A 144,179-nucleotide genomic window follows, 5' to 3' on the forward strand; every position below is an offset into this window, starting at 1 on the left:
AAATTATAAAGGATATGATAGCCTAACATGATACCATTTAGTATTTAAAATCGATGCATCGTCTAAATGGTTATAATAGTCACAAACTTGAAGTTTGTGTGATTTGTGGCTTAGCTAATGAGATAGCAAGCATATTATTTCAGAGTATCATATTTATTTTGGTAATTATACTAAATTTAATTCTCAAGTTATCAGTTCAATGAAATAAGTGTTATTATTATACCTTATATTCACGCACACATTGCTTTTGTTGACAAAGTTGTTGAACGTCTACAATTGATTTTAAAGAAAGTCATCATGAGAGCAATAGTTCATGTTCGTATTTGGGTACATGTATTTGCATGTAGTAACATTAATTCACATCAAGCCTAAAAGTTATAATACATCTTCCCTTTTACATATGGTTTCAGTCGATACTAGTAGTTCCCGTCAAGGATTTTTATTGTTCGGTATATACTAAAATTGATCCACCACAACGCACAAATATTGGACCTCAAAGAGGTTGGGAATATATATATATATCCGGTATGAATGTATTATTAAATACTTAGAGCCATTCATGAGAGACATATTATGGCCCATTGGTTTTCACTTTAGTGAATCAACATTCCCAACGTTAGGGGGAGACTAAAAGCAGTTGGAAAAGGAATAAGTAGGAATGAATTATCTTTGATCGTCAAAGTTAACAATATGAACGGAAAAAGTTCAAAAGACAATTCATTTACAAAGATTATTGAATCAGTTACCAGACATGTTCACTGGCATAAATAGAGTGACTAAGTCACATACACCAACTGCTAATGCTCCAATTAATAATAGTGTCCAAGATGGAAAATCACATATTGGTGATGAGTCTATGGCACGCCTAAAGCGTGGTAGACCGGTCGATTCCAAAGTAAAATTTCCTCGAAAATTGGAGCAATTAATCAAGATGGTCAAATCGAGGTATAGTAAAAGGTTTCTTGAAAGACATTAAACATGATGGTTCTCGAAAAACCTCAGGTATATGAAATAAAGAGCTCTCTGTAATATATCATGTCCAGAAATATATGGAATCGAAATAAAATCGATGTCTTTATACCTTTGTAAACAATATAGCGCTTTAAGTTATAAAATTATGAGATCAAGATTTAAGATCTGCCTATGAATGAAAACATATTAGTGATTGGCCAAAGTGGAAAGACGTAAATAGGGCAGAGTTGAATTTCCTAAATAACGAAAAGTTTTTCGGACCAGTAGTCCATACAACTAAAGTTGTAGCATGTGTTAGATGCTAAGGGTTCTTTTATGTGAGTTATGAAAATTCAATTAAGTGAAGGCAAAATTGGTGGCAAAAGGATTTTGCAAATACCCATGATTGATTACAGGCCCGGCTCCGAGAAAGCAAAAAAAGTTTAGGGCCGAAGGCGAAAAACTTTTCGGGCCTTAAATAAAATAAGTATTTTGTTTTGTTTAAACAATTTAATTTTTATATGACTTTACTTCTTTATAATTTGGGTTGGGTAAAAAACTTTTGTATAAAAATAGGATAAAAAATGTCTCAAATGAGACTAGAACACATAATCTTTTGGTTGTAATTAATAGCATTTGCCACTAGACCAAACTAGTGGTTAGTAATTAAGTTTAAACATTAAATATACATAGTGTATTTAATAAAAATACATATAATTTTTTTTAAAAAAAATAATTTCGGGCCTAGCAGGGTGTCGGGCCTATGGCCGTCGACCACCCCGCCACCCCCCCCAAGGCCGGCCTTGATTGATTATGAGGAGACGTATTCTCCAATGATGGAATCGGTGACTTTTGGATACCTAAATAGTCTAGTTATACAAAAAGAGAATTAATATGCGTCTTATGAATGTTGTGATTCATATGATATGGAAATTTACATGAATTCCTTTGAGGATTTAAATCTATAAATTCATGTAAAGTAAGTTCTCGAGAACTCTGATTGTTGTATATTGAATCAGATATGAATACATTATGATAATTTTTATGCATTACTTGAATATGATCGGAACTGCCAATAGACTTCCTAAGGTTAAATATTTAAAGGTATTTGAAACATCTTAAAGATGCCATCCTTGTGCACCAAAACATGAAAGGAAGAAACTAAACTTGGTGATTATGATATCCCGAATGAGTAAGCATGTTACAATATGTAAAGGAAATGAATTGGATATTATAGATTTTGCAATTAACTTGGTAAGTAATAAATTCATGTACCAAAACTTTTAAAAAGAGTAAATATTCATGCATAATTTATGATGGATTGGAAAATGCATGGAGTTATGCTTATTACATATGGACTAAAATATTCGGATTTAGTGTGGTACATATCATGATATATTTTGATAAAGGGGGGAGATAAGTTGGATATAGTTAGCCATAATTTATCAAAATTATACTCTTAAAATTTCACTATAATCACAGTTTTACAGTGATGATGTAAACATCATCAAGAAAAACTGAACTTTTAGACATAATTTATGAAATACCTTGACACACTATGATTATTATTCGACCTGCACTTTGAGCGTATATGTAATTATATGTTTATCAAACATCAAAGTACATCTAGAAAATATTTATGTATTTTACCCTGGACAAATTTCATCATTTGGGTACGTTAAAGGAGGATGTCCAACATATCATTTTCTACCACAATATGAAACATTATTGGTTCAAAAGTACCATAATTAAATGCATGTGTAATTAATATTGTCACACGCCAACCTAAGGCGGAAATGCCGAGGCATGAGCTGATTGCTCACAGCTCTCAAGGTACTATAATACAATAAAAAAAGTAACAATATCTATCAAATTTAATTAATTATTCAAATAAATCAAATACAAGTACATGATTCATATAAACGAAATAATTCAAAATCTAAATTTAACTAAGTCTTGATAATCTCTTCTCTAACATAGCAATTCCTAAGTCCTTCAATAATTTTTGATAATCAGTTCACACGATAACCTGCATATGCGTTTAAAATACAATAATTTTGTCAACACGAGGTTAAGTGAGTAAAACACCAGTTAAGTGAGATACAATATAATATTTAAAGGAAAACGTAAATTGTTCATGTGAGATAACAATTAAGCCATAGCATGTACACAATTCAAACACATAATAAAGAATGGGCTAAACCGTTGTCATACGAATCGGGCATTGGTTACCAAAAGTGAGTTATCGGTGAAACCATTGTCATGCGATTTGACGTCGGCCACTACGACGGTCGTATGATCAAACGAAAATATGTTTGACCTCTCCGAATGCGTTAAAATAAGCAAATAGCAAGTTAGGTATTAAACTGATATACACACAAGGATTAATAGTTCCAATTGAATACTATATTATAAGTAAATATTTAAGTTACACATATGTCCCCAAAAGATTAAAATGAGTAAAATAGGGGAATGAAATACTCACCTTAGTAAATAAGAGAATGTTGGAATATGATAAGGAAACGAATATTACGAGTCACGCTTGTCGAGACGTATCAACGGGAAGATCCCTAAGTAGTAATAATCGAAGAATACTACGAGTTAATAAATGGTCTAATAGAGATTAAAGGATATTTGAGACGGGAAAATGAGAGTTTAAACAACTTATTTAACGTTTATTTTATAAAGAGTATATAAATAATAAAATAAATCATTTACTTTAAGAATATTATTTTTATTTAAAGTTGTATAATATTAAATATTTGTTTTTAAAAAAATACTTTTGTATTATTATTAATAAAGATTTCCTTTTAAGTTAATATTGTAAATAAATAATTAATAGATAATAAACAATTTATATAAAATAACATCTTTTATAAATACTTAATAATATATATTTTAATTATGTATTTTAAATAAACAAAAACCTTTATAAATCTTTTTCGTTTATCAATTTCAAATATCTATTATATTTACATCTATATATGGTTTTAACCAACATTCGGAAATCGATTAGTTAATGTGTCGGTTTTAATAAAGTATCAATTAATTATGAATTATATGATATTTATAATATTATCTAATTAATTAAAAGTTAATGTATAATACATAGATCAATTAACCAAAAATAAAAATTGAAACGGGTTTTGAGGGGGTTCGAACCCGCACCCTCAAGCACCCAACCATTAATACAAACATAAACAGCCAACTGATCATTCATGAACGGAAGTTTAAATATTAAGAGTTTCAATTCTCTCAAATTGCATAAACCCTAGATACTATAATTGATTGATTCAGTTTATAATCATTTAATTAATCATAGGGTTAACATAGTATGATGGACGACGAACAGAAACATATAAAAAATACCTATTAAGATGTTTAATTGCAGGCCAAGTGACCTGATATGCCGTCGGCCAACCAAGGATCAAGAAAACAATACTGGAGGTTATTATAATCAAATTCCTTGTGGGGCTTTGCTTAGCTAACGATGGCTATAGGAAGGTGCAGGTCCAATTAATTGTGTTATGGTGTTTGAAGAAACACTAAATGACCCCGGCAGATTACGGATAATCTTAGGGTGAAGTGGATGTTTCCCACGAGGGTTAGGTCCGACAAAGATGGTTATTCTTCTCGACCTGCAAAATAGACACCGTAAGCTCGTCACTGAGGGGGGGGGGGTTCCTCCTTGTGACCACCCTCCGGCGTGAGAATCAGACTAGATTGCTCTGAATATAAGTGTATATTGAGAGAAATAGCTAGAGAAGATAAGATAATATGAGATGATCCTACCGTTCCAAGGTGTTGGAGTATTTATAACCGAAGGTAGGTTTCCAAGCAGGTACGGCCAGCTGTATAATATTCCTTTTCCACCAACTACGGGCTATGTACGTGCCACGATGGGAGTTGGTGGGTAGGCAGCGGCTGATAGTGACATTTTGTACTGGAGCGTGCTCCTCCTCGTACTATTGTTGGTGAGCTGTCACCCTGTGATTGATTCATGGGCTGCTTTGGTCAGATCTTGTCTATTTTGTCCATACCTTGGCAGGTATAGTACAAAAGATCTTCCAGAAGCGTACGGACTGGCTCTTTTGGGCGGGAATATTCCCGCCCTGCTCATTCCTTCTTCAGGTGACATTACTGAAGTATAAGAGTTAGTGCCTATGCGTGTAGCCTTACTGTTAGTGCGGGTAGCCTTCCTTCTTGGCTTGTACCCATAGCTGCGGGAACAGGCAGTGTACTGTACCAAGGGAGGCTTTCCTGCGGGAACAGCTGGCTTACTGCGTGTAAGGTCTTCATCTCTCTGAGCATGGTGGGTCTTGCGGAGCTAGTTGGTCTTTGCGCAGACGTACCTCTTCAAGGTGTATCTTGCGGGTCCAACTGGGCTTTGCGGGGACCTACCTCTTCAAGTCCCCCCAGTCCATTGTTCTTCTCATGAATTGTTAATGAGGTGAACTTTTGGACTTTAAGCAAGGGGTTTTAAAGAGGGGTTTTTGTTTTCTAAGGTTTTCCGCGGGGATTCTTCCCGCAGTTTTCCTAATGTCACTTGCAGAAATTCCCGACTTTTCTGCCTGATCTTTGGTTATGATGCGGGTAGGTGTTTAATCTCTTCGCAAGTCGCGTTGAGTTTCACTTGCATAGATTCTTCACGAGGTTTTGGTAGTTTTGGACATAGTGATCAGTTATGTTAAACCACCAATTCCGCCTTGAAGCTTCAAACAATCTAGTTCTCAACGTTCCCGCCATGCGGAGGTGTTATTTCTCTTTCCGCAAGCATGGCCCATAAGATCCTTCTTGGTTTCAATTTCCTGCAAGTGCTAAGTATGTGAAGAGTTTCGCCTTGACACTGTACCCGCACTTGTCTTACGGTTTTTTGCTTCCCAAGGTAAGGGGGTATATTCCCTCTTATTTTTGAATCTTTTTGAATCTTTTTGAATCTTTTTGAAATTCGAAGAGTTGGTGAAAGGATAAGGACAGCCCAAACGGTTGAAGTGACGTTGGCGTCTCCTGACGGTTTCTTCTGACGGTTTCGGGACGTACAGGAAGTTATGACGACGTGACAGTATGTGGTCAATCCGGACGCTTTTTCAGGCGCGTGGGCGCGTGTTTTATGGCACGCGTCCTTTTGACAGCTGTTGCCAGCTTGCTTTATCCACGTGTCGCCGTTTCATTGCACCTGCGCTTTCTCTCTCCTCCGCATTAAATTCATCGCATTCATTGCGATGAGTATATAAGGGGGGAGAAGGTGTATCTCATTCCATACTTTCACTTCACTCTTCTTCTTCTAAGCGATTTCCGGCGAATACTCAACTTTTCCGTCGAGCATTCTCCTGAAATCGCTCTAACAACTAAAAAATGTCGTCTTCTACTCATGATCCCGAGGTTATTGTCGAGGAATCCGATGTATACCTTGAGAACCCGACGTCCACGTCTGATAAGGACGATAAGAGTACTGCTGGCGAGTGCCAGTGTACTCTTTCTGTCGATTTATACCACTATATCGTCAAGAAGTTCATGCTCGAGCCTTATGAGCCTGAGTTTCCGGAGCCCCACCAGACGGTGTACGATGCCCCTAAGGGCAAGATAGGGGTCTATGCCTCGTTTTTCATATATGGGAACCTTAGATTCCCATTAACGAAGTTTGTATACCGTGTTTTGGAGAAACACGGTGTGCATTTGACGGAGGTGCACCCGATGGCGATTGCTTAGGTTCGCCATTTTGAATGGGTGTGCCGTATTCTGGGCATCGAGCCCCGCGTCGACCGCCTGATGACCTTCCACTCCTGGAGGTGCATCCAGGGTTGGTATACCTTGGTCACTCGGATCAAGGGGTTGAAGATTTGCGCTACCGAGCGCACTCTTCGGTCTTGGAAGCGGGAGTTTTTCTACATCTCCGCTCGCATCGTCCCCATCGCGATGACGTTCAAGAACGGGCGGGCGCTCCCCAACCTTCACTCCTCCAATTACCAGGAGACGGAATGGTTCACCAAGATCTCCCAGATCCAGACTCCGGTCTATCGCTTTGCGGAGTCTGGGATGGTGCTGCTCGGGATGAGCCGCGTGTGGAAGGATGCCGGGTCTGGGACACCGCAAATACCCATCGTCCTGGAATACGGTTTGAACTCTATTCCTTACGGTATGCTCCATTTTTTGTGTTGGTTTAGGGTTTTTCTACTAACACTTATCTTTTCTTATTTCAGAGGGGAACGACTTACAATCGCTCCTGCATCCGCAGGAGACTGGTGGTCCCGCACAGTTGGGTACTCGTGATCTTGACGAGAACGAGTTGCCCATCTTGGAGCGAACTGCGGATAGGTTCGTAGAAGTCTATCCGGCAGGTCATGAGATCCTAAGCGCCACTCGGCCAGGTAATAAGTTCTTCAATCCTCGTCCTCTTCATGCTCAAACTTCTGCTGGAATTCCTCTGATTTTGTCATCTTCTGATGAGGAATCCGCAGATGGGCCCTTCTTTCCGAGGAAGAAGGCTGCTGGCGGGAAGGGCAAGGCGAAGGTTGCTTCCGTCGACCTGGGGAATCAGTCTGATTCCGAGACTGAGAGTGGGGAGGCGGCGGGGGACCTAGGTGGTGGCGTGACCATTGTCTCGGAGGTTGAGACGGCTGTCACCTCCGAGCAACCAAGCGTTGCGACGGTGACTGGCGTGAAGAGGCCAGTTCCATCGGGTTCGTCTCCGCCCGTCAGGTCTTTCAAGATTAAGAAAACCCGTAAGTATAATTTTTTACCTTTCCCGCATTTCTTTTCGCCATTGTTTTTAATATTTTTTGTTGTCTTCACGCAGGAGTAGACGTATCTGCTTTCCAGAGCGGTGCGGGAGGAAGCAGTTCAGGACCCACGACGATAGGTTTGGTCAACCTATCCGAGGCGATGACCCAGGCGGCTGCGCCTGTTTCCGGTGCTGGTTCAGTTGCTCATACTGTTGAGTCAACTGTTCCAGTTATGACTTCATCTCCGCCGGCCGTCAGTGCCATATTTACCACATCCTTCACTGGGCCGGCGGTGACTTCTTCTGCAAGCTCATCCGCAGCGGCGACCACGGTTGTGAGTTCATCTCCACTGAGTTCACCTCCGATGGTCCCTACCACGGTGGCTTCTACCATGCCCCCTCCGGTGTCAGCGACTACCTTGTCCATGGCCAGTTCTTCAGGTATGTTTGGGGTTGGGACCTCTAGCCAATCTTTGCCTCCTTCCCATCTCCTTGACCTCTTGGATGGATATCCCTTATGTTCGGGTGATGGGTTCGGCGGCTACCGGCCTGTTATCGAACCTACAGGTGCGTGGGGTTATTTTGGCCTATTATCCATTTTTGTCATTTTTTTCGTAACTGTTTTATGTTTTTGCAGTTTCGGATTCCAATGAGGTGTACGCTCCACGATGGAATATCCGCCGGGGAACGACCCTCCGAACGGCTGCGGACTGCGTCGACTGGACGCGCCACGCCGCCCCAAGCGGTGCGTTGGGGGAGGCAATGGCCAGCTACCAGGAGGGTAGGCTGTCCAATGAGCACCGAATCCTCCTTGCCCGGATGCAGCCGCGCGTCGAGCTACTTTGTCGTGAAAACGACAAGTTAAAGACTGCGTGTGGCCTGGAAGTGGCTCAGGCGCGAGCATTGCGGGAGGAGAACAAGAGACTTGCTGCCACCGCAGCGGAGAAGGAGAAGGCCTTCAAGGACCTTGAGGTCGAGATTCAGGCCAGGCATGAGGCCCGTTCCAAGGCTACCCAAGCTGTTCAGCTGTTAATGAACAACTTAGGTTGGCCAAGGAAACTGCGCGTAATGCGACCGAGAGGGCCACCAAAGCTGAAGCCGTTGCTGAGCCTCTGCGCACTGAGAACGAAGAGCTCAAAGCCAAACTAGAGAAGCTTCAGCAGGCTCATGATGCTTTGGCTTTAGAAGATGCCAAGAAGCTCCAAGAGCTCCTAGATCAAAAGGGTATGCTTGATCGCACTGAGCGCAAGCTCATGGGCGTTGAAGAGGCTGCTGCTAAGGATGTGTTGCTTGCCAACCTTAACAAGAATGAAGCCGAACGCGCCCGCGATCAAGCTCAAGCTACCCTCTAAGAAGCCCTGATCACTAAGGAATAGCTTCTACGAGAAGCGTTGCCGCAGGTACGCGTAGCTCCATAATTTCTTTACGCTTTTCTTTATACTTAGAAAAGGTCTTATATATATATATATATATATATATATATATATATATATATATATATATATATATTTTTGTAGGCTGTGCATCGGATTTTCGCGAACACATCTTATGACGATGCCATGAGTGCAACCCTCAACGCTTCTCATGAGGATGGGGAGAAGGCTGGTTTCCTGCTTGGTCTAGGATTTGCAGAGAAGGGCATCCCGCCTTCCAACTTTCCTTTACACGATGTAGACACTGAAGCTGCCTACGACCAAGCTAACCAGTATGCTGCCTTTCCGCATCCGGTTGTGGAGAAGGTGAACGAAATTGCGGCTGCTGATGACGGGCTAGCTGTTCTCAAGGCTTTCCTCGAACCGCCGCAGACAACTGATGGTGCGGGTTCGAGTGGGTTTGGAGGGAGTGGTCCTGAAGCTTGAACCTTGAGATCCCTTCCAACCGTTAGGATAGATTTGTATTTTTGTAGGAGAGTAAATACCTAGCCATTCTTGTAATGTTTGATTTTTTATTGTAAATATAAATATTTTGTTAACGCCTTGCCTTGTAAACATTATATGAATTGCTCATGCATATTTTAGTTTAACTTAGCAATTCTCTAAGTGTTTTGAATAAGTTAACCTTTCGACGCGTGTTGGATAATAGGTTACTGTTCTGTTTCCTCTATCATGATTGTGCGGGTAGAACCGTCACTTTCACTTAGTAGGATGACCAAACTTTACCTATATCTGACCTGCGTGAAGGTTTTCCTCATCTTCCTCTTAGAAATATTTACTGTTTTTGTGTTTATGCGGGTTGTGCCAATTTCCACACACAACGACTTACTTCCTTCCACATTTATTTATGCGGTGAATACCGGCATATCAGTGTGGTCAGTTCATAAGTATAAAGGTAAGGCTATCAACACAATGTGATAAAGGAGAATCATTTCCATTAGAAGTGGCTCTAGGCCTTTTCTTTACAAGTTTGGAATTGATCTACATGTAACATTTGCGTAATTGAGCTCCATTCCATGTTCTTGGGATGGGGGTGCCATCGAGCCTTTCAAGCTGGTACGCGCCCTTTCCCAAAACTTCTTTAATGATGTATGGCCCTTCCCAGACCGGGGCCAGCTTTCCTGGGCGTTCTTGGTTCGAAGCCTCGTTGTTACGCAGTATGTAGTCTCCGACATTGAAGTTGCAGAGTTTTACCCGCGTGTTGTAGTACTTTTGCATTTGTCGCTTGTAGTTCTCTTTACGCACTGCGGCTAAGTCTCTGCGTTCTTCGGTTAGCATAAGGTCTAACCGTCTTTCCGCATCATTGTCTTCTGGTTGAGTTATGACTCTTGGTGAGGGTAGACCAATATCGACTGGAACCATGGCTTCAGTGCCATAGGTTAGGCTGAACGGAGTTTCGCCCGTGCTTGCTTTTTTCAACGTTCTGTTTGCCCAAAGGACATGTGGAACTTCGTCCACCCAGCCGGATCTATGCTCCAAGAGTCTTTTCTTTATTCCGTCGACGATGCTCTTGTTTGCTCTTTCCACCTCACCATTACCCTGCGGGTGTGCCACTGAGGTAAAGGTGTGGGTGATTTGAAGCTCTTTCAGCCACTTTTGTAGCTTCTGGTCAGCAAAGTTGGTGCCGTTATCGCTCACCAAATTCTGGGGAAGTCCAAAACGACAAATAATAAATTCCCAAATAAATTTTTTGATATATTTTGCGGTTGTTTGGGCTAAGGGTTTTGCTTCTATCCACTTAGTGAAGTAGTCGATGGCTACCACTAGGAACTGAACGTTCCCTGCTGCTATGGGAAATGGGCCTGTCACATCGATGGCCCACTTCTGGAATGGCCATGAAGATGTAACTGGAACAAGTTCGTTCTTCGGCCGATGCGTGTTGGGTGCGTAAAGCTGGCAGGATCTACATTTTCTGATGTAGGCCAGCGCATCCGTGTGCATCCCCGGCCAAAAGTATCCCGTGTTGTTTAGCTTAGCTACAACTGCGCGTGGACCTGCGTGTACTCCACAGATGCCTTCGTGTACTTCCCTTAGAAGGTAGTCGGCATTTTGGTCGTCCACGCATCTGAGGAGTGGGCCAAGAAAGTTACGCCTGTAAAGTATGTCATCAACAAGTTGATAGTTCAATGATTTACAGCGTATCTTTCTTGCATGTGTCTTCGACTCTGGTAGTATACCCGCTGCAAGGTAATTTATGATTGGTGTCATCCATGTTTCCGTGCCGGTTTGGATGACACAGATTTCCTTGTGCGGGACTGATGGTGCTCCAAGAAGTTCAAAGCGGATGTCCTTTCCCAAGTGGGTGAAGGCTAACGATGCAAGCTTGCTTAACGCATCCGCAGATTTGTTTTCGCTTTGCTTGATGTGCATAACTTTGCAATCGATAAAATCGCGCATAAGGGTTTTTGCTTGTGCGAGGTACAGGGCCATTGTGTCGTTCACGGCCGTGTACGTCCCGTTTATCTGGTTGGCTACTAACATGGAATCCACGTGGGCTTCCAAGTTTTTCACCCCCATCTTACGCGCAATTCTTAATCCGGCCAAGAATGCCTCATACTCCGCTTCGTTATTCGTACTTGGGAAATCCTGCCGAATAGCGTAAGTGTACTCTTGGCCTGCTGGGTTAGTTAGTTTCAACCCTGCTCCTGAACCCTCATTGTTGGCTGCTCCATCAGTATTGAGTCGCCAGACATCATCGATGTCCTGTGCTGGAGAGGGTTGAGCCTCTTCCTGGCACTCTTTTTCCCTCGTAGTGGGGACTTCTGCAATAAAGTCGGCCAAGACCAGGCCTTTTATGGCTGGTCTTGGCTTGTACTTTATCGCGTATTCTCCCAATTCAATTGCCCATTTGGCTAGGCGCCCTGACAACTCAGGTTGCCTAGAACGTTTGCAAGTTTGAAGTTGGTGAGAATGGTGATTGGGTGACCTTGGAAATATCGTCTTAGCCTGCGTGAAGCCTGTACAAGCGCTAAGACTAATTTTTCCAGGGTAGAGTACCGGGTTTCTACATCTATTAAGACGCGGCTAACATAGTAGATGGGCATCTGGATGCCTTTTCGTTCTACTAGTAGGACTGCCCCGGTTGCTCTGTCTGTGGCGGAGAGGTAAAGAGTTAATTCCTCCCCTACTTCTGGTGCTGTGAGTGTTGGAAGTTCGATCAAGCGTGACCGAATCTCTTGAAAAGCTGCTTCCGCTTCTGGTGTCCAGCGGAAGTGCGTTTTCTTTAAGCAATTTCTCAATGTTGACACGAATGGGAACGACCTATCCGCATGGTTTGCCAAAAAGCGGTTAAGTGCGACTAGTCGTCCATTCAGTGTCTGAGCTTGTTTGATGGTAGTAGGTGATTCCATTTTGATAATGGCTTCGACCTTTTCAGGGTTTGCTCTGAAGCCATCTTTGGTAACGATGACTCCTAATAACTTCCCTTCTTCCATCCCAAAAGAACACTTGCTCGGGTTGAGCTTCATGTTTATCCGTCTGAGCGTGTTGAAAGTTTCTTCGATGTCTTTCAACATCGCTTCTGGCTCAAGGCTTTTGACGACCAAGTCATCCATGTAAACTTCCAAGTTCCTCCCGATTTGGGCATGGAACTCTTTGTCCATCAGGCGTTGGTATGTGGACCCGGCATTCTTAAGTCCGAATGGCATCATTTGATAACAAAATGTGCCATCGAGCGTCCGAAATGCGGTTTTATCCTGATCGTCAACGGCCATGTGGATTTGATGGTATCCTTTATACGCATCAAGGAAGCATTTAAGGCGAAACGGTGCCAACGAATCTACCTTAAGGTCAATTTCGGGTAACGGGTAACAATCCTTGGGGCATGCTTTGTTTAGGTCTTTGAACTCTATGCACATGCGCCATTGTTTGTTGGATTTCGGTACCATGACGAGATTTGCAACCCATGTTTGATATTTACTAACGCGTACGATGCCTGCGTCAAGGAGTTCCTTGACTTGGGTTCTACACGAGTTAGCCTGTTCCGTACCCATTACGCGACGCTTTTGTATGACTGGCGGAAAAGCCGGGTCACATTTGAGCTTATGCTCCGCCTTACTTCGGGGTACACCAGTCATGTCAGCTGGTGTCCACGCAAAGATGTCAGCTGGTGTCCACGCAAAGATCTCATATTATCTTATCTTCTCTAGCTATTTCTCTCAATATACACTTATATTCAGAGCAATCTAGTCGGATTCTCACGCCGGAGGGTGGTCACAAGGAGGAACCCCCCCTTCTCAGTGACGAGCTTACGGTGTCTGTTTTGCAGGTCGAGAAGAATAACCATCTTTGCCGGACCTAACCCTCGTGGGAAACATCCACTTCACCCTAAGATTATCCGTAATCTGCCGGGGTCATTTAGTGTTTCTTCAGTGTTGTTGTAATATAGATTGATAAACAGGTTATGTCTGCTAGATATATTAAGCAATTTGTATTACAATCGATCGATTAAACACAACTAGGAGTGTCGGTAGGCCAAAATAGGAACGATTTACAAGATTCTTGATTCAATTTCCATGATAACGACGAGAATTCAGGTCCAAGCTACATCAAACGAGTCTCGGGTACAATATTTGGCTCGCGGGTTTGGGTTGGATAATGGGTAAACGGGTTATGAGATTAAAATATCCAGAATATGCACTTTGGCCCTTGGAGTTTAGAGGTGGGATCAATTATTGGTAATAATTCAGTTTTGGGTTGAAAATGAATAATCTTGAAAGTTATTATAGATTATTTATTTATTATATATATATATTAAATAAATAATTAAACAAATGATAATAATATAATAATATATTGATAAACGCGATATTTTATTGATAAAACTTTCCGAACATAAAATGGGTCGGGTCACGGTTAATAAAATAATAAATTAAAATATGATTTGTTACAAATATACCTTGCTAACTATACATTATTTAATATATCATTGATTTATATTTATCAGCATGTATCAATCTAGGAGACATCAGAATGAGTTAAAACATATATTTCATGTATGAAATATTGCTTTTATTTTACTAACCCATCAAAACAAGTTTGGCTAGTCTCGTTGATGCAGAGAAACACAATAGGGTCATGGATACAATTGATATGCTTACCAGCTGAAACAATAGAAGTTTTCACGCGAATATCATGCAACATTGTTCAACTTAAAGATTCACATGCTAAGGGACGAAGACGCAAACGATTGACTAAAAGTCTTGGAAAACTTTCACAGATGATCGATATTTACCATTTTAACGAATATATAAATAAGAGGGAGACAATACGCGCTGCACTCTTTTTCGGTTAGCTATGGTTTTGTCCCACTTGGTTTTCATAACAAGGTTTTTAATAAGACAACATTTCCAAGCGTATTAAGTTGATAACCAAGTGGGAGTGTTATAAATATATTATTATTATGGTTATCAGCACCTAAAATAGATTAACTTCTTCCACAAGTTTTCTTCTCCTATATATAATCTTTTGCATATCATGATAATTTACACCTAATTAATGAAATCTCTTCCTTTTCTTCATATTTCTCTTATTGTTTTGCTATTAGGCTAGTTTCAAAACAAGAAGTAAGATAATTCATCTAGCATGTTTTGTGTGTGTGTGTGTTGGGGGGGGGGGGGGTAATTTTCTTTTTTTCCATTAGAAAACAAAATGTGGCGTGCAATGACGGATATAAAACATAAGGAGGGTGGGTAAAGGCCCAACTTGGAGAGAATATATATAAAAAGGTTATTTTTTAGCCCAATTTCTAATCACATTTATGACACTTTTAAAAAAATCCCGGGCCCAATATATCTGGAATACAGACTTCTCAGTTCTTACGATACAAATCAAAAGATAAGTGACTTTTCAAACAAATCACCACCCCATGAACACTTCTATTGAATTAAATTGTTTTAATTTTCTTTTGATTTTTAGTTGCTTAGTTTGATATCATTGTTTAAATTAAAATCTCTGATTGTTGTGTATGTTAAACACGTTGTATATGTTGATTTGTTTGTGACAAAAAATCAAATTCGGTTAAAGGCTACGATTGGAAGAAAATCCAGTTTATCTCTGTTTATACCAATCCTTTTTTAATATACTGATTTTGACCGACCCACACGCCTTGGTCCAAAATGGCTTTTGGGATACCCTGAATATTTCTTCTCAGACCTGCCTTTGATTATCGGTATATACTCTAAGGGGCCGGCCAAGATTTTTTACAGTATAATAGTATTAAAATTCTTTTTTACACATGGGATAGTCGATCCCCGTAACACAAAAGTAGGTCCGACTCTGTTGACAACAGTCTCGTATGAGGCAGGACAACTTATTTAGCCACTTAGAAAGATCATTGTATAACAATTTACTTTCTCATCACATTTGATTTGTTATTGACATTACTCCTTCCATTTTCGTCGCAAGGTAACTAAGGACAACCAGAGCTTTTGATATTGTTAAAAAACAGAATAAGCAAAGAATACAACACATGAGGATGAAGAAATCAAACATTAATACACCAAATATATCACATTAGCATGTTCTAGTAAGGAAATGTAAAAAAGTTAAAACAAACAATCCCATTCTTTCTACATGCACGGGAAATAAAACGAACCAATACGTTCAAATCCACCAAAAAATAAAAATGAATAATCCGAAACGGTCACCTAACTTGAACATTTTGTTGACACGATGCCATGTTGTGGTAAATTTGGATAAGCATTCGGTTTTGTAACTCATCGTCCCATGCATTGGTATTGGAAGGCCGACCAGTCTTTCGGGTACCATGTTCGGGGCGAGCAAAGGTAAACAACCTCTTAATCTTCGAAAACATGTTTTGTTTCTCTCCAAATTGAGCAGTCCTCATGCTTCTTCGACCATCGTATCCTCTTCTCCAATACTTGTTTGCTTTAACCGAACTCGACACGCTTCTTGAAAGGCTCCTCGAAATGCTTCTTGAGAGTTTCTCCATGTCTTTGATCTCTAGATGTTTGTTTGTGTGTTTGTGAGTGTTAGATGATCATTTGGTATATGTATGTGTTATTTATAATAATTTGAGACGCCAATAAGGAAGGGTATGTATGTGTGAAACTTTTGTTATTTGACTGGTCAACACAAATGATAAGTCAATAGTCAAACTTACCTTCTAGGAAAGTCGAAGCAACCAAATAATTGACCAAATTATTTTTTTCGATATTAGTTTTTATTTTAAAGGCTCACTTTTATTTCAGATATTTTTGTCAGGGGCTAGGACTATAAACGAACCGAACAAACACGTACACAAGCACGAGTACTTAACTAAATAAATGTTTATGTTCATGTTCGTTTATTTAAAAAATAAACATACATGTCCGTATTTGTTTGTTTAAATGTAAACTAACAGTCCACGAACATGAAAAAACAAAGATAAATTACATAAATGAGCATATATATAAACAAATGCAAATTATCATAAAGAAACATAAACAAACACACTTAAAATGAAACAAATGAACAGATATAAAACCTGTAAGTAAATGACTAAACCAAATAATATTAACTAATGCTCTATTAATATATAAAAGAACATACATGAACATAAATAAACGAATGAAACATGTGTTCATATTCGTTTGTTTAATTAAACGAACACATTTTTTTTGTTCATTTTCGTTCATTTATTAAATAAACGAACTTTCCGACGAAAAGTTCACGAACAGTTTATCGAACACTCGATTCATTTATAGGCCTATAAGGGACGAATCATGGATCTAGCATATTTTGAGAGTAATCAACGCTACCCCTTGAGTTTATTGGCAAACAATATTTTCATTGTATTTTCTTTTTCCTTTTTCATTCAATGCATCGACATTATTATCTCTAAAGAATTTGTATTAGTCCACGCCCGTCTCTTTAACTCTTTTTTTAGATCTACCATTGTTTTAAGTTATCAATTTGTTTTTACATAAAAAGGGCATCAAACTAACCATGAATTTTTTATTCAAAATATACGAAACTAAATTCTTCAACTTTTTTAAGTGTCTGATTAAGGGTGATGAATAATTTCGTGTAAATTACGTATGGTCAATGGGTTGAATTTGTCAACCTTTTTTTTGTGAGTGAAAAGTCAATTAGTAGAGCAAGAACGTACGTCATCCGGAGAACAAAGACCAACGACCGAAGACCAAAGAAAATAGAGTTTCATATACTTAATTAATTCCTGGAAACATAGCCAAATATGAATAATGAAGGACAAATTAGAAGCAACCCAAAATGGACATATAATTAATTAATTACCACTTAAGTTTACTTAACATTAAATGTTCTCAAGTTCATATATAGCATGTCTGATTTGTACGTACGAGTGAAATTTTCAACGAATTTATCTGTTAAAATATATTAATATAATGTTTGCAAGTATATGTGCGTGTACGTGTACGCATAATCATACAAGTGTATGCTATCAACAGTGGCGGTACAATGATTTTGGATGCCTCAAACTAATTATCAAGTTGGGGGCCTTTTGAAAAAGTTCATATAAACTCTCCTTCTTTACCCATGCTTGGGACCGACGTTGATGAAGTTAAAAAATTTTGTATGAAGTTATATTTTGTGTTTATAAAAAAATTTACATAAATCTTACCTTTCTAGCTTTATTGTCCTCTTTTGTCGGGCTTAGGGACACCGGGTTTGTTGCTAAGCAAGCGATGCTAAAGGCAGAAGCAGGAAAAATTGATAAGCACGAGAAGACATGTGTTGAGAATCAACATGTCTTCGTTCTTTTTGCTTTTGATACATTTCAGTCTCTTGCCCCCGATGCTGCTACGTTTTTAAATAGAGTTCAACGGATTGTGCACAGTAACTCAACAACGCCGAAGAACGATAACTTTGTTTTTAGTATGATCAGTTTTGCCATTCAAAAGGGGTGGCGGCGCAGCTTGTTGCTCGCTTACCTGCCTCTCTATTGTAATTGGATCATTTTTTTAGTTAAATGAAAACGGGGAAAAAAGTAGATTAACATATTTTAAAGTGATAAACTAATAAGGAATTACTAACCTTAAATCCAGTGATATCTAAATTAGGCAAATCCAAATCGAAATGCAAATCCAAAAATTCAAAAGAACACAGAGTCACTCGGTGACCGTTATTAAGTATAAACACTTTACAATCGGCAAACAAAAAAAAAATGCAAAATTCAAATTCAAATCTCAACCAGTAATTCCAAAAGTACCAAAACATGCTACACATAATATTGTTCACAAATTGCAAGAGCAAGGAATAAAGTCTCGGTCGTATTAAAAGACGGAGATTTGGCCATTGCCGCTTTTCAAAATTGATGATTAGAATTCTAGAGACGTTAGAGAAATTTCCGTATAACCATGTGCCATGTAAGTTGATTGATTGTGCCAATTTTTACGCCTTGAAGTCTCTTCAGTTCAATTAACAATGTATAATGATGTGTGCTGTGTGTAGCTTGTTAAAATATGATAGATGGAATGATTTAACTTTTGCACAAGATCGTGTTTTAAATTTATAAAAGTGATTTCTACTAAGACTAAACACACACAAAATAGGCAAGTGTACCTATCGTGTATGTAGAATAGTATTGGTAAGAACCAAGTATCAATCCGTGGACACAAATGTTTCTAATAATAAATCGTTGTTTTACTTTAATCGGATGTTTTAATCATTTTGGTGTTAATTTTTGAACTTTTTATAAAATGTAAATACTTATATATAATATATAGGTGACCAAGACGAGAAATTCTAAACACGTATTTCAATTATATGAAGGTTACCATCTAAGATCAAGAATCCACTCCGTTTTATCATTGATGATTAATATGTAAACATGTGGTGAACTTGCCGTAATAATATATGATAGATAGCTTCTCATTTCTAAGCGAGCATCTATGACATAAAAGAGAGTAGCATGCGCATTTTAAATTCGACTATTTCCTAATTACATGCTACCTCAAGAACGTCAATTTAAGTTGGCAAGTAGTTTCATAATATAACAAGATTAGGATTGACTTCGATTTCTCAAATACCAATTCTAATAACTTCGAGTGGTTATAGTTTATCACATAACCTCCTTTTGGTTGATTTAAGTAGGTTATAATTACATATTCCGTTAACATATGATTTCTTTAACTAGCATGATATCCTAAGCAATTGCGTTATCAATGCCATTTTCGGATTACCAAACTCAGAGAAATAGATCATAACTTATATCTCATCATTTCTAAGTACAATATAAGGATCCGTGTTTCGATAAGTTATCAAAGTATTTCTATCTTTCAAGAACATGAATCGATCATGAATGATTGCCAATAAAATTGATAATCACCAACTTTGAATTATTGAATTAAGATGGTGAAACATTTCTCATCAAAAGATAATTGCAAGATAACCATGTACTTTACTAGACTAAACCACATGTTTTATATAATTATCAAGTAAAACAAAGCTTCTTCATAGATATTAGATGGTAATGGAGTTTAGCTCATAATGAGCGTAATTGTGAACATTAGAATGCATGATGATAACAAACACATGATTAAACTAGAACAATCTAACCAAATGTGGATGAATCTTCCTTCTTGATGATGATGATGATGATGGTTGATGATGGTGACCTCCAAGCCTTCAAACTCTTCACTAGATCTTCAATATGAGTGTTAGTAGGTGTTTTTATAAGTGAAAACCGTATAGAACTCTCTTCAAGACACACCAAATGAGTGCAACATGAGCCACTATTTATAGGCAATCTGGAGTGAGAAGCACGGCCCCGTGCCTTGGTAGGCACGCCCCCGTGTTTTATTATGACATGTGCCAAATTTGTTTTGTCGTTTCTTCTAGATGACCACGGCCCCGTGAGCAAGGGGCACGACCCCGTGCTGGGACGTATTTCTTGAAGCATGTGGGCGTGGTTCTTGCTTTTCTTGTGTTTTCTTTCGTTTTTCTTCGTCTTTTCGCTTGTTTCTTCGTTCGGGGCTTGGTTTCACCTGAAATTGTATTTTATTATGATAAGTAGCATTATGTGCTATGTTATTTGATAGAAATTGCAGTTTTTAGAGGTTATTTGATGCTTAAAAGATGTATAATTTTACGTACATCATATAGCCTATTAATGTTCTCCCTATAAAGAAATAACATTTCAATTCAAATTTAATTATTATTTTAGTATTGATTTATTATCAATTATTCTCCTTTAATGTATTTTTAACGTTGTATCTTTTCCCTGCATATTGGGTTTCTATTCTCTGTATACATTGTACTCATTAATATTGAATAAAATGCTTTCGATTAACACATTTATATGGTATAATATATATAACCATTGGCAAATTATTAATTAACCATGGATATATTAATTTTGGTCTAAAAATATGAGGGCCATAATAAATTTGTGCTCTCAAACCCTTGCTTCGGTCAACAAAGCAATAGGGCCGGCACTGCCACTAATGTAGAATAACACCACTGTTGTAAGATTCGAACTTAGATAAGATGAGTTGTATGCGGATGATAGATATTGTGTAATCTTTCAACAACTAGTTGCACTAAAACCATTAGAGTAACAATTTGTTATTTATACAAAGTATCGAATATGCTATGATGCTCACACAAATGGAGGATTTTCGTTAAACACCCAAAGTATGTAGGAATTTCATAATTATCTTTCATCAATTTTCAAATAGAAAATCACATCAATGAATTTGTTTTTTCTAAGAATTTCCCTGCATTAAGAATTTTTCCACATACTTTAATTAATGCTATAGATATTTCATGATACATCCCCACCCCACACATCAAATCGACTTCTTTTTCTTAGGTAAATATTACTTGTATATGGATAAAACTCGAATAATTTTGAGTTATACCCCGTTGTTTATATTTAATCTTATGCATGTTGGGTATGTTCGTTTCAAATAATCAAGTTGAATATCACCTAATATCTTACATGTTTTGTGTTCACATCCAATCATGGTGCCACACTATAATACATTAATAACCGTCCAATTTGTTGGTGATTTTAGAGACATCAAATTATTATGGTTAATCGGGTTTTACTTAAGATCAAAGATAAATAAAAATAAATATTGATACGAGTTAAAAAGTGTTAGAGTAAATGATCGTTCATAATTATTCTCATTTCATACACCAAACTGACCCAAGAGTTCAAGGGGTTATGGCTTTTGATTGGTGTTCCAAAGGGGTTATGGCTTTTGATGAGGGACAAGGGTAACACCTCAGTGTCACGGGGGTGTTGGGGGGGGGGGGGTTCGAGGGCGTCAGAGCCACGCGAGTGTTTTACAAAAAACATACATAAAACAAATTAGCATAAGCTAAGTACCACCAATGAATTTGGAACACAAAACAAAATCACCAAGATTGTGTTTAACTACAAACCGTAAACTTGCTGTTCGCATTTCGCCCAAGTCCAAAATGCCCATAGAAGATTTTGAAAGCCAACTAAACTTATGATTTCATACCATAATTTTACGTTGTGTTTAACAACATATTTTAACTCATGTTTTACTCGTTTCTTTATATTATGACATTACTACCTGCTTAAACTTGCTATAATTCATACTAATAACATATATATGACATATTTGGAACATATATTACGGCATACACATCTAATTATTGTCTTCGTGTGAGGTTCTTAAACCTCAATTATTCAGTGTATGAACCGGTGAGGTTCATAGACCTCAATTAGTGCCTTGCTCCCTTGTGAGACTCAAGATCTCAATAGCAAAGATTTTTATTTCGAGTTCCATAGATCTGTTATGGTGTTTTTCGTCCTTACAGGCTTGCAACCTCGGTTGATATCTGTATTCCCATTTATCTTTTATATGAAATTATACTTTACTATTATGCACATCTACCTCTACCTATATTAATAAACAAAAATAATGAGAATGATGTGTCATAACCATATTATATCCTAGGTTTACTTTTTCGTTATATTTTCTAATCTTTACTCTCCTTAATCCATGTTATCCATAGGTTTAACCGGTAATCTTTATTCTCCTTAGCCCATTAGTAGGGCTGTCACTTTTACCCGAAACCCGAAACCCAACCCGAGAAAACACGTACCCGAACCCGAAATAACCCGACCCGAAAAACCCGAACCCGAGAAAAGACTAACCCGAACCCGAACCGAAGTAATTCGGGTTGGTTCTCGGGTTTGATTTGTAAGTTTCGGGTCAACCCGAATAACCCGAACAAACTTTTAGTTTTGAAATTAAATATATATTTAGGTATAATATGCTTAGTCTTAGCCACTAAGGTTATCAAAATCTAGTCATAACCGATTGTTGTCATTACAACTATCATAGATCGATTGTTTGTTGTTAACTTAAGTTTTCCGTTTATTACTAATAGCAACCGTAATCGAACAACTAAATCACGCCCGATAGAAAGCGATTATGATTCAAGTTAGTTTTACTCTTCTTTTGGATTATTTTAACTAGTTATGTTGATTTATTATTTGATATTATTTGCTTACGAGAAAACAATAATATGTTATTTTAGTTTTAGCATTGTAGTTTTTAAAATTTTTTTGTTTTTTGTTTTGTTTTCTAGGATACTCGAAACCCGATTAACCCAACCCGAAAAAACCCGAACCCGAAAAACCCGTGAAAGATTCGGGTTGGGTTTCGGGTCAAGATTTAAAACTTTAAAACCCGAAGAACCCGACCCGAAAAACCCGAAACCCGAAAAACGAACCCGAAGAACACCCCTACCCATTAGTTGTAACCCATATGAACAAAAAAAACTTATTTAATGTAATTTAAATCACAATAACTTTTACTAACTAGTTACATCTAATTTTACTATTAGATATAGAAAGTTTGACCATGACTTTCATAAAAACATATAAGCTATTGAATATTATAATAAGTTTCTAATTAAACATTGAATTATTAAATTAGTTAAAATAATGATTTACGAACCGTTATCGTATAATAATTAGTGGCCTATGTTTAAATAGATATTTAATTATATGTATACTTCAAATTTCGTTGAATAAATGCAATATTTATAATCTTACACTTTGTAAAACACTATTTGGGTTTACACGATTATTCAGTTAGAAGAGAGTGTCAGCTTATTGTTTTATATTCCGAAGTTTGCAGACAACTTTATTTGAGCTTACACGATTATTCATAAACCTAAAAATTTGTTACATGTATTAACGTTGTCAAAGGATGATACATTGACATAAGTTATCAAAGACTTATGACATTTCTATTAAACCAATTTTGTTACACGTATCAATGTTGTCAGGGATGATCTAATATTTTTGGATGGTTATGAAATCTTGGGTAAACATTGAGATTTGAGTTTATTATGGTTGTCAGCGATTGGTTTGTGAATGTTGTTTTGAGTTTTTAAATACAATATGGAGATATTAATAAATTGATGCATGTTTGTGGGTTTGAATATTTAGTTTATAATATATCTTGAAGGGGGTAATGTGTGTTATGTTTGAATTCAATGTATCACTTTTTGTGTATAAACTATTAGATTTGGTTGGAGATAAGTTTGTTACCACAAAACAATAATAAAGAATTAGAGTTTTTTTTACCTAACATGTTACAATTGTGACTTTTCATGTTTAATCAGGTTGTATGACTTTATATGTGATAGTATGGCATAAGGTTTGCATATTATGTAATGTAAAACGATTTTGGATGTTCATAGCATAAAAGGAATGAGCTTCTAGTGCCTTTTCTACCGAATGAATCATTGAGACATGAATTGAAGATGTCAAAATTGGTTTGAGAAGGACCAATTAAAAAAAGAAACAATTTTGTTTTGCTCAAAACTAGTTTAGTTCATACTAAGTTTCTTCAGAGTGGATTTGTGTGAAAACGAGTATGGTCAAAACGGGTCAACTTAAAAAATGAATTTGGTCATGGTCAAAATGGGTTTGAGTTGAAAAAAGGACGTTTTAAAAAGCAATTTGGTTCTGGTCAAAAATTGTTTAGGCATAGTGGTGATCGAGCAGGCTATAATCCAAGATATTAATATCATGTCAAATGTTGTATAAAAAGAAGTATTTGTAATACATTTTTAATATAATTATGTTGTTAGATTTACCTTTAAAATTTTAAACGAAATTATTTGTTTCAAATAATTCATTGTATTACTTTACACATTGACGAATCCCGTGTAATACACGAGTTCAAAAGCTAGTACAGTAATATTCAAAGTATGTATGCGTGTCCATATAGCTTGACATTGATAGTAAGCTATATGATTGAATTGTTTGTGCTTCTCTAGAGATTCTAGCTCCATGGTGGTCAAAGAAATCACGTAAAAATAGCATATTGTTCGGATGAAATTATCATTGTGCGTCACATTTAATAATTGAAATGACAACTAACAAGACTTAGACATTATTTGCACTTAGCTTAGATGAATTAATAATCTGGGGTTTGATAACTTCTATCAACCTTAGATGAATCGAAATTTGTATAAGTTAGAAATAATAAACTAGAATGAATCGTTATCAACTCAATTCAGTTTACTTACACAAATAAACACTATTGTTTACACACATTTAACAAGAAACTTGAAGATGTATGATTTTATTATTGTGTACCACAATTAACTTTGTGTGTGTGTGTGGTCTAACTTTGATAATAAGATGTATGATTGAATTTTTTGTGCGTCTCTAGAGATTCTAGCTCCATGCCGACCAAAGAAATAAGGTAAGAATAGCATCATGTTCTGGCGAAATTATCATTGTATGCGCGAGTTCAAAAGCTAGTACAGTAATATTCAAAGTATGTATGCGTGTATGTATAGCTTGACATTGATAGTAAGCTATATGATTGAATTATTTGTGCTTCTTTAGAGATTCTAGTTCCATGGTGGCCAAAGAAATCACGTAAAAATAGCATCCTATTAGGATGAAATTATCATTGAAATGACAATTAACAAGACTTAGACATTATTTTCACTTAGCTTAGATGAATTAATAAGTTGGGGTTTGATATCTTCTATCAACCATAGATGAATCGAAATTTGTATAAGAAAGAATAAACTAGAATGAATCGTTACCAACTCAATTCAGTTTACTTACACAAATAAACACTATTGTTTACACATATTTAACAAGAAACTTGAAGATGTATGATTTTATCATTGTAGACCACAATTAACTTTGTGTGTGTGTGTGTAGTCTAGCTTTGATAATAAGATGTATGATCGAAATTTTTGTGCATCTCTAGAGATTCTAGCTCCATGCCGACCAAAAAAATAAGGTAAGAATAGCATCATGTTTTGGCGATTATCATTGTGTGCACGAGTTCAAAAGCTAGTACAGTAATATTCAAAGTATGTATGCGTGTCCGTATAGCTTGACATTGATAGTAAGCCATATGATTGAATTGTTTGTGCTTCTCTAGAGATTCTAGCTCCATGGTGGTCAAAGAAATCACGTAAAAATAGCATATTGTTCGGATGAAATTATCATTGTGCGTCACATTTAATAATTGAAATGACAACTAACAAGACTTAGACATTATTTGCACTTAGCTTAGATGAATTAATAATTTGGGGTTTGATAACTTCTATCAACCTTAGATGAATCGAAATTTGTATAAGTTAGAAAGAATAAACTAGAATGAATCGTTATCAACTCAATTCAGTTTACTTACACAAATAAACACTATTGTTTACACACATTTAACAAGAAACTTGAAGATGTATGATTTTATTATTGTGTACCACAATTAACTTTGTGTGTGTGTGTGGTCTAACTTTGATAATAAGATGTATGATTGAATTTTTTGTGCGTCTCTAGAGATTCTAGCTCCATGCCGACCAAAGAAATAAGGTAAGAATAGCATCATGTTCTGGCGAAATTATCATTGTATGCGCGAGTTCAAAAGCTAGTACAGTAATATTCAAAGTATGTATGCGTGTATGTATAGCTTGACATTGATAGTAAGCTATATGATTGAATTATTTGTGCTTCTTTAGAGATTCTAGTTCCATGGTGGCCAAAGAAATCACGTAAAAATAGCATCCTATTAGGATGAAATTATCATTGAAATGACAATTAACAAGACTTAGACATTATTTGCACTTAGCTTAGATGAATTAATAAGTTGGGGTTTGATATCTTCTATCAACCATAGATGAATCGAAATTTGTATAAGAAAGAATAAACTAGAATGAATCGTTACCAACTCAATTCAGTTTACTTACACAAATAAACACTATTGTTTACACACATTTAACAAGAAACTTGAAGATGTATGATTTTATCATTGTAGACCACAATTAACTTTGTGTGTGTGTGTAGTCTAGCTTTGATAATAAGATGTATGATCGAAATTTTTTGTGCATCTCTAGAGATTCTAGCTCCATGCCGACCAAAAAAATAAGGTAGAATAGCATCATGTTTTGGCGATTATCATTGTGTGCACGAGTTCAGAAGCTAGTACAGTAATATTCAAAGTATGTATGCGTGTCCGTATAGCTTGACATTGATAGTAAGCCATATGATTGAATTGTTTGTGCTTCTCTAGAGATTCTAGCTCCATGGTGGTCAAAGAAATCACGTAAAAATAGCATATTGTTCGGATGAAATTATCATTGTGCGTCACATTTAATAATTGAAATGACAACTAACAAGGCTTAGACATTATTTGCACTTAGCTTAGATGAATTAATAATTTGGGGTTTGATAACTTCTATCAACCTTAGATGAATCGAAATTTGTATAAGTTAGAAAGAATAAACTAGAATGAATCGTTATCAACTCAATTCAGTTTACTTACACAAATAAACACTATTGTTTACACAGATGTAACAAGAAACTTGAAGATGTATGATTTTATCATTGTGTACCACAACTAACTTTGTGTGCGTGTGTATGTGTGTAGTCTAGCTTTGATAATAAGATGTATGATCGAATTGTTTGTGCATCTCTAGAGATTCTAGCTCCATGCCGACCAAAGAAATAAGGTAAGAATAGCATCATGTTCTGGCGAAATTATCATTGTGTGCCACAATTAATAATTGAAATGACAACCAACATGACTTAACATTACTTGCACTTAGCAATAGATAAATTAATAATTTGGCGTTTGGTATCAACCTTTGGTGAATTGGAATTTGAAAAGGTTATAATGAATAAACTAGAATGAATCGTTGCCAAGTCAAGTAAGTTTTCTTACACAAATAAACACTATTGTTTACACAGATTTAACAAGTAACTTGAAGACGCCTTATTTTATCATTGTGTGCCATAAATAACTTGGTGTGTGTAGGCTAGCATTGATAATAATATGTATGATTGAATTGTTTGTGCTTCTCTGGAGATTCTAGCTTCATGATGGTCAAAGAAATAACGTAAAAATAATATCATGTTCTGATGAAATTATCATTGTGTATTGAAATGACAACCAACAAGACTTAACATTGCTTGAACCTAGCCTTAGATGAATTAATAATTAGGGGTTTGGTAACTCATATTAACTTAAAATGAACAAAGTAGAATGAATAGTAGCCAAGTCAACTCAAATTAGTTATACAAATAAACACTACTATTTACAATTTTACATGGATTTAACAAGAAAACCGAAGATGCCAGATTTTACCCTCGATGTATAAAAGGAAAGCGAAACCCTAATAAAAGGGAACTTTATCCCTCAAACTTGGGTTTTTCATTAAATAAAAAAAGAATATACAAAGCGATTACAATAAAGTGGCAGGTAAACGGCAACAAGCTGCGTCGCAACCCCTTTGTTTAACAGCTTTGCTCGATTCAGCCTTCAACGCAGCCTGACCCACAACAAACCCACGGTCCCTGAGCCCAGCAAGAGGAGATACTCCTGTAAGATCCACACATGCGTGTTTTCCCCTGCCCACCCGAACACAAGAATATCCGCCGGTCGTAAAGTAGACCTCCATTCAAGAGGATCCGTGAGAAAGTTAACAGGGACTTCATTTTTAGCAGAAATCCCTACCCGTTTAAGAACATCACACAGAACATCACTAATCAAATCATGTCTGTATTTAAAGCTAGGTAATTCTTTGCAATGTACCCCATGTTTGTATTTAAACTTGGGTTTAATTACAAATCAACATGATTTGTTGTACATGCATCTACACGAATTCAATAAATAAATGTTAACACCAATGAGTTTATCAATAATATATCACATAGTTCATGATAGAGCTTATTAAGATAACTAAAAAGAAAATCATAACCAAAGAATATTTTACATAAATTTCGTAGCTATCCAAAAAGTCGATTCACCATTTTAAAATAGATATGAAAAGTTGGAGATCGACAAGACTAGGCTACTTTGGGAGAGAGGTGACCCAAAAGGGGAAAGTTCTATATCCTGCCACTCAATTAATGAGTATGTTCACTTCAACTTGCTAACATAACGAGACCAATAATATTTTATTTACCAAATAGTCATATATTGAAGCTTTTTTTATTAGTGTGTAATATATTCTCTTTACTTAGTGATGTATCAAAATCAATATACGTCGTTTAGGCTATACGTCATGAGTCATTCTTATTATTCTTCATCATTCGTTAGGTTATCACCACCTTAGTTTTTTCTTCATCACTGAATTTCACACTCAACATATGTTATACCTTATTCTCCGCAATTTCATTAATTTATATTATTTAAAAAACCAAAATGAATAAAAATGAAATAAAAAAAGAAAAGTAAAACGCTGATTGGGCGAGAGGGACAATGAACAGCGTGAAGGTGGTCATTGGCACCCGTCACTAGTGACCAGGGGCAATGTGATTTTCCAAAGGTATAGTTTTATGTAGTCCTGCAAGTTTATGTTCAACTCATGACTTAGAAAAAAAAAACATGTTTCGAAGACTCAGGAAGACTAAACCATCATACCAAACTAAACCATTATAGTTATATCGAATATGTTACATAATGACATTCTTTTGGATATTAGAAAGCTAAATGAAGATTTTGTTGGTAGATCTTTATATAAATATATATTGTGGGTAGGGTTGTGAAGATGGTGAAATGACAAGTGGAGAGGTGAGATTGGACTGAGGATGATATTGATAAGGCATATGTGGTTAGGGTTATGCTGCTGTTCATATTCATGCTTCTCACCTCTTCCCACTTGCTTGCAATTATTTGATTCTTATACTGACTTCAACTGATCAAAGTGGAAAATTTCAAAAAAGCTAAAGAATTTTTAAAAAGATGATCCGAAACTATTCTGATATTGCAAGACTATATTCACTTCCTTTCCCCTACTGTTCCTGCCTTGCTCTAGCAGGGTCAACATTCTATGTGATTGGTTTTATTCTGTATCTAAATTCTAGACTAGATTGCATGAATGATGGCATATGCTATTTTATGGGAAAATGATCAAAATGGTCTGTTTTACAATCGGTCCGACGTTTAAAAACCTTTAAATGGTCGGTCCGACGGTTTAATAAATAGTCGGCTAACGGAATCATTCCGTAGGGTTTTCATATCTTCATATATATTCCAACAGACCTTTATATATATTCCGTCGACCAACAGATTTATGTTGTCGGTCTTCATCTCTATTTTATTTTTAGTGAAAATTTGAAGGGTTAAGGCTAATAACCCATACATTCGGTTAACAACTATACATTCTGTAGGTCGTAAAATTAAAAAAAAGTACAGAAAGGTAACAACCCAAATGTGTACCTTTTTTAATTTTACAAGCCACCGAATTAGGGCTGTTCAAATCTCTCGTCGCTCGAACTCGCTCGCCGCTCGCTCGGAAATTGCTCGGAAAATGCTCGCTCGATTGTAAACGAGCCGCTCTGCTCGGTTCGGTTTGTAAACGAGCCAAGCAACGAGCAAAGGTCTGCTCGGTTCGGTTCGGCTCGAATATTCTTTATTTATTTTATATATAATTATATATGAACAAATATATAAATAAAGAGACGAAACACATAAATATAAACTTGCAATTATTTTAACCCCTTAAAATTTTTCTTATTCCGTCAATTTTATAGTTTTATTTGTTTACTTTAAGTTTTTAGAATACTATAAGTTTGTTTACATGATCATTATATCTCACTTCAAACTTATTTTTTATAAAAATTATAATCTATTACACGTTTGTCTAAAAAATACTACTCCATCCGTCCCATTTTAAATGTCATGGGACCCAAAACACACAAATTAAGAAATGTTTGATCATTTTATTTAATGAGCTGTAAAATGACAATAATGTCTTATAATGTAATAATTGTTTTGTAAAATGAAACATCTAGTATATGTAATAGTAAGGGTACAATTGGAAATTGAATTTATATGTATAGAAATGACATTTAAATTGAGACAACCAAAAATAGAAAAAAGGACATTTAAAATGGGACGGGGGAAGTAATTATATATATAAAATATATAATTTACAACCTTCAAACTTGTTTTTTATTGAAAGTTTTAAAGTGAAAAAGAAATAAATAATGCTCGAAATCGCTCGATGTTTGATCAAAAAATACTCGATTCGATTTTGGCTCGTTTCGGTTTTCGCTCGGTTCGAATTTCAGCCGCTCGGTTCGGTTCGGTTCGGTTGTAAACGAGCCAAGCAACGAGCAAGCCTTCGCTCGGTTCGGCTCGGCTCGTGAACAGCCCTACACCGAATGTATGAGATGTGATTCTTAACCCTTAAAATTTTCACTAAGAATAAAATAATGTTTTGATTATTTTGGATTCTTTGTTTTTTATTATTAGTTATTTAATAAATTTAAACATAAAGATATGAAGGCCCCAAGTGAAGGCCCGGCAGAATAGATATGTTGGTTGACAAAGTAGATATGAAGGCCCCGCCTAATAGATATGAAGGCCCGACGGAATAGATTCGTTGGCTGACCGTTTATTAAATAGTCGGTACCGTTTATTAAATTATCATACCGACTATTTAATAAACAGTCGGCGCCATAACTAAATGGTCGATTATATTAAAAACGGTCAGGTCTGACCGTTTAAATGTATACGTGTCTAGATGTGGTTGCTTCAAAAATGGAAGAACGTCATATATATCTATCGGGTGTCAGTTCTAATATTATGGATCCTACCGTTTAAAAATGGACCATTTTGGGTATTTTTAATTTGAAGGGGCTAGTCAATGAATTTTCTTGATAAAATAAGCCATTTTGATCATTTTCCCTTTTATATATAGAGTTTTGTTCAAAAATATGAAAAATAAGTTATTATGTACGTTTCACATTGGTTGAGACTTGAGAGGAAGAATGGAACTTCCTGGTGGTGACACCTTCTTTACATGACACACTTTGTCTTGGCGAACAATTTGTCGAGCGAAAACAAATCCTTGAGTTCTTAGATGGGCAACCCATGCATCAGGCTTAACGAATATATCCTGGTACGATTTACTTAGAATATTTACTCGTAAAGGTGGTGAAAACATTCTCTACCAAGACTTTTTTTTTCCGCCTTAGTATGCGATTCGTTGGGTGAAAACAAAAATGTGAGTTAAGCAAACCCACCTTAATTCAACAAAAATGTGAAAACAAAACTGTGAGTTAAGCGAATGCACCTTTCGGTAACCCTTCATCGTGATTATAACTCTCCTTACTACAAATCCGTACAAGTATGGCTTGATGTTCTTTAGAACGATCAATGTAAGGACCATTATTACAAATTTACAATGAGAACATGGTGACTAGAGTTCATCCATCATAGATGAACTCAAAACGAAAGGTCCAATAACAGAGAACACATGGAGGCTTAAATACATTCTAAATTTCGTTGACAATATCAGCCATGTAGTTAGGTCATGTTTTTAATGATACTATTATATGGAGTTGTGTTAATGCCACAAATGGAAAGACCTTAGAATACAAGGGGCATGCAATGATATTAATTGAAAGATAGCTCCACACACGTCACTTTATACGTCTCTTATGATTTTACAGGCGCGAGAGATAAAAAGAATAAATACCATTGAATAGCTGTTTTATTCTAAATCCACCACTTAAAATGCATGGTTATCCATAAAAGCATTTTCATAACGGTTACTTTATATTTTAATGAAAGAGCCTGAAAAACAATAAATGGTTTCATACTCAGTAGATTCACTAGATATTTATCACTAAATCAATCAGTTTAATAAATGTCTTTATTTTTAAAAAAGAATTAGGTGATGAGTTATCTTTTCATAAAAAGCTCATATAGACGATTTCACTTTTAAAGAAGATATTAATACAAAGATATAACTAGGACTAACGTGGGTAGCAACATTGCTATATATTATAAACTAATTATCTAATTAATATAGTATGATTAAAACCACAATGACTAACTATAGGTGGATTTCTGATAATGAAATGAAGATGATCAAGTATGTCAGTAGCTCGTCAGTGATTTAAATTAGTTGTTCAAAAAAAGATGAGTTTTATAACACTTTAAACAAAGACAATTTATGTATACTTGCATAAGCACAGATGCGCACACACACACATATGAATGTTTACATCTCTAAAAGAGACCCTTCCCTCTATAAATAGGTACATCATGTGGCCTTTATTTTCATCCAACCTAAACTTCAATCTCTTCATCTATATATCTCCCATTGGAACTAAATTGTTGAAGATACATGACCCAGTCAATCATGTTGATAGATCGATGGAGAGCAATCCGATGGTATTTGTTGATCCGTTAGTTTGGATCTTCATATCCTTTTCCACATTTAATGATTATTTATGTAACTTTAATCATTGGTTTATTCTCTACTTTTCTCGTAATCTTTCCCTTTTTATCTCATTATCACACCATGATTCGAAAGTTATGTTAGGTTAGGTGACTAACGCATGCGTCTTATATGAAACCCTTGAACTCACACGAGGGTTTTCGTGATATTATACATGGCACCTCAAAAATTGCACCTCTTTCCAAATGGGTGTGTGAACTTGATCGGAGGAGGCAATGATGGATGCTGACAGAAGATAGAGAGCACAGAGAGGATATGAAGTGCATAAATACATTGCACTCATTTCTTTGTGCTCTTTATACTTCTGTCATTACCGCTAATGTTTCCTTCTCTCTCAAGTTTATTATATATATTAGTTATGCATGCATAAGATAAATTATATTGGAGCACATTCATATATGTAAATTGAAACTATCATATAATTAACAACTCAATATGGCTAACTAAGGGCCGGTTGCAAATGCTTCCCGTTATAGACAAAATCCAAATATAAGTAGGATACAATCAACACACCTAGCAGTTGTTTACAGGTAGTCCAACAATCAAGACGTTATGGGGTTAAGTCTCATGACCTCATCTAACACAAAGGTGTGTAATGGGTATGGAACTCATTTTAGGTTTTCTAACATGAATTTAAAGTGATGCCATGCAGGTTTTTGTAATATCAAAGAATTTTGTTAAGTTGTGTTAGGTTGATTTGAGGCTATGAAGAGAGAGGGCTAAATTTAGTTTTCTAAAGAGGCCTCTTGTCTCATTTCAATGTTGGCCTCTTCAATCTCACCGGCCTATTGCCGGCCCATTGATCACGAAAATATGATTGTGTAATTGTGTAAATCATAAAATCATTTCTTGATATGAATTATTAAAAACACAAGATTAAAATTACCTTCTTTATCAAGTGATTAAAATTTATTCAAAAGAAGGGTAGTTCGGTTTACCGTGCAAAAACATGATTTTTTATAGAATAAATGTAGTTGAGTAGTAATGTAGTATTATTTTGTTTAAAATAAATTATAGTGTTTTCATTTCTATTAAATAACTCTCTTTATTTAATAATTTAATATTATATAGATATAGCGTATCAGTGTCATAAATCTTAATGTGCTTCAAGGAACCTCGAGGAAGAAGCTTTGTTTTGTTTGTCATGGTTGTGCCAACCACAAATTAACACAAATATTAAAAGCTTGTGAGTTTCAGGTTATTCATAGCGATGTGTCGAAGAATTGAACAAGAGAGGGGAGTGATAGTTTTGTTGATCATGTCAAGCATTATATCTTCAAGTTTTATTTTTTCTTTTACGATTACATGTAATGTATTAGGTAGGTCAGAGGTGCATACATTAGTCACAAATGTGTAATTTTAGCTTCTCAGTTTTAGATAATTAACAATTAAGTATCAAGATTGATGTATTTAATATAATAATTAGAAGTTTAACTGGGGTATACATGTCAATGTGTTATTAAATTTACTATAAAAGGCTTTGAGTTTTATAAAATTGTATAACTTTACCTTTTAGACCCTTTGATGTTTCCACGGCTATTGGTTAGCTAGGCAATCAAACTCATAACATCACAACAGACCCTAGTGGCTCGTAGTAAAAACATTAAGGGGCTGTTTGGTTCATTCAGATCTGAATGAGTCAGGTCTGAATGAACCTCTGTCCCATTCTAAGAGAAAATTGTGATGCTAATGAATCTTTGAAACTTGCAATCATGAATCATGTCTATTTTAAAATGATGATTCTAACATTGATAGGTATATCATTAATCTTGAATTCATAACTAGAATTGTCTATATTGGAAATCGCAATTTAGGAAAACACTAGAAATCAGTTATTCTACAATAGAAGTCGAAGTAAAAGGAATGTGAAAATATTTACAAATGGGAAAATTTTAAATCAGAGTCTTAAACAAATTTAGAGCTAAGAATTATGCAGACCGCCTTGGGTGTACATCGCGATGTCTGACACGCAGATACCTCTTCGTGTATATATCATGGGCAGGGCCGGCTATAAGGGAGGGCCGGGTGGTCGACGGACCCCGGCCCGACTCCCCGATAGGCCCAGATTTCTTTTTTAAAAGAAAGTATATATATATTTTTTATGAAAAACAATATGTATATATAATGTTTAAACTTAAATACAAAACCACTAGCTTGGTTTTAGTGGTAAAGGAGTATGAAAAAAAATGTTTTTCACACAACCAAATCATAAGACCCAAAAAATTAAGGCTCATTTATAAATTAAATTGTTACCCAACAAGATACCCCTTTTTATTAAGGCCCAAAATAAATTTCGCCTTCGGCCTAATTTCTTTTTACCGTTCTCGGAGCCGGGCCTGACCATGGGCCTCACAAATTGTTGCAGTTTAGAAATTATCTTCTTTTAAAGTTGTTCTTTCGAGCATATTTCCCTTCTATGGCTTTTGGATATGCTCCACATCATCTAGTCACATGTGGTGAACATTTAAGATGTCATCAAGTGTATACTATATCTATCTTATTCGAATCTTTAGCTTTTTTTGAATCTTTACTTTTGTTTCAAAGAATGCTCAATGATGCAACAAAAATCTAATCACAAAACTAGTAAACCGATCTCAACAAAGCCATATGAATCACAAAATGAATATCTTGATAGAGTCATCACAACTCACAAGGGAAACCCTACTAAGACTATAGGAAGTGCAAAGAAAGCTATGGTTGAAAGATAATCTTAAATTGAGAATTTGGATTGTGAATAATCTAACTCAAATCACGTTATAGGTTCATCTCGCTTTTTAGAAGACAAGATAAGATGACATTTGGGGTAATTAGTTGCTGCCGACAGACCTAGGGTGCCCCATACAAAATACCTTGGCAACAACTCTACTTGCAACTGCACTCGATGGCTTGGTGGCCTCTGAAGCCTTTAACTATATCGCAATCTTATTATCCATAACTTATGCTCTAATAAGTTATATCATTATGTCTTTCGGGTTCGAAGACTATGTTGAGATCATATTAGTTATCACCAAAATTTTAAATTGCTTTCGGGTTCCATGTTAATAATAAAGCAAAGAAACTTCTATTTTGATAATTTATTGATATGTAGTTTTGCTTTCATCCATCACTTTCTTTGCATATATATATATGAAGAACAAAACATTGTGTTTCTTTGAGTGTTACTCTTAATATGTCGTCATTAGAATTTAAGACAACCCAAGTTTTTGCACTAGGCATTGTTTGCGTGATAGTGGTGAATATTGTTTAGTTTCTTGTTTTGCACAAACCTTCCATTTTTATATCTTTTTTCAAACGATGCTGTTTGCAACATTCTACAAAACTCATTGCTTCATACATCGTTTTGCACCAAGGTCTCAGCCTTCCCAGGTCAGCCCAAAAACCCACCCGATTGGAACCAGAACCAACCAAAACTGAAAGAGACAAAGGCGATACAGTCCTCAATCAAACGAGTCGGTTCGAAAGTTTTATTCTCACAAAGCCATAATTTATTTATTTTTAAAAGGTATATTGATTTTTATTAATCCCAACTATTGCCCTTTGATCATTGCCGGTTCCAACTAACGAATTGGCTGCTAACGGTCTTAACTTTTAACGATTTGGCTGCGACTAACAGAATCCTAACGCCATTAGTTGCAAGTCGCCGGAAACCCGTTTTTGGTCAAAAAAGTCGTATTTTTGCCGGAAAACACCACCTGAACACCGCCGCCACCACCAATTGACTCATCGCCAACCAACCACCACTACTTGAGCACCATCAACCGATTCCGATGATGGTTCTAGGGTTCCAGCGACCTCAATAATTGTGACTTTTACTAGAAAAATGTTTCTAAAGGTCTGATACAAAGTTACCAAGATGTTTGGGACGAAAGTGTTGAGTTTTCGAGAAAAATGCGAGTTTTCCGGTGACCTGCAACTAACCATGTTAGTATTCTGTTAGTCGCGGACCGTTAGAAACAAATACGCTAAAAGTTAAGACCGTCAGTGGCCAATTCATTAGTTGAGAACGGTAATGACCAAACGATGATAATAAAATCAATATACATTTTTAAAATGATTTTTGACATTAAAAAAGAAAAGAAAAAACGAGTTTAAGCAAAATCTTACAAGTACATATTGATCTTTAGTTGTCCACATTCACTTTCATCTTCTCTCGGTTGCAGCTGCTGCTGCATCGCTTTAAACAAGTAAGGCTTTTTCTTTCTTTCTTTCTTTCACTCCAATTGATTTAGGGTTTCGTTTTTAGCCTTTGATTGCTAGGGTTTCGTTATAACTCTAATTACTCCATTTAATTAACACTCTGTATCTTCAATTCAACTTGCCAACTTATTTGTGTTTATGCCTAATTATATTACAAGATCTCAGTTTCAGGTGGAATCTGATCTCGCTTCTGATTAAGATCGATAATCAGTGTTTATTGTTACCAATTTTCATTCACACTTGATTAAAACTCCAAATTAGTTCTCCAAAACCTGATTTTAGTCCACTTAATATGTTAAGAGTATGAAAATGAACACATAAGACCATGCGTTATACCGATCATTCACCATTATGTGTGCGCCACATCACAGTTTATATTATAATAATTAAAAAATACATAATAAATAGAAAGAACGTGATTGGGTAAACCTCGGATAAGGTCTTCCCATAACCTATGCCATCGTATAAGAAATGACTGGCTATTAATCATTACTTTCCAAATAGGCTTGATCGTTAGCTATATTCAAAAGATCGACTAATGAACGATCAGTGATACGAACGAAGTCGATCTTTTTAATGCGGTAAATGATCAATGGTATTTGGAAAATAATTTCCAATCATTGTCCTACATGGTGGCTTGGAATGTTGTAAGACACTATATGAGGTTTACTCAATAACGTTTTTTTTTATTATAATGTTAATGGCTTTTATATTAGTTATCGTGTAATTTTTTTCATTATTAATGTTTTTGTATTGAAAAAAGGTGAATGATGGGTATATAACATGGGTTGAAAGATGGGGTGAATGATGGAGGAGGGTGGTACTAATTTTGATTTACAATCTTTAACCTTTACATTTGATATTAACTCAACAATATTTCTCTCAATGATGACATTTATGGTCATCTTTAACATCTCGCTTTTTTATAACTTTCAAAAATTTATTTAACAAATTGGGAGAATTTTCCGTTAAACAAAAGAACAAACTCATTTTACTAAGTTGGGAAGAGTTTTTTAGCTATGCATCCGTCTGCAGTTAGCAGCAGAAATTATTTTTTATTCTTATCTTTCATGGTTAATTGTAAAGAAGCCCATTACTTTATAATTCTAGCATGTTAATCTATTTATCTTACTTTTTTACTATTTAATTCAATACAAATTTTGGTAAGAAATCTACTGTACGTGTATGCGTGAAACTGTGAAAGCTGATCAATTTGGAAAAAAAAAATATTTTTTTTATTTGTAGTTTTGAGACAAAAAGTTATTAAATGAGTGGGCTATCATTATATTTGTTATGTTCTTAGAAACCAATTTTGTTATGAAAATATATAATATAATTAATTTCAATTCATTCAGCGTTCAGCAAAAACAATGATGGCGTACAAAATTGACAGGTTTTGTTTAAAAGATAGCATACAAGATTTTTGTGGTGTTAAATTGCGTGAGCCGAAATCTGCTTAAACGTTGATATCATTTAATATTAAAATGGCATGAAAAGGGTTAAGAAGGGTAAAATTGTCATAAACTAAAAAATTTATTAAAGGACATATATGATATTTTGATTTCAGTTTGGATATATATGATGTTTAAGTAGTTTGTAGGTATATATACAAAATTCTCCCTTCTAATTAACATTCTCTAATTTCAGATTGTGAATTGAGGAATGGCTGATGGAGAAGAGGATTTGCCAAGGGATGCCAAGAGCGTTAAAACATTGTTGAAATCAATGGGCGTTGAAAACTATGAACCTCGTGTTGTGCACCAGTTTCTAGAACTTTGGTACCGTTATGCGGTGGATGTGATAACGGATGCACAGGTCTACTCAGAGCATGCTGGCAAATCCATCATTGATTCTGATGATGTCAAACTTGCTATTCAGTCAAAGGTCAACTTTGACTTCTCTCAGCCCCCTCCACGAGAGGTACCCTTTGTTCCTTATTTGAGATTTATTTATTCATATATTCTGTTATATGAAATGATATGATTGAGTTGTGACATGAATTATTTATTAGGTCCTTCTTGAATTGGCAAGAGAAACGAACAAAATTCCATTGCCGAAGTCACTAAGTGACCCCAGTATGGCGTTGCCACCGGAGGCGGACACTTTAATCAATCCAAATTACCAGCTTGCGATTTCAAAGAAACGGACTAATGAAGCTGTTGAAGAAACAGAGGAAGATGAAGGTGGTAGTGATTCCAAGCCAAACCCGTCTCAAGAACCGAGGACTGATTTGCATCAAAATACCCCTCAGCGAGTTTCCTTTCCAATTGGCCCACAGCGACCAAGGTAAACCATATTTTAATAAACGAATTCGTGTTATATACAGTGAATGTTGCTAGTTACTCATGTTTGTTTCAAGTGAAGATGTAAGGTGGATTATTTTGTTATTGTGTTTAGTGTGCATGAAAACATTTATGGAGACACAACATCAAGGCTACAAAACCTCATTTAGTTATTTTTGTTAATCAATGCACAGTAAATTCTTCTCAAAATAACATCATTGAAGTATTGAGCAATCTTAAACCGACTTCTAAGAACATTTGCAATCCGTGTCCTTTTCAAATAACTCCTTGATGTTATTGCCCGGTTTTGCTAGTTGAAGAGTCATTCCTTACTGATAATCGCCTGCACAAATATCCGTTCTCTTGCCATAGTTGCCTGATATAGTCATTATCAGTTATAGGACTAATAAAGTTAAGATAAAAACAAATCTTTGGGCCTAATGAAGAACCTGTTTTTCCCAGTTAGTGGAACATGTTATTAGAATTAGGAGAGTGCATTGCACGAATGATCCGATGATTAGTCCACTCCATAAGCCTTCCCCTTTTAGATGAACCACAAAACCTAAAACTAACGCCATGGGAATTCCAACGAGATAATATGACCCGAGGTTAATGTAAGCTCCAATATGTTGCCACCCGCTCCCTCTAGCAACTCCTGTATAGAAACGAAACAATAAACAGCAATCAGAACTCATGACCTTGTTACGGTTTTGGATTCTTGATGTATTATCACGGGACTAACTGCAAACCTGAAAGAATTGTTTGTGTTGTATCTGAAAATAGAGTGAAACAAAGGAAGACGGTAATGTTTTTGACGTAGTCAACTAACTCCTGCTCGTTACCAAATGCGTATCCGAGAATAGAACGCGAGCAGAAAACGGTGGTGATGGCTATGATCACTTCCACTGCTCCAAGACCACTTGCAGCCAAGAGAGCTGTTTTTGCACCCTGTGGGTTCCCAGCCCCTAATTCGTTAGATATCCGCGTGCTGCAGAAGAGCATGTCTTTAGTTTGAGAGACTTGTTATCATTTAGGCGAAACATTAAGCATGTTAAGTGCATACCTTGCAGCCGCCCCGAATGAGTAAGGTATGTAGTAGTGTAAGGTGCTCACTGTTAGACTGTGGCAATAGAGGACACCGTGTATGTTAAGGTTTGTCCAACACATTCATAGATGACTATTTTATGGGTTTAAGTTTACCATATTGAGAGCACTGATGTCTCTAACCGAGGATTGGGCAAGAGGCCCGATAGCAAAACAACCATCTCATACGACCACCATTCAAGACTACACAAGAGAACGAAAATTTCACATAAATAAGCTGTTGCATATGAAACTTTTTATCTAGTTTTGAAAACCATTTGAGAGTATTGATTACCATAACATGACTGCTGATGGGATGGTGAAACGAATGAACTCCTTGATGGTTTTAAAACCGTCTACTGAAAACGTGACACTAGTCTTTTCACACGCTTCAGAGTAGTGTATGTAAAAACCAAGAAGGATGACATTGAGAGTGTAGGAGATTCCAATGGCTAATGCAGCTCCAGCTGTCCCGAACCCTAACCGGAACACTAGAGCCCAACAAATGGGTATGTGGATAACAAGAACCGCGACTGAGCTCCATAGCATCGGAAATATGAGACTTTGAGACAGTAAGTATCGAATGAGTAGTTGGAGTACTGGGTAGGGGAATAGGGTAGGAATGAGCCACACCGAGTATTTGCATGCTTCGGCTGAGATCAACGGGTCTTGGCCAAGAAGGATCAGGAGTTTGTCGATGTAGACCCACAACATGGAAATAGGGAAACAGACCAAAAGGAGAGAAACCATGGCGCCAAATGTATATGCACCGACCCTGTGGTATTGTCGTGCCCCGTAAGCTTGCCCGCATAACGTCTCCAATGCACTCGCCATTCCAAACTGTCAGTTGAGTTTTTAAATTTTTTAAAATGTTGGAAATCGACTAAATCGTACAAACAAAAGCATGCCAGTCGGTTTATTTTATCGTTAATTTTCTTCAAATGATCAAATCTTGTAAAGCCAGACCATGAATATTAGTTTTTATTATAGCAATGGTTACTAATATTTTGTTTTCCTGTTTCTTAAAAACGAAAAGTAAATCACATTCACAGCATAACTTAATAAAAAAAGAAGTCATTTAAATGATTCTTCAAGCATCTTGAACAGGATATTAACGACGGTATGTGGTGGTGCATTTTTGACTCCATACACTATATTCGTCTCTTTTAATTAGTTTAATATTTTTTAAGTCGTTTCATCTTTAATCGATCTAATCATGGTTTTGCTTGAAGTTGAAATCACATGCAAGTTATTCTTTCTCAAACATAATTAATGGGCCACATGACGCATGGCTAAAACTTTCCGCGTTATTCCCATGTATAGGCTTAATCATCATGTCATATCAGCTTTTTACTTATCCTCTCACAAACTCGTTTTACCCCAACACGGCCATATCATCATTCTCACTTTTTAATATTTAAATATTTGTGATGTGAGACAAAACATGGCCACACTAATCATTCTCATATCTAGAATGTATGTTGACAACTATTGATGCATACTCATTTTTAGAATACCATTAACAAGACTTGACCTATGTTGGTAAAACTATAACTAACAAGGAAAACTGAACTTGGAAAAAAGCGAGAAGATATTACAAGGAGACTGAAGCCAGTGACACTGGTGAGAGACGTTGCAACCGCGGTGCCAGAGAGTTCTAGTTCACCAAGGTGACCAACCATTGACATAGACGCCACCCGCAATAAGTTTTGTGACACCATAACCACGACCATGGGTAACGCTATGTAACAGCTTTTCTTCACCTCCTCCGCCAGTACAATAGCCCGTCTCGGTGGCTGATCAACCGTCAACAACAAGCCTTCCTCCATCATCACAATATGTAAACTTTCATATCCTTTTTGTGGTAGCTAGCAAGTTGGATCATTTATAGAGACTGTGATAGGAGTTGGTGGACAATGGGCGTTGTTTTTTAAAAAAATATTGCACCTTGCTCTATTATAATATGCATTATCGAAATTACAGTAAATAAGTGAATGGTTATATTTATAGGCTGCTTATTGCAGCTATGTTGCATGGTTTACATCATTTTAGTGTTTTTTTTACTGATTACACAATATTGTGTATTCTTATCGACCGCCATCTTTAATATTCTACTGTGTGTTTTCCCGGTCCTTGCGGATGGAAATGAATTTGAATAATAATAAGCAAGGGAAACTAAATTGAATTTTAAAATTGTGCAAGCACAAGCATATAAAAAATAAGCGTTAAGAAACAACAAAGTAATTTTTAATTAAAAAAACTAAAAATATATTATATTGAAGTATCTCATTTTTGAATAAATTTATATTAAAACATATATAAAGTAAGCATATCATAATGATATGTTTGAATTTTAAAAACAAAAAAAGGAAAAGTATATTTTATTTTACCCTTGGTTTTGAATAAAACTTGTTTTAAAACATAGATAAAAATAAACACGTCGCGCACAACAGTATATTTTTAATTTGAAACATTATATTTCAAAATTGTAAAACAAGAACTAATAATAATAATAATAATAATAATAATAATAATAATAATATAAACTTAATAAAAAGGCTTATGTGTGGGTGGCGGAAACAATAATTAAATTTCCATTTGCAACAAAAGAAAACAAAGGCCGGGAAGCACCTAGGATTGAAACCTAGGTGATGTGCATAGGTAAAAGGCTGAAGGAGCTTCTTTTTTTTTTTAACGGTCAACTAAAGCGAAAAATTTATAAATAAAACAATATGAAACGTTACAAGCAAGGTACTAGCTGAAGGAGCTATGGCCATGGGTTTTGTCTTTGTGTATAACTGGCAAATTATTTGCACTTAAAAATAATTAAAGAATAAAAAACAATGAAGAACTACAAAAATGAAAACACCGGATAAGCCACCAGGAATCCGGGATTGATGGGTTTTAGCCTAGTTGCAAATTTGTATTTAGAAAATATATTAAAGAATAAAAAAAATATTCTAATACTGTTAAAACCAACCCATTGGTTTTAAATATGGATTATGTCCCTTGCTATGGGGCGGGGTTTGGGAGTTGGCGTCGCCGTTTGGGCGTTGAACACCACCAAGGGTGGGGTTTGGGAGTTGGCGTCGCCGTTTGGGTGTTGAACACCACCAAGGGGCGCCCTTGGTGGTGGGGCGCAGTGCTGCCCAACAACCCAATGCCGGGCGCTTCCCCTCTCAATCTCTCACACACACATACATATATAAATATATATAGGGGCATCAATGGGCTTAAACCACAACGGGACATTATTGGTTGGGGCTTCGATGCTCCTGGTACTTACGTGGCGCTGATGTGGCACGGTGGAGGGGCTTCGATGCCCCCCACCATAGAGAATAGTATAATTATCAAATACATTGTTATCTAGTTGATGAGAAGAATGAATGCATGTAACCCTTGTAAGGAATTTGTTTTGTACAAGTAGGCGAACCTACCACACATAATCCATAGGCTGCAACACTTAATTGTCGGGAATGTGTCGCATACCATGTATGTGTCAATAATAAATGCTCTCATAAATTTCAATACGTTCAGTAAGTGCTACGTACCACACATTTGAGTTTGATCTCATTTCTGCTAGCGAAATTTGTACTTTAATATTTGAAATTTGTTTGAGCCTTTATTGGAAAACTAATCTAAACTTGGCATGTCTATCAAATTAATATATCAATTAAATGAAGTTGACGTGTTAAAAAGGTAATTTAAATGTTGGCTGACTTGAGTTTAGTAATAAATTGGTTGCACTAGTTAATATCAATGTGTTTAACACTACTTAACAAATGCGTATCGTTGATGACCTAATGTCGACGGTCACATTTCGTCACTACGATCAATGGATTTCTAACATAATCGCACCCCCACTCCATCAATATGTTTAACACCTGCTTTCTTAAAGTTCGCCACTTTGGTGGGAGAGAATCACCTATGATGATTCCCTACGTAATCCGCCGATTCTATGGGATTGGATTTCCAATTAAAGTACTGTTTATTCTTTTCAGCGATATGTCAGTGTGGATCCCATTATCAATGGGTTTCCATCAGAATTTGTCGCTTCCATATTCTATGCATATAATCAAACCAATTGCAATCTTGACATTTCATCATCAACTGTTTCAGTTTTTATTAGAAATGACAACCTTAATGAATTTCAAACACAACCAATTGTGTAACACTTCACATAATACCGGTCAAATTTTCTACTTGATTAGGTTCTTAGTTAATATGATTTCACATGTGAACTTTTAGGCTATATTAGCTTGTATAGTAAATGGACCAACCCATTACAACATTTATAAATAAATATATATGATATTATTTTGTTGTTTATATATTGTCGAGACCTGATCCGATAAGCTCGACTATGGACCAAACAGTGTTGCAGTACATTTAAAACCCTTGGTGCATAGTTGGTCGTGAGTTTATTCTCCACCGCCATTTTGGTCTAAAGCCATCAATAAATGGAAAAACAAAATGTATACATCTTTAAACCATTATTTGATGTTTAACTACGTTTAACAAAGAAAATTTTAGATTATTGTTTTTTTAGACGGCTAATTTGGATCAATGACAGACTACTAACTCTAACTCACCTGATCATCTTCATTTCCAAATTCCAAGTATCAAGACCACCATTAGGAGGAAACCCACCGTATGTGAGAAAAACCTTTAGCCTAACTTGAAACCTCATATATTTTTGTCACTGATAGGACTTGAATAGCTGAACCCAAAACCTGCCCCCTTTTAAATTAAAGTGTTTAGATGTCTCAGACCACTTGAGCAATGGGCTATTGCCCAGAAAATTTTAGATGATTGCTATATATACTTTTTCATTTTGTTTATATTATAAAAACGCAAAACATCACGACTCTCAAATACTAAAATACAAATTTATAAAAAAATTTGCATTCGTTCTCATGTGCTACTTCTTGATAACAAAGCAGGGTTCACTGCTAGATTTTTGTAATGATAATGATAAGATGTTTTCATGGTGTAACTTGTTACCCCATAAACGATTGGGATTGATATTTGTTTATAGAAGTGTTTCGAGCTAATTAGGAGTTTGGTGTATGTTTATGAAAGTGTTTTGAGCTAATTAGGAGGTCAAGCTATAAGTCAAGTGTAACCAAATAAAAAAATATTGTCAAGAATTAAACCTTTCTCCCTCATTTGTTCGTTGGAGTCTCATCAAAATTGAAACATAAAAGTATACTGGGATTCTAAATGCGAAACTTAAAACTACACTAATAATACGTGGTAGAAGCCCAAAATACTCAAGACTATAATAAGTGGCTCATCTTGGAACCTTGTAGGGTGACTATGGGTTCAACATTGTGCCGAATTGGATGTAAACCAGATCGGACCGGGTGATCGGGCACTATGGCACTTTACTATTTTGTATATTTTGTCATATGCAGTTTTACGAATCAAACACAGTTCAAACCGAATTAAATCTTCAAAGGTCGAGTTTGTTTTACATAATGTAATTTGAATCTAATTTCAAAGATTACAAATTCAAATCACCCGAAACCGACCCAATAAGCACCCGTAGTTGGTGCCACGCCATTTTATATCACGTTGTCACACTGATATGCCTAGGTCACCCTACATAGGGATAAACTTGGGTAATATAGTACATATACTGGTGCAAACTACTATCTCCTGAAATTTAAAAACACGAATCATGCAAAAATGAGTATCGTGTCATTAAATTCCAGTGTGAGACGATTCATAAACTTCAAGCCACAACATTTCATATATTTATTTGGGGATAAGTAGCATACTTAATTATTCATTGATGTTTAGGACTTAACAAATAAGTAAGTTCTATATGATAATACTGTAAGTAAGTTCTATATGTTTGTTTTAAACAATCACAAAATCCTACAATATCATTGTAGTCTAAATTATACGTGTTCAATTCTCATCATGTTATATTGATCTACTCACTTGTTAATCTTTGGTGACTTGTACCCTTGTAAATCTTAATTTATGTTGTGAACCTATTAGCAATAGAGAGAATGAGGGAACGATTTCTTATTATTCATATCATACTATGGAATACAATACCATTATATATGCTCCTTACATTAACACAAATTAACTACAAAGAGGAGTTAAACATATAAAGAGTTATTACTTTATGACAAATATATGTGGAGAGTCACCATAAATGGATAATAATTCATAACACTCCCCCTTGACGATCCATATGACGAAATACGTTTGTTGATGCTGCCTCATTAAAAACCTTGCTAGGAAAACCCGTTGGGACAAAACCATAGCTAAGGGAAAAAGAGTGTAACGCGTATTGTCTCCCCCTGATTTATATATCATTTATAATCGTAAATATCATCTTCAATGAAAGTTGCCCAAAAGCCTTTTAGTCAATCATTGGCGTCTTGGTCCCGTGACAAGTGAATCCTTAAGTTGAACGGTGTTTGATGATCTTCATGTGAAAATTTTACTTGGCTCATCTCATAAACATATACATTAAATCCATGGCCATGTTCTATATCTACCAGATAAACAAACTTGTTTTGATGGGTTAGTAAAATATAAGCTCATATCTTTCTTACCTGAAATATGCGTGTTAACCTATTTCGATGTCCTATTGCTGGACATATACTGATAAATATAAATAAAAGATATAGAAATCATATATGGCTAGCAATAAATATTAATATGCATATGCATTTTTAGTTATGGTGTTTTCGAACCAATAATATTTCATATTCAGATAGAAAATGATATAGTAATTGTTAGACATCCCTTAACGTGCTAAAAAGATTAAATTTGTCCATGGAAACATGTCTCAACATATTTAGATGCACTTTGATGGATTTATAAACATAATTACACATATACTCAAACTATAAGTCGAGCAATAATCACACCGTGTCAAGATCTTTCAAAAAGAATTATCTCTTTAAAACCTCATAAGTTTCTCTCAATGATGTGTACATCATCACTGTATGATTATAATGAACTTTAAAGAGTGAAATTTTGATAAAAGTATGCTAATTATATCCAACTTATCTCCCTCTTTATCAAAATATCTTTTAATTTGTACAAAGCTCAATCCGAATAATCTAATCCATACTTAATAAGCATAAATCCATGCATTTACCAATCCATCATGGATTTTTATTTTCAACTTGACAAATTATGGATACACATTCACTTTTCCAGGATTTTTTTGTTGCATAAACTTGCTCATTAACACATCATTTTGTATCACATATCAAAAATTCATATTGTACAATTTCTTTGTTTATTGAGATATTTTACTCATTATGTACATTATCTTCTATGTGTATGTTTATTGATGCACAAGAATTCAATCATTAAGATGTATCGGTTAACCTTTCAAGTATTCAACTACCTTAGGAAACTCTTCAGGAGTTCCATTTATGTTCAACATATTCAATAATCGTAACGTATTCAAATATGATTATATACACAACAATCATTGTGTTCTCGAGAACTTACTTTACATGATTTGTTAATTCAAATCATTCAAAAACTTTCTTGTAAACTTTCAGTATTAGCTGAATCACAATATTTATTAGACACGTATCAATTCTCTATTTGTATTACCAGACTATTTAGTTATTGGAAAGTCATTGATTCCACCATTGGAGAATGCGTCTCCTATTAATCAATCATAGGTCTTTGCAAAATCCTTGTGCAACCAATTTTGTCTTATATCACTTGATTGAATTTTCATAACTCACATACAAGACCCGTTTGTATCTAACACATTTTACAACTTTAGTTGTACGGACTGCTGGTCCAAAAACTTTCCATTATTTAGAGAATTCAAGTCTGTCATGTTTGCGTCTTTCCACTTTGGCCATCATTTTATAGGCAAATTTAGAATCTAGATCCTCATCATCATCATTTCAAGTGCTAATATATATAAAAGTATAGCGACGTCGACTTTATTTCGATTCCATATATCTTTTTAGATATGATACAATATAATTTATTGAGAGCTCTTTGTTTTCAGGTACCTAAAGTTCTTCAAGAACCATCATGTCTAATATCTTTCAAGAGACCTTTTGATCCACCTCGACTTGACCATCTTTATTACTTTCTCCAATTTTCGAGGAATCATTATTCTTGGAATCGACTAGTCTACCACGCTTCAGGCCTACCATGGACTCACTAGTCATTACCAATGTATGGTTGTCCTTCCAGGACGCTTATATTAATTGGAGCATAAGTAGTTGATTGATGTGATTTAGTCACTCTACATAGCTCAGTGTACGCGTCTGGTAATTGATTCATAAATTTTTCAATGAATTATCCCTTGAACTTTTTTTTGTTCACATAGTTTACTTTGAGGATCAATGATAATTCATGTTAGCTCATTTCTTTTTCCAACTGCTTTATATCTCCCCCTTTTTCAACTGTTTTATATCTTCCCCTAATGTTGGGAATGTTAATTCACTTATAGTGAAAACCAATGAGTCGTAAACATATCTCTGATTGATGGCTCTTTGTATTCAATAGTATATCAATGTTTCATTCCCAATATAAATTCTCAACCTCCTTTAAGGTTTCATCATTGTGTGTTGTGGTGGATTAATTTCATTGCATATCACACAACCAAAATATTTAACGAGAAGTATATGACCCTGACCAAAACGAACTTTAGTGGGGAGTAAATGTTATAACATGCTGATTTGATGTGAATTAATTATAAAGCATGTAAAATCATATGTATTCATATACAAACATGAAACATTGTTCGTGATTGTTGGCTTCACAACCAATTATAGGCGTTGAATATTCGTCTTCAACAAAAACAATTCGTGTAACAACATTGTCTATGTGAACCTCAACACTTTTCCATTGATCATTAAGTTTATTCTTATTACCAAAAAAAAATATAATATGGAATAATGTGCTTGCTATCTCATTAGCTAAGCTATAAATCACGCAAACATGTAGTTGCGAACTAGATAACCATTTAGACGATGTATCGATTTTAAAACACTAAATGGTATCATGTTAGGATATTTGTATCCTTTTCTCAATTCCATGACATTTAATGATACACACCCTCCTTCAATTGGTAAATAAATAACTTTCCTTAAGAGCAAGCTTTGCATGTTTATTAGAATGAAGAATCTTCCAATTCGTCAATAAATTCACATCATTAACTCGGTGTGGTCTAACCGGTTATGCCAATTGATAATCATGATACATAAACTTCAGGTTTATGATCGTATATATATTATGCTTCTTTAATGCAAGACTATCAATATGAGAGAACATTGTATTATCGTTTTAAACGACCATGTTATATCACTTTATATATTTTTCATATTTTGTTCTCATGTAAGATCATTATCTTCGTCACTTATGGTGGTAAATCTCATTATTAATATGAATATCATTAAAAATTCCGATGGTCGATCTCACATGACCGTTATTACCATTTGCTCAAATATGTCTTTGATCACAAAATATATACAATGATCATTAAACAATCGCATTCACCTTAGGAAATGGAGTAGAACCAAACAAGCTTCATGCTTTTCATTATTAACTCTAACACATGGATCTTAAGTCATTATAAAACTTTTATACACTTTCAAATTTGTTGCTACTTCAGGAAACATGGCAAACACAAGTTGTTTTATCCAAATTTTCAATTTAATAATTTTCTCTTCATGTTATATAAATTGAGAAATAGTTATATGTCCTAGTGATGTAATATATATAGGTCATATATCTTACAAAAAAAAATTTTAAACCGATAATGAGATACATGGAGTATGATACTTCAGTATCTTATTAAAGAATATTTATAGTATTTCTTAAAAATAATAATATAGCATAGTTTTGCTCTTATATATGATTTATTCTAATGTCTATATACAGAAATTACGACATCTAACATGTAATGTATATTAAAATGTAAGACATCATAGTATATATAGCATAAAATAAGCTATGATAAAGAAGAGCCTATGATATATGATGCTTTTTTTTTCACCCGTCATAAGCAAATACACATAGCACACGTTATGCACACAAGCTAAAACAAAAATAAACTACAGGTAAAAATAATACGTGTGTATCTAAACATGTTCAGGTTTGTGTATGCACATATAATTAAATTTGATGAGACGTCAAACTGATTATAACAACGCTAGAGTAAAATATAAACAAAATGTAAATCCGAGTCAAACTTTTCTCCAATTCTATGTATATGTGAGTCAACTAGGTACTCTAATTGTATTTTAGTAGCAATCTTATTTAAACATAAATGTTTAACCAAATATATAATCTTATAAAATCACTAAATCCATTTATTTACAACACAACGATGAGCTAATATTTCATAATAATTTGTCTATATATGCGATATAGACAAACACATATTGATAATAAGTCAGTGATAGAAAACACTAAATAATATATAACAATCAACACAAGTTCTTGTTTTATGTTTCAATAGTAAACTATTGAATTTCATTGGGCAAAAGGTTTCTACCGAAAATCAAAGTGGATTTAGATCAATAAATGGTAGTTAAAAGCATAAAATTTAAAGATTTTAATTCATTTTTAAATTCCATTGTTCACAAAAAAATCGTAGATCATCCCAACCATAACAAAATATGATTTTTGTACTATATTTAAACATATATATAATATTAGTTTTTAGCCCGCGTGTCACGTGGGTTACTTATAAGTGTTTTTTAATTATTGATTTAGGCCAGTTTGACTGATTTCCTTATACCATGTTTGTTAGTATAGATCATGATTTAATTTAATTCTACTTATTTCATAAATCATTGTTGTTGTACATCATAAATTTATAAAATAGTACTAAATCGAGAATTCATAATATTGTAAGTGATAAGAATAAATTTTATTTCAAATAAGAGAAAATTTCCTTGAAAACGCGGGTTACTTATAAGTGTTTTTTAATTATTGATTTAGGCCAGTTTGACTGATTTCCTTATACTATGTTTGTTAGTATACATCATGATTTAATTTAATTCTACTTATTTCATAAATCATTGTTGTTGTACATCATAAATTTATAAAATAGTATTAAATCGAGAATTCATAATATTGCAAGTGATAAGAATAATTTTATTTCAAATAAGAGAAAATTTCCTTGAAAACGACATTTGTCGTTTTCTTAGCCTGTTTGCCGTTTTTGTCTAGAATCAGTATCTTCAGACCCTTTTTGCTCGTAACTCTTGATAGTGCGACATAAGGCTAGCTGTCCATGTGAGAAGACATCGTTCTTTAAGTACAAACCCACCCTAGTTAATGATTGTCCTTGACTTTTGTTTATTGTCATAGCGAAGCAAACTGATAAGGGATATTGTCGTCTTGTAAACGTGAATGCGATGCTCTTATAAGAAGGTGTGAGGGCGATTCTTGGAATAGAGATCCTCTCACCAGTATGAGTCCCTGAAAGAATTTTCACTCCGATTACATGCGTACCCATAGAAACAACCTGAAGCCTTGTTCCGTTGCATAAGCCCTTTTTTTGATCGATATTTCTCAAAAGCATAACGGGTACGCCGACTTTTAGTATGAGTTTGTGGTTTGGCAGCCCGGATATTCTAAGACCGTTAAGTATCTCAGTGGAGTATAAAGTTGGATCAACATTTCCATCTATGTAGTCGGACTTAGATACAGAATCTGAGCTTAAGTACTCGACCGGGTCACCATGAAATAATCCGAGCAGACGATCATTAATCTCATGAACAACCTCATTTGTTGGTGCAAGCAACCCCCTCTGTTGAAAGTATGTAGGGTCTTGGCTATTTTTTAGAATGTTGGGATATATAAACTGTATTAGCTTATGATAGGGTCGTCACATTGCTCAATAAGTAAATCATCCGTTATATCTATTTTTGCCGTTCCGTCATTAGGTCCACCGACTTTACCTTCTCCTATGTCTAGTAGCCATTTTGAGAAAATTTTGGTTTCTTCTATGTCAGCCGATTGTTGACCAACCGTTAACCTTAGGTTTTTTGTTAATCTAAGTACCCGACAATGATGCCAAATATAGGACGAACACAGAGTTGAGTTTACTATTTGTTGCCTGCTTCCTTTCTATATTACCGGCAGAATCTGTCTGAAATCGCCTCCAAAGACAACAACCTTTCCTTCAAATAGCGATTTTGACTTTAAGACGTCTTTGCAAGACTTGTCAAGAGCCTGAAATGTGTGTTTGTGGGTCATTGGGGCTTCATCCCAAGTTATTAGTTTTGTTTTTTTCTAGCAATTCGGCCTCATCTGAGCCTCGTTCCATTACGCAAGATGAGTCCTCGTTTAGGTTAATCGGAATATGAAATCTTGAATGTGTTGTCCTACCTCCGGATAACAATAATGATGCGATCCCGCTTGATGCAACGTTTAAAACAATATTACCTTGGGATCGTATGGCTGAAGACAATGTCTTCCACAAATATGTTTTTCTTGTCCCGCCGTGACCGTAAACAAAAAAGACACCACCTTTATTCTGCTGTACGCCTTTCATTATTATGTCAAAAATAGTTTTCTGCTCTGAGGTTATTGATCTAAACAACCTTTCAAATTCTGCTTTCTCAGTTTGTTGATCGTATGATTGCTCGTCTAGAATAAGGCAATTATTGACAACAGATAAGGACTCTTTATCAGGGGAAGGCATTGTCTCATACCATATTAAACTCGAGTTGTTTTCTTGTAGGATTTTTTGGATTTCGAGTAACGTGAGGTTCTTGATTTGGTCTTCTGTCAGCTGTAAATATGTAAAAATATTTAAAACCTATTAATTAATTAATTAATTAATTAACTAAAAGCAATAGATATAATGATGATAAATTATTAAGATATACGGATAAATAGTCACTGAGTACATGTGATGCCAATTGGGGTCATCATGGTATAACATAATATAAGGTTAAATAAATTTTAATGAATATTTAAATAGTTTGCTACAAATATCATAAAAAAACCAAAAAAAAAAACAAACCATGATTTTGTTATAGTATTATTACAACATAGTAACAATTCACTGGAAATTGTTGCTAACTCAAATATATATGTAAACTAAAATAATTCCATCACTAAATAACCTCTTTTAAGACTTAGGAGATTGAGGTGATCAAAATTAGTTTTTAATCCTTTTAAAATAAACAATACTGTTACATGTAAAACCAAAAGAGAAAAAAATGTGATTAATATATTAATCGAAGTTTGTTTTCAAAATAGTTAATGACTTAAAAGCCCAGATTAACTATCAAACGTGATAACATGGAATTATTCATCATTGAAACTTTTTTAAAATCATGCGTTATTTTAGTTGTTTGTTATTTGTATGCGGGAGGGTCTTAATATTTTGGATAGGCTAATAAAACATCATCTGGTAAAAAGTAACATATACCTGGTGATTTTAATAGCTTTCTTTTCCTGTGGAGGATGTCGTCAGACAGGAGTTTCCAGGTACTGTTCCATACGTGTTCAGGCCTAGAGAGGCTGTCGGTAGACAACATTGTAGCAAACAATGAACATAGGTGAGCACCTGTTCCGGCAACACTTGCCTCGTCAATTCCCTCGATGTAGTGTCATCGTCTAATAATCCAAGGGAATAACATGCATATCTGAAAGTAGGGTATATATGACCGTTAACGGTACGTATATCTTCAAATGTTTTTGGTCCTTTCACCCTGTTTAAAAGGACTCGTAAAAAGTACGCTTCTCCAAGAGCTGGAGATATTGCGTGGATTCTACCAATGGAAAATCCTTTCTTCCTTCGTTGCTAGCCACGCGGTTTGACGTGCCAAACGAATTTCGTTGGGAACTCTGAATAAGTTAGTTTGCGTGCTTCCTTATTAACGCTGTTGCATTTCATCCACAATTCGAACATTGAAGATGCAACGCTGTCTGTTTTTTCCAGCACATTATCAATATCGTCCTCGGTACCGTAAATCACCTGTTATTTACCAGGAAGGTGGAAAGGCAGTCTCATAACCGCAGACATTCTGTAATGTACATCGAACCCGAAAATACGCCACGACGCCTCACATGTCGACAGATATCGACAGTCATAGAACTCTTTAATCTCGTCAACATTACGATCCATGCTCTTTTCACCGTCTCCACTGTTAGAGAAGTACACGGTCGTGCGATCAGGGCCTTTGTTTATGTATTTGAAGAGGTACTTGATAGACGACTCCTGATTGCACCACTCGACGTTTATATGAGCCTGGTATCGTTTCAAGAGTTTCTTGTTGTATGGTGCGACGCTTCGCTTATCAAGATTGACGTCTGATTTTCAGTTTGGCTTACGTTTCCAATTAATAAATAGTTGGTTAAACTAACAAAACCGATTTTTAAACCATAAATATTGAACTATTCCTAGATCGAATCAAGTGTATAACCCGAACTCTAAAGCGATTCCATTTTACAAAGCAGAAGTCGTTTTGTGGCTGCAAATTTAACTAATTGGTCCAGGGGCATTTATGGAAGACATATATCAGTTTTGAAATCATAAATATATAATGGCTAGCACATATGTTGAACCTGAATCAACCGATAAATGCAAGTAGACCAGCAAATGAAGAGTAAAGTTTAGTTTGGTATGTATATGTAAATAATCCATTATTTATGCATTCTTAAAGACGTTATGTGTGTTATTTTGATACCTGTATCTTTTATATATGAGTCAAAATTGCAACTGAACAATTGAAATTCATATCAGAGTGTGTAGGGGTGCTCCACATCCTACACGCTTGATTTGAAAGTTCAATATATGATTTTTCTTCACAAAAAAATGTATAAAAAACTTTCATCATAAAAAAATATTTTTCTTACTCCTGAATCCTTGTAGTGTACTAATGCTCAGGGACTCGTTAACGCTCTTAAGGTTTGTTAGTTAATAATCAATTACTGTTATTGTTTTGAATCATGTTTAATTAGAGATTTAGATCTACCTGATTTCTAACTTCACAATTGGATATAACATGATTAAGTAGAATTAGGTCAAATTAATAGCAATAGAACCTCAATTATGTACGGTACAATTCAACTTAAGCATCATAACATAATCAATTCCAATAATAACCTAATACATTAAAACAGTTCGAATAAGTAAATAACTATTTACCTAACTACTAACTCACACGATTAACATCAACATAATTAAACACAAATAAGTCAAAATTCGCCAAGCTCATGTACAGTCAAATTAAACATTATAAACATAATTCAATTCCAATAACAATATAATAACAAAATAACCTAATTACAATAGCATATTTAACAAAATAACTATCTGCAGCTTATTTAACAAAATAACTATCTACCTACAATTTTTAACTTCACGATTGGAATCAACAAATTAAGCACAATTAGGTCAAAATCAACATAGAACCTCAATTATGTGCAGTAACAAATCAAAGTGTGCTCTTTAATTAAGTATGTTTCATATATTTCGAGTTTCAGAAACAAAACCAACCTTAAGAAAGAATATATCAACACATTGCATACACGGGCAGAAAGTCTGAGCAGCCGACAACTTGTGCTGATCATCTCGTCTCATAATTTGACCACATCTACAAGAATCGATAATGTAAAAATATCGTTAGTAGCATTAAAAACAGTTGACAATAATAATGGATGTATTTGACTTTTGGAACTACCTTATAACTCTAGTAAGAACGGAGGAATCGGGAGACGGAGGCAAAACGTTTCGTTTATGTCTATGCACCGGAATCGTATTAATCGCAGGAGGCATGAGAGCGGGTTCTATTTTCCATGGAGACACTCTATCTGGACAAGGAATGGAACTGTCAGAATTGTTTTATATTAAAAGCGTTGACCTGTCGTGATTGTTCAGTTCGTTTAACGGATGCTTGATTAACATAAATTTTATCAATGACATTAAAAATAAAAAAATGAACTTTTGAATTGGCTCAAAATCAAAGTAATCAAATACCCCATTAAATCAAAGTATTTATAAAATGACACTTTGTAAATTCAAGTTGACCCTGAGATGCATTGACTGGTTCAAGGATTTCAAAAAAAGTAAACAAAACCAGATGAGTTAATTAGGTCAGCTGGACCAGCTAAAATGGTTCACTTTGGGTGGTTTGAACCAGTATTTTTGTCTTTTACAAAATCCCTGTATGCTGCGTATTACTGGAACAACAATAAATTTCTAATTTAATGATTATAAACTGGTAAATAATCTGACTCTAACTCCATACCATAGAATGACATAGATAATAATATATTATAGATGCAGTCACAAATAATCGCAATATGAACCAAAAATATTATACGAATTTGTATTTCCACATATTATAATAGTGAATAGATTAAAATGGTATTTTTTTTCATAATCTTGCTTAATATATAATTAAATAGTGAACAAATATAAACGAGATGTGTAATAACCAATTTAATTTTATGACACTTCATGTCGACTTGCAAACCTTTCATATAAGGTCTTTTAAGATGGTCAATATATACTAACAAATGCTTGATATAAGCACTGAATTTCGGTCAACCCCCAAAAATAACAAAATTTATCCACGTTTATGATATTAACAAATAATGGCCCAAACCAACTCTAATTCTTCCTGTTTTCCAAAATCTGATTAAAATTCAAACAGGCAATTGATTTGGAAAAATTATCTTAAATCTTGAATCGTAATTCATAATTAAATAATTCACTTAAACATACATAACTCATAATTGCATTAACATAACAAATATAATCTCGATTTAACCCAAGTTTGTATCAATTTCATAGAGATTGTTTTGAGAGATTACTAGAAGAACAAAACAAATCTCTAACAAAACCAAAATCATAAGAACTATAATATGGTTTATGTTTTAGATACTAAAGAAGAACTAAAAGTTAACTTACCTTATCATATTGCGCTCCAACTCTAAAAGCACTTCGTGCTGATAACGTGTTGTGAACCTATTAGCAATAAGAAATCATTCCCTCATTCTTTCTATTGCTAATAGGTTCACAACAATTTACCCTTTTTATTAGCTTGTGACTAATTAATCTGATAATTCTATTTAACACCCAAACTTAACAGCATCTACTTATAATCGTGTATTTTGTTTTAATTTTTAATTTGTAAGTGCTCACTTAGCACTTAACAAATAGTACATAGTAAAAACTATCCCTTGCAAATTTTGTTATTCTTCATCGTTCCTCATCAAGAAGCTCCTCCTTAAACATCCTTTCTCTTGCCTTGCTTGCCTATGACATCAACAACATCGAAAACTATAAACGACAAAGCTTTAGATTCGAAACTAAAAACTTGTGGATCAAATCAAGAACCTGTTTCTGCCAATTTGTGAGACATGTAACAAGTGTTAGCAGAATGCATTGCGTTACTATTCCAATTGTTAATCCACTCCACAACCCTTTCCCCTTTAGATGACATACAAAACCCAAAACAATAGCCATAGGGATTCCAACAAGGTAATATGACCCAAGATTAATGTAAGCCCCAATACCTTGCCACCCACTCCCTCTTGCAACTCCTGCTTACACAATCGAACTTGTTATATTGTTGAACTTGTGATATGTTTAATTAAAGTTTAAACTAAGATCGAACCTGAAAGGATGGTTTGTATTGTATCCACAAATATGGTAAAACATAGAAGAGGAGTCATGTCTTTGACATAGTTAACTACTTTCTTCTCATCACTAAACGCGTATCCAAGTACAGAACGGGAGCAGAAGAGAATGGCGCTTGCTATGATCACCTCCAATGCCCCGAGAGTTGATACGGCGAAAAGAGCCATTTTTGCAGCCTCTGGATTCCCAGCTCCTAGTTCGTTGGATACCCGTGTGCTGCAAAAGCTTATATTTTTACGTAGCACTAGAGTTGTCATAATCATTTAGGGAAGAGATTAAACATGTTATGGCAAACCTTGCAGCAACCCCAAAGGAGTAAGGTATGTAGTAGTGAAAGATGTCAATTGATAAACTGTTGCAAAAGATGATACCACATATAGTTAAAATAATTTTATTCGAACAATCATAATCACCGTTTTGTTGGTTAAATTCGAAAGAAGATTACCATATCGAGAGCACTGAAGTCTCCAGTTGGGTATTTGGCAAGAGTCCAGATAACAAAACAACAATCTCATATGACCACCATTCAAGACTACATGAAAAATGAAAAACCATCCCATGAATAAGGGTTTTTTTTTTTCTTTCTAGTATGTAGTTTAGAATTCAGCTCATAACTATTTTAGGCATTTTTGAAAGTTATTGTACTTTTAGGCAGTTCAATAGTCTTATAATATAGTTGAACCAAAACACCTATTTTTTTCGAGTGATCGTGCATTCAAGATATTATATGAGTGAACCTATTACGAAATCTAATTAATGAAAGTAAAAGTTTTATAAGATTACTGTTCACACTAAAATTGAAAATAGATTCGATAAAAAAAATAGTAATAATTTTATAATTTGATTCCATAATGATTCGAAAAGAGTTTCGTTTTAAAACGAAATTACACGACCTAATTCTTATTAGTTGAATTGAAAAATGATCCAAGAGTGCATTCGCTGATTGCAAACGCGGTATGCGTAGATGTTACAGACGATTAATCAATTTCTTTTTCTAAAGTTGTGACTTTATCCTTGTTAGTGCTGTCTATAATGATATTTGAATCAAAAGCTTGCAATTGGTATTTTTGTTTCTCTCCTATTTTGTAAAAACTGAAACTCAGCCCTACATACAAACTGGGCAAGTTCGCTTAGGTGGCTGATGGACTCCATAGGGTTTGAAGAAAAATTGTAAGCGATAGGTTAAGTTTGTTTCAAAACACCATGTAGTATGTTTGTCACCCAAGCGAGCTTATGCATCAACGAATTAAAAAATGGATAGGACTTTAATGAGCTCGCTTGCGTAGGTAGCGAATGCCTAAAGCATAAGAACTTTATAAAAAAAATCGTCTAAAGTACTTGATGAATGATGATTCCACCAACCATCTTTCATAGATAACTTTGTACATGAAAAACATGCCAAACTTTGAAGATCATTTGAGATTTTACCAAATCATGACAGCAGATGGGATGGCAAAGCGATGGAACTCTTTGATGCTTGATAAGACGTCTTCTAAACGTGTGGCACGAGTTTTTTCACATGCTTTGGATCTATATAAGTACACTCCAAGAATTACAGCATTCAAAGTGTAGGAGATTCCAATGGCTAATGCTGCTCCAGCTATCCCGAACCCAAGCCGAAACACTAGAGCCCAACAAATTGGCACATGAAGAACAAGAACAACAACTGAGCTCCATAGCATAGGAAAGATAAGACTTTGTGACAATAGGTAGCGCATGATCAGCTGTAGTATGGCGTAAGGGAACAAGGTCGGGATGAGCCAAACCGAAAATTTGCGTGCTTGTGCTGAGACTAAAGGATCTTGGCCAAGAAGCATAAGGACTTTGTCTATGTAGACCCACAAAATGGAAACCGGGATACAGACTAAAATCAAAGAAATCATGGCACCGTATGTATATGTTCCGAGCATATGGTATTGTTCTGCTCCGTATGCTTGCCCACATAACGTCTCTAATGCGCTCGCCATTCCAAACTGTTGATGATTGTTAGTTGTAATAATTAGAGAAAATGTAAAATTACGTATGTACTTTACTTTAGATATATGTAGATGACGATGAGGTAATCATAGAAATGGTTAGCTTCTTAAGACTATAACTCAAAGCATATATACTACGTCGTATGATAAGTGAACTAGCTGATGCTAAAGTGTCTAGTTTTGTTCATGTATCCAGCGTTAATCCCGTAATAGATACTCCGTACGTCCTAAATATAATTTAAGTTTAATGTATTCATCCGGGTAATTAAATAAAGTAAACATAGGAAATAAATGAATTATATTATTATTATTATTATTATTATTATTATTATTATTATTATAACCAAAACGGGCCAAAGCCCAAAACAACCATACGAGGAAAGACAAACTAAAAAACACTAGACCATCAAGGTTCAGCCCATTACACCCTAATTACAGTAGAAGTAGTTCACCCAAAAACCAAACACGTAAAGACAAAACATAACCGATTCATGTTTGATATGGTCTTTTACTAAAACTCAGTCCTCAGAGTCATCCGATAAAATTGGCAAATAATAGTGTTATATGGTGATCGGTTATTACATTCAAAAATTTTGAAAAATTTTATTGATGGTATATATGTTCATAAATTATGAATATATCTTAATTACTAGTTCATATGTGATATGAACTTGCAATACAAATTTACAAAACTCAAAAAAGTGCCGGTTTAATTTGTTAACAAGAGCAAGAGCCCCCATAATAGTTTAAATATGTTAGCTAACGATCATAATTCATGCCTAAATAAACAAAAGTTAGTTTCTATCATCATAGATAATATATATGTAAAGATAATGAAATGAATAAGACATTACAAGAAGGCTGAAGCCGGTGACATTACTGAAGGAGAGAGCGATGGCGGCTCCAGCGAGTTGTAGCTCACCAAGGTGTCCAACCATTGACATGGATGCCACCCGTACTAGGTATGCTGACTCCATCACCATCACCATCACCATCACCATTGGCAATGCAATGTAACATGTTTTTTTCACCTCCTTAGCCAGTGCGGTCGCCCATCTTCGCGGCTTCTCCGCTGCTAACGACACCCTGCCCTCCATGATCTCTCTCTTAGTTTTTTGGCTAGATGAAATTATGGGACAAGAGATGGGAATGGAAATTGGAATACAATAAGATATATATTCTGTTTTTGTACTTTTTTAATCCATGTAATAAAGCATGTATGCAATGCTCTTATTATATTACATTATTATGGAAAAATAAAGCTTCTAAGACCATGTGTAGTCATAAAGCTCCACTACTAGGGGTTATGCGTTACGTGGCGTCCAGTCAGAGTTATGGTTTTGTACAAAAACAGGCTGTAGTCATAACTCTCCACTATCAGGGATTATGCGTCACGTGGCGTCCAGTCAGAGTTATGGTTTTGTACAAAAACATGCTGTAGTCATAACTCTCCACTACCAGGGATTATGCGCCACGTGGCGCCCAATCATTATTAATTTTATTTGTTTTCTTAAATACTAAATCATTTAAATAAATTAACATAAAATTAAAAATGACATTAAACTTCCAAATAAAAAATACATTAAAATAAATTAAAAAAAAATACATCAAATTAAAAATAAAAAAACATAAATAATACTAATAAAACTAAAACTCATTTATATTTTTCTAAAATTTTCGCTCGTCGAGTGGCTTTTAGAGATTGGACTATCGACCGTCTTCGGATAGCTCGTTTGATAAAATCTCGATGTCTTTGTCCATCTCATTCCTTCGAAGTAGGTCGAAGACGTCCAAATTTACTTGAAGTCGTTGGGTTCCAAGTTGGTATAAATCTTGGAGTCGAGAGTTCATTAATTGGAATTGGCTTTCCAATTCGGGATTCGAACCCGTTGCCGACGACGAACCGGCCCCTTTCCCCTTTCCTTTGCCTTTGGTTCTTCTACCCCCCGGCCAAGGCATGTCAGTAGTATTCACGGGGTCATTATCGCTTAAGTTGAAGTTTCGAGCGTCGGAACGGGGCGTGTCTGGATCAACCGAAGATGTTTTAGACTTTTTTTTACTCGGGCCACCGTCGGCTTCGGCTTCGGCATCCAACACCAAGCCCCATTTTGGGTGAAACCTCAATAGGTCTTTCCAAATGTCAAAGTAGTTGAAGGTCCCGCCGACCTTATGTTAAACTCAACCAACGCGTTTTCCATGACTTCCGCGTCCGAGACACCGCTACTCCTAGTTCGATTCATCCGAGAGAAAACCGTATGGAAAGCCGAGCATTTGTTGTTTATGTCGCCCCATTTCGACAGTAACGAATCTTTTTCTCGACGCGAGTCCCCGCCAAGGTTGTGAAACCTCTCTATAATTTTGTGCCAAAATACCCCCGTTTTTTGATAGTTCGCTAAAAAAATAAAAGCATTACAAGTTTAATGTTTGTTATAAGAAATTTAAAAAAATATATATGCATTTTAAAAACCTACCGCATTTGGCATCTTCCGATATCTGGCACCAAGCACGAGCACATAGTACGCACTCGTCGATACTCCACGCTATCACCGTCTTTTTAACCCGATGTTCGCCGGCGGGCTTCTTTGCATGTTTTTTCGAACGTCCACGTTGGCTCGAACCGCCTACGGTCTCCGGGACGGGTTGTGTCTCCGGCACGAACTCGACCTCGGGTTGGATCTCCGGGGCGGGTAGGGAACCCGAACCGGCAAAAATGTTCGCCGTCGGGTTTGTGAAACCGGGCACCGCGTTTGGCATAGAGTTTTGTAGATATTGAAAGTAGGCGGCCATTTGCGGGTCAAACATTTGCGGGACGGGTACGGTTGGCGTCGGGGCGGTAGATTGGTTCGGTTGTGGATTTTGGTTGCCTTGACGGGCATATTGGCCGAAACCGAGAATATTTTGGTTGTTGTTTGGAAACATGATGGTAGAAATATTAGTGTAAAAGATATAAATATTTGTGTAAATTGGTATAGATTGGAAGGAATGTGTATAAAAATATGAGTTTGATTTGTTTATATAGTATAAATATAATTAATATAATTTTTTTTTTAAAAAGCCCAACGGCTCCAAACCCACCCAACGGCTACTTTTTTGATTTGTGTGCCCTTATTCCGCGTTTTGTATACAACGTAGCTAAAAAAAATTGCATAACGCGAGGGGGGGGACGGGGTACCCCCGCGTTTTCCTCCTTGACTGTAAAGCCCCGAACCCGGTAGCCTTACTTTAGCGTCGGATTTACTCATAAACACAGTTCTTACAAATCAGAGTTCATTAAAACTTTCGCGAAATATAAAAACTTTCATGAAACATTACAACAATTCAAAACTTGCCTTATTTAAACATTCTTGTCTTTCAAAATAAACGTCAATTACATTAAAACATCTTGAATCTTCAAATGCCAGTCTCCTATTCGCCCACCATGTGCCCGCTCAAGCTAGTTGTCTCATTCTACTCACCTGCGTGCATACTAAAAGTCAGCTACGCTGAGTGAGTTCTAGTTAATCGGACGCCATACAATACATACACATACATACATATCCGAAGATACATATCCATACCTAACTAGTTACCCTTCTGTTCTACATACATACTTACTACCATACATACATACATATCTACAATCACTAACCTCAGTCTACCGAGAGTACGTTCATAGTCCGCCGTCTATACCTGTACTCAAGGTCGTGAACACGTAAAAGGCCCGCAGTCCTTACCTATGTTCACCATTTATGGTACGTGCAAGGTCCGCAGTCCTTCCCTATACCATCCTACATCCACAACACGTACAAGGTCCACAGTCCTTCCCTATGTTGCAACCTAAACTATAGCACGTACGAGGTCCGCAGTCCTCCCCTATGCTACCACAATACAAATACAGCACGTATAAGGTCCGCAGTCCTTTCCTATGCTGATGCCTATCTATAATACGTATAAGGTCCGCAGTCCTTAACTACGTTGTCGTCTATTATCTGTAACACGTATAAGGCCCACCGTCCCTATCTACGTTTACATCTATCATCTACTTTACGTATAAGGCCCGCAGTCCTTAACTACGTTGTCGTCTATTATCTGTAACACGTATAAGGCCCACCGTCCCTATCTACGTTTACATTTATCATCTACATTACGTATAAGGCCCGCAGTCCTTAACTACGCCATCACCAGCCGAGTCTATGTCCGACAAAAGCTAGAGGGATTTGCCATCCTAACTTACTATGTCAAACGTAGAACTCACATACCATTCGTGTACCTGTATACACATAATTCACATATACAATAATTACATTATAGCATAAGAACACTCTAGGCGTTCTTTACATCATTCATTTAACAACCATACCTTTTGTCGATACGTGCAATATCCGAAGATCGTTCACGCCCCGACAAGTATTCATTTGTAATGTTCATACATCTTCGATATATAATATTCGTACCTTTATTTTTGACCTGACAGTACGCGCAATATCCGAAGATCGTTCGCGTACCGACAAGCAATCATTCATATCCATCACATATATCACATATGGCATACACTTATCACTTAGGATAAATGTATTAACAACACATCGAGTATGCACACAGCCCCGAAAACATAACACATAAATGGGGCTAGAAACTCACCTGAATCCTGTTACGCTCTCCGTTAATCGTTATTCCCTTCTTGAGCTGTGCACGGCTAACTGTATAATATTTACATGTATCAATTAACTACTACTACTCATGTTGTATTTCTATCTTTATACAACCCACAACGAACGGGGGTCCGGGGGCAGCGCCCCTGGCAGCGGGGCCTAGGGGCGGCAGCCCTTAGCAGGGTCCAAGGGGCAGAGCCCCTGGCTGGGGTCGAGCTGCCAGGTCAGCTTGGAAAAATTTTATTTACATTAACTGTCTTAACACATTTTCTATTAGGTTTTTAATTTATTTTCTAATCAAACTTGACTTTAGGCGAAGTTAAACCTTAGGCGAACTTAGCTTTAGGCGAAGTTAAACCTTATGCGAACTTAGCTTTAGGCGAAGTTAAACCTTAGGCGAACTTAGCTTTAGGCGAAGTTACCAGCTAGGAGAACTTGGCCGTAGGCGAAGTTAAGCTTTGAAGGCGAAGTTAAGCTTTGAAGGCGAAGTTACCAGTTTGCAGGCGAAGTTATCAGTTTGCAGGCGAAGTTGCCCAGTTCAGCTACGGGTTTGGTTTTTATCAAGCATTTTGGCGATTTTAATACCCTTGTTATGGTTCGACATCACCCACTAACGTTCCCTAACCATTTCGTTCGTATATATATCCCGTATATACTATAAAGCTTGGATCTTTAAGCTTAAGGACATTCAATAAAACATAAACTTTAAAGGTCAAGAACATACCTTTTGTGCTCGTTTGGATCTCGTTTAACTTGTTTAATCACAACTAATCGTTTACTCTCTCTCGGATCTTGCTCGTTTCTCTCCCTCGGCCGCCGGCCGTATATGGCGGTGTGTGGTGTGTATGTGTTTTGGAGTGTGTAGAGATTATGATGGAAATGAAATGAGGGTTTAGGGTTTTAGGTTGGTTTAGGGGATATTTATATCCCTTAAAGCCCATGGACCTAAAGCCCATTCTCATTTAACCCATCTCAATTAATCTAAATCCATGATTCGTTCTTTACTCGATATTAATTAATTAATAACGCGGAAATCACTAAACGTAACTTTCTTTATTCAACATTATAAATTTTAGGATGTTACATTGACGGAACACACAACGCACCCATTACGGGTGGTCTAACAAAATTATGTTACACGAAAATGACACATGTACAATTTAATGAGGCAAAACTTACATGAATATGAAAGGACCAACCAGAATGCCTTTTGTTTTTATAACAAATCATTTTTATAAATTTATTAAAACGCAAAAAATAAGTATAAAGGTTATTGTAAAAATAAAAAGTAACTTTGAGAAAATAAGATGCTACTAACGATATTAAAATTAAGATGTTACTAACGATTAAACTTTTAGAAAATAAGATGCTACTGACGATTAACAACAAAATTTCCACATTTACCTTACATTTACAAGATGTTACTAACGATTAAAAAGTAAGATGCTACGAACGATTTAAAAATAAGATGCCACTAACTTTTAGTGAATGTCTTAAAATTAAGATACTACCAACGATAATCATCTTACGCATGCAATTGCAAATTGCAGTAAGATGCTATTAACGATTTAATTACTTTTAGAAAATAAGATATAAATTAGATGCTACTAACTTTTAGAAAATAAGATGCTAGTAACAATTTTAAAATAAAACATATTAAATATAAGTAAATAGTTTTAAACTTTTTTATTCTTCAAAAAGAATTTGAACTTTCATCTCAAATCCATCTCTTACAAACATCATTAACAGTAAAATTTCACATTTATACATTTACAAGAATCTGAACCCATAAATATAAGGGACAAACGTCATACCATAGGTCATAAGTTCTCAATATAAGACTTAACATACATTTTTGATTTACCATTAAATATATGTCATTTAAACATTTTTGGCTCGTTTCTACACCTCCATATATATAGATTACACAAGGTGATAAGGAACACCACGCATATCGCCTTTTGTTTCTCATTATTAGACACAGAAGCATACACGAATTAAATCAAACACTTAATCCCATCGGGATAGGAATTTTAGCCAAAAGCAAACCTGCTTCCAAATAAGTTTGGCCGACACGCATGAAACCAAAATATGATTATCTTTTCAATGCCGTTCAAAAAAGATTAGTGTCTTTTAATTGCCGTGTAATATAGTAGATTATGATTATAAAATAGGGTCAGACTTGTCACACCCCAACCTACGGCGGAAATGTCGGGGCGTGAGCTGATTGCCACAGCTCACAAGGTACTATCATGCAATTGTAAAGCGACAATATCTAATTAATTGTTGTGAAACAAGCCTAATAGCCAATGAATATGAGAAAGAGAGATAGGAGAAAGATGGAGATTTCATTCATTTGGTATATCATACATGAGATACAATGGGATATTTATAGGATATGAAAACTTGGAGAAGAAGCTAATCTATATTAGGAGTTGATAACCATAATATCAATATATTTATAACACTCCCCCTTGGTTATCAACTTAATACGCTTGGAAATGCTGCCTCATTAAAAACATTGCTAGGAAAACCCAATGGGACAAAACCATAGCTAAGGGAAAAAGAGTGTAGCGCGTATTCTCTCCCCCTGATTTATATATCCGTTAAAATGGTAAATATCGATCTTTTGTGAAAGTTACCCAAAACTTTTGTAGTCAATCATTTGCGTCTTCGTCCATTGACATTTGAATCCTTAAGTTGAATAATGTTGTATGATCTTCACGTGAAAACTTCTATTGCTTCATCTGGTAAACACTATGATCATGTTGTGTTTATCTGCATCGACAATACTAGCCAAACTTGTTTTGATGGGTTAGTAAAATATAAACTCATATATTTCATACCTGTAATATATGTATTAACCAATTCTGATGTCTCCAAGCCGGACACATGCTGATAAAAGTATGACTAATGACATCCAACTTATCTCCCTCCTTATCAAAATAATTATTGATTGTACAATGCTCAATCCGACTATATTAGTCCATACGCAATAAGCATAACTCTATGCATTTTCCAATCTATCATGAACTTCTTTCTAACTTGACAAATTATGCATGTGTGTTCACTTTTCTAGGATTTTTGCTACATAAACTTGCTCATTTAACACATCAATTTTGTATCACATATCAAAATCCATATTGTACCATTTCTTTGTTTATTAAGATATTGTACTCATCATATAGATTCTCTTCTATGTGCATTGCTTATTGATGCACAAGAATTCCATCATTAAGATGTATTAGTTAACATTTCAGGTATTCAACTACCTTATGAAACTCTTTAGGTTACATTTATGTTCAACATATTCAATAATCGTAACATATTCAAATATGAATCTGTATACAACATGAGTCATAGTGTTCTCGAGAATTTAATTTACATGATTTGATCATTCAAATCCTTCGAAGACTTTCTTGTAAACTTTCAGTATCAACTGAATCACAATACTTATTAGACGCATATCAATTCTCTCTTTTTATTACCAGACTATTTAGATATCGAAAAGTCAATTGTAACATCCCGAAATTTCAAAGTGATATTAATTATATTACTTACTAATAGAGGGAAAGTTTACTCGGGTTGTCAGGAAATAAATAATAGAGTAGGAGTTGGTATGAGTCGGGCTAGTGTTGGATTAATGGAGACGGGTTAAATGAGAATGGGCCTTAGGTCCATGGGATTTCAGGGATATAAATATCCCCTAAACCCAAAAATATCTTCATTTCCTTACTTTCTACACACACACTCCAAAAACACACACACCATCTACACCGCCGCCGGGCCGAGGAGAGGAACGGGCAGATCCGAGAGAGAGAGAGCGATTAGTGTGTTAATAAGTTAAACGAGATCCAAACAAGCTCAAAAAGGTATGATTCTTGATCTTTGAAGTTTAAAGATCCAAGCTTTTTTTAGTGTATAAGCGACCGAAAATGGTCGGGAAGCGTAGTGGGTGATATTGAACCATAGCAAGGGTGTTAAAATCGCTCAAAATGCTGGAAAGAAACCGAACAGCGGCTGTCTGGGCAACTTCGCCTGCATCTGGGCAACTTCGCCTTCAAAGCGATGAACTTCGCCTGCAAGCTAAGTTCGCCTGATGAACTTCGCCTGCAAGCTAAGTTCGCCTGATGAACTTCGCCTGCAAGCTAAGTTCGCCTGATGACAACTTCGCCTGAGGCCAAGTTCGCCTGATGACAACTTCGCCTAAAGCCAAGTTCGCCTGATGACAACTTCGCCTAAAGCTAAGTTCGCCTAAGGTTTAACTTCGCCTAAAGCTAAGTTCGCCTAAGGTTTAACTTCGCCTAAAGCTAAGTTCGCCTAAGGTTTAACTTCGCCTAAAGCCAAGTTCGATTAGGAAGTAAACTAAAAATCTAATGAAAAATGTGTTAAGACAGTTAATGGAAATAAAATTTTTCCAAGCTGACCTGGCAGCTCGACCCCAGCCAGGGGCTCTGCCCCTTGGACCCTGCTAGGGGCTGCCGCCCCTAGACCCCGCTGCCAGGGGCGCTGCCCCCGGACCCCCGTTCGTTGTGGGTACTAGTTAAGACTGGAAAGATGATATGAGTAGTGATAGTTGTTTGATACGTGTACTTGTTATACAGTCAGCCATGCACAGCTGAAGAAAAAGATTACGATTAACGGTGAACGTAACCGTGTTCAGGTGAGTTTCTAGCCCCATTCCTTGTTATGTTTTCGGGGCTGTGTGCATACTCGATGTGTTGTTAATACATTTATCCTAAGTGATAAGTGTATGTCATATGTGATAGATATGAATGATTGTTTGTCGGTACGCGAACGATCTTCGGATATTGCGCGTACTGTCAGGTTAAAAATAAATGTACGAATATTATATATCGAAGATGTATGAATATTTCAAATGAATACTTGTCGGGGCGTGAACGATCTTCGGATATTGCACGTAACGACAAGGGGTATGGTTGTTAAATGAATGAGGTAAAGAATGCCTAGAGTATTCTTATGTTATAATGTAAGTATGTGTATATAGGTACACGAATGGCATGTGAGTTCTACGTTCGACATAGTAAGTTAGGATGGCAAATCCCTCTAGCTTCTGTCGGACATAGACTCGGCTGGTAATGGCGTAGTTAAGGACTGCGAGCCTTATACGTGAAGTAGATGATATATGTAAACGTAGATAAGGACTGCGAACCTTATACGTAATGTAGATAGGCGTCAGCATAGGAAAGGACTGTGAACCTTATACGTGCTGTATTTGTAGCATAGGGGAGGACTGCGAACCTCGTACGTGCTATGAATTAGGTTGCAACATAGGGAAGGACTGCGAACCTTGTACGTGTTGTGGATGTATTTCAGCATAGGAAAGGACTGTGAACCTTATACGTGCTGATTTTGTAGCATAGGGGAGGACTGCGAACCTCGTACGTGCTATGAATTAGGTTGCAACATAGGGAAGGACTGCGAACCTTGTACGTGTTGTGGATGTATTACAGCATAGGAAAGGACTGTGAACCTTATACGTGCTGTATTTGTAGCATAGGGGAGGACTGCGAACCTCGTACGTGCTATGAATTAGGTTACAGCATAGGAAAGGACTGTGAACCTTATACGTGCTGTATTTGTAGCATAGGGGAGGACTGCGAACCTCGTACGTGCTATGAATTAGGTTGCAACATAGGGAAGGACTGCGAACCTTGTACGTGTTGTGGATGTACTATGGTATAGGGAAGGACCGCGATCCTTGTACGTACCATAAATGGTGAACATAGGTAAGGACTGCGAACCTTGTACGTGTTCACGACCTTGAGTACAGGTATAGACGGTGGACTATGAACGTACTCTTGGTAGACTGAGGTTAATGATTGTAGATATGTATGTATGTATGGTAGCAAGTATGTATGTAGAACAGAAGGGTAACTAGTGAAGTATGGATATGTATCTACGGATATGTATGTATGTGCATGTATTGTATGGCGTTCGATTAACTAGAACTCACTCAGCGTAGCTGACTTTTAGTATGCACGCAGGTGAGCTGATTATAGAGTTAGCATGAGGATGACACACGGCATGGATTGAACGGCTGGCATCTGAAGAAAGAAGTAAAGATGTTTTAAATATAAAGTTTTGTGTTATGGTATCAAAGAAAAGATTTAATATTTTGTAACAAATGATTGATGTTTTATATTCCGCGAAAAGTTTTAATAAACTCTGATTTGAAGAACTGTGTTTATGAGTAAATCCGACGCTAAAGTAGGGTCACCGGGTTCGGGGCCTTACATCAATGCTTCCACCATTGGAGAATGCGTCTTCTCATAATTAATCACGGGTCTTTGCAACATCCTTGTGCTACCAATTTTACCTTATATCACTTGTGCTACCAATTTTGCCTTATATCACTTTATTGAAATTTCATAACTCACATAAAAGACCCGTTTATATCTAACATATTTTACAACTTCAGTTGTATGGACTGCTGGTCGGACAAACTTTCCTTTATTTAGAGAATTCAACTCTGCCCTGTTTGCGTCTTTCCACTTTAGCCAATCATTTTTATAGGCAGATTTAGAATCTTGATCCTCATCATCATCGTTTCAAGCGCTAATTATATATATATATATATATATATATATATATATATATATATATATATATATATATATATATATATATATATATATATATAAAAGTATAGCGACGTCGACTTTATTTCGATTCCATATATCTTTGTAGACATGATACAATATATATTATTGAGAGCTCTTTGTTTTCAGGTACCTAAGGTTCTTCAAGAACCATCATGTCTAATCTCTTTCAAGAGACCTTTACTACACCTCGACTTGACCATCTTTATTACTTGCTCCCATTTTCGAGGAAATTTTACCTTTGGAACCGATCAATCTACCACGCTACAAGCGTGCATTAGAATTATTATCAATATGTGTTTGTCCTTCCGGGACATTTATTGATTGGAGCATTAGCAGTTCGTATAGGTGTCTTAGCTAGACACTCTCTTTTGGTCAGTGAATCGTCCGGTAATTCATTTGTTAATCTTTATTCATGAATTATCCTTTGAACTTTTAGTTCATATAATTTAGTTTGAGGATCAATGATAACTCATTCCAACTGCTTTATATCTCCCCCTAATGTTGGGAATGTTGATTCACTAAAGTGAAAACTAATGAGCCATAAGCAATTATCTCATTAGTGGCTCTAAGTATATAATCATAAATAATATATAATACCGACATAAATTCACTTCCTTTGTGACCTCATCTTTGTGTTTTATGGTGGATTAATTTCAGTATATAACACACACGAATTATTAGATGAGAATTGCTTGATTACTGACCAAAAACCAATTATAATGGGGAGGAAGTATCATAACTTGTTGGCTTGATGTGAATTAGTTTCTAAAACATATAAAATCATATGTACTCAAATTCAAACATGAACCTTTGTTCTTGTGATATTGCATTTGCAACAAATTATAGACGTTGAGTAATCGTCTTTAACAAAAATTTATGTAAGAACATAATATGTTATGAAGTTCAACACTTATTCCAATGATCATTATTAACTTGGGAATCAAATTCATTATTATAAGTGAATGTAAATATATCAATATGTAATAATATGCTTGCTATCTTATTAGCTAAGCCATAGATCATGCAAACATCAAGTTTCAGTCTTGATAACCATTTAGACAATGCATCGATTTTCAAAACACTAAATGGTATCATGTTAGGATATGTGTATCATTTTCTCAATTCCATAACATCTAGGGATTCACACCCTTTTTCAGTTGGTAAATAAATGACTTCCCTTGAGAGCAATATTACATGTATAATGAAGAATCTTTTGGTTCCTCAATAAATTTCACATCATTGACTCGGTGTGGTCTAACCGGTCACGCCATAAGGTACTCATGATCCATAAACATTAGGTTTATGATCGTATATGTATCAATGCTTCTTTAGTACAAAAATATGATTGAACATTGTATTATCGTTTCAAACGATCATGTGATTTCATATTTGTATTTCCAGATTTCGTTCTCATATTTGATCAATCTCTTTGCCACATGTGGTGGTCGATCTCATTATTAGCATGGGCATCATTATAATTATCATTATAATTTGATGATCGATCTCATTATTAATATAATCACCATTACAATTTTCTCAATTATATCCATGATTGCAATGATCAATACGTTGTCAAATTCACTTCAGGAATGGTATAAAACCAAACCAAACCATTTCCATGGTTTATTCATAATTTTCTCCAACATGGATACTAAATCACTTCAAACGTTTCATACGTTTTAATGATATGCTACTTCAGGAGCATATTTGAGGTTTGACAAATGAAAAATGATCAATCCATGTTTTTCCTCATAATTAATCTTCTCTTTATATAACAAGTATTGAGAAAGTAATTACATGAATGAGTCATGTAAGATTTATTATGCTAATATTTTATAACTTTCAATAATGAGATCCAAGGAGAATGACATTTATGTATCACATATTTTTATTTTTTCATGAAATTTATAATAAACCATAACTTGATGTAGTTCTATTCAATACTATCTAATAGATAACACACAATACTAAATAATACACATGTCATTATAAAACAAATTATAATAGACTTTAAGTTATCTGTTTATATTATTTACATTTAACAAAGTAATATTCATAAGCATATGCAAGTGGTACAAATATTTATTTGCTTATGAATTTTAAAATACGTAAGTTCAAATCCATGAAAATAATTTAAGTGTGTGATCAAAGATAACGAATACTATCACAATTGTTATACAAATTATTGGATAAGACTTATATATAAGATACCATGAATTCATACATCTAAAATAATAAATTACTATATATGCATGCATATCGAATTCATACACAAATCATGTAGTCAAATCCCATATATAACATATAGTTATGATTTTTCTTTAAGTAAAAGTAGCTTTCGATATTGATATTGTCATGCAACCTACTTGTAAATTACTCAATTTTTAAGCGATAAATGTTTATATAGTATCGAGATTTTTTTTTAAATAATTTTATGATTTTTTTTTTCAATGAATGAATGATAATAAGTAAAATAATTCATAATACGATAATTAATGGACATGACAACTTTAATCTCGATCATATAATCTGGTATGATTATAAACTATATAATATTCAAAATTTTAATCATAGTCATAAAGATTAGATCAATTATGGATAATAGCTATAAATAAACATGACCTTCATCCAAATTTCAACACCAATAACAATAAACATTCAAAACCGTTCCATTTAATTTTAGACAAAATTGTTTAGCCATCATTAAAATCTTTAAATAATAAAATAAAATAAATTGAGGATTTGGTTTCCTTATAATCTCCATCGTAAATCGTAAATGATATTTTTCAATATTATCTTATATTTGAAAGACAATAAAAAATTATAATAAATCCTAATACAAGTAATGCATGAATATTAAAAATACATGATATCATCAAATAAGCAAATAAATCATGTTGTAGCAAATAATCAATAATTTTATTTTAACAAGACCTTGAATTAAATGCACATATAGGCAAAAACGAATTATTAAGTCTTGTTATGAATCAACTTTGAATTTACTAATAGTTTAGTAGAAAATATAAACAAGATGCAATTGCTATCCAATTATAAACAAACTATTATCTTGATTCTACTCATTTTTTCTAGTAGAAATATAAACAAGATATTACGATGAGGAATAACACTTTCTATTAAAAGTAAATACACTCTTTCTTTTCTTTTAGAGTCTAATAGTTGTCAACCCTAGCCGTCATTATAATCGCAATGATTAAAATTTCAATTTTTATCTACTTCACCTTTTATTGTAGGTGATGGAAAATAAAATAAAAATTCAATTTGGGTGGCAAGGAAAAATTGATCCCTTTTCATATGTGATAAGCACCTACCACAGATATATAAACGATCTATTAAACAAACAAAAACCTTTTTTTTACCTTGTTTTGCAACTCACGACAGTCTATAAAAAGTATGGCCACTTGACTGGAATCTTGAGTACGTCGCTATAAGATACCACGTTGTATCGAAGACTTCGAACAGTATGACCAGAGACCTCCTTCCCATCACGCTTATACTTATTATATATGATCCAACTCCAAAAGCTATTCGTGCTGATAACGTGTTGTGAAACAAGCCTAATAGCCAATGAATATGAGAACGAGAGATAGGAGAAAAATGGAGATTTCATTCATTCGGTATATCATACATGAGATACAATGGGATATTTACAGGATATGAAAACTTGGAGAAGAAGCTAATCTATATTAGGAGTTGATAACCATAATATCAATATATTTATAACATTAATTTATTAATTGTCAACGAACATTTAAGTACAACAAAAATAGAGAAAATTACAATACAAAACCAACTATTCTTGTTTATGTTTAACATCCTAAGGTCATCTCTACGTGAGCTTCAGTTCGATAAGCAATCCAATCTATAACCTGCAAATGCGTACAAAACATATATATTTGTCAATAACACATGTTGAGTGAGTAGATTCACCAGTTTTGACACGAACAAAATGATAATATATAATGATATAAATAATAGATTAAAAATAAGCAAAACTGTCATCTGTGAGTATAAACAATGAAAGTGTTAAGCAAGTAATGAGTGTCGGTGAAACCATTGCCAATGCGATCAAGCTCCGGCCACTACGACGGTCGTATGATCATACTATAATGAGATTATGTTGGACCTCTCCGAATGCGATTCAAGTGAGCAAGTAAGCAAATAGCAAGTAAAAAACAGTCATTCAATTGATACACAACACAAAGATCACAGTTTGCGTTTGAGAAATAATAAGATAAATAATTTGATAAATGGTACGCAAGTGTCCCCAAAACATTTGAAAACAAGTAAAATAGGGGAGTGATTACTCACCTGATCGGATGAACGAAATAAGTGACGATGAGAGAGATGAACCCTTCGAGATATACCGTCAAGGATTCATAGTTAAATAATATTAATACTAATTAATTATAAATGATATAACATAATTTAATGAATTAAGATTTCGATGTGATTAAGTTAGGTTTGGGATTAGAATGTTTATTAATTGATCGATGGATTTCTATCATAATTATTATTATAAAAATTAATATTATTGTTTCACATTTATTAAAGTCATTATATTTTATATTTTTAAAATTACCCATGTTTACTAGATATGATAAATATATAATCAAACTTATAAACTAATAATTTAGATAACTAAATTTGATATAAAATATACATATAATTATTCGAGTAGTAAGATGCCAATATATAAGTTTTTAAATAAATAATTATAATATGTACTAATACACATAAAAATATTTAATAAATGTTCATCTTGAATCTTTAACTAAGTTTAAGGGTACAAATATATGAACACGTTTATCATATTTATTATGTTTTTTTTATAAAAAATAAATAAATACATATATACCTAATATAATAAATATAATAAGTTTGTAAAAACGGTTAACGACGAGGAACGTCAATAATGATGATGTTTGGGTTTTAATAAAATAATATTATTATTAATATATAGTTATAATACCTATATATACCGAAAACTTCTAATGAGATTCATTGGATAAGAAAAACGTAACTTAATGATGTCGGTTATAACAAATTAATATTTATTTGTATTATAATTAGTTATAATTAACTATGTTACTCAAAAACAAATATACAAAAACTAAATCCAAAAATGCCCTAATCAAGACTCGAACCCGCGTCCACAGAATCACAATGCAAGGACTAAACCAACTGTGCTACTGAGTTAATTGTTTAAAACATGAAACCGAATTTATAAATACATAAGCTTGCGAAAACCCCATTTGATTATAAATCCTAAAATCCTAAATCGTTTAACCCGTTGTTTGCAAGATCAAATTAAGTTAGGGTTAATGTTATACGATACCAAACGAATACAATAGCATATATAATTACCTTTAACGAGGGTTGATTGATGGTGAACGGCAAGACAAGACGGACGGCTAAAACACGAATAGATTAGGCCAGTTGCAGACTTGAATAATCAAATTAAACTTGGGGATTTGATAGGCGCTCGTATGAAGGTCCTGTGACTCAGTTTAATTGAATTATAGAGGTCTTTGTGATGTATATTGAAAACGGGTTATTGTCGGCTAGTAAAATAGGAATTTCGAATCACTATTGATTGATATAATATAATTAGAACGTCGGTGAGGTCGTTTATGGAAAGATTAACAAGTATTATGATTTGATTTCCAAGAATATGGCGAGAATTATGGTCCAAGAATGATAAACGGGTTGCGGGTTTGCTAATTGGTCATGGGTATGGGTCTGGTTTACGGGTTAATGGGTTGGATGGTTCATAATACATGGAAATTGCAGATCAGTCCCTAGAGATTAGAGGTGGAAACAAACATAGATTAAAGTTTACTTTAGGGTAAGAATTGTACATAAACCAAAGTTATTTTATATATATTAATTAAATATACTAAATAATTATTAATATTAACTGGAATAATGCGAGCATTTAAAATTTTCCGAACATAAAACAGTCGGGTAAATTAAAATGGAAGAACCGAGTTGTTACAAGACTAAACGAATCCTGTGTTACTTGTCATACCCCTCGAAATCGTATAATTAACAAATTAACACAAAACAAGTGTACTTTTTTCTGATTATTCTTTTTTATTTTTCGTTAATTTTTTCTACAATGCTGCTTTCTATTTAATAAACAAATTCATACTAAATCAACTTTTCAGTGTTATAAAAGAAAGCAATGTCACAATCAACCTAAATCAACTTTTCAATGTTATAAAAGAAAGCAATGTGACAATCAACCTTTTCATGTTCGAATGCATAAAAATTCTACACTTTTCAGGGTTATAGAAGAAAGCAACGTGACAATCAACCTTTCATGGTTCAATGCAATAAAACCTTTACACATCTATAACGAAATTCGAAGAACGACTAACACGGATTCTTCTTGCTGTACCCGTGAGTGATTTGGCAAAGTAAAGAATTGGTGCTCTTTGTCTACATGAAAATGGTGAATAATTGTAGGAGAGTATGCAGAGAATATTGTGAACGGCTAAGAACATTAGTATTTTTTTTTTGAACGGCCAACAAACATAGATTGCCTAAGTATTCTGTACGGGGTGTCCCATAGCTAAAAGTTATCGCCAGCTGGCCTAACCCAGCTGTAAGAAGCTCTTAAGCGCTTCCAAGTTATATCCAGCTCAAGGAAAAACCTACCCGCATGAAGACCCACTGGTAGTAAAACCCGAATGTCCTCATGATCGAATTGGAGATCACAATCTCAGTCTACCTTCATTGAGCTACCTATGTCCTCCAAAGTGTTGTAAGTAAGAATTGAGTTTGAGTCTTCATTAAAAAACCCAAACTCCTATCACTACACCCTAATGAAAAGGACACATTAGTACCCAAACTCTGGTAATATGTAGATAATATTTTATATTTGATTAAAGCAAAAGATATATTCGATATGTAATTCAATATGTGATTGATTTTATCCCAATCATATATTCGATTGGTTTTTTTTGTAAGATATTAATATCAACAAATAATGTGGGATACAAATTAAAAAAAAAGGAGGTATGAATTGTGTTTGTTAAATACCTGGGGGGGGGGGGGTTGTATGCTTAGAAAAACCAGAGCAAACGGTAATACGTTTAGCAGCACCCTATAAAATATTATAGTTTCTACATACGACAATTTTCTAACATGTACATGTCTTTACTTTTTATTGGCTCTAAAATAATAACATTTTAAGAAGAATAAATTGTTTTAATCTATGTTAATTTTGCTAAAAAAACATGTTTAAACATGACGTTTATTAGAACAACCAACTCACACCCCACTAATCTGGCTCCTATGTCTACATCTTTGTTCACTAATCACTACTATGAGAACTTGGGACTGATGTGCAACCAAATACACCTCATAATGTTGACCTCACTAATCCATGTTTGTTTCAAGGAAAGGTGTAAGTTATCCATGTTTATACACTATTATGTTTAGTTTGTATGAAAACATTCATGGACACACATAGGCTACAAACCCCCATTTAATTCTCTTTGTTAATTAATCAGTTTACAGTATGTTCTTACAATAAATTTATTAAACCGTTGTTGAAGAACATTTAAGTTCTTTTTTATTCCCTGGGTGGCAGACACTTCTTGATATAAAGTGATTTTACACGTTTAGTTGAAGAATCATTCCTTATCAATAATTGTCCGCACAAATACACGTTCTCTCGCCATTGTTGCCTGAGATGGACGACAGTTCTTGATATAAAGTGGAACATGTTCTTTTTTATTGCCTGGGTGGCAGACACTTCTTGATATAAAGTGATTTTACACGTTTAGTTGAAGAATCATTCCTTATCAATAATTGTCCGCACAAATATACGTTCTCTCGCCATTGTTGCCTGAGATGGACGACAGTTCTTGATATAAAGTGGAACATGTTCTTTTTTATTCCCTGGGTGGCAGACACTTCTTGATATAAAGTGATTTTACACGTTTAGTTGAAGAATCATTCCTTATCAATAATTGTCCGCACAAATATACGTTCTCTCGCCATTGTTGCCTGAGATGGACGACACTATCATCATCAGTTGCTGCTGCACTAACAAATTTAATATAAAAAAATAAATCTTTGGGTCTAATCAAGATCAACCTGTTTTTCCCAATTAGTGGAACATGTTATTAGAATAAGCAGAATGCATTGCACGATTGATCCGATAATTAGTCCACTCCATAAGCCTTTTCCCTTTAGATGAACCACAAAACCTAAAACTAACGCCGTAGGGATTCCAACGAGATAATAAGACCCGAAGTTAATGTACGCTCCAATATGTTGCCATCCGCTTCCTCTAACAAATCCTGTTTAGAAAATAATCATTAAACTGTAAACTGGATTCCCCATATATTCTTATGTTTTTAAACTTCAATCCTGAAAGAATTGCTTGTATTGTATCTGAAAATAGAGTGAAACAAAGAAAAATGGTAATGTCTTTGACGTAGTCAACTAGTTCCTGCTCGTTACCAAATGCGTATCCTAGAACCGAACGTGAGCAGAAAAGAGCGGTGATGGCTATGATCACTTCCACTGCTCCAAGACCACTTGCAGCCAGGATAGCCGTTTTTGCAGCCTGTGGATTCCCAGCCCCTAATTCATTAGATACGCGTGTGCTGAAATTAAAACATCATCTCTTTAGACTCGGACACTTGACTTATTAACGTTTAGGAAAACAGGTTATGTACATACCTTGCAGCAGCCCCAATTGAGTAAGGCACGTAGTAGTGTAAGGCACCAACTGTTGACTGTTGACACCAGACATGTTAAGTTACTCTAAAGTGTCCAAAGTAAGGTTACTATATATTTTATGGGTTTATTTACTCAAATAAGTCTTACCATATTGAGAGCACTGAGGTTTCTAACTGAGGATTCGGCAAGAGCCCCGATAGCAAAACTACGATCTCATACGACCACCATTCAAGACTACACCGCATAAGAAACAGAAATCTCACGTAAATTAACAAGCAAGTTGTGTGTGAAAATATTGCTAGAGTTTGGAAAATCATTGTGAATATACCATATCATTATTGCTGATGGGATGGCGAAACGAAAGAACTCCCTGATGGTTTTCAAACCGTCTACTGAAAACGTGACACGAGTCTTTTCACACGAGTCAGAATAATACAAGTAAAAACCAAGCAACATGACATTCAAAGTGTAGGAGATTCCGATGGCTAATGCTGCTCCAGCTGTCCCGAACCCTAGCCAGAACACTAGAGCCCAACAAACGGGTAAGTGGATAATAAGAACCGCGACTGAGCTCCAGAGCATTGGAAAGATGAGACTTTGAGACAGTAAGTATCGAACGAGTAGTTGGAGTATTGAGTAGGGGAATAGGGTGGGAATGAGCCAAACTGAAAATTTACGTGCTTCGGCTGAGATCAAAGGGTCTTGACCGAGAAGGATAAGGAGTCTGTCGATATAGATCCACAAAATGGAAATCGGAAAACAAACTAAAATGAGGGAATCATGGCGCCATGCGTGTATGTACCGAGCTTGCGGTATTGTTGTGCCCTGAAAGCTTGCCCGCATAACGTCTCCAATGCGCTAGACATTCCAAACTGTCAATTTTGGTTTTAAAGTGACATAAGCAAGGTTAAAAGGTAAAAATGAAATAAAAAAAATGAAATGATTAGCTTAAAGGTAAACTAAGTGATTGTTCTTCAAATAAACATCGTTTTTGTTATAGCGATTACTTTTTTTTATTAATATTATGTTAGCCTAATTCCTAACAAGAAGTATAAATTAACGGGTTTAAAGCCGAGCAAATCACCAAACGGGCTGCAGGATGACAGATTTGATGGCAAGCGGGGATAAAAAATGAGGTAGCGTCATAGTTAATTTTAAAAACCGGATGACAAGTGATTTTGAACCTAAAGCCTGTAGACAAATCTAAAAACATTCGGGACGAGTATATTCATGCACAGGACCGGGTATGAGATTAATTTTAAAAAGTTTTACGCGTATGCTATTAGGTGATACTTAATCCGATTACTTGACACTTTCGCACTTGTATCATTTTCATTTTCATTTGTCTTTATGTAATAGTGTGATATGTTAATCCATTAACTCTTTACTTTATAATAATAAGAAATGTATTTGGGAATCCCAATGGGTATAAGTGTACAACCAACACCCGTGTGTAACTAGCAATTTGTGCTCGTCCCAAACCAGAAATGCATATGACCGGGTATGGGAGGTTTTATAATTATGAGACTAGGTTACTAATACTTGTTCCAAACCCATCTTGTTATTATCCTTGATTATTAAAATATATAATTTAAATGCTATATAGTTACTTTGGTGATGTACAAAAATTAATTTAAAAGAAAAAACAATTAAGAAAGTACTTTTGTTGCAAAGAAAGTATTTAGTTTAGCTAGTTAGGCTATGTTTAGTGAGGGATATAAAATAAGGCATTTTATAACACGTGGCAAAAAGGAGTGACATGTAACCCAAGGGGCGGTGTTCTTGCTCACAAATCACCCCACCCTCCAACCACTTATCGCCACGTCATCATCATCATCTTTCCACCCGGCGACAAATTCTCGTCGCCCCTCCACTTATCGCCCCTTTGTCGCCTAGGGGGCAGTGATCTCGCCCTCGTCGCTCACAATTATAGCTCCACCGCATAGCCTTGGAAACATAATAACACGCCACATCTTCCTAGAGTAGGTTAGGAAGATTAGTTGATGACATGTCAAATTCAAATTTCATAATTTATATGAGTTAAATATACATGTTCATCAGCCAGTTCTAGGACCACTAACAATAAACCAACTGGGCTAACCACTGGCACTTTAACTCATGCAAACTGGTTTCTGGCCTAACCGGTCCATTTTGGGTAAACAGCATTGAAATTTACACATAACTAACCTTAAGAAGTCATTTAACTGATTTTTAAAGGAGCATGATCCGGATAACAAGGTGTCGTGGTGCATTTTGTTCTTTAAATGCTCTACCACGTTTGACATATTTTTTTAAATACAAATACTAATGAACTCTAAAGTTAGGTCACATGATCATTAATAATATACGGCCGCAAAGAGTCAACGTTGATCATTTAAACTTGTATTAATGTTAAGAAGATTAAGGTTTTCATAGAGGCTATGAATGTCTATCACCAACTAATGGTGCACGAGTCGCACGACTCATTTATAGAATTTTGTATGACCAGTGATGTGAGAGTCGACCGTTGTGGAAGTCATTTTTCTTTCTTTTTTTCTCAGATGGAATTTAGCAAGTTGAACCTTATACAACCCAATTCCTTGTGTGATCCCGCCAACCTTAGAATACCTTAGAATCTGCTACATGTAAGATGTATAGTTTTTTCATTCTTTAGTTTAAAAAAAACTAATATTAAGCTACATGAAACCCAAAAATAAGGACTTAACATAGACAACATACATAGTCAAATATGTGCATAACTTAAAGGTCCAACCTCCGTAACTCATTGAAATGGCTAGTGGGTGGGCCCCACTACAGGAGGTGGTGGTAGTGGCGGTAACAGTGCCACAGCGGGCACTGGTGCAATGGTGACCTGTAAGCCTCCGTGTTGACCTGCTTGCACCATGAATACCACATCAGCAGCTGCCAGCCTCTCAGCTTCCTGTGTATTGAAGCGGTTTTAGTGTCGTTATTAATAAATTTGAACAAAATAAGCACAAATTCGTGTTGTAAAACAGGTTGTATTTAAAGAATGTGTTAAAACAGCAACAACATGTCAAATATGTTAAATAACAAAAGTGTTTTCTGAATACATACACCCTCCTAAATTGCTAATAATCATATTATTACTCTAATAATATAGTATAAGTAATTACAATTAATAAATAATTAATAACTGTAAATAAATAAAAAAATGATTGGACAAAAATGTTTGCAGTGTGTGCAGAAAACCGGAAAATAAAAAACCCACCCGCAGCCGAAAAGCCGAATTCTAACAAACACTGTCGGTTTGGTTTTATGCTTTGTAAAAATCAAACTTTTGGTTCAGTCAGTTTTGGAAGGAATTAAAACCGAAAAAAACCGAGCTTGTCAATTTTAATTGTAAGTTCTGAATTTTAAGTAATATATAAGAATTTAACAAAGATTTTTTCCCTAATTCATTACGTCGGGCCAATTACTTTTTTCGGACCAAATACTTTTAGCCCAAATGGAAAAAACAAATTTTCGCCTTTTGATTTACAAAAACTCAGAAACCGAATCTTCGCTTTTTGGCTCTATTTCAGCCAAAAACAGACCCAAACCGACGTATGCATGAGAATACTTAACTCTTTTCACAATTGCATGTAATATACTCAGCGGTTCATAAAACTAAAAAAAACCACATGTAACAGGTATTCGGGCCAAACACCTTAAAAATGAAAAGGTATTAAAAACAAAAATTAGAAAATCGAAATACAACACTCAAACTTAACCATTAGTAAAGCACATAACATGTTACCAGTGTCAAGATTGACAATGATGATGTTTTCACCATATCTTGCTTGACAACACAAACTATAAGTCACTTTTGTTTCTTTTTGTTTGCCTCTTCTAGCCCCGTCGTCCCAGAGTTTAGCATGACACATCTCACACACAACAGACTGGTCTCCACGATCCAAGTAATCTGTAATTAAAAAATTAAAAATGATAATAGATATGTTTTGATGAATTTCTAAATACATTAATAAATGTACAACCCACCGCAACCGCACAATCGAACTCAATACTCTAAGGCAGATTAATCATATCAAATAACATTGTAACATATACAGTACCGTTTATATATATCTACAATATACATCCTTATTAAATGAGTAATTATTCGTAAATTATGTTTGCTAAATAATAACTCATCAACATATAAGGTAATTGTGTTTCACAATTGCTTAAAGCACAACCGCTCTCAAGCTGCAATGGTATTATCACAAATGCAGCTCCAAATCTAGGAACCGAAATCAATGTTAGTTACGCGCAACGACAACCAAATTGTTGTCACTTACTAATGTTCTTATAAAAATAATAAACACATAAAACCAGTTTCTTAAAAAATGACTAAAATTGAATACAATTTTCGTTTTTGCTGCCCATGTCTACTGTTAATCTACAACCAATGGGGGAAATCTGTTAATTAGAAAGAAAACAACTTTCCTGATATTCTAGAGAACCATAATCGCAAGCCAATCAAAGTAGATAAAAGTCCTACATAAAACAAACAAACTAATCAATTAGTATAATTAATTAGCCGAAAACATAAACAATATTAAGGAGACCATTTTTTGGTATTGATAAACTTCTACTATTTGATGTGGGAGATAATGCTTTGAAGCTGATAGCTTTTACTACACATGGATCCATGGAGTGGCTTATACGCGCTTGTAGTGCGACACGTATACAAGTTTCAAAATCAAGTCATTTTTTAAAATAAATATTATTTATGCCCTTGCCGCTATAAAATAACCATTTTTGACCCATTACATGATCGCCCATTGAAAAAAATTACATATTTGAATGAAAACATTTAGTTTAAGTATATAAAAGACATAGATACAAACATATATATAGCAAAGACTATGCCACCTACATCCAGGAGGATATATAACTTATAAGATCATGTTTTGAATGTCCCTCCAAAGCATGCCTCATTCGACTCCAAAATATTCTACGTTTTAAACCATACAAAAACTTCAACTCCAAATTATTGTTGACATGATGTGATTCCCAAATACATACAGCCACAAGAAATGTAAATAACCATATGCAAAGCATAGAGCCATAGAGTCAACAAAGTCTTTGGTTTATACAAAAAATGTGGCTAGAACACATGTGTTCAAAGTTGTAGCAATGCTTACACATGACAGGGATATAAACAGATCCTGTAGAGTGTAGACCAAGTACATGATCTTCAAGTATCACAACTTCAAGCATCTACATGAAAGAAAATATATAAACTGTAAGCATTTATAAACTATGAACATGAAAAAGATTTTAAAAATACAATACAAAATTACCTTTTCGTGTTCAATTGTGTGGCCGAGAGGCATATTAATTTGGCTGCCAATTAATCAAGTCGGTCCCATTTCGATATGTGCTATAAAAGCTGACTTTAACTGATGAAGCGGAATAAGCATCTACATTGAAGTCGGCCCACTCTAACCTAATCTCCCTAAAAAATCGAACCAACACTGCAGGCAACATGTTCTAGTTAAAGATGATAATCGACTTTAAGAAACAATTTGACTAAAAAAAGTTAACTTTGATTAAGAGGTTAGAATTTATTTTGAGCCTAACTAAAGGCACCTTTTTGGCTCGTTTTGACTTTTAAATAAACCCAACCTCACCCTTTTCAACCCGTACAAAATATTACCCTTCTAGCCCGTTTTGACTCTTGGGTCATCCCAACTTACCATTTTCAATCCCATACCGAAAACTACACATTGGCCCGTTCGGCAATAATAAAGTCCAAAAAATGGTTTGAACAAAAGTTAATTTTGAATAAGCGATGGCAGTTTGACCTGAACCAAAATTAGCGTTTTGTCCCATTAGACTTTCAGGTCAACTCAATCTAACTCTTTGTAATCCGGGGAATCAACCTCGGGCATCATGCTTCTATTGCTCTTGTAATGACGATTGCATGGGTAATTAGCATCCGCCTCTTTGGTGTTCCATTACTTAATCAAAGTTCCTGTCACTAACAATAATAGAAAGATATTCAGTGTGAAACTGAATTTCAGTAGGAATTAGATTAAAAATATCGATGTTAAATACACTAAAATTCAAAATTCACATCATGTAAACAAACTACACCAATTAGTAGGACCCAAATAAATCAAAATAGTGTAAATGATCCACTGCTTGATTAAAATATAATTATTAACCAACATATAAACAATTAAGTTAACAAAACTGATTAAAAACTATATAATTGACTGTTTGACTGTTGAAAAAGAGTAGAAATTAGAGAGTTCACCATTAAAAAATCGATCAATCTGGTGGCCATCGGATCTGTATCACAGTTTCTATTATCAACGAATTGATGAGAGTAGTAGTTTTGGCCGGGATTACGATAATTCACATTTAAGGTTTTGAATCCAATTTAGGGTTTATATCAGACACGAAATCAAATATCAGACAGAAGATATCATTGAACTTGTCAAACAACACAACTATGAATTCGAAACAGTCTAAATATCAATTAGGGTTTATGTACTATTAATCGAAATACCAATAAATCAACCCATTAACAGACGAACATACCTTGTATCTGGAAGGAGGCTTGCGAATCACAAATAAGAAGTTTGAATCGCCAGTGATGATGCAAGATAATGGTTTCGGATTCGAGGGAGATGATGGTGAAGAAGATATATCTGAGTCTGCAATAGCGATAATAGGGTGGCTGAGAGGCAAAGGATTAAATTGGTGTTCTGACCCATTTAACTATGTATCCGGGTTTGGTAAGAATCTCACCCGCAAAATTTAAACCTTAAACGGGTAAAAACCGGATTAAATCAATGAAAAGTAACCATTTAAGAATGAAGCAAATCTGGTGGCTCCAAAAAAAGGGGGAGCGACCACATCGCGACACCTAGGATTTTTTGATCTTCGTTTATATATATTACAGATTTTTAAAACGGTATACAAAATCCAAACAACATATTGTCCTATATTGAACATGATGGTTTGCACAAAATGACAAAATTTTAAACTCATGGTTGACCATCAAAACAAAATCTATCGGTGACTGAGGTCGTTTTCATCTTTTAGAATTCCAAGTTTTAACTAAACTTTTGATATATATACTAATTTGATTTTCTTTTAGATATGCTAACATGCAAACCCTTTAAACCTAACTTTATATTTACACCAGTATTTACCTTAGAACTCAAACCCTTGACTTTATGAAGTTAAACCACATTTTACACGTTATGAGACCATTAGACTAGATCGTTAGATAATGGGTTTTAACGGCTTTTATGTAATAGACTGAAAGTTGTGTGTTTACTCATTTGGTTTAGAGCTAATAGATTGAACTTGTTCATTAACCATGCCGAGACATAGAAAATTAGAATTTTTACTTTTAATAACATTGTTTTGTTTGCTCGTTAACATTTGGTGACCAAGACACTACAAATCTTAATATAATAAGATTATTTAACGCCTAGACTTAACGATTACCGTCATCGTGTACTCATTAAATCCTCTATAAATTAAACCATAATAAAAACTATCCCTTGCATTATATGTTGTCGTAATCATTCCCCATCAACAGGCTCGTGCTCCGCCATAATCATCCTTTCTCTTGCCTTGCTTGCCTATGACATCAACAACATCGAAAACTATAAACGACCAAGCTTTAGATTCGAAACTACAAATCTGTGAGTCAAGTCAAGAACCTGTTTCTGCCAATTCGTGAAACACGTAACAAGTGTAAGCAAAATGCATTGCATTACTATATCAATAGTTAATCCACTCCACAACCCTTTCCCCTTTAGATGACATATAAAACCCAAAACTATAGCCATAGGGATTCCAACGAGGTAATATGACCCAAGATTAATGTAAGCGCCAATACCTTGCCACCCGCTTCCTCTTGCAACTCCTGCTTACACAATCGAACTTGTTACATTGTTGAACTCGCGATATGTTTAATTAAAGTTTAAACTAAGATCGAACCTGAAAGGATCGTTTGAATTGTATCCACAAATATGGTAAAACATAGAAGAGGAGTCATGTCTTTGACATAGTTAACGACTTTCCTCTCTTCGCTAAATGCGTATCCAAGTATAGAACGGGTGGAGAAGAGAATGGCGCTTGCTATGATCACCTCCAGTGCCCCTAGAGTTGATATGGCCAAAAGGGCCATTTTTGCGGCCTTTGGATTCCCAGCTCCTAGTTCGTTGGATGCTCGTGTGCTGCAAAAGGGTAGATGTTTACTTTGTAACATTAGAGTTATAATAATCATTTAGGGACGAGATTAAGCATGTTATGGCAAACCTTGCAGCAACCCCAAAAGAGTAAGGTATGAGGTAGTGAAAGTTATCAATTGTTAAACTGTTGCAAAAGATGGTACCACATATAGTTAAATTAATTAATCTAATTCGAACAATTATAATCATCGTTTTGTTGGTTAAAATCGAAAGAAGATTACCATATCGAGAGCACTGAAGTCTCTAGTTGGGTATTTGGCAAGAGTCCAGATAACAAAACAACAATCTCATATGACCACCATTCAAGACTACATGAAAAAAAACACACCTCGCGGACAAGGGTTTTTTGGATTAATTTGTAATTTAGGATTCAACTTATAACTATTTTTAGGCGTTTTTGAAAGTTCTTCTACCTTTAGGCAATTCTCTAACCCTACAAACAAATTGGGCAAGTTTGCTTGGATGGCAAGTGAACTCCATAGGGTTTGGAGAAAAACTATAACTTTGTAAGCGGCAAGTTAAGTTTTCTACATAAAATCTATGTAATATGTTCAAGGCTGGCCCAAGGGAAAGGCGAATTGGGTTGTCGGCCGATGCACATAACTTTTTGTACTTTAAAAAAAAATCTTTGGGGGGGGTGTATATATTAAATTTCTTTTTGTAAAATATGTATGAAAATCAATTATCTTAAATATATAGGACCCAAAACTGTTTTTTTATCTATAATCCATTTAAACAATTGGGCCCAAACTAAATTTAAAAACTAAAAAACCGTTAATTGTTGTTTTAAAAAATTATACTATATATTATGTTGCTCGTTAGGGCCTACGAGCCTTTTTCGGTTCAACCGAGGTACTTAAATTCTCGAAGACTGCCTTGAGTATGTTTGTCACCCAAACGAAGGTTCTCTTGTAGTCTTGTCACACCAACGGATTTTAAAATGGTTGAAACTCAAATGATTCAGCTTACAGAGGTAGCGAAATGCCTAAAAGCATAAGAACTTAATAAAAAAATGTGTCTAAAGTACTTGATGAATGATGACTCCGTCAACCATATTCCATGAATAAGTAACTTTATACATGAAAAACACGCCAAACTTTGAAGATCAAGTGAGATTTTACCAAATCATGACAGCAGATGGGATGGCAAAGCAATGGAACTCCTTAATGCTAGAGAAGACATCTTTTAAACGCATGGCACGTGTTTTTTCACATGCTTTTGATCGGTATAAGTACACTACGAGTAATACAACATTCAAAGTGTAGGAAATCCCAATGGCTAATGCTGCTCCAGCTATCCCGAACTTAAGCCGGAACACTAGAGCCCAACAAATTGGCACATGAAGAACAAGAACCACAACTGAGCTCCATAACATAGGAAAGATAAGACTTTGAGACAGCAGGTAGCGCACGATCAGCTGTAGTATGGCGTACGGGAACAGAGTAGGGATGAGCCAAACCGAAAATTTATGTGCTTGTGCTGAGACTAAAGGATCTTGGCCAAGAAGCATAAGGAGTTTGTCGATGTAGACCCACAAAATGGAAATCGGGATGCATACTAAAATCAAAGAAATCATGGCACTATATGTATATGCACCGAGCTTGTCAAATTGTTGTGCACCATAAGCTTGCCCGCATAACGTCTCCAATGCGCTCGCCATTCCAAACTGTTGATGATTGTTAGTCGTAATTAATGAAAATACTAAGACCATGCGTAGTGGCCTAGTTATGGCAGCCGTTTTGACCCATAACGCCGGGGAACCCCCCCTCCCCCCCCCCCCCCCCCCCCACCCAAAAAAAAGCATTATGGGGTTTTTTTTAGCGTTTTGTGTATAACGCTGGTGGAAGACACAAAAATAAAAAATAATAATAAAATAACAAAAAGTTATGGCTTTATGGGGGCGTTTAGTTACGACGGTTTGTTATTGGATTTACCTTTTTTTTCTGCATTGATTCCTTATTCCATTGAGACACGTACAAAATGATTATTGTTTCTCACACTTTTCATGAATTTAGGCATCGTTGTTTCTCACACCTTCTTTTTCAAAAGGTTGATCAACTTTTAAGAGTGGGTAATCTTTTTTTTTAAAACGACCAACAAAATTTTTATAAATTAACTAACATGCTAGAGCACCAAATTAAAAATTATGCATGATTACCCCCTTCATATGAAACAACATGACAAATTTACTAAACATAAATTGTGTTTCGGTTTAAATTATTAATAAGCGGTAACATAATAGTCTCAAAGATCTATTTATGTGTTAGCTAACGATCATAGATAATATATATGTAAAGATGATAAGTAAATAAGACTTACAAGAAGGCTGAAGCCGGTGACATTAGTGAAGGAGATAGCTATGGCGGCTCCGGCAAATTGTAGCTCACCAAGGTGTCCAACCATTGACATGGATGCCACCCGCAGTAAGTATTCTGACTCCATCACTACCACCATCGGTAATGCAAGGTAACAACTTCTTTTCACCTCCTCCGCAAGTACTCTCTCCCATCTCTGCGGCTTCTCCACTGCTAACGGCACCCTGCCCTCCATGATCGATCTCGTAGCTTTTGTGCTAGATGTAATTAAGGGCAGGAGTTAGGAATGGAAATTGGAACTCAATAAGATATATATAGGCAATGTATAGATGCATGACAATACGAGGGATTAGAAATTTCCCACATAGGATTGAGAGTAGCTAGAAAATGTGATATGATATTAAGGATTTTCTTTTATTATATAGATATATATTTACATAATTACTCTACTTGTATATTGTATATGTAATTACTCTATTTGATTCTCATAATTATGAGGTGAACAGTAGTTTTTCAAATATACGAAAAAACACTACATTTTCTCTCTCATCTATTCACAACACCTTAAACCATTACCTACATTATAAGAACACCCCTCACAAATTATAGTTGTTAGGATTTGAATGCTCTTAGGCATTGCCTCCCCATAGTCCTCACCACATGTCCTGTTGTGAATGTCAAGGCCGGCTCTCAATCATGGTAAGGTGGTCGATTGACACCGGCCTGACATCCTGCTAGGCCTGAAAATTTTATATTAAAAAATTATATTTGTGTTTTTTTAAACAAAATGTGTAAAATTATAATTATTAGTTATAACACCGGCTCAACTCAATTCATAATTAAAAAGTCTTGAGTTCATAACCAGCCCGACACAATTCAAATTGCGTCCATCTAAATTGATATTTCGATGTGTCCACAGGTTTATAACCATTTTTTTAACGACCAACTAAATAACATCGGGTACTCTATGCGCGACTCCCATTGGTTAAAGGTAGCTCGAGCCGGCCACTAGTCCAGACGGACGGAGCCCCTAGCGGTCCACCTATTGAGGGATTCCCCGGATAAAACCCGACCCCCACGCCCGCCAAACGGCACGACAACGAGGAGCCGGTAAAACCGGGTGATATCAGGACTCGAACCCTGGCAAGCCAGGGTCATCTCTCATATCTCCCATATAAATTTGTGATAGTAAGGTTTGAACCCCCACCTCTCACTAGTAAAGTGAGTACTCTACCATTGAGCTAAATTCAATTTAAGTTTATAACCATTAACTAGCCCATTTAAAACCTTTGCAAAAATATTAGGTGGCATAAAGATAAGTAGACGATCAGACTTCAGACAAACAGAGATCGCCGAACATAACACCCTCTAGTCCTCCGCCAACGCCAAATCCAGGGATCTGCTAGTATACCAGTCGTCACTCCACATGTATTTGATTATTTCACTGAAATACTGAATCATAATGACATTAAACTAATAGTTAGTTGTTATTTATATGTTTGATTTTATATAATTTAGGGTCAATTGTTTTATTGTTATTTATGTTTAGTTTTAAAATTTAGGGTTATTTATATGTTTGGTTTTATAAAATTTAGGGTTAACAGTTTATAAAATAAGGGTTAATTGTTTGATTGTTATTTATTTAAGACCTGAATCTATAATCGACTTTGACCCAATTTTTTTTAGTGATTCTCGGAGACGACCTTGATGAATGTCATACCAAATTTGAGCGGTGAGGAGAGCATATAGATCTCCATGTTGGATACCATGCAACTGCTAAGGTGAAGGTACACAAGAGCAGGCCCGACTCTGAGAAGCAAAAAAAAAATTTGAGCTAAAGGCGAAAAATGTTTTGGGCCTTAAGTAAAATGAGTATTTTGTTGGCTTTAAACAATTTAATTTTAAATGGGCATACTTGGTTATGATTTGGGTTATGTAAAATACTTTTGTATAAAAATGTGCTTAAACATGTTCCAAATGAGACTAGAACCCACAACTTTTTGGCTGAGAGTCATACCTCTCTGCCACTAAGCCAAACTAGTTGTTATGTAATTGAGTTTAAACATTAAATATATATATTTTTTTCATAAAAATACATATAATCTTTTTTTTTTTAATAAATCGGGCCTAAAGGGGTGTCGGACCGAGGGCGGTCGATCACCCAGCCCTCCCTAAAGGCCGGCCCTGCAGAAGAGAAGGAGGTGGAGGAGGAGAGTAAGTAGTGAGTGGTGAGGGAATAGGATCCATACCATGGTAGTGAGCAGTAGACGATACATACAACACATATCATAAACGAATTCAAGGTTGCTACATAAACCACACTTCATACAATGAGGATTAAATGCCCCCACAACGTTAGCATATATAGGGTTTGGTTCAAATACAAATGAAATTAACGTGCTAAACCTGAAAATCAAATAGAGTAATTATGTATACAAGTAGAGTAATTATGTACTTTTAAACATAATTACTCTACTTGTATATATAATTACTCTACTTGATTCTCACGTTTAGCACGTTAACCTTCCCCTATATATATATATTATCTCAACTTACATACCTATACTATTATAGCAAAACATTGTTTCACATGACATTCAATTAGAGTAGTCAAATAGAATGTCAACTAATATTATCATTATTTACAGAATTACTAACAAAAATAACTTTAAATGTTGTATTAAATGAAGTTTTAGATATTTATGAATTATAAAATTTTATTTATCATTATATATATCTTATGAATCCATAGGTATATATATATATATTAAATTTATTTTATTTATTTATTTTGTATTTTTTAACCACCCATATATTACACGGGTTATATCCTAATGTAACAACATTTGACAACTCATTTAAAACCTTAACAAAATCTTATTAAAAACTAGGGTAAATACCTTAGAGGGGAAGGGGCACATGCAAGGGTAAGCTTCATGGGTTCCAACCCACAAAGCAAACCCACCCCGACCCATGTGGGTAGATTGCCAAATTGTAATTCATGGCAAACCTTTGCCATGAAGAATATATGAATGTTGGAAAATATAACTGTGTGTTAATTATTATTATTACATATAAATGTTCTAGGGTATTTGTGGGTAGGTGTCGTCAGTGATATTGTGATTTATGGGTACAAGATGGTAGAAATGAGATGGCAGTGCGTGATTGACCGGTGCATGGGTAATACCCATGAGTGCCCCTTCCACTCTTATGACTACTTTCAGTTTCATTTTCATTTTCATTTGCTTTTGAATATGATTGCTACACACACGACTACGTATATAATCTATCACCTATAAATATATATAAATCCATCTATCAATATATCTTATCTTGTCTTTTATATATATATATATATAAAGAAATCTTTAAAAGCTCTCTGGTTTCTCGTCACCAATGCTCAAGCTACTAGATTGTTTTACTTGTAAATGGAGTCTTTTCATGCATTTGACTCGAATTCACATGTATGGATCTTATCAAACCTATATAGCACTTAAACGAGTTATAACATCTCATTAAATTAAAATTTAATCTTACAAAAAATTTGTATGTAAATCCTATAAAATAGAGTTATACTAAAAAATATTATCCAATTTTTTTAAAAAAAATATTATTTATAATTAAGAAACAATTTTATAGTAAAAAAAAATAACCGGGTCATAGGTCTCACCAAACCCAGTTTGCTTCTAAACGAGTTATAACATCTAATTTATTTGTGAAACATTTTCATAAGTAAACTCTAAGTATATTATTAACTTTCTTACAATAAATAAAATTAAAATCCAAAAAAATTACCTATATACTATTAAAGCAAAACATTCTTCCACATGTAATTCAATTATTATAGCCAACTAGGATATCAACTAATACTATTACCATTTATATAATTATTAACAAAGTTACAAAATTAACTTTAACTATAATATTAAATGAGCTTTTAGATATTTATAAATTATAAAATTTTATTTATCATTATTTATATCTTATGCATCTATAAGATATGTTATTATGTATAGTATTAAAATTTTTTTATTGTGCTTTTTTAACCATCTGTGTAGCTATATTACAGTGAAACAATATTGGTCAACTCATTTAAAACCTTAATAAAAACTATTAAAAACTAGGTTTAATTCCTTATGACTACTTCCATTTGCCTTTTGAATATAATTGCTATACACCCGACTACGTATATAACCTATCACCTATCAATATATATAAACTATCTGTCAATACATTTAACGTTTAAAAGCTCTATTGTTGCTCCTATCTCCTCTCAAGTCATCAGATAGTTTTATTTGTAGAAGAAGACTTCTCATCCATTTGAGCCGAATTCACAGGTATTAATCTCATCAAATCTAGATATCCCTTAAACGAGTTATACCATCTCATTTAATTAAAAATTAATCTTACCAAGTATTTAATATGAAAATCCTATATAGTAGGGATATACTAGTAAATAATATCCAATTTTTTTAACAAAAAAAATTATTTATAATTAAAATACAATTTTATAGTAAAAACATAACATGGTCATAGATCACCAAACTCAGCTAGCTTTTAAACGGATTATAACGTTTTATTTATTTGTGAAACCTTTTCATAATCAAATCCTAAGTATATTATAACTTTATTACAATAAATAAAATTAAAATCTAAAAAATATATAAATATCAGAAATGAAAAATGTAAAACACCCCTCGTAATACAAGGATAAAAGCCATCCTAACCGCTCTTTGGAGCCACCAGATTGATTTTACTCGTTTTGACAATTGCATATTTCTTATTCACTGATTCTTTAAATGCATAGTTACCCAACCCATAATTTCAGTTGCATATTTCCCGTTATTAATTAAAAAAATTACAAATTTACCCATCTATTAAAAACAATTGTAAGATGGATAATGTAAAGTTTATAAATCATTTTTGTGATATATATTTATAAATCTCGTTTGACCTAATAACAATAATAATAATAATCATAATAATCTTTAGCACGCACCATTCCAGTACCACACCTGCCGCCAATCTCCGTCAACATTCAATCGTGTTGCAGGTTAGCTTAGCTCTCTGCGATTTAACTGTAATAATAGCACAACTAGTATTACTTGTATTCCAACCCAACCTACTTCAATTTATTTATTTAGTTATTGATTGATTGCTTTGTTTCAATATCATTTGTAAATTAGGGCACCGATGAAAACTATTCATGTATCCATCCTTGTAATAACTATTATTAGTTTACTTTACATTACATTAAAAGGGGGGTTGCGGCGCAGCTTGTTGCCCGTTTGCCTGCCACTTTATTGTAATCGTTTTATAGTAAATTATATAAAACAAAAGGTGGGTGGGTGGTGGATTTTGGAAAGTTTCACATAAATGTGTTCACTTTTGTACCTTATGGTTATCTTTGAATATGTTAACCCCTCATGTTATGAGATTACATATTCATTTGTAAATTAGGGTTCTTGAATTGATATAATGTGTCTTACTGTATTACTGATTGTTGTTCTGGCAGGTCCAGTTTGATTAGGTGAAGATATGATTAAAAGGAGGTTTTACAAGGAAGAGCATGCCGATAAAGACGCCGCTTCGGATTCTTCGTCGTCTTCGGACTCGGAATTGGATGCCGAGGCGTCGGTAGATACCGAAGAAGAAGAAGACAATGATGATGATAATGTGGTCGTGGAATCGAAGAAAAAAGACCAGCCTTCCTCTTCGTCTTCAGGTATTGAGTATTGACAATACACAGCTTAATTATATTTATAATGGAATTATTAAAACATACATTTAAATAATTTTGTTCTCAGGATATGAAAGCGAGGATAGCTCTGCAAATGAAGTTAATCTTGACTCTTCAGGTCCGAGCTAAATTTTAGTTTTAAGCCGCCTAAGTTGATTGCTTTGTTTGAACTTTTTAACCTTATGTAGTATGCCAATGATGGTGTTATTTTTACCTTAATCATACGATGATCAATTGACAGCTTGGTGGTTCTTCTAAATGTTTGAAGCAATGATGGTTGGCAGGTTCACCTGCAAGTGATGATGACAGTGAAGATGACAATTACAAACAAGCCATCAATGGCACACGTTTACCTGCTAAGAACCGTTTTGATAAAGCTGTAGCACAAAGTGCAGAGGCTGATAATGATGCAATGACAAATGGTGGTCTAGACTGTGTATTGAAAAGTAAATCAGTATTTAAGTGCAAGTTATGCCCAAGAATTGTCTGTTTAACAGAGGAAACATTAAAGGCTCATCTCAAATCCAAGGTTGGCAATCCCGTCTGTTATTGACTTATTTCATATCACCAATTATGAATTCAAGCTTAAAAATTTGTTTTGTTTTTTTGGATGATTTTATAATAGAGGCATGCGCGGTCTGGAAACTATAGAAGGAAGGCAGGCTAAAGATGATGCTAAACAGTGATGGAGAAATAGAGGAACTAGAGGAAGATGGAATAACTCACCAGGAGAGGCATGCTGCTACTCTAGCCCTTGCAGAGGTAAAATATATGTAATTGATAAATTTAATTGTCTCATTTTGTGGGTTTCATTTAGAATTAACTAACAATGATATATGTCAGTCAAACAAGAGTGCAACAAAGAAAAGCAAAGGGAGGCAGAGACAGAGGAAGAGACAAAAGAAGGTATGCTGTTTATTATCAATGACAGGTTATATACATGGCGCTATAGAACCAACATTTTTAAAAAATGTTCCTTTTTTGCTTTGGTTGCAGAAAACACCTGATGATGTAACGCCTAAAAATACAAAGAAGTCGGTTAAAACCAAGAAGAGGCGTAAAAGCGACGATTGAATGGTTGGCGACTTAGACTTATATGCTGCAAGCAAGGATTTTGTTTTTCCACCCGAATATGTGATGTTTTTGTTCAGTCACTTAAAATGTTGTTTTGTTAGTTGTGAGTTCAGTCTCTTCAGTTTTGCTACACTTGATCTGAATCTAAGAACCTGGTCTTATGTTTCAAGTTTCAATTGAATTTTGGACCATTGAGTTTTTCCTTTTTTTCGATGAGTTGCTTTGTTCAATTCACACTTTGTTTTCAAGAGATACTGAGATAATATATTAAGATGATTTTATATTATGTTGTTGCATGCAGGCTCAGCTACTAGCTACTTGTAATTCAATAACTTTCCATAAAAAAAATGGCACTGCTGCTACAAGAAAACATATGTTTGTATTTACACTTGAGCAAATGTTACACTAGCAACCAAAAATTAGCCCCCAAAAGCACAATGTTGTAAAGTACAACCATTCAGTTATCACTCCTAACATCCTTCTTTCGAGTTTGCATATGAAACATGTCAGCTATATCTGTAGCTGTGCTAGAATCACTTGGCTTCTTATCTGACCTGGATCTAATAAATCTAGGGAATCTAACAGAAATACCACGTGTCTGATGCACTAAGCCCATTGCGGCATGGTGAACGGGCGATACAGTGAAATCAGCACCTCGGATCTCCCACACCACTTCAGGAGTAAACCACATATCTGGCTTCTCACCTGTTTGATAATACACTGGTTTATCTTTTTTATCTAGAATCTTGTCATCTTTGAAGAACTCTTTCATCTGCAAGTTTCAACAAAAAAAAAATAAATAAATAACAAGAATATTACTAACAAGAATTAATTTAATTGCATTACGAACCTCTCTATAGAAGGCATCAGAAAAGCCAGACATTACACGGCAGACACTTTGATATTCCTCGGTGTCGGGATCATAGCACGCCATGAGAAATGGACTATACCTATTATTACACACATACAACATAATAAAGAACTGAAAATGGTGAAAGTAGTAATTTAACAGTGATACTTATAAGTTGTTACCATCCAGCCTTCCTTCCGTTCCCATACCATGCACCAATAGGAACCAAGTCCAAGGAATCATTTAAACCTTCAACATAATCTCGCTTCACCTGCAAATGATATTGTTATACCAATTAAGCATTTAAAATAATTTAACGCCGAGTCATGAAACAAACAATATTAACAAACCTTTAACCAAGAATCTGCACGCTTTGATGGAAGATAACCAGCTTCAACATCAAGAGATTTTACCATGATTCCTTCACATGAGGAATTGCAAGCATCTTCAAAAAACTGGTTCATTTTACTCACTGTGGCTTCATCTTTCACATAAGCATCATCTGACTCCACCTGCAAATTTGAGAAAAGTATAAAAGTGTATAGTGAAGTAGTGAACATGAATCAACAATTAGCATTTAGTAAACATAATGACAAGATCCTCACTGTTATTTGCTTGGAATATTCAAAATATCCTATCTTTTCTTCACCAAACAAATCTTTCAGACCTGAGATTTAACAGAATATTAACATTAGGCCTTGTTAGAAGAATAATTGCAGATACAAATCGGTAATCTCACACTCTCTTCTTTGACGCAGAGGTAAACCCAACAGCCTGCCACACATTAAGTTCTAATCATCATCATTTTTAAAGTTCAATGCATAAAATTCATCAAATTTTAAAGGGCAGGATCAAGATGATTACTGTTCTCCATTAGCAAACATGACATCAAAACCAAATACACATACATCAACCTGCAAACAAACAATATCAGGCATTTAGAAGATACAAGACAGAACCCAAACAAACAAAATTCAAAAAAAAAAAAAAAAAAAAAAAAAAGTTAAATTGTTATATCATAACCAAACAATGCTTAAAAAACATTTATCTAATAGTATCTTTGTAAAAGAAACAAAAGGCAGACTTATATGAATAGTATTTTATTTAAAAAAAAAGAAAGAAAAGAAAAGAAAAGAAAAGTCAGATACCTTTATGTTATCCACTGTGATTACAGAATTTTTGCCACCTCTATCGCGGGAAGATAGTTCTTGGAATGATCGAAGTTTAGGATCACTTTTTCTATCAACGGCAACTACCTGCAACCGCAAGATTTTATCAAAATAAACTACATGTAATGTTTGGAATAAGGAACTTATAGATAAAGATATCAGGTTCAATATAAACACTTACCTCAGCATCAATTATGAAAGACATAGTCTCAGACTTGCAGACCTCATTTATTATACTTATTACATCTGGAAATCTAGATGTTGATTCATCCCCATTCCGTGAAAACACACGTATAGATCCATCAGCTAATTTGTGAACCTGGGCACGCTGACCATCGTATCTACAGCACGTATAAGCAGACTTATAAATATTCCTTTTTTGTTTTCATGTTTAGACATGCATTATCAAATATTTAAACCTAATGATCAAAACTTACTTAAACTCACAGGTAAGTGCTTTCCCCTGAAAAAGCTTCAACACTTGAGGGACTCCATTAGTAACTCTGTTAAATTCACACTAACATTAAACCACAATCATATAAATAACAACTATTCTTTCATGAAAAAAAGAACAATTTGTGAATACTTTGCCAGCATTGGCTTAATTGGTATGCCAGGAACCATAGACAATGTTTCTGAAGAAAATTCTATCCCTTTATCCATAACAGAAGGAATGAGCAGATCCTGAAAAATAATGTAGTGTCTGAATAACTATAACAATCAACTAAAGTAGATAATATTATCCAATGCGAAAAGGGGAAGTTACCAAATTTGGGAGTATATCATATGCTTTGATAACCGCTGCAGATAGACCCTAATAGAAAAGAGGACGTCAGTAGAGCATGTTGATAAAATCTGAACCAATGACAAAGCCTAGAATCATTTCAAGAACTAACCTGAAGCGTTTCTTTGAGACTTTCTATGGTTTTTCCATGGCAAGAGTTCATAACAATTGCATGAGCTAATGCAGGCAGAACAGTTTTCATCATGGCCCCGATTCTTAAATTCCTAACCTACACATCACAAAGAAATCCAAACATAGAAATCTGAAGATGTTGCATGATCAGAGACAAAGCTATAAACTTGAAATCAAATTTTCAAGGTGTCGGGTTACAAACATTTCATAATCAGAATTTTCAATAAAAAACTTACCAATGTTCTGACTATAAACTTGATCTCCATCTCTCTACAAGATCTCATTAGATTAACAATGAGGCTTCTCTTTCTCATAGTACTTCCACTACCTGTTTGCACACTGACCAATTCTATATTAACACGTAATAATCAGTGGATAATTTCTTATCTGATGAACACATCATAGTAATATATGAATTTCATACCTTATCTCCCGAAGCACTGAATAAACACCTCGGATTGAAAGTGGGGATGGAGGTGCAAGTAATCTTTGTGTCTGACGACAAAGTTGAGCAACATCACCTTATTCAAAAAGATTATTTAGCATGAAAAATAAACGCAACGCAAAAAAATTCAGGACAGACAATCATAATCACATACCAAGATCACCTAACTTGTCGGACAAATCCTGAATCTTTGACTTGTTTGTCCCACACGCCTCTTCCAATGCTGCTTTCACAACGCTTTCACCAATGTTCAGTTCCTGCATCATATCACAAGAAAATAGCTGTTACGCGACGCACGCGTATTTAAAACAATATTAACACATATATAGTGTTTGAGAACTGGTGTTTTTGCATAAGTACATACTAGCAAGCATACTAACCATGTTTTCATGGTCAGGTGCAATTTTGTGTGTGCATAAGTACACAGCTGGCAGTACATCCTCTGGTGACAAAATTAACAAGCTGTTTATAAAAAAACATTGCATGTAAGGACACCAAAAATCATTAAAAAACCAAATGTATGCCTTGTACAGTAACGAACCTCCTAAACATATTGCAAAGCATAGATGTAGCTTTAAGTTTTCCTTTTTTGTCTTCCAACAAACTGAATGTCCTGGCAAGATGTAGATAGGGAGCAGACTGGTCTTTTTTCCAGCAGGCTGCAGGGTTAAAATCTTAGTATTATATAAGTAAGTTAATAACTCATTTAAATGTTACGGTTGCTTCTGAAAACATTCATGTTTCATTGATATATATCTTGTGGTAAACAGTAAACAATGTAATATAATAATCAACCCTTTACAACAGTAACTAAGACCAACCATGGTCTGTGGGAGAATACTTCTCAGGTGGTAGTGATACAAGATCGGGAGCAACATTGCCAGCTGGCGGTTGAGGTGTCAAAGACTCTTTTGACTGCTTGGACCAGGACTTATCTTTAACAGGTACTTCAGTGTCTTCAACAAAACAGCTACTTTGATCTAAACTCTTATCACTTTCACTTTGTTTATCTTTAGATTTGGTGTAATACAAGTCGAGAGCTTTATTAATATCTCCCTTTGTTTCCTCTAAAATAGTGGTAACATAACCACGCACCGACTCACTGCCATTTATAATTTGAATAAATTGTTCCACCTCATCTTTGTAAAGTGCAGTGACAGTATCTGGCAACACCTCTTCATCATTTTGAGGCTGTTCGACTGTACGTGAAACCTTATTGAAGAATTTAGTTATTGTATGTTGCTTTGGCCCACTGGATTCAAGTTGCGAAGCGAGTTTCGGTTTCTTGCTTGACTTACTTTCACTCGTCTTCCTCTTTTGGCTAGGAGAAATGCTCTTCTTACTTAATTGTTTAGTGCTGGATGGTTTTTTTCTTTTACTTGAAGAACTAACCTCACTTTTTAATATAGTTTTAACAGGACTTGAACATGATGCAAAGCTTTTAGAAAAGGTTTTAATGGGTGTGCAGGTAGACGAAGCATGGGCAATAACCTGCTTAACTATGTCAATCGAGCTTTCTTGCGAAGCAGAAACAGGGGTGCTGGTAACAACCTGTTCATGATATTCGGTTTCATGTTCATAAAAATAAGAAGCTGCATCAACAACATTTTTTCCTGATTTGTTTATAATATCCATCATCTGATCTCTAGTGACCCAACCAGGCAAGCAATCATTAAGTTCCTGTATCATTTCATCCATTTCTTTGTCGGTTAACAATACCTGTTCTTCTTTTTTGAGCTCCTGCACGTTTTCCTTAGGCCCGCGATGAAAGCCCATCAAGAAGTCTTGTTTAATCGCCATTTCATCACACAGCCCAGAAAAATGCTTAAGCATTTTATTAACATGCTTCCCATCAAGATTCGCAACATCCACACCCACAGTCGGAATAACACATTTAGGTCTCAAAAACTTTACATACTCTCTAAGCTCTTCATAATTCGAATGTTCACTATACGGCACCAAATGTATCTCAAATGAATCTTTCGTCCTCACCGCAAACTTATTCCGCTTCACTTCATACGTCCAACCCGTCGGCACAAACCCAACCACCTTAGAGTAACCCCTAACCTCCATAACCTCCTTCATCTTCACAAAATTCGGTTTAAAATACGGCCACGTCTCACCCAAAATATTCCACCCGATAACATGAACATCACTCTCACATTCCTCACTAGTAAAAACCCCATCTTCCCCAAACCCAAGCGTTCGCAAAATCCCCAATTTCCGTTCATCAACATGTATCTTCCTATCACATCTACGCGCAATCTCGAGCAAAATCTTCTCTTTCCCGATAACATAAGTAGCAACAAGAAACAAAACCTTCTCATTCTCATTACCATTATCGAATTTAGTAATCACATTAACCACATAATCAATAGACACCTGTTGCGAAGGAAACACGTATTTCGGGTTACAATAAGTCGTATCTAAAAAAACCGCATCCGCACCGATAAACTCACTCAACGGAGATTCGGTTTTCATCGAATCACAATACCGAAAGTCACCGGTGTGCACATACCGATAACAATTCCCATCATCAGTAACAACTTTAAACAAAAACTGGACCGCGCCGGGGCAGTGATTCGCGTCGATTAAAGTAACCTCACAATTGTCAACCAAAACCGGTTTCAACATCGGTAAAGCGACCACGAAGGATTCGGAAACGTTGAGTTGTTGAATAACGAGGCGGGCGGTGATGGGAGAGCAGTATATGGTGCCGTGGGACCAGGTGGAGGTGAGTCCGGTGTAGTGGTCGGAGTGGAAGTGTGATAGGAAGTAGGATGTGGAGTGGTGGCCGGAGAATTGGAAGCCGTCGATGATGAATTTGGTTTTTGGGATGAGTTTATTGGGTGGGAAATTGGCGGGAAATGGAATGGTGGTTGTGGAGTCTAGGGTTAGGGTTTTGGATTGGGGCGGTGAATGTGGTGATGATGATGTCATGTTTGGTGTTATGTGTGGAGGTTAATATTAGAGTGAATCAGGGCGTCAGTTTCATATTGTTAGCCGGAGAAGGTGGATACAGGCGGCTGTTGGTGTCAGTTGGAGGCGGAAGTGGGTGGTTCTACTGATGGCGCCAAGAGTGTGGTCAAACACGCGCCCTCCTCGGTGTGGCTCGTAAGGGTCTATAGGAGTTGTGTAATTCCAACTTATTGACATGCATATAGAGGTGATAGTGTGGTAACTTTTTACCGTCTCTACTATCCGTATAGACCATATACGAGATTATGAGCCGTACAAGTTTTTCTAGCTCGTAAGCCCACTTAACTCGTCTGATCCATACAAGACGTATATGGTCTATACAACTTATATAGACAGCATGCCAACTTGTACTTTGACCAGAGATCTATAATTATTTTCCGGTATGTACAAGCCGTATAGATGGTATACGACTCGTACAGACCATGTATCAACTTTTCTTGCTCCAACCATTTAAGATTTGTGTAATTATAAGTTATAACCAACCGGGGGGGGGGGGGGTATTTTTAATATTTTGTAATTTTAAAGTAATCTAAAAAACCCCTATACGGGTCAAACAAACTCTATACGTGTCGTATAGCCCTATAGGTTCATATAGTCGTATAGGGGATATATGGTACAAAGGAATACGATCTGACACTCCTGCCGAAAATGAATTGACTCTGCACCTATACGAGTCGTATAGGCTTCTTGATGTTGAATAATTTTCCTGGTGTGTGTATAACCCGAGCCTAAAAGTTTAGTATATGGCCAGAAAAACCCAAACCGTGAAACTAAACTGCACCAAAATACCAAATCGACAAATTGTCGGTAATTGCTCGGTTTTAAAATTTAATTGTTCAATTTACTTTTGCGATAATAAAAAATCGTTACTTTGACCTAAAAACCATTAAATCCGGAAAATGAACACACCTGTTTGAAACTGTCATCAAAGTGGCAATTGTGTCCACACAATACTGCATATTTGTGTGCTTCGTTAACTATGGGCTATTAATAAAAAATTTTAAGATACACGGAAACTCATGGAAATATTACGTTGAATATGTATACATCAAAATATTCATGTTGAAATGTTAGTTAGAATGGCAAAAAGGTGTATATGGTGTCTATTTATGTAAAAAACCAAAATAAAAAACTTAGTAAACTGTGACGCAACTCAAGACTATATAAAAAAATACCAATCTTAACAGTTGAGGAGGAAAACAAAAATAAAACTAAAAATGTTAGTGGTTCACATGGCATAACATGATTGGTTAAAAGAATGAACAAAAAAATGAAAAAAGAAAAAACTTTAAGGTGGTAACTGGTAAGTGAATTAATCAGACTTTTTGTAAACTCATTTGTAAGAAGTAAGCATTGCTTTTCGGTCGCAATCAAAGTTTGAGCTTTAATATATACAACACAAAGTAATAAAATTAACTTTTTTCATAAAACTTTTAAAGAAAGTTTTTACTGAGAGTGCATTTCTTATATATGACATAACACATTGTATTGTATAAAAATTTGATAAAAATACATGTAACGTTTGTAGGATAAACTGATGATATATGTATATTAGTGGAATCATATGTTTCTCTCGATCATTTCCTTGAACAATATGCCATATGAATAACCAAGTATAGATTACAATGACAAACAAAAAAAATACATACTTCCGGTTATAAAATTTGGTTGGCTTCTTCTGATCCGAAAGCCCAAATCTAATACATATTGTTGACCCTCAAATTTAAATGTTTTATGTCACGTTATTTTGATGCATTCCTTAGAAATCATAAATAATATTTGTCTAAAGATAAACTTATCAAAATTACACAAGTAATGTATAAAGTTATTAACTTATTATTATAGTAACTAGTAAGTATACAAATTATTAACTTAGTGTGCAAGAATGAGAAAAGCATTAAAGCAAAGGGTTGAAACGTTTGTTTATGAAAAAACAAAACAAATCACTCATTTCATTCGGCTGAAATACCGTGTTCAAAGCAAAACTAGAACAAACCTCAGCCTTCTGAATCAATCTTCACCCCGTATTTCACTCATCACCTTCCTTAAAAAACTCATTTCATTAATTTAACTTCAATCTGTCACAAACATATTAACCTCTATTACGTACTTACCCATCAGACATGGCTTCCCGGAGGCTTCTATCCTCCATATTCCGCCGCATTAAACCACCAACACCACTCACCAAATCCCACACCCCACCAATCCCATGCACACGTTATTCCCGCCCTTCTCCGGTGGGTTTTCTGCTCAACCGAGCCACGGCGGGGTACGCAACAGCTGCGGCCGTGGCTCCGGCGTCTCCGGACTCTTCCAAGGCTACGGGAAAGGTAACGGATGAGCATTCGGGTAAGGGTGCGTTGGGCCAGGTGTGTCAGGTGATCGGTGCGGTGGTGGATGTGAGATTTGCAGATGGGTTGCCCCCGATCATGACGGCTTTGGAGGTGATGGATAACCCGACACGGTTGGTGTTGGAGGTGGCACAGCATTTGGGAGAGAATGTGGTTAGGACGATTGCTATGGATGGGACTGAAGGGCTTGTTAGAGGCCAGAAAGTGCTTAATACTGGCTCACCTATTCTTGTAAGCTTATATATGATGATCTGTTTAAGGTTAAAGATTCAATTCAATCATTGTTCGATTTTATTAATGTTGTTAAGTGTTTATGACAGGTTCCTGTTGGCAGGCCGACTCTTGGTCGGATTATTAATGTTATCGGAGAGGCTATTGATCATAGGGGTGAATTAAGTAAGGCATATATTTTGAATTATTATTATTATTATTATTATTATTATTTTGTTTTAAAAATGGAAGAAATTCAGATGCTTGATAGAAAGAAGAAAATGTTTTGGTTTTAAAATAATTCCATCATTTTAAATACTGGATTCTAACATCGTTGCAGACTATATGCACGTGTTTGCCTGGTAAGTTTATGTCATTTCAAATGTAGGAACACTATGAAAAACACATACGAATAGATAGTGAACGGTGCAATGTCAAAGTTAAATGCCCCATGGGACGTGACTTGTACAATCTAATTATTACTCCATCCGTCCCTTTAAAAGTATCCACATTTCTTTTTTAGTTTGTCTCATTACAAATATCTACTTTCAAAATTTATTAACTAATTTCCATGTTTACCCTTACACAAATGCAATTATTCAAACTTCCTTAATTTTGTCTTTTTATATATGTCAAGGGTATTATAGTCATTTGTTAAGCAAAATATGCAATCATTCAAACTTTCTTAAATTTTGTGTTTTTCAAACTATGACACTTGTAGAAGGACGGGGGGAGTACTTTACTAGTTCCTTCATTTGATATGACGGATTAGCAGTGTTTTATTGATGTTCCTCCATTTGAAATGACCAAGCACGTGCGAATTAGCCAACTGCGCAGACAATCCCTAAGATACCCTACAACAATGTTTGAATCAATCATTTCAAATGACAGATCTCCTAGAAATCAAAACGGTTACACCTGTCTTTTAAAACCATCGAAGCATTTCATGTTCTCCTATTTTCAATAAAAAAAATTAAAAAATCCATATATTTTCAATATTGTACATTCCCTTTGTTATGCATGCATGATCTTATTATTCAAACCAACTAGTAACTACTAACTGTTTTCAATTGTTTAAACATTAAAGAAACGGACCACTATCTTCCAATTCATCGTGAAGCTCCAGAATTCGTTGAGCAGGCAACCGAACAACAGATCCTAGTCACCGGAATCAAGGTGATTATTCACACTAATGATAATAATAATAATCGTTAATCGTTTCACGTTCATGTATTTGTTTTTGGCTTGTAGGTTGTGGATCTACTTGCTCCATATCAACGAGGTGGCAAAATTGGTTTGTTCGGTGGCGCAGGTGTCGGGAAGACAGTGCTTATCATGGAGCTAATCAACAACATCGCAAAAGCCCATGGTGGTTTCTCGGTGTTTGCTGGTGTTGGCGAGCGAACTCGTGAGGGAAATGATTTGTACCGAGAAATGATTGAAAGTGGTGTGATTAAGCTCGGAGACCAACAATCCGAAAGCAAGTGTGCTCTTGTGTATGGTCAAATGAACGAGCCTCCAGGTGCTCGTGCTCGTGTGGGTCTCACAGGACTCACAGTCGCCGAGCACTTCCGTGATGCTGAAGGCCAGGATGTGCTTCTGTTTATCGACAACATTTTCCGCTTCACTCAGGTTTATTAATGTTACAAAAAATTTATTTCCGCTTATATATGTTGATGATGTTATGGCTTGTAACTTTTAGTTTCATGTTTGTTAATTTTGATATGTAGGCCAATTCCGAGGTGTCGGCTTTGTTGGGACGTATACCGTCTGCTGTCGGTTACCAACCGACATTAGCAACGGATCTTGGAGGCCTTCAGGAGCGTATTACCACGACTAAGAAAGGTTCGATTACATCTGTGCAAGCCATCTACGTGCCTGCAGATGATTTGACAGATCCTGCTCCCGCTACTACTTTTGCTCATTTGGATGCCACCACTGTGCTTTCACGACAGGTACCTTAATAATCAACTATATATAAGAGTACAATGAACAATTTTATAGTATAATAAATATTTCTCTCGTCCCATTAAAAATGTTTATATTTTCTTTTTTATTTGTCTAATTACAAATGTCAACTTTCAGAATTTATTAGCCAGTTTTCAAATTTACCCTTAAACACACAACTAGCATTAATAAACAATATTGATGACCCAATTTCCAAGGGCATTATTGTCATTTGATAAGCAAAAAAATAATCTTTCAATCTATCTTAAACTTTATGTTTTTTTTCAAACCATGACACTTAAAGAGGGACGGAGAGAGTACTAATTTATATATTTTGGTTTATGTAGATTTCAGAGTTGGGGATCTATCCAGCTGTTGATCCATTGGATTCAACATCTAGAATGCTTTCGCCTCGTATACTTGGTGAAGAACATTATAAAACGGCTCGTGGCGTGCAAGAAGTTCTCCAGAAGTACAAGAATCTTCAGGACATTATTGCTATTCTAGGAATGGATGAGCTTAGTGAAGATGACAAAATGACCGTTTCACGTGCTCGTAAAATCCAACGTTTCTTGAGCCAGCCGTTCCATGTTGCGGAAGTGTTCACAGGCGCTCCAGGGAAGTACGTCGATATTAAAGAAAGCGTTGCAAGCTTCCAGGTACCGTTTAATCAATAAAACTTGTTTCAATGTTTATGATAAGATACATCAAATTTGTTTATGATGTTTTGTTAACGTTATACACGTAGGGTGTTCTTGATGGAAAGTACGATGATCTCCCAGAGCAATCGTTTTATATGGTTGGAGGAATCGATGAGGTGATTGCTAAGGCTGAGAAGATCGCCAAGGAGAACGCGTAGTTTATTAATTTTGATTATGTTATAATCTATGATACACTTATTTGTGGCATTGCTTGAGCTTTTTCTTTCACGCATTCCTTGCGGGTAACGGCCCATTTTTTGCCCGAGGAGGTGCACTTTTAAGGCTATTTAACTTCTGTATTTGGACCAATGGAAACTAGTTTTATACCTGTACTGGTCCAAGTTTTTGAAATTAATAAAAGATCACAGTTTCTTGATTTCTTCATGTAACAATGCTCCTTAATAAGACTTTGCGTGTTAAAAACTAACTATATGGAAATATGGAAGATGGAAAAATGCATAACGCAATTTTACAGCTCAAGAAAAGCTTATAGGTAAGTTGTAAACTTGAAATGATGCAGTGACAAAAGTTTGATGTGGTCTAAAAAGTTAAAAGACATAAGAAACAATGCAACAAATAACTACCTTCAGATTGCTTAGCATCTTTACAGATCACTCAGATGCAGTAGTGAAATAGAGCTGCAAAAGAGTTGGCTATATAATTAGATCATTAGGGATGGCAACGGGGCGGTTTCGGGGCGGGGAATGCCAATCCCATACCCGCCCCGGTTTATAAAACTCATTACCAAAACCGTCTAAAAACCCGCGGGGACTAAACGGGGAATCCCCATCGGGGATTCGGGGAAAACCGCTGGTATTCGGGGAACCCGTCTAGCATAAATGGTTTTTAAACGGGCTAAATTCCCCGTGGGGATCCCCATTTAACCGTCGGGTTCACCGTTTAAAACCCGATTGTAAGAAAATGATACAAAATTACAATACAATATTAATACACAAAAAGTTCAATATCCAAACACATTACACATACATCATCATCATCATCATCATCATCGTACTCAGTATATCCCACCAATAGCAAAGCTATGGTAGGGTCTGAGGAGGGTAAGATGTAGGCAGCCTTACCTCTACCCCATAGGGATAGAGAGGCTGCTTCCGGTGAGACCCCCGGCTCGATAGTAGTTTTGCATCAAGCCCTAGACATAAGGCACATAGCACTCAATCATCGGGACACCGGCTGATCGGTGTATGTACCCTTATCTTTCAGCTATCAAAGCCACTACATGATGCCTGATTAACCGTCCGTCACTTTTAACGTTATTTTCACGAGATTAGTAAAATAACGTCAAAATTAGTGCAATTTCACTTTTGCCCACCCGAGGGTTCACACATATATACATCATATGTGCGCACCGCAAGCAGGGCTCGGAAACTAGTTTTATACCTGTACTGGTGAAAATTAGTGCAATTTCACTTTTGCCCACCCGAGGGTTCACACATATATACATCATATGTGCGCACCGCAAGCAGGGCTCGGAAACAAGCAGGGTTCACACATACATACATCACATTACACATACAAAAGACATTAATAATACATAAAAATGTTTATTTCTCCCATCACAACGGAAATTAACTTCATGATTGACCCTTCTTACACGTCCATACCGCACCCATTCAACCATTCAAACACTTGTCACGCCGGATTGCTATGATAATCAAACATTAACATATTAATTGGAAACTATATAAGAATCAATGTTAAACCATATTAAAATGTAAACGATAAACCATATATATATGTATTACCTCAATACCATCGTCACAATCATATTCAATAGTTTGGCAATATGCCTCGGATTCTTCTGAACAAGTTGCTATATTCATATCACAAAAGTCAAAAGTTTATATAGTAGCTAAGTTAAAAATAAAAAATAAAATGTTTGTTTACCTTTGATTTCATTCAACAACCAACTTTGGGCGCACATTAACGCTTCCAATGTTTTTGGATGAAGACGGCTACGATGTGGACTTACCAATCTACCACTTGTACTAAAAGCGGACTCGGAAGCAACGGTAGATATTGGAATCGCCAATATATCTCGAGCAATCTTTTGCAACCTTGGGTACTTGACACCATTTGTTTTCCACCAAGCTAAAAGGTCAATCTCAGTTTCTTTTATCCAAACTTTCTCTTGTAGATACAAATCAAGCTCCGTTGTGACACCTAATATATAAATAAAGTTAATACAATTAATGAATAAAGTTAAATTAATGTAAATAATAAGTCATACCCGAATGATTATCCTCTTCAACGAATGTGAAGTATTCGTTGAAAAATCTTCCACCCCCCGCATTGTTTAGACTTGATCTCACACCATCATCCCGTGAAGTTCCTTGACTGTAACTTTCATAATCTTGAAACAACCTATATACAAGCTCCTTAAGTTTTATTATCGCACTCTCCGACTTTTCAGAACCATATATCTTTGGAAAAGCAAACTCCATTGCTTTCAATTTGTAACGAGGATCCAAAACTGCTGCTACTCCCATTACCCCATGAATAACCGACCAATATTTATCAAACTTAACAATCATCTTCTCTGCCATCATCTTGATCATAGGGTCTCGATCTTCTTTCCATATACCCAAAGAAGATTTAATTTCACATATTGATGGAAAAAAGACATTCGCTGTCGGATATTTAGTACCCGAGAACATCAAAGTCAGCTCATAAAACAAACTCAACTTATCACAAATGCTTGAACCTAATTCCCAATCTCTTTCAGTTGGCAAAGTTTTATATTGGGTTTCTCTTTGCTTTAAACGTTTGAAAACTTCCTTGTAAAGAATAGCGACTTTCAACATTAGATATGTCGAATTCCAACGTGTTTTGCAATCAAGAGGTAACTTTTTTGAACAATCTATTGCTAAATGACGAGCAACTTCCTCAAACTTTTCTACTCTTTTTTGTGTTCCCGTCCAAAAAACAACACTCTCTCTAATTCTTTCGATTCCTTCACCAATGACAGATAAACCATCTTGAACTATTAAGTTCAATATGTGCGCACAACATCGCATATGAAACAACTCCCCACCTAGAATCAAAGAGCTTAAAGACAACTTATCCAATAAATAGTGAATCATTAAATCATTAGTGCTGCAATTATCAACTGTTACTGTTGATATCTTTCTATCAATATTCCAATCACACATTGATTGATATAACACCTCAGCAAGAACTTCAGCAGTATGTGGAGAAGGTACATAAATAAACCTAGTAAAAGTACATTTGATAAAACATTCAACATATTAAAGTGGCAATTAATAAAACAAATTTTGAAGTATACCTCATTATTCGGCTTTGCATTTCCCATTTCTTGTCAATTAGATGTGCGGTAATTGACATGAAACCTTTCTTTTGATTACCTGATGTCCACATATCCGTGGTAATTGCAATCCGGCTTTGATTTTTCTCCAAGATCCTTTAATAAATCAAAGATATAAATTAAAAGGCAATTAAGTAATAACTAATTATATTAAAACCAAATAATTAATGAAACATACCCCATTGTCTTTTCTTTTTGAAAGTCATAAATCTTCAAAATATCACTCTTTAAGGTATTTCGTGATGGAACCTTAAATAAAGGTTGTAGTCCGGTCACAAACTTTCTAAATTTATGATGTTCAACAATCACAAGAGGATATTCATGAACAATAACCATCTCGGCTAGATCTTTCCTTGACTTGTCGGGATCAAAGTTTAAACAAGTTAGATTTGTTTGTCCGTCGGTTGTTTTTTGTCCCATCCCCAATACTTGTTGACGTATATCTCTTTGGTTTCGTTTTGGACAAAATTTGTTATAATGATCAAGTAAGTGGCGTGTTCCATTCTCACTCTTAGCTCCTAATTTTCTCTTGCAATAGTGGCACTCCGCCTTGTCTTCACCATTGATCGTCATCTTCTCGAAGTGGTTCCAACAATTGACGTAAGTTTTCGCTTCCTAGAACCCATGTTGCTATCATCATTTTGGGTTGGGGTTTGGGTTTGCTCTCCTGTGGTTGTGTGTGATGGACCTTCATTGCTTGTATTTGGTGAAGATTGGTTCATACAGTTATTGCTATCGGCTTGTGAGTTATCACCCGGAGATGTTTGTGGTTGTTGTGTGTGTCCTTCCATAAATCCTACGAATAATTATGAAAATGAAAATGTTCTTAGCATCGCAATCAAAACACAAAGCATGCTTCACAACAGTCAATGCACTTAATACAATACACTTATACACAAGCATGCTTCACAACAGTCAATGCACTTAATACAATACACAAGCATGCTTCACAACAGTCAATGCACTTAATACAATACACAAAGCATAATTTACAACCGTCAATGATCTAATAGAATGAACAATGAGTTAGTGAGTGTTGACCTCAGTTAACAAATAACTATATATGTATTCAGTTCAAGAATCTTGTTAACTAAATCTATCAAACAAAGTTTGAATCTATCAAAACTAAATCTATCAAAAATAGATTGAATCTATCAAACTAAATCTATCAAACAAAGTTTGAATCCATCAAAAACAGAAACTAAATATATCAAAATAGATTTTGAAACCACTACTCACTGGGCTGTGGAGATGCGCGGCGGTGGCGAGTCAGGCGAGTCCGGCGAGATGCGCGGCGGCGACTGCAGAATGAGGAACGGGCTGTGCCTACTCACTGCAGAATGGCGAGTCCGGCGACTGCAGAATGGGGAACGGCGACTGCAGAATGGCGAGTCGGGCTGTGAGATCAGAGATGCGAGGCGGCGTGCGGGCGGGAGGTTGTTCTAGGGTTAGGGTAAATGGCCAAATGGGAAAGTAGGAAACTGGTTTTAAACGGGTATACGGGAAAATGGGTTAGGCAGCCTTATTGGGAAAATAAATAATAAATAATATATTATATATAAATATAAAAATTATATTTAATTAAACGGGTTTTAAACGGGTATACGGGGCGGGTATACGGGGCGGGTACAGGCTATACCATACCCGCCCCGAACCCGATTAACTTAAACGGGGAAACCCCGAACCCGGACCCGTCCCCGATTAAGTGTCCCCGAACCCGCCCCGTTCGGGGCGGGTTTCGGTTTTCCCCATCGGGTTTGGTTTTTTTTGCCATCCCTATAGATCATAGGCTACAAGTAAAATCTCAAGGTATATGTTGTTTTCCGGTGATCATCAGCAAAACACCAAATCACAGTGTTTTAAAAACCGGTTCATACCGGCCGGTTGAACCGGATTTCGCACAACAAGCCGGTATTTTGAGTCCGGTATTCTTGGCCGGTTTGCTAAAACATTGTACCGGCGGTTTTTGTCTAAAATACCGGTTTTTACCGGCAAACCGGTTTTAAGCACGAGAAATTTTTGATATTTGCGGTCCATATTTTTCCAAAATTACTTTAAACCCAACAATTAACATTCAAACGTGTAAACTTTAGGACTATTTTTTTAAACTTGAGTGCTTTTGTATTATTTTTTTAATATAAATTAACTTTTAGATTATTTTTTATTATGAAATCATTTACTTTTGGGTTATTTTTGGAGTTGAAGTTGAATTTATAGGAAATTATAAGGTAACTATTCAACCGGTTGAATCCCCGGTATAACCCGGTTCAACCGGCTGTACCATTTTTTAGCCTAATCCGGTATAAGCAAAATACCGGTTTTTAAAACATTGCAAAATCACCTCCATGGTGTTTGTACTAACCATTACGACTTGTATAGGCCTATACGACCTACATAGACATTCCGTGCCTATACAACTCGTACGGAGAAATCAGGGTCGCAACCTTGATCATATAGTTCTTTGTGGCCACTATATGTTTCGTATAGTTTTCCGTGGATGAACTATATGTTTCATATAGGCCTATATGCCTCGTATAAGCCATAATATCTCATTATGTTCAAATTTTTTTTCCAGATTTTCACCTACACTCGTGTACACGCCATCTGACTCTTACCACCATCATCAAACAACTTGTTTAATTTTAACCAACCACTCCATCATCTAATGACTATATTATTTATGAGTTTTAATTAATTAAACAATGGTTAAAAAAACAGAAACAAAGAATTTGTGCAATTGTGCCTATACGAATTGTATAAGTCAATACGAGTCAGGCTTAAGCATCTCGTATAGGGCTATATGAGACACATAAAGACAAGCATGCACAAAATTGACACAAACTTACAAAATTTGTGCTTATAAAATAGAGTGTGTTGTGTGGAAACCTTTGGTTGGCTAAAAAAATTCTAATCTAAAACAAGAATAGTCAAACAATAATTTTTTTTATAAAAATGAGAAGTCAAAACTATTTTGTCAAAGTCATCGGTTAATATGATCATTTTGATGTTTTCCCATAAAAAACCAGATTATTTTTATAATTTTTAAATTGTTTTCAATATCGTAATAACTCGGTTTTTATGGTTGTAATAAAGCTTAATTGTAGTGTTAGTTCTAACACTCTAGAGGTTAAAGATATGATAACATCTATCTCCAACATATCCATGTCATGACCTCTTATCACTGAATCGTTTCATATTGACATGGTTGATGAGATGATGCATATAAACTTATTATCAACAGTAGTAACTAATCATTAATAATATAAAATAAACAAATTTCCTCATGAAATGAATAAAATTAAACAAACACAAACTATCATTCATAAATACAACTTGTATTTTTTATCATCAGCTCGTTTAGTTAACCGAAACACACATTGTATATGTATATGTATATGTATGAACATAAACGAACAACCTTTTGAACAGTATGGTATACAACAAACACTATGGATGCATAGATGATAAAGATATTTTAGGGTCAAAAGATATTATTAGGGATATTATTGCACCATTTTTTAAAAACAAAGGGTTTAAAACGCAACTTTATCCGACGTGGAAGAGGAAATCGTTTCTGACTCCTGGTCAATCAAAAGTGACTACGGTAGTACGCTTGACGAAGATCAGCGTTACGCTGACGCATCTGAGGCTCTTGCTGCCAGGAATCGTGCCGCCTCTGATTATAGGTTTCGTAACTGCTTATTGTTAATTATTATTAGGAGATAGATTGTTTAGATCTCATTTTTGCCTTATTGCTCGCTAATTTGGATTACTGCTCGATTAGGTTAATTGATATTGCTTATGTAATGTGTGTTAACTTAAATGTAACTTAGTAAGTAAGTTAGGCGGATGTTACGGTTTCGATAAGCGCCGGTGGAACGTATGTTATGCTGATTACTCTATTGGATTCAGACTAGGTTATTTGTACGGGTGTCATTTTGTTTATTATGTTGAGTTTTAAGTGTGATTCATTATATTGGGGGAAATGTTAAGTGCTGTCTAATTGCTATTGGATCTTACAAATAGACATTTGAATACTTAACTGTTTATTACATTAGTTAGTGATATTGTGTTGCTTAGAGTTTTTGGACGCCTGTGATCACTGTTTATGCTGCAAGTGACTGGTACTGTATTTCTCTGAATTTGTATTTTTGTGTATGTAGTTCTGACAAGGAAGAGTCTGATGCTGACGCAATTCCATCAATGCTTGGGTTCCAAAGTTACTGGGATACAGCATATGCGGATGAGTTGACAAATTTCCGTGAACATGGACATGCCGGTGAAGTTTGGTAAGTTGTTGAATGCTTTTATTTTTTTACCGTTAGTTTTGTTGATTGATTGCTAGTTAGACATTTGTTTGGAACTTGGCTTTTACATTAACATAAAAAGTTGTTTCCCTTACTTATCTAGAATGGGAATTCTTTCTGTTTTTTAGGTTTGGTGCTGATGTCATGGAAATGGTTGCTTCTTGGACAAAAGGTCTATGTGTTGACATTGCTCAAAAGCAAGTGCAAAATCATCATGACAATGACAACTCGGAGCTTGGCAGTGAAGGCGAAAGAGATCTTGCTGCTTGGACTGTACTTGATGTTGGAACTGGCAATGGACTGCTTCTTCAAGAGCTTGCAAAGCAGGGGTATATTCTTTTTCTCCTTTTTTCTTTTTCCTGTGCTCGTGTATTTGGTTTCTTTTTCTATGATTACGAAAGGATGAATAGTATGCAACTTTATGAAACACATAGTTGACATTTCACCACATCTCTGGTAATGATATCATCTACATGCAACTAGTTGAGCATATTATGTGCACACCCCCCTTGAGGACAATTGACAAATAAATATTTGCATACATCCTCTGTTGTGTGTGATGACTATAAAGTTCATTTTGGTTCCTATATGCACATAATTTATGGGTGAGCAATAAGCGAATTATTAACCAAGCCGAACCATAAATCGAACTGAAATTAACCGAAAAACGGTTATCATTTTTTTGTATCCTTGGTTAACTAACTAGAATTAACCGAACAAATAATTTTTTTTATATATTTTTAGTATTTATACTTCCATATCATGTATTTATACCCTTATTTTATGTATTTATATTTCTATTTCATGTGTTTATACCTTCATTTTCTTGTATATATGCATTCAATTCATCTATTTTTAAGTAAAATTTGATTTTGGTTATTAATGGAAATTAACTGAACAGAACCAAAAATCGTAGCCCTAACCGAATAACCCGAACCAATTAACCGATAACCGATTCGTTAATTTGGTTGAGGCTAATAACTGAATCGTACACACCCCTAGCAAATATTGTAATCTATAGCTATAGCAGCTGCAGAAAAATGAAACAATGACTTTGCAGATTATTTTCTCTTGTTATTTTGGCATCTTTATGTAGCTCTTAAAACAAATTATTGTCTGTAGTTGTGAAATGCGAACAGTTATGTTTTCTTGACTGCTTTGTATTTTAATTATGCTCTCTCTTTCTTTTGGTATGATTGTATTAGCCTTGTGCATGCATACAGCTCAAATTATGGAGCTTAACTTTTAGTGTGAATGATTATAGGTTCTCTGATCTAACTGGAACCGACTATAGTGAAGGAGCAATTGATCTTGCTCAGAGCCTTGCAGAACGTGATGGATTTGCTAGTATAAAATTCTTGGTATTATGCAATACACTATTGTGATTCTTTAATTAGTCTTTGCAGCAAGCAATTTTCATGTTGAATACTTGACTTCGTGTTTCATGGGCCCTGGTATATAGCGATCAAGATGATTTGCATCCAGCTTATCTGCATGAATGGTGCTTTACACAAGAGATTATTTTCGTTTACTTTTTTTACATGATTGAAGCTATATGTGATCATTTAAAGGTGTAAAGATGACAGGCCTAACAATCGAATCAAAACGATTAATTGTGTTAAATGGGTCAACAACTAATGTGTTAATATGATTTTGAAATAAATAGTATACTCAGTTTGTTTTCGATAATGCAATTTAGGATCTTTTTGGTATTTGAAAGCACTTAGTTACATCTAACATGCTTGACATGTTTCAATTTTGGTTAACTTTTAAACTTTACCCATCTAGCCTGTTGGCGATAAACTATAACCCACATCAACCCATCTTTTCATAAATGTGTCGAAGTTGCTACCTCTACCTTAGGAATCTAGGATCTTTTCATGAATATGTGCTAAATCTTATGGCTATAGTGAGAAAGAAGCTGCTTACATGTTTTCTAGGCCAGTTGCTGTTTTTTTACAATGCTTACCAAAATATATATTGTAATGTTGATACTTAATAGCTATTTATATCCTGTTTGTGATAAAATAGTGTTTTCACTGGTGGTTCCTTTATAATTTTTAATTGTTAATACGTTTCTGACTCTCCTTTTCATTTGGTTTTTAGGTTGATGACATTCTTGAAACAAAGCTGGATAAAAAGTTTCAACTGGTAGTAGACAAAGGAACTTTGGACGCCATTGGACTGCATCCTGATGGTCCTGTTAAAAGGCAAGCTAATATATTAATATTTGAGTTCCAAAGGTCAAAGTGACATACTTATTTATGTAACTTTTAATTGATTGCAGGATTATGTATTGGGAGTCCATCTCAAAACTTGTGGCTCCTGGTGGCCTTGTGGTAAACTTTTTTACTCAACATATATAGTGTGAGCTTCATTAAAGAACAATAAATTATTGCGAGAACAAAAAGAACAAACCTATGTCGTATGGTTCATCTTTTTTTTTAAATTATTACTTTTTACATACAAATGTCTATGCTATATACATAAAAACCATCAAACTAATTAGTTTATATTTATTTTAAATTATTTTTTTAAATGTTTACCTACAGTTCTACACACATGGCTTGTGCATATGCAGGCTTTATAAACAAACGAAATTTGTTCTTTTTTTATTGAATTTCAGGAGATACAAATAAACATTGCATTTCAACCATTTTTTTTCATATTTCAAAAAAATTTAGGATTGAAAAAATAAGTGATTTATTTGTTATTTTGAAGTTACAGTTCTTGCAAAAAAACTGTGTTCAGAACCCCCCCCCCCTCCCCCCCCCCGGGGTATGTGCGCGCGTACTTATACAGGGACACTAATTTAATAACCAAAAATATATGTTGTGAACCACATAATGCATTGCTTAAAAGTAACCAGAAGTAGTGGAAGGAGAAACATAGGCGTTTATGTAATTGCTTTGTGTATTACATTCAAATCAATACGGGCAAATGCATTATGCGCCTATATATATAGGCACGCTTATTCTATAACCAATAATATGCTGTGAACCACATAATGCATTGCTTAAAAGATAACCAGAAGTAGTGGAAGGAGAAGCAGGGGTGGTTTCTTTACCGCTTTGTGTCTCACATACAAAGCAATACGTACAAGTGCATTATGTGGTTCTCGTTAACATTATTTTGATCAATGTTTTATTCTCTGCTTTAGGTGATTACCTCATGCAACAATACCAAAGATGAATTGGTGCAAGAAGTTGAAAACTTCAATCAAAGTAAAGCCATTACCGCTCAGGCGACTGGAGGATCAGATGCAAACACAAGTCCTACTATCTTTTCCTACTTGGATCACATACGTACCTACCCAACATTCGTGTTTGGAGGATCTGTTGGGTCCCGTGTCACCACTGTAGCGTTTGTGCGTAGCTAGATGGGTTATCTGGTTTGGTGTTTTGTGTCTTTGGGTGTGTGTGTGTTGCTCGGTAATTCGCTATTGCTGACTTGACTCGACTTGAGATGACATTTAAGTGGCTGATGGTACCTTCTGTTAGGGGAAGTGATATCTTTAAACTGCATGAAACTAAAGAAATTAAAAAAAATCTGCATCTGGTTATCAAATGCTAACTGTTTTGTTTGTTTTTTAATTAATTATTTTCTTCGTATATTTATAACTAGAGCGCACAAACCGAGTATTTTCAGGAACTGGAACTGGTTCCGGGTTGGTCAACAAAAGTAAAAAACGGGGCGGGTAGGACCGGTTCCGGGTATAGTCAGGAATTTGACTGAGTTTCTGGGTTTTTTTGGGTTTCGGGTAAGGTTGGGTCGAGCTTGACTTGGTATTGGTAGAAGCGGTTTAACCGGGTGGTTGGTTCTAGGGACTAGGGAGAAACCCAAAGCCTGGTCTGTACTCATGGGCAGGTCGGGTCCGGTTCCGGGTTGGAACTGCTGGGTTGGGTCTGGAACTGTTTTTTTTCACCTCTAACTATATCTATATATATATAATTCTTAATTTGATAATAATACTTTTTATTGTAATATTGGAATTTTATACCGGCTAGCTCTCACGTATGTAGGAGAAATGTATTGGGTGTATATAATAATTTACAATGTTGTAAATTTTTAGTATTGCTATAATAGATTCGCTTTACTTGGTTTGGTTATATAAGAAAAGTCGACTTAGAGACTCGATGCATGTATCTTAACAATCAAAATCCTCAGAGAGATGTAAAATGGTAAAAAACTATTTAACTTCTTAGAGATAGAAATAAAGAGAGAGATTTTATAGTGAATGATCTTATGATTATTACTGTTAAGAGTATTATGTTGTAATCTTTATTTTCATTCATATATTAAGAAAAAAAACTAATAAAATTTGTTTTTTTTCTATTAAAAGCACTCATATCCAATTCCCCAAATCTACCGTTCAACCAAATCATTCTTTTTATTTTTTTATTACATTTATCTTTATTCCACTTAAAAAAAAAATGTATGGGATGAATATGTGATTGTATAGTAATCCATATATATAATGAATGCTCTACATTCACATCAGGCATAATTTAGCTAAGAAACATAATTATCTTTAAAATTTGATCAGTTTTTAAAACTTTTCACATCTTATTCTCTATATATATCTCTATTTAACTAAATATATTGTTTTACTTTTTCTTTATTATTATTCTTTCTCTTTCTTTAACTCAATTACTTACAAAAAGGTAAGAAAATATACATAGAATGAATATAAATATCTATATTTAAAGAATTATTGTAGTTTCTCTATAATTGTTCACTATGTTAAACATCCTGATGTGGTGATAATTTTAATAATTTCTTTAAATACTTTTCTAAAATTCACAGATTTATATACAGAGAATCCGTTCTAAACGCTTTAATGTTTTGTAATGTAATATATTATTAAATAGATACGTGAATACATCACCAAGCCTTAGCCTATATGATAATTTTTTTTATACCTAATTTTGAATATTTTGTGAATTTAATACATTGTGGATAGTTGTGACTCTTTGGATTTGTACAAGACAAATTATAAAACAAATCACCATTAATATCTACTAATTGATTGAAGTTGTCACATAATAATATGATAATTTCCTGTCAGTTTCATAGCTCATTTTAAATGAGCAATTCATTCAACACGAGGTGTGGTGATGTGTTGAACGTGTGGAAAAACAAGACGGGTTTTTACGGGTGGAACGACATGCTTGGGTGGTGTGGAGTTGATCCGTGGACTTTAGGCATGGATTTATCTACCTTGTGGAGGTGTACGTAGGGTAGATAATAGAATTATTATTTTTAATCTACAATTAATTAAACATATCAACTTATTTTTTAATGATTATTTTGATATAAATTTTATTTAAAATCGAGTTGATTTCAAAATATGGTATTTTTGTTGTCTCACATACACCTTTAGCTAGGGGTGTTCATCGGATCGGATAACGGGTTATTCGGTTTATTCAATTCGGATTGTTCGGATTTTAAAATTTTAGAAGCCTATCGAATACAATTTAGTTATTCAGATATTCGGATCAATCCGATCCGAACTATCCGAATAAGAATTTAGATCGGATTAATCGGGTTTCGGTTTCGGTTCGGATTTCGGATTTATTCGGATTTCGGTTTTCCTGAACACCCCTACCTTTAGCATGTATGACTTTAAACGCTTATTTAAGTTGCATTTAAAAAAAAATATTTTTTAACTATTCCACATTTTTTTTTGTTTCTCATAAATCTTTTAAAGTATTTCACGATTTTTGGCCTTGTGTAGGTCTTTAAGCGACTTTTGTAAGTCAGGACCTTCGCTGAACGAAATATATTAAGGTTTTAACAAAATATATATAGCAAAAATAAAATATTTAAATCAAATACCATAATAGCTAACGACTAACCGATATTTCGTGAAACTCTCATAGCATTCTTGACAACAAAGAAGAAAAGAGGCAAGAAGGAATTTCAGTCGGCCGTTATTTCTTTTATTTTTTATTTAATTTTTCTATTTTTTTAGTTTTTAATTTTAGTTTAGACCCAACGACTAAAACTTGATTAAATGGATTATGGATAAAAAAAGAAGTAATGGGTCCAATAATTATAACATGATCAAGTTCCAATCATATTTTAAAAGGTTTATACTTTTAAATATATATAAAAACTTATATATAAACAAATTTTGGCCCCCAAAAATTGCGTGCCTCGGCCGGCGGTTCAAAAATTGCGTGCCAGCCTTGGACCCTTGGTTGTAGTATTTTGATCTTAGTATTACAAATTGTCAAAAAATAAAGTATCACTTTTATTTAATAGTTAAAACATGACGGTTTCAACACGTGTGGAAATTGAAACCACCCTCATATGTGGTATGTATGGAAATGATGTGACGTTTATATGATAGTTTTCGCATCAAGTTTCTATGTAACCACACCCGTGTTCATATTGTTATGAACTTTGATAATATATATAATTGTCTCGACACATACCTATAAGGCTACAATGTAATGCATACACTAATTTGGTGTTTAACTTATGTAGGGTTGAAAACGGATTAGATATATGACAAGTTTTTATAATCCCCTATCATATCATATTATATTATATGATTGTGTCTCATACCTATTAACTACCAGCTACTTATTACCCATTAGGGTCATATGTACGCACGTTTATGATCTTATGTGATTTAAGTCACACTTTGGAAGACTCATTACACGAAGTACTTTGATCTAAAACTCACATAGAAGTTGACTTACAACGCAAAAAGTTCAATTACACTTACACTCGTTGATAGTACAAGAAAACACCCAAAACAAATTATCGGATAATATTCAAATATCAAACGTACATTATAATCCCCGCAGGTAAAAATTAATACATACTACAATGCAGTATAACTCATAACAATAAGCTTAAAACTTTTTCTATGCACTAAATATCAATTGTTTTTTAATCGTGTATATCTTTTTAGTGGCCATTAATGAAACTAAGAAAACTTGTGAACTCCTCTTATGTCGATATTGATACAAATTTAAGAAAAAAGAAATTATATATAATATTAAATTTAAGATAATCTTTGACAAATCTACAATTAGTTGACTTCAGAAAAAGCCAATGAATACTACAAATTTTGTATAATCAAACCTCGTTTTACAATACAAAACATATTTCATGATTCTAGGGCCTGCAACAGAATATTATTATTTAGTGACTAAAACTCATATCCATGCCTATAACATTTATTTAAAAATAACCTATAATTATTATAAACATTGTTTGGTAAAGACTCATTCAAATCAATTATCCCCTATTTTTTTTAAACTAATTAGTTTGCAGAAACATGTGGTTTTCTAGAATACCTAAATGTTATTCTCTTGACTTTTTGGAAACAGAAGAGGCTCATTAGCTAAAAGCCATTACATAAACCATACATATTAGCTATAATAACATCTTAAATATTTTAATAAACGGAAAATCTATCAAATTTACAAGAACAAAGTACAAAACCCATCCATATTGAATAATAATAAAAAAAACTTAAGGTTATATCTTGAGATGAGCAATGATGGAAATAATACAAAGAAGAACAGTACCAATGAGAATCGGTAAACTAGATGCGCCACTTATTAAGGCTAGTGTTTGTAGATATTCGGGTTGTTTTTCAGGACGTTTTTGTATGTATTGTGATGTGTAATCCCATCCGTAGGGTCTATGATTCCGCTCCAATCTCTCTTTTGCTCTCATCACCTCTATTCTATCCTTCAAAAGCTTCATATTCGAATCCACAAGATTACTCGATCTCCCTATAATAACGAACCAACAAAATCAAATAAGTGAATAACACATAATCTAACATTCATATATCGATGTCTATTTGCATTTAGCGTACATGTAAATCATCGAGTAGGCTATATCCAGATCAAGTTTCTTGAAAAAAAAAACGTGTTTGGATAAAAATCAACTCAAAACATAAAATCACCATGACTACGAATGCAAAACTTTTAGAAACTTGAAAAATTGTGTCACTCATTTAGTATATTACCTTCGTCTCGTAAGCTTTGAGCTCTAACGTGCAAACATGTATGATCTTTATGCTCCATATGAAGTGGCAAGATTGCGGTACACGCAAAAGAAGGTGTCGACACCAACATCTTTAGTTTCTTGGTTGTGGTTGTGGTTTTGGTTTGATCGAAATGAGGATATGTTTAAGGAAAACTTGGAAGACTGGTCTATTTATGAGGATCGGGTGTGTTGGTTGTTTTTGAATGTTATCGTATATGGGTGTGTTGTTAAAATATTATAAATGGTTTGCTAGGGACAAAACACGAGTTGAATCGTGCACAATGTCATATTCATGATCAGCAAGGCAGGTTCTTGTCAAACTTTTGACATGGTTCTCGTCTCCTTTTGAAGCCGCCTACTGCCCACATGATAATAATATATAATCTTAATTGTTATTCATATTCTTAATATATCTTTATCAGCAGTGTAACAAGTTCTTTCTATTATAAAAGGTCGTTAAGTGAGTGTATGAGTGGCAAGGAAGTCGGCTCGGGTTGGGTTGCGTATCAGATCAGAACGTGTTTGAGTCAAACCAGGGAAGCGCTCGGTAATGCCGTAATGGTACCAAAAAAACCGATATAGAAAATCATAAAAACTGAGTACTGAATACAAAAATTCGGTAAAATACTGGTACCATACTGATGCGTACCGTATCAATCCTGAAACCTCAAAAAGTTGGTACCGAATTGGTATCGACGGTACCCAATACCATTTGATCATCCATAAGATAAAGTGGGTTTTGGTTAAAATGCATCACTATAGAAACAACTTAAACGAGTTCAAGTGACCAAAATGAGGTGGCCTATAGGGGGTTTGGGGGGCGGCGGGCATCGATGTCAGCGGGGCATACTTCACCCAATATAGATAGTGGAGGTTAGAGGTGTAAACGAGCCGAATTGAGCCATTTATAGCTTGAGTAGACACGAGCTCGAGCTCGTTTAACTTAAGAGAGCTCTATTTGGTTCGAGTATGTTTCTAAAGTTCGTTTATTATTTTATGTAACTTACAATGCATTAGTTATTTTTTATTTTGTATATTTATAATTACGATTTGTATAAATAACAATTACGTATTAGTTATTTTTATCATAGTTATATACACAGTAATTACTATTATATATAATGTATATAACTAAAAGCCTCGTGTAGGCTCACGGACTAACTCAAGCATGAAAAATAAGTTTGGACTTGGGCTTGTCTATTAAACAAACTTCTTTTTTTCAAATTCATTTAAACTCTGACCGATTTACGATTTTAGAGCGTTGATCTTAAATAACTCACGAATAGCTTACACCGCTAATGAAGGTGGTGATATTGGTGGCAAAGGCGACATCATGTTTGGCAATGGTGTACGTGGTGGCAATTTCAGGTTTTAATAGTTATGATAATCAGAATACCAAGAAGAAGAAAATGAATTGAAGACACTTTTATATTATTGAGTTTATGTGTGTATACAAAGAGAATTAGAAAACAATTTAAATACTATGTCTTGATTTGCCTTTACAAGGAAAAAGGTGCACCAAATGGAAAGATGAAAAAGTATCCCGTGAATTGTGCTTCCAACGGTCAAGAATTCCTTGTAAACAAGGTTTGCCAGAATCTCTTATATTTGGGAATGATGAAATAATTGATCCCCTTTGATATCATATGTTCTTTGTTATTATTTTCTAACACTCCCCCTCAAGTTGAGTAGTGGGATCACCAATGCTCAACTTGCCAAGACAATTGCTGAAAATTCTTTCGTTGACGGCTTTGGTTAATATATCTGCTAACTGGTCTTCTGATCGGACAAAAGGCAATTCTATAATTCCTGCTTCAAGTTTTTCTTTGATGATGTTCCTATCAACCTCTACATGCTTTGTTCGATCGTGTTGAACCGGATTTTTTGAAATTTGTATAGCAGCCTTGTTGTCGCACATAATCTTACTGGCTTCGGTTTGGTGGAAGCCAATTTCTGTCATAAGTTTACGTATCCACAAAACTTCTGTTATGCCCCGTGCAATCCCTCGAAATTCTGCTTCAGCACTCGATAAAGCTACCACCTTCTGTTTTTTGCTTCGCCATGTGACAAGATTTCCACCTACTAGAGTGAAGTATCCTGTTGTTGATCTTCCATCATCTTTATCTCCTGCCCAGTCTGCATCTGTATATAATTGAATTTCTAGGTGTTTATTTGGTTGAAAGAGCACCCCATGTCCTGTTGTTCCTTTGAGATATCTAATAATTCTCAATACTGCTTCCATGTGGATTTCTTGTGGTTGATGAATAAACTTGCTAACTACCTTTACTGCATACGCAATGTCTGGACGTGTATGCGAGAGGTATATTAACTTTCCTACCAAGCGTTGGTATCTTTCTTTGTTTGCTAACTTTCCTTTTTCTTCCATATGGAGTTTATGATTAACCATTATTGGTGTGTCGGCCGGCTTGCAGTCGATCATTCCTGTTTCAGCAAGGAGGTCAAGAATATATTTTTTTTGACATATAAAAATACCTCTTTTTGATCTTAGTACTTCAATTCCAAGAAAGTACTTGAGCCTTCCTAGGTCCTTCATTTCGAATTCGCTGAACAGATTTTCTTTCAACCTTTTCATTTCTTTGTCATCGTTTCCTGTAATTATCATATCATCAACATAAATAATTAAACAAGTCACAAGGTTACCTCTGTTTTTAAGGAAGAGTGTATGATCGGAGTTGCTTTGTCGAAATCCATATTTTTCATTGCTAAAGTAAACTTGCCAAACCAGGCTCTGGGAGATTGTTTAAGCCCATAGATAGTTTTTTTCAGTCGACATGTGACATCCGGCATTTTTAGGTTAACTCTGTTAACTAAACCCAGTTAAATCATGTTGACTATGTCTATAAACTCAGTTAGTTCTGTTAACTATGAGTATGAACTCTTGTACATATGATGTCATGTATGCGTATATTTAAGTAAACGTGTCATTGGTGACTTAAACAAGGATAAGTGACTAATTATAACTAGGATAATAAACTCGTCTTGCATGTTATAATAAACATGTCATATAACATGTATGATAAGTATAATGTGCTATGTGATTAATATGTTATATTATGGTTATTATATGATGATGTGATTGTAAGTAAGCTAAATGATTAAATAGGTTATATTGTATGTCATGTAACATGTTTATTATTTAAATGGAACCTTAGGTTATGTTACATAGGAAATGTTTATTAAAATATGTAGCATGTCACACATGAGTTAATAAAAGTTAACCTAAGTAATTTTATTCATTAAATCAATCATAAAGGGTTGTTAATAACAAGGAGGTTACAACTATTGGATGCCAACACCTTTTCTTTTCCCTTTCCCTCTCTCCCTTGGCCGTAGATCCCACACACACACACGTACTTTCACTTTTTGTTTTTGTAAACATCATCTTCTAGTATTTTCTCCATAACACAAGAGTTGGTGATTTTGGTAAACAAGGGTTTAAGCATTTGATCAAGCAAAGTGAGTAGATTATTATGTTTATATGTTTCTTTTTCTTTTAATTCATATGAACCTTGTATCCAAATGGTTGGATCATGAAAGGGGATGATCAAAGTTTGACAAATAAAAAGGATTTTTGTATGAGTCTTGATTAATATTTTGAGTCCTTTATAAATACTTGTGTTCCTATTATGAAATCAAATGGATAAAAATAAGACATGCAATTTGATTTGGTAAGAATGTTTCTTGATGATTGTTGAATCAAAGGATAGAAAAGTTGTGATTTGTAGTTGATTGTGGTTAAAACTGTTTATTGGCAGATTAGATGTTACGGATTTGGATTGCGGATAACTTGATGATATGTTTGGGTTTTTGATTGATTTTTGATTCTATGAACATGTACTTTGAATCTAGTTTTCAGAAAGTTCGGAATCTTAATTTTTGGACTCTGTTTGAGTACGTTTTATGAATTTATAAAATCAGGATGCAAAGCTGATTTAGGGATAATAATTTCTGAGTTGAGTTGTAAATTTCATAACTTGATGATAAAAGTAGATATGGATATAATTTTACTTCTAGGATGTTGTAAATTGAATTAGGAATTTAGTCCAATTGGTCTTGCATCAATTGGACAAATATGGAATTTTTGACAAATTTTTTATTACTGCTGTGTTGTTGTAGAAATATAAATCATGTTGTTGTAGTATATGAATATTCTGGATGAATTGGTAAATCCAAAAATTGTGAGAAAAATATATGTTGAACCTAATACTGATGTGTACATGTGTGATTTATTTGGTAATTTAATTGTGAGTTTTGATTGATGAGAAAAATCGGTTTAGGTGGTATAAATTGTTAAAGGTGATAAAGGTGTTGGTTGAATTGAGATAATTGCAAATTGTGATATGTTAGTTGTGGTAAATTAGAACTTTGACTTTTTAAGTCAACTTAGAACTAATTGACTAAATAGTTAGTCTTGCTTGTGATGTTGTGAAAGTGTATTGATCATAGAATTGCAAGGAATATGGCTAAGTGTGTATACTTGATGATTGATTAAGCGTGACTAGAATTATAAGGTAAACATTCTAAGTTCAATATTTTAGTCAAAGGTCAATATTTTAGTCAAAGGTCAATATTTTGGTCAAAGGTCAACATAGAAGTAAACTTTAGTCAAAGTCAACTTTAGTCAAAGCCAACTTTAGTCAAAGTCAACAAAAGTCAAACTTTGGTCAAAAGTCTTTTTAAAAACAATGGGAGATTGTTGGATACTAGTGGTTCTAGGAACCATCCCACAAGTTACTTACATACTTGCATTTTTAGGGTCTTAGCACGTGACGCATTTACTTCGGTCGGATTTGTGTAATACCCGAAGCACCAACAAGGTGAGTTTACGGCCCCACTTTTATACCTTTCCTTTGGGGGAGGAAACATGCAAAACTGTTTTACTTTACTTGCTCTAAATCTTTACACAACCGTTTGGTTGCTTATAACTGTTGGAATACCGTATGCCCGAGACACATAATTAGGTTAATGTGGCTAGCCGTGTTTGATCCAAGTCGGGTCATACCCAATAACGAGTTAGACACACACCAATTATGTATTTGTTGAGATATAATCTATAAAACAAGTACAGAACACGACACATTCAGAAATCGGGTTTCTGAATAATTACTTGAAAGTGTTAAATAAATTAATTGGTTAATTTATTTATTCAAATAATTATTATTGGAATGATTATTTAGACATGTGTTCTTTTATAAAATGGTTTATAAAAGATGGGGTGTTTATATATTTTATAAAGTATAAAATATATCATTTAAACATGAGTCACACACAAACTCCATACACTTGGTCAAAGTTGGTAAAGTTTTGTTGGAGATTGAGTAAAGTTTACTTGACCAAAAATGAACCTAACCATAGATTTGATTGAGATATGATCTCATATATATAAGAATGGTTCAACACACTTTCAAAATATATACCACTCTCTTTCCTTCTTGTTTTTGGTTCGGCCGAAGTCAAGAAAAGAAAAGGTTCGGGTCTCGGTTTCTCGTGTTCAAGCTCCCTAACATAGCTTGGTGTGTATTGGAGGCTCGGGGTACGAACCATTTGAGGTTTTCTCCTTGAAAGCTAGCCAAGAAACATCATCATCTTCTTCAACTTCAACTACACTCTTAAAGGGTTAAGAATGTAAGTGTTTATAGCTTTGATAGTTTAGTTTTTTTTCCGTATTATTTGATCCTTGCCTCGGGTTTCTAATATATAGATTATTGGTAATCTTATGACATGAATAAACTAGGTTGTTCATGAACACATATCATATAAACTTGTAATATATATATATATATATACATATGGATACATATGTTTAAGTTTGTGATTTTCACGCTTCCGCCTTAATTAATGACTAGTTAAATGGTTAACTAAGTTTAAAATATCCATAGAAACCCAACAAATGGCATCAAGAGCAGGGATACGGGAAACTAAGCTTCGGGTTTTCGGTTTTATATTTTCCCTTTGAAAGATTTTATACAAAAAATTAACATGCATGATTTTTTGTATTTAATCTTGTTATATTTTTGGCTTTGTTAAAAAAAAAAAATAAATAAATAAATAAATAAAACCGAGCAAATGGGCCGAAGCCCAATTCGGGAGTTATTGGGCCGAAGCCCACCTCATTTGGTTAATGGGTTAACCGGTAAAGGGGAAGAAAGTTAAGTGGGCCGAAGCCCATGAGACTTTCTTATGGGCCGAAGCCCAAGAACAAGTTATTGGGTCAAGCCCAAATGGGTTGGGCTAGGCCCGATAAGGTCAAAGGGTTTTGGAACGGGATCCTAAAACATAACGGGTTATGTTTGTTATTTATTAAAACTAGACCGAGCCGTAGACCAAAATGGATGTTTGTTTGTGGTTGATGATTGTAATTGTAATTAATTATTCAAGTTTCGTTTTGTAATAATTAATTAGGGGCAGTTTTGTAATTTTGTAATTATTTATTCATATGGGTATGTAATAAATAGATTATTTGTAATATCTTTATTTTATAGAATAAAAAATGTATTAGGACATTTGGTTTTGTAAAATTAAAGAAGATTGCAAAATTGTAAGTTTGGGCCTTATTGGGCCGGGTATGGTGATAATGGGCCTCACAAGCCCATTAAGGGGATTCAAGCCCAAAAATACCTAAGCCCACCAATTGAGCCCAAATGGAAGCTTATGGAAGCTAAGGCCCAAGTTCAAGCCCAATGGATTACAACGGGGTTGAAGAAGATGCTTGACGCATTTGGATGCGCGATCAAGTGGGAGCTACAACATCCATGTGTCGTGTGTCCCTTAGGATCGGACCTAAGACACACACTTGTTTCGGCTAACAAGTGTGGTCTAACTTAGTGGCTCGTGTCTAGTATAATTGTGTATGCTTGTTAATTGATTGTTTGATTATGTGGTTGTTAGATATTAGGATATCAACTTCGTCACATAGAGTTAATTAACAAAGCATAAAACGGGTTCTAACAATTATCGGTAATCACGTGACACGTAGTTTAATAAAATGGATTTATTAACTAGCCGTCTCACGCCCATAATAAAATGGTTTTATTATAAATTAGAATTTTGAAAATGGTTTCAAAATAATCATGTTACTAAATGCATGTTATAACATGATTTAAAGTTTTACAACTAGAATTATTAAAACTAAAAATCCCTTTTAAAATTAAGGATAACAAGTTAAACACCATCCTTTTGTATAACGCTTAACATATTAGTAAGCTCTTAGTGGGAAAAAGGTCACCTAACCACGTAGAGTAAATTAATATGTTGAGGTAATATTGGCATATAAATGGGAAAAAAGTCACCTAACCATTTGTATGTTGATATTACAAGTTGATACAAGTAGGACGACTTAAATTAGAACCATGTGAAGAGGGTCACCCAAGCATGGGGTATAATAGGTGTTGATGGGATAAACATGCCGACACGAAATATGATTTCGAACCGGTCCCATAAACTCTAGAAGTTGCAAAAGGGTTTGCAATTGTTATGAATAACTACCTTGATAAACCGACAATGGGAAAAAGGTCACCTAACCGGAGTCGGGTTTATCGTTGGATTCTAGATTTTAATTATTAATTATATTTGGTATATATAAAAGGGTATTAATAATTAAAATAAGTAAAACACTAAAATGAACTTAATTAAAATTCTGCAGATGGCCGCACACGTCGACGACAACATAATCCCTAACGTCCAAAATGTATCTCTCCGATCTATTCTCGCTAAAGACCGTCTTAACCACAATAACTTTTCGGATTGGTTCCGAAATTTAAGGATTGTTCTAAAACAAGAAAAATTATATCATGTTTTGGAAACACCTATCCCCAACGAACCGGAAGAGGGAAGTGAGGTCGAATACATGAATTGGGTCCAACACACGGAAGATTCCATTCAAGTGTCATGCCTCATGTTGGCGACTATGGTTCCCGAAATCCAAAAGGATTTCGAAAACCATAATGCGTACGACATGATTACTCAACTTAAGGAAATGTTCCTTAAGCAATCGAGGGTTGAAAGGTTCGAAACGGTTCGAGCCTTGCATGCATGTAGAATGGATGATAATCAACCAGTTTCAACTTATGTACTTAAGATGAAAAGTTACATTGATCGCCTCGCCAAGCTCAATTGTCCCATCTCAAAAGAGTTAGCAACGGATTTGATCCTTAACTCTTTGTCGAAAAGGTTCGACACTTTCGTGTTAAATTATAACATGAACGGGTGGGACAAAAACATTGGAGAACTTCACTCAATGCTTAAAACAGCCGAGGCAAGCATGGGTAAAAGGGTTTTACCCGTGTTTGCGATCAATGAAGGTGGATCCAAGAATCGATCTCAGCCCAATCCTAAGGCTAAGGTAGCAAAAAGAAAGGGTCCTCCTGTGCATCTTAAGGGTAAGGGCAAGGCACCGGTTATGGCAAAGAAACAAAAGGTTGTGGAACCGAGGGGTCATAAGGATGATCCTTGTTTTGGTTGTGGGGAGACCGGACATTGGAAACGCAATTGCCCGGTCTACCTAAAGGAGCTAAGAGACAAGAGGAATGCGGGGCATGCCTCGGGTAATGTCTTTATGATTAATATTGAACTAAATCTTATTTCTTCTAACACATGGGTATTGGATACCGGATGTGGAACTCACATTTGCAATTGGTTGCAGGGGTTCAAAAGGAATGAAGACTTAAAGAAGGGCGAAGTGAGTCTTTTCATGGGCAACGGTGCAAGGGTGCACGTGGTCGCTAGAGGAGACTTCACTTTATCGCTTCCAAGTGGTTTGGAAGTTGTTTTGAGGAATGTTTTGTATGCTCCTAGTTTGACTAGGAACATTATTTCCGTGCACCTTCTTAGACAATGTAATTTTGACTTTAAATTTGTAAAATCAGAAATGCATGTATCATCTAATGGTATCTTTTATTTTAAAGCTGTACCAAACAACGGTATTTATGAATTGGTTCATGATAATACCTCAAATAGCTCATTATATCAAACTTCCACCAAAAGACTCAAAAAGGATTTGAGTGATTCCTACATTTGGCATTGTCGCCTTGGACACATAAACAAGAATCGTGTAAATACTCTCCAAAAGAATGGTCTTTTGAAAACAAACGAGTTAGGTTCGTTTGATGATGGTGAATCTTGAATTCAAGGCAAGATGACCAAAGAGCCTTTCAAAGGTACAAATGAAAGGGCTAAGGACTTGTTAGGTATCATACATACGGATGTATGCGGACCTCTCAAGCCCACTAGTAGGAATAGTGAAAGGTACTTCATTACCTTTACCGACGATTTTAGTCGATATGGGTATGTGTATCTAATGAAACACAAACATGAAGCCTTTGAAATTTTCAAGGAATTTCAAAATGAAGTACAAAATCAACTCGACCGAACAATCAAGGTACTCCGCTTCGATAGAGGAGGCGAATACCTAAGTGATGCTTTTCAAAGTCATCTTAGAGATTGTGGAATTGTTTCACAGCTCACTCCTCCTGGTACTCCTCAACATAACGGAGTATCCGAGAGGAGGAATCGAACACTGTTGGACATGGTTCGATCAATGATGGCACGAAGCTCACTACCACCATCATTTTGGTGATATGCACTACTTACAGCAGCTCGTATTTTGAATATGGCCCCGACCAAAAAGGTGGATCGAACACCCTATGAGGTGTGGCATGGAAAGGTTCCATCCCTTTCATATTTAAGGGTATGGGGATGCAAAGTTTATGTTAAACGTGACACCCCAAATAAGCTTGAGGCTCGATCCATCAAGTGTATCTTCATAGGATACCCAAAGGATGATATAGGATATATATTCTATGATCCTAGTGAACAAAGAGTGTTTGTTTCACGCAAAGGATACTTCTTAGAAACTAAGTTCCTTATGGAAGGACCTAGTGAAAAGAGAGTGGAACTTGAAGAGGTTCAAGAATCACTGGATGATACACAGTTGGTCGATACTAGCTTTCAACACGAGGATGTTGAAGGTGATCAAATGGTTGATCATACACACGTTGCTCGCAGATCTAGTAGGGTTAGTCAACCTCCCGAGAGATATGGATTTCTCGTGGATGATTGCTACTTGGTCGATTCGGATGAACAGATCTCCTACAAAGATGCTATGTCACAACCTGATTGTGAAAAATGGCTTGAAGCCATGAGCGCTGAGATGCAATCCATGCACGATAACCAAGTTTGGGAATTGGTTGATCGTCCACTTAACTCCAAACTGGTTGGATGTAAGTGGGTCTTCAAGAAGAAGACCGATATGCATGGAAATCTAGATACTTACAAAGCACGACTTGTAGCAAAAGGTTTCACACAAACTCAAGGGATTGATTATGATGAAACCTTCTCGCCGGTCGCGATGCTTAAGTCGATCAGGATATTATTTGCCATTGCAGCTCATTTTGATTATGAAATATGGCAGATGGATGTCAAGACCGCTTTTCTTAATGGATATCTTGAGGAAGATGTCCATATGGTTCAGCCTGAAGGTTTTGTCGATCCATCTAATCCTGACAAAGTATGTAAGTTAAGGAAATCAATCTACGGGTTGAAACAAGCATCACGGATGTGGAATCATCGTTTTAATGAAGAAATCAAAGCGTTTGGTTTCGTCCAAAACGGTGATGAGGCGTGTGTGTATAAATGGGCTAGTGGGAGTATAGTCATGTTCCTTATTTTGTATGTCGATGATATACTTTTATTTGGAAATGATATACCAAGTATGGAAAACGTTAAAGCGTGGTTAAGTAGTCGTTTCTCAATTAAGGATCTTGGAGAAGCGACATATATCTTGGGAATAAAAGTCTATAGGGATAGACAAAGGAAATTGATCGGACTCAATCAAAGTGCGTACATTGATAAAATCCTGAAAAGGTTCAGGATGGAAAACTCTAAGAAAGGTTTGGTACCTATTCCTAGAGGAACCGTGTTAAGCTCATCCCAAAGTCCTAGCTCTAAGGAAGAGCAGGATAGGATGAAGCATGTTCCTTATGCTTCGGCAATAGGATCTATTATGTATGCAATGATGTGCACTAGACCGGACGTCTCGTATGCTTTAAGCATAACGAGTAGATACCAGCACAACCCAGGTGACAGTCATTGGATGGCTGTCAAGAATATATTAAAATACCTTAGAAGGACTAAGGATATGTTTTTAATATATGGGTCTGGTGAGGAGGAACTCGTCGTAAAGGGTTACGTGGATGCGAGTTTCCAAACTGACCGAGATGATTCTCGGTCACAGTCGGGATATGTCTTCATTTTGAATGGAGGCGTTGTCTCTTGGAAGAGTTCGAAGCAGGATGTTGTCGCGTTATCCACTACAGAATCTGAGTACATCGCCGCTTCAATGGCAGCCCAAGAGGCTGCATGGATGAAAAAGTTCATCATGGATCTAGGGATTATCTCTACCATTCAGGAGCCCCTAGAGATATTCTGTGACAATGAGGGTGCTATTGCACAGATTAAGGAGCCTCGTGCTCATCAGAAAACGAGGCACATTGAGCGCAGATTCAACTACATAAGGGATGAAGTTGAAAAGGGAAAGATATGTATTCATAAAGTTCATACCGATCAAAATATTGCGGACCCACTCACGAAGCTCCTCGATAGGCCAAAGCATGAGGGTCATGTTTGTGCATTAGGACTTCGGTATTCTAGTGAGTGGATTTAATCTGTGTTTAGTGTTTGTATAAGAACGAATGTAATGGGTATCTCATGAAAATTAATTATGTTTTAATTATTCAATGAGTTATGTTCTATATTTGCATGTTTAATCCATGAATGACTTATGTTGTTCTAAACGTCCGTAGTCGATCATACTTGTGGGAACAAGTATGAAGGTAAGACTATTATGAACCCGGATTGGTTGATATTCATGTGATGAATATAGGGCATAGGTTTGCCACCAAAGTTCATAGATATTTGTGGGATACAAATATTGGACTGACCCGCTCTCAAGGATCACTGCATGGAGTTAGTGTAACTGATCATAAGTAATCCTTGAGTAAAGGCGAGTATCATTGTGTCCTTTGACCTGAGATGCATATTGGATCTGGTTTTTCATCAAGTCTGATAACTTGACTCTCTTCTTTGTTATTTCGGTAACACGATAACGTGTAAGAAAGAGCTCAGATATCATACGAGATGTCAACAAGGGTGTATGCAGTCAAGATGGGATTTGTTCCTCTTATGTGTTGAGAGTTTAGATGTCTAAGGCCTGTTAAGTTAAATCATTGAGAGAATGATCACTCTGTGTCTCTTCGATTTGACAGGACATCTAGTAACAAAGGGATGTAATGATAAGACTTACCTATATCATATCAAGTATGGACTTGAAGGGGATGATGTTATTGAATGGCACTTAGTCAAACACACTAGGGATGGTGACCTGTTGTTAGGCGGTATTCACCATTAGCATTAACTTCCCATGAGTCTCGTGCAAGTGGGAGATTGTTGGAATACCGTATGCCCGAGACACATAATTAGGTTAATGTGGCTAGCCGTGTTTGATCCAAGTCGGGTCATACCCAATAACGAGTTAGACACACACCAATTATGTATTTGTTGAGATATAATCTATAAAACAAATACAAAACACGACACATTCAGAAATCGGGTTTCTGAATAATTACTTGAAAGTGTTAAATAAATTAATTGGTTAATTTATTTATTCAAATAATTATTATTGGAATGATTATTTAGACATGTGTTCTTTTATAAAATGGTTTATAAAAGATGGGGTGTTTATATATTTATAAAGTATAAAATATATCATTTAAACATGAGTCACACACACACTCCATACACTTGGTCAAAGTTGGTAAAGTTTTGTTGGAGATTGAGTAAAGTTTACTTGACCAAAAATGAACCTAACCATAGATTTGATTGAGATATGATCTCATATATATAAGAATGGTTCAACACACTTTCAAAATATATACCACTCTCTTTCCTTCTTGTTTTTGGTTCGGCCGAAGTCAAGAAAAGAAAAGGTTCGGGTCTCGGTTTCTCGTGTTCAAGCTCCCTAACATAGCTTGGTGTGTATTGGAGGCTCGGGGTACGAACCATTTGAGGTTTTCTCCTTGAAAGCTAGCCAAGAAACATCATCATCTTCTTCAACTTCAACTACACTCTTAAAGGGTTAAGAATGTAAGTGTTTATAGCTTTGATAGTTTAGTTTTTTTTTCCGTATTATTTGATCCTTGCCTCGGGTTTCTAATATATAGATTATTGGTAATCTTATGACATGAATAAACTAGGTTGTTCATGAACACATATCATATAAACTTGTAATATATATATATATATATATATATATACATACATATGGATACATATGTTTAAGTTTGTGATTTTCACGCTTTCGCCTTAATTAATGACTAGTTAAATGGTTAACTAAGTTTAAAATATCCATAGAAACCCAACAATAACGTAGTGTTTCTTTGCCATGGAAAGTCCTCACAAACATCGGACCGTTAACTAAGGTTAACTGGCGTGGTAAATTTAAATAGTACTATTGGGTTTGACAAACCCCACCCTGCATTATTCTCGACTGGAGGTAGAACGGGGTGTAACTTTGACCAAACATTGTTAAGTTTTGGCAATACTTGACTTGAGGCAATAACTAGTCAGCTTCGGTCGTGATGGAAACATAACACTATGCGGCAACGAGTTAACTAAGTGTAGTTAACCATGGGCCACTTTTATTTATAAATGTTTATGAACTGATAGAGCATAACTTACTTTGAAAACCTGTGAACTCACCAACCATATGTGTTGACTCTTTTTAGCATGTTTTCCTCAGGTCACTAGCAAGCACTTGGATTAGGATAACATTGCATGCATGGACTCGCATTGGTTTAAGTTTGAAAACATTTATTTGATATTGGTTTTGCGCTTGTAGCGCCATGAATTATTTAAACTTGTTTGGGAGATGGCTCCCGCACTTTGCTTAGCTTCCGCACTAGCACTTAAGTACTCTGAACATATTATTTTGATTTGTTAAAACTTTTAAGACCATGTAGATGTCGTTTGGTGTGATTAATGTGTTCGGATCCTGGTATGCCACCCGCCTTACGGTAAAACTCCGTTAGTGGAAATTTGAGGGTGTGACACGACATATCTCATTTGCTTTGAAATCATCTGAGAATCCAGGTGGAGCTTCCATATATACTTCTTCTTTCAATTTTCCATGGAGGAAGGCATTCTTGACATCAAATTGATGAAGAGGACATCCTTTGTTTGCAGCGATTGAGAAAAGAACCCTAATTGTGTTAATCTTTGCTACGGGAGAAAATGTCTCTTGGTAGTCAATCCCGTACGTTTGGGTATACCCTTTAGCCACCAACCGTGCTTTGTATCTTTCAATAGTTCCATTTGGTTTGTGTTTAACAGTGAAGACCCATCTACATCCTACTGGTTTCTTCCCTAGTGGATGATTACATTTTTCCCATGTATTATTTTTTATCAGTGCCTTCATCTCTGTTTCCATAGCGTCCTTCCAATTCTTGGATTTTAAGGCTTGTTCTACAGAGTTCGGAATTTGCTCAGCGTCTAAAGAAGCGTTAAAGGCTTTGGCTTCTTTAGATAGGTTTGCTTCGGCTATGTTTGCTATGGGGTATTTGGAGGATTTGGATTGTTTTTCTGGGGAGTATCTTTTTGCAGGTATTCCTCTGTTGACTCTTGGTGGGAGGACATATTTCGCGACAGTTTCTTGTCTTGTTATTTCATGTATAGGTACTTGTTCCTCCTGCACCGGTTCTTGCATTGTTTGTTCTTCTTCTACATCATGATTGTTAGATATAGGTACTTGTTCCTCCTGCACCGGTTCTTGTATTGCATTAACATTTTCGTGAGTTATATCTTCGTGGGTTATATTTTCAGGTGTTTGAGAATTATTTACTCCAGATGTAAGGTCGGGAGCACATGGGTCAGGAACACTAGTTGAAGGCTCATCGGGTTGCTGTGAAGCTGGTGACTCATCTTGGTCACTATGATTAGCTTCTTCAGATGATGGGGTCCATTTTGGAACCCATTTTAACCAACTCAATGTGTCATGTTCTTTCTCCCCATCACAACTGGGCTGGGAGATATAAAAGGGCTTTGTTTCAAGAAAGTCACAGTTCATGGTAGTGTATATGTGACGTTTTGTTGGGCTATAACATCGGTACCCCTTTTGGTTGACCCCATAGCCTACAAAAACACATTTCTCAGCACATGGGTTAAGTTTGCTCCGATTTATTTTGGGTATATGGACAAAAACCGAACACCCAAATATTCGTGGTTGAAGCGTAAGGGGTGGAGGTAATTTAGTGAATTCTGAAAGGGCTTGAAGTGGGGTTTTCAGGTTAAGGGCCTTTGTTGGCAGTCTGTTGATAAGATATGTAGCGGTAGCAAGAGCCTCGGGCCAGAAGGATTTTGGAACTTGGGATTCAATCAGAAGAGCTCGGGTTATTTCTAGTAAAATACGATTTTTCTGTTCGACGGTGCCGTTTTGTTCGGGAGTGTAGGAGCATGATCTTTGGTGAATAATCCCTTTTGTTTCGCAAAATTGTTTCATATAATCGTTAACGAACTCCCCCCCATTATCGGACCGAAGAACTTGGATATTAGTTTTGAATTGTGTTTGTATCATGGTGTAAAACGCAGTAAACTTATCAAAAACTTCATATTTATTTTTTACAAAATAGATCCATGTCATACGAGTGCAATCATCAATAAATGAAACAAAAAAACGAAAGTGTTACCCCCCAACGACTTTTGCGGGTCCCCAAACGTCTGAATGGATAAGTGAAAAAGGTAAACCAACTCTTGTTTCATTTGGTTTAAAGGTATATCTATGGTTTTTCGCCATGATACAAGTTTCACAATTTAATGTTCCATTACTAGAAAATAATTTTGGAAATAGAATATGCAAATAACCGATAGAAGGATGTCCAAGTCTCCTATGCCATAACCAAGCTTCTCTATTTATTGTACCATGGGCTAACATTACAGTACCATGGTGAGTCACTTCTTCCACATAATACAACCCATGGCGTTCAGTGCCACGCCCAATAATCGATCCCGTCCTGATATCTTGTAAGATACAGAAGGTTGGATGCATTAAAACTGTGCAATTTAATTCTTTTGTCACATGACTAATGGATAACAATTTATGTGACAATGAAGGAACGTAAAGACAATTTGAAAGTTTTAATGTGGGCGATATTTCAATAGTCCCTCCTCCCAAAACAGGAACTATTCCCCCATTGGCGGTTTTTATGTGATCAATTTTAGGTTTAGACTTTGAAATAATGTCGGATAATTCAAATGTCATGGTGTCGGTAGCACCACAATCAAAAATCCATGATTTATCTAATTTTTCACGCGTATCGGCCATATTCACCTCTCCGACAGTTTTGTTTAAGTTCTTTTTGTAAACTTGAGAATTTTCCGAGTTAAATAATTCCAAATTTTGGCCGGTATCGCAGAAATCAGATTCTTTTGGGTTACTATTAAAGTTGAGAGATTCTATATGGGGTTTATTTAAAATATCTAGAACTCGAGGGTTAATAAATTTATGATCACAAATGCAAGGGTTTGAAGTAATAACCTCAAACCTGTTACCTCCATTATCGCCGCGTAACCCATCTGCGGTGGTGAACTGATCAATTGATTCCTCAAGCTGGTCGCCGATGTCGATGTTGTTGTGTCTTTCACCGATTAAGCCAAATCTATGTCTCTCACCGATGTTTCGTTGGTCGCCGCCGTTTATGGTGGCTTCAGAGCCGCCAACAGTGGCCGCTACCTTCCATTTATGTTTGTGGTTTTGTGGTTTTATGGTGGCTTTAGAGCCTGGTTCGGCCATTGCTATTTGGGTTGTAAGGTTTTTGAGGTCACGTGACGAGTTACCGCCTGAGTCAGACATGGAAACTTGTACACGGTTTGATTGGTTGGTTTATTTTTGGCACCGAGGTATATGACGAGCAGCAAGATCCTATGATCGTTAATACTGCTCTGATACCATAATAGTTATGATAATCATAATACTAAGAAGAAGAAAATGAATTGAAGACACTTTTATATTATTGAGTTTCTGTGTGTATACAAAGAGAATTAGAAAATAATTTAAATACTATGTCTTGATTTGCCTTTACAAGGAAAAAGGTGCACCAAATGGAAAGATGAAAAAGTATCCCGTGAATTGTGCTTCCAACGGTCAAGAATTCCTTGTAAACAAGGTTTGCCAGAATCTCTTATATTTGAGAATGATGAAATAATTAATCCCCTTTGATATCATATGTTCTTTTTTATTATTTTCTAACAGGTTTAAGATCATTCACATCTCTTATCTATATTTATCTATATAATTTAACAAAAATATACATTTGTCTTTAAAATTTATTTATTTTTTAAACCTCCCACCTCCATATCCCATTTCTCTCTATCTTTGTTATACTCATATTTTTTGTTTTTTCATGCACTCTCAAAAATTTATAGAGATTTTGACTTTTGATGTATTTATAAAGTTACATGAGTACGTGCAGGGGTGAATTAATGGTGGTTCGGGTTATGTAAGGGTCAATATGAGTTTCGATTAGCATGGTAGGTTCAACCAACAATAAAGAGCATCAACGACGATTGGGTTTTGACAATGATCGTGAAAGTGATTTAAGGTGTATTAAGTATTTTTTTTTTTAAATTTTGAAATAGGTGTATCACTAGATGAGTTGCGTAAGGGGTCAAAACGAATTTAACCTATATTAGTTGGGGTGAAAGCAGGTTGGGTCATAGTGAGTTCATGACGGTGTCCATTTGTAGTGACGGAGACAATGGCGATGGAGGCGACAATGACCCATAGGTTGTGGCATTGGAGGTGGCACCGATAATGGTGGAGAAGATGGATGGGTGTTTTATAGAAAATTAATTTAAGGTAAACTCAATTCAATAGTAACCTAGTTTATTAAGTGCTCTACTAAGTTTACTTAAAAGTTTTTTTGGTCTTCTAAAATCACATAACTTTTATTTGGTGTTCGAGTCTTGTGTGATTCATTAAAAAAGGTTAGAGTTGAGACAAATGAAACATATATGATTATTGATTATATTATTATTGTTTTAACTTTCACTTCAAATTTGACACTATAAATATTTGGTAAAGATATACCATTTTCTGAAACAACTAATTTTTTTTCCATCTTTGCCTCTTGTCAGGATCGAACCTCAATATTTGCTGCTAACACAACACCTTTACCTTAATTTAAGATTATAAATTGTATATTGCTGATAAAATAAAACAATTAATAAATAATGTACATGCATATGCTAATTGTTCAAGACTCATTCAACTAATCACAACCTATTATTTTATTCGGAAAGTTATGGATGTTCTTGTCTCATTGGTCGACAAATGGTCTTATTATAAACACCACCAGCTAAAAATATTATAAAAACTTAATCAAATTAAGTATATAAATTAATTAATTACACCTAAACGCGTTAAGTATACAATTTAGAATGCTAATTTAATAATACATTTCATTTCAATAAAAATATGAAATTAAATTGGACACAAGAACTTCCGATTAGTATTACAAACCCTTATCCAAACAATAAAACAATGTTAGAACTTTGCAAAATGTAAAAAAAACTTGCCAATATTCTTTCGTTTCTTAGGGTGAACCGTTAAGGCGTTAACTACTAGCTTTTTCTATAGATTAAGATGAGCAATGACCGAGAAAACGTAAAGGAGAGCCGTGCCGATTAAAAGCGGTGTACTCGACATGCCACAAATTAAGGCTATTGTTTCCGTATACTCTGGTTGTTTTTTGTGTTTACTTTTGTAACTTGAATCATAGTCCCATCCATACGGTCTAGATCTCCTCTCCAATCTCTCTTTCGTCTTTATCACTTCAATCCTCTCCTTCAAAATCTTCATACTCGAATCAACAAGATTACTCGATCTCCCTATAAAAAGAGTTAGCCAACAAACATTAAATAACGATGCTTTGATACATTATATATGGCATATAATATCTTTTCCTGTGACGAGTTCTCATGGTTATAAAAAAATGTTCAAAATGACTAAAATCATGTTTATCAAGAAACTTGAAATTGCCTTTGTCTCCTAAGCTCTGAGCCCTAATCTCTAAGCTTGAACGTACTTTGCGCTCCACTTGAACTGGTCGAACTACCACACACGTGAAAGAAGGTATCATCGTTGACATCTTTCTTGGTTTTTCTTTTTGTTTAGACTGATTTTGTAGAATTTTTTTATAAAACTTTTGAATGGAAGTAATTGGGTTGTGAACTTGTGATGGCTGTTATTGAATCTTGTCCAATTGAGGTGTATTTATATTGTGAGAATGATGTATGCATGAATATTCAATGACTTTTGAAAGTTTGGAGGGGACAAAACACAGGTCTAAATTCGCATATAATGGTATTCGTGTATGACGAGGTATAGCAGCCCTAACATATGTCCGAGAGGTGTCAATTACAACTCCTGTTTGCCTGTGATTTGAGCTGTCGATCCATGGACGATTGCAACAATAAACATGTTTTCAATTTTATGAAATTTAAAACAAGAATATTCTTTATTTATAAAGTTTTTACAATATTAAAATTATATGCAACTTCGATTATTATCGAAGTAGCGTA

At 35.2% G+C, this 144,179-nt stretch overlaps 10 protein-coding genes, 2 long non-coding RNA genes and 1 pseudogene across 14 annotated transcripts; 5 read left to right on the forward strand and 8 right to left on the reverse strand.

Moving 5' to 3' along the window:
- The first annotated feature begins 36,931 nt into the window (after positions 1-36,931).
- LOC143637170 (transcription initiation factor TFIID subunit 9-like) lies at positions 36,932-39,389 on the forward strand. Its single transcript, XM_077104620.1, has 3 exons — positions 36,932-36,989; positions 38,650-38,922; positions 39,014-39,389. Exons 2-3 carry the CDS (start codon positions 38,665-38,667, stop codon positions 39,290-39,292), a joined length of 537 nt encoding a protein of 178 aa, XP_076960735.1. The 5' UTR covers positions 36,932-36,989; positions 38,650-38,664; the 3' UTR covers positions 39,293-39,389.
- Positions 39,390-39,423: 34 nt separating this feature from the next.
- Positions 39,424-42,357, reverse strand: LOC143637167 (protein DETOXIFICATION 14-like). The gene is made up of 7 exons (XM_077104617.1): positions 41,966-42,357; positions 40,663-41,207; positions 40,485-40,571; positions 40,348-40,404; positions 40,034-40,272; positions 39,734-39,939; positions 39,424-39,660 (listed from the first exon to the last, which is right to left on the reverse strand). The coding sequence occupies exons 1-7, from the start codon at positions 42,197-42,199 to the stop codon at positions 39,607-39,609; spliced, it is 1,422 nt and encodes a 473-aa protein (XP_076960732.1). The 5' UTR covers positions 42,200-42,357; the 3' UTR covers positions 39,424-39,606.
- Positions 42,358-51,531: 9,174 nt separating this feature from the next.
- On the reverse strand, positions 51,532-52,589 carry LOC143637128 (uncharacterized). The gene is made up of 2 exons (XM_077104575.1): positions 52,470-52,589; positions 51,532-52,140 (listed from the first exon to the last, which is right to left on the reverse strand). The coding sequence occupies exons 1-2, from the start codon at positions 52,587-52,589 to the stop codon at positions 51,532-51,534; spliced, it is 729 nt and encodes a 242-aa protein (XP_076960690.1).
- A 7-nt stretch (positions 52,590-52,596) lies between these two features.
- LOC143637129 (uncharacterized) lies at positions 52,597-53,037 on the reverse strand. The gene has a single exon (XM_077104576.1). The coding sequence runs from the start codon at positions 53,035-53,037 to the stop codon at positions 52,597-52,599; it is 441 nt and encodes a 146-aa protein (XP_076960691.1).
- A 4,482-nt stretch (positions 53,038-57,519) lies between these two features.
- Positions 57,520-89,827, reverse strand: LOC143637168 (protein DETOXIFICATION 14-like). The gene is made up of 6 exons (XM_077104618.1): positions 89,288-89,827; positions 88,388-88,474; positions 88,234-88,290; positions 57,971-58,209; positions 57,691-57,896; positions 57,520-57,609 (listed from the first exon to the last, which is right to left on the reverse strand). Exons 1-6 carry the CDS (start codon positions 89,824-89,826, stop codon positions 57,553-57,555), a joined length of 1,185 nt encoding a protein of 394 aa, XP_076960733.1. The 5' UTR covers position 89,827; the 3' UTR covers positions 57,520-57,552.
- LOC143637169 (protein DETOXIFICATION 14-like) lies at positions 58,220-59,984 on the reverse strand. The gene is made up of 2 exons (XM_077104619.1): positions 59,422-59,984; positions 58,220-58,525 (listed from the first exon to the last, which is right to left on the reverse strand). The coding sequence occupies exons 1-2, from the start codon at positions 59,958-59,960 to the stop codon at positions 58,435-58,437; spliced, it is 630 nt and encodes a 209-aa protein (XP_076960734.1). The 5' UTR covers positions 59,961-59,984; the 3' UTR covers positions 58,220-58,434.
- On the reverse strand, positions 79,182-80,810 carry LOC143637094 (protein DETOXIFICATION 14-like; annotated as a pseudogene). The gene is made up of 6 exons (XR_013154372.1): positions 80,273-80,810; positions 80,092-80,178; positions 79,945-80,000; positions 79,723-79,845; positions 79,354-79,559; positions 79,182-79,263 (listed from the first exon to the last, which is right to left on the reverse strand). The product of XR_013154372.1 is annotated as a protein DETOXIFICATION 14-like (transcript).
- LOC143637166 (uncharacterized) lies at positions 84,314-86,827 on the reverse strand. 2 transcript variants are annotated; one of them, XR_013154383.1, is made up of 4 exons: positions 86,497-86,827; positions 86,315-86,405; positions 85,251-86,145; positions 84,314-85,167 (listed from the first exon to the last, which is right to left on the reverse strand). It is a non-coding gene; the product is annotated as an uncharacterized LOC143637166 (long non-coding RNA). The 2 variants fall into 2 exon arrangements; XR_013154382.1 differs by having other exon boundaries at positions 86,315-86,824.
- A 5,623-nt stretch (positions 89,828-95,450) lies between the features above and the next one.
- On the forward strand, positions 95,451-96,888 carry LOC143637130 (uncharacterized). The gene is made up of 5 exons (XM_077104577.1): positions 95,451-95,534; positions 95,997-96,206; positions 96,289-96,339; positions 96,506-96,750; positions 96,847-96,888. The coding sequence occupies exons 2-5, from the start codon at positions 96,020-96,022 to the stop codon at positions 96,886-96,888; spliced, it is 525 nt and encodes a 174-aa protein (XP_076960692.1). The 5' UTR covers positions 95,451-95,534; positions 95,997-96,019.
- On the forward strand, positions 96,863-97,551 carry LOC143637114 (uncharacterized). The gene is made up of 3 exons (XR_013154376.1): positions 96,863-96,983; positions 97,065-97,127; positions 97,218-97,551. It is a non-coding gene; the product is annotated as an uncharacterized LOC143637114 (long non-coding RNA).
- Positions 97,552-97,644: 93 nt separating this feature from the next.
- Positions 97,645-103,647, reverse strand: LOC143637171 (DNA ligase 6-like). The gene is made up of 19 exons (XM_077104621.1): positions 101,497-103,647; positions 101,217-101,334; positions 101,056-101,137; positions 100,830-100,932; positions 100,655-100,751; positions 100,467-100,569; positions 100,211-100,327; positions 100,081-100,128; positions 99,901-99,998; positions 99,752-99,817; positions 99,496-99,655; positions 99,294-99,401; positions 99,010-99,059; positions 98,885-98,919; positions 98,751-98,812; positions 98,496-98,657; positions 98,328-98,416; positions 98,146-98,245; positions 97,645-98,067 (listed from the first exon to the last, which is right to left on the reverse strand). Exons 1-19 carry the CDS (start codon positions 103,613-103,615, stop codon positions 97,753-97,755), a joined length of 4,032 nt encoding a protein of 1,343 aa, XP_076960736.1. The 5' UTR covers positions 103,616-103,647; the 3' UTR covers positions 97,645-97,752.
- Positions 103,648-105,721: 2,074 nt separating this feature from the next.
- Positions 105,722-109,026, forward strand: LOC143637115 (ATP synthase subunit beta, mitochondrial-like). The gene is made up of 7 exons (XM_077104564.1): positions 105,722-106,236; positions 106,326-106,401; positions 107,303-107,391; positions 107,467-107,847; positions 107,946-108,170; positions 108,510-108,821; positions 108,911-109,026. Exons 1-7 carry the CDS (start codon positions 105,778-105,780, stop codon positions 109,019-109,021), a joined length of 1,653 nt encoding a protein of 550 aa, XP_076960679.1. The 5' UTR covers positions 105,722-105,777; the 3' UTR covers positions 109,022-109,026.
- A 6,756-nt stretch (positions 109,027-115,782) lies between these two features.
- Positions 115,783-120,070, forward strand: LOC143637116 (uncharacterized). Its single transcript, XM_077104565.1, has 7 exons — positions 115,783-115,895; positions 116,373-116,498; positions 116,645-116,845; positions 117,781-117,877; positions 118,623-118,726; positions 118,804-118,855; positions 119,677-120,070. The coding sequence occupies exons 2-7, from the start codon at positions 116,413-116,415 to the stop codon at positions 119,893-119,895; spliced, it is 759 nt and encodes a 252-aa protein (XP_076960680.1). The 5' UTR covers positions 115,783-115,895; positions 116,373-116,412; the 3' UTR covers positions 119,896-120,070.
- The last annotated feature ends 24,109 nt before the right edge of the window (positions 120,071-144,179 follow it).

The sequence above is a fragment of the Bidens hawaiensis genome, unplaced genomic scaffold, assembly GCF_021521415.1.
Source record: "Bidens hawaiensis isolate Kalapana, Puna unplaced genomic scaffold, B.hawaiensis_p1.1 tig00008125_1, whole genome shotgun sequence".
NCBI classification, from domain to species: domain Eukaryota; kingdom Viridiplantae; phylum Streptophyta; class Magnoliopsida; order Asterales; family Asteraceae; genus Bidens; species Bidens hawaiensis.

Coding starts and splice junctions, on each gene's coding strand:
- LOC143637167 (XM_077104617.1), bottom strand. CDS start 42,199: ATGATGGAGGAAGGCTTGTTGTTGACGGTTGATCAGCCACCGAGACGG. Junction 41,208..41,965: donor TCACTGGCTTCAGTCTCCTT/GTAATATCTTCT, acceptor CTCAACTGACAG/TTTGGAATGGCGAGTGCATT. Junction 40,572..40,662: donor CCATCAGCAGTCATGTTATG/GTAATCAATACT, acceptor TCTCTTGTGTAG/TCTTGAATGGTGGTCGTATG.
- LOC143637170 (XM_077104620.1), top strand. CDS start 38,665: ATGGCTGATGGAGAAGAGGATTTGCCAAGGGATGCCAAGAGCGTTAAA. Junction 38,923..39,013: donor CTCAGCCCCCTCCACGAGAG/GTACCCTTTGTT, acceptor ATTATTTATTAG/GTCCTTCTTGAATTGGCAAG.
- LOC143637171 (XM_077104621.1), bottom strand. CDS start 103,615: ATGACATCATCATCACCACATTCACCGCCCCAATCCAAAACCCTAACC. Junction 99,060..99,293: donor TCACAGTGGATAACATAAAG/GTATCTGACTTT, acceptor GTTTGTTTGCAG/GTTGATGTATGTGTATTTGG. Junction 98,417..98,495: donor GTGCAGATTCTTGGTTAAAG/GTTTGTTAATAT, acceptor TATCATTTGCAG/GTGAAGCGAGATTATGTTGA.
- LOC143637129 (XM_077104576.1), bottom strand. CDS start 53,037: ATGCCTTCCCCTGATAAAGAGTCCTTATCTGTTGTCAATAATTGCCTT.
- LOC143637116 (XM_077104565.1), top strand. CDS start 116,413: ATGCTTGGGTTCCAAAGTTACTGGGATACAGCATATGCGGATGAGTTG. Junction 117,878..118,622: donor TTGCTAGTATAAAATTCTTG/GTATTATGCAAT, acceptor TTTGGTTTTTAG/GTTGATGACATTCTTGAAAC. Junction 118,856..119,676: donor TGGCTCCTGGTGGCCTTGTG/GTAAACTTTTTT, acceptor TCTCTGCTTTAG/GTGATTACCTCATGCAACAA.
- LOC143637168 (XM_077104618.1), bottom strand. CDS start 89,826: ATGGCGAGCGCATTGGAGACGTTATGCGGGCAAGCTTATGGTGCACAA. Junction 88,291..88,387: donor ACTTCAGTGCTCTCGATATG/GTAATCTTCTTT, acceptor CTTTTGCAACAG/TTTAACAATTGATAACTTTC. Junction 57,897..57,970: donor AATACAAACCATCCTTTCAG/GTTCGATCTTAG, acceptor TTGTGTAAGCAG/GAGTTGCAAGAGGGAGTGGG.
- LOC143637128 (XM_077104575.1), bottom strand. CDS start 52,589: ATGACCCACAAACACACATTTCAGGCTCTTGACAAGTCTTGCAAAGAC. Junction 52,141..52,469: donor ATTTCAGACAGATTCTGCCG/GTAATATAGAAA, acceptor TACTTTCAACAG/AGGGGGTTGCTTGCACCAAC.
- LOC143637130 (XM_077104577.1), top strand. CDS start 96,020: ATGATTAAAAGGAGGTTTTACAAGGAAGAGCATGCCGATAAAGACGCC. Junction 96,340..96,505: donor AGTTAATCTTGACTCTTCAG/GTCCGAGCTAAA, acceptor GATGGTTGGCAG/GTTCACCTGCAAGTGATGAT. Junction 96,751..96,846: donor AGGCTCATCTCAAATCCAAG/GTTGGCAATCCC, acceptor ATTTTATAATAG/AGGCATGCGCGGTCTGGAAA.
- LOC143637169 (XM_077104619.1), bottom strand. CDS start 59,960: ATGGCGAGCGCATTAGAGACGTTATGTGGGCAAGCATACGGAGCAGAA. Junction 58,526..59,421: donor CCATCTGCTGTCATGATTTG/GTAAAATCTCAA, acceptor TTTTTCATGTAG/TCTTGAATGGTGGTCATATG.
- LOC143637115 (XM_077104564.1), top strand. CDS start 105,778: ATGGCTTCCCGGAGGCTTCTATCCTCCATATTCCGCCGCATTAAACCA. Junction 107,848..107,945: donor ACATTTTCCGCTTCACTCAG/GTTTATTAATGT, acceptor TTTGATATGTAG/GCCAATTCCGAGGTGTCGGC. Junction 108,171..108,509: donor CCACTGTGCTTTCACGACAG/GTACCTTAATAA, acceptor TGGTTTATGTAG/ATTTCAGAGTTGGGGATCTA.